At 39.1% G+C, this 144,179-nt stretch overlaps 1 protein-coding gene across 2 annotated transcripts; it reads right to left on the bottom strand.

Annotated features, from left to right (window-relative positions):
• Positions 1–17,011: 17,011 nt before the first annotated feature.
• On the bottom strand, positions 17,012–119,924 carry LOC101107486 (cytochrome P450 2C31-like). Of its 2 annotated transcripts, none has more exons than XM_060405035.1 (9): positions 119,515–119,924; positions 76,891–77,053; positions 75,178–75,327; positions 69,925–70,085; positions 46,933–47,109; positions 45,851–45,992; positions 42,511–42,698; positions 19,683–19,824; positions 17,012–17,649 (listed from the first exon to the last, which is right to left on the bottom strand). In XM_060405035.1, the coding sequence occupies exons 2-9, from the start codon at positions 77,009–77,011 to the stop codon at positions 17,468–17,470; spliced, it is 1,263 nt and encodes a 420-aa protein (XP_060261018.1). In that variant the 5' UTR covers positions 77,012–77,053; positions 119,515–119,924; the 3' UTR covers positions 17,012–17,467. The 2 variants fall into 2 exon arrangements, with proteins under 2 accessions (XP_060261018.1, XP_027816061.1); XM_027960260.3 differs by lacking the exon at positions 119,515–119,924 and adding an exon at positions 83,847–84,035.
• Positions 119,925–144,179: the final 24,255 nt, after the last annotated feature.

Consider the following 144,179-nt stretch of genomic DNA (forward strand, 5'->3'; position numbering starts at 1 on the left):
GAAGAGACATCATGCCCCTTTCCTCAGACTCAGTGCTTCCACATGCTCCCATAACTCATATCTTGCAGCACTTGACAACAAAAACAAGACCAGGAGCTGACTGTGGCTCAGATCATGAACTCTTTATTACCAAATTCAGACTGAAATTGAAGAAAGTAGGGAAAATAGCTAGACCATTCAGGTATGACCTAAATCAAATCCCTTATGATTATATAGTGGAAGTGAGAAATAGACTTAAGGGCCTAGATCTGATAGATAGAGTCCCTGATGAACTACGGAATGAGGTTTGACACATTGTACAGGAGACAGGGATCAAGATCATCCCCATGGAAAAGAAATGCAAAAAAGCAAAATGGCTGTCTGGGAAGGCCTTACATATAACTGTGAAAAGAAGCGAGGCAAAAAACAAAGGAGAAAAGGAAAGATATAAGCATCTGAATGCAGAGATCCAAAGAATAATAAGAAGAGATAATAAAGCCTTCTTCAGCGATCAATGCAAAGAAACAGAGGAAAAGAACAGAATGGGAAAGACTAGGGATCTCTTCAAAAAAATTAGAGATACCAAGGGAACATTTCATGCAAAGATGGGCTCAATAAAGGGCAGAAATGGTATGGATGTAACAGAAGCAGAAGATATTAAGAAGAAGCGGCAAGAATACATGGAAGAACTGTACAAAAAAGATCTTCATGACCCAGATAATCACGATGGTGTGATCACTCATCTAGAGCAACATCCTGGAATGTGAAGTCAAGTGGGCCTTAGAAAGCATCACTACGAACAAAGCTAGTGGAGGTGATGGAATTCCAATGGAGCTATTTCAAATCCTGAAAGATGATGCTGTGGAAGTGCTGCACTCAATATGCCAGCAAACTTGGAAAACTCAGCAATAGCCACAGGACTGGAAAAGCTCAGTTTTCATTCCAATCCCCAAGAAAGGCAATGCAAAAGAATGCTCAAACTGCCGCAATTGCACTCATCTCACATGCTAGTAAAGTAATGCTCAAAATTCTCCAAGCCAGGCTTCAGCAATTCGTGAACTGTGAACTTCCAGATGTTCAAGCTGGTTTTAGAAAAGGCAGAGGAACCAGAGATCAAATTGCCAACATCCGCTGGATCATCGAAAAAGTAAGAGAGTTCCAGAAAAACATCTATTTCTGCTTTCTTGACTATGCCAAAGCCTTTCACTGTGTGGATCACAATAAACTGTGGAAAATTCTGAAAGAGATGGGACTACCAGACCATGACCTGCCTCTTGAGAAACCTATATGCAGGTCAGGAAGCAACAGTTAGAACTGGACATGGAACAACAGACTGGTTTCAAATAGGAAAATGAGTACATCAAGCTATATATTATCACCCTACTTATTTAACTTCTATGCAGAATACATCATGAGAAATGCTCGGCTGGAAGAAGCACAAGCTGGAATTAAGATTGCCGGGAGAAATATCAATAACCTCAGATATGCAGATGACACCACCCTTATGGCAGAAAGTGAAGAGGAACTAAAAAGCCTCTTGATGAAAGTGAAAGAGGAGAGTGAAAAAGTTGGCTTAAAGCTCTACTTTGGAAAACAAAGATCATGGCATCTGGTCCCATCACTTCATGGCATCTGGTCCCATCCCTTCATGGCAAATAGATGGGGAAACAGTGGAAACAGTGTGAGACTTTATTGTTTAGGGCTCCAAAATCACTACAGATGGTGATTGCAGCTATGAAGTTAAAAGATGCTTACTCCTTCGAAGGAAAGTTATGACCAACCTAGATAGCATCTTCAAAAGCAGAGACATTATTTTGCAAACAAATGTCTGTCTAGTCAAGGGTATCGTTTTTCCTGTGGTCATGTATGGATGTGAGAGTTGGACTGTGAAGAAGGCTGAGAGCCAAAGAATGGATGCTTTTGAACTGTGGTGTTGGAGAAGACTCTTGAGAGTCCCTTGGACTGCAAGAAGATCCAGCCAGTCCATTGTGAAGAAGATCAGTCCCAGGTGTTCTTTGGGAGGAATGATGCTAAAGCTGAAACTCTAGTACTTTGGCCACCTCATGAAGAGTTGACTCATTAGAAAAGACCCTGATGCTGGGAGGGATTGGTGGCAGGAGGAGAAGGGGACGACAGAGGATGAGATGCTGGATGGCATCACCGACTCGATGGACGTGAGTTTGAGTGAACTCCGGGAGTTGGTGATGGACAGGGAGGCCTGGCATGCTGTAATTCATAGGGTCGCAAAGAGTCAGACACAAGTGAGCACTCAATTGACTGACTTACTAGCGTGTAAGATGAGTACAATTGTGTGGTAGTCTGAGCATTCTTTGGTGTTGCCTTTCTTTGGGATTGGAATGAAATCCAATCCAATCCAGTTCTCTGGCCACTGAGAGTTTTCCAAATTTGCTGGCATATTGAGTGCAGCACTGTCACAGCATCATTGTTCAGGATTTGAAATAGCTCAACTGGAATTCCATCACCTCCATTATCTTTGTTTGTAGTGATGCTTTCTAAGGCCAACTTGACTTCACATTCCAGGATGTCTGACTCTAGGTGAGTGATCACACCATCGTGATTACCTGGGTCGTGAAGCTCTTTTTTGTACCGTTCTTCTGTGTATTCTTGCCAACTCTTCTTAATATCTTCTGCTTCTGTTAGATCTGTACCATTTCTGTCCTTTATCGAGCCCATTTTTGCATGAAATGTTCCCTTGGTATCTCTAATTTTCTTGAAGAGATCTCTAGTCTTTCCCATTCTGTTGTTTCCCTCTATTTCTTTGCATTGATCACTGAGGAAGGCTTTCTTTTCTCTCCTTGCTAGGAATTCTGCATTCAGATGCTTATATCGTTCCTTTTCTCCTGTGCTTTTCGATTCTCTTCTTTTCACAGCTATTTGTAAAGCCTCCTCAGACAGCCATTTAGTTTTTATGCATTTCTTTTCCATGGGGATGGTCTTGATCCCTGTCTCCTGTACAGTGTCATGAACCTCCGTCCATAGTTCATCAGGCACTCTGTATATCAGATCTAGTCTCTTAAATCTATTTCTCATTTCCACTGTACAATCATAAGGGATTTGATTTAGGTCATACCTGAATGGTCTAGCGGTTTTCCCTACTTTCTTCAATTTAAGTCTGAATTTGGCAATAAGGAGTTCATGATCTGAGCCACAGTCAGCTCCTGGTCTTGTTTTTGTTGACTATATAGAGCTTCTCCATCTTTGGCTGCAAAGAATATAATCAATCTGATTTTGGTGTTGACCATCAGGTGATGTCCATGTGTAGAGTCTTCTCTTGTGTTGTTGGAAGAAGGTGTTTGCTATGACCAGTGAGTTCTCTTGGAAGTACTCTATTAACCTTTGCCCTGTTTCATTCTTTACTCTAAGGCCAAATTTGCCTGTTACTCCAGGTGTTTCTTGACTTCCTACTTTTGCATTCTAGTCCCCTAAAATGAAAAGGACATCTTTTTGGGGTATTACTTCTAAAAGGTCTTGTAGGTCTTCATAGAACCGTTCAACTTCAGCTTCTTCACTGTTACTGCTTGGTGCATCGGCTTGGATTACCGTGATATTGAATGATTTGCCTTGGAAACAAACAGAGATCATCCTGTAGTTCTTGAGATTACATCCAAGTATTGCATTTTAGACTCTTTTGTTGACCATGATGGCTACTCCATTTCTTCTAAGGAATTCCTGCCCACAATAGTAGATATAGTGGTCATCTGAGTCAAATTCACCCATTCCAGTGCATTTTAGTTCGCTGATGCCTAGAATGTTGATGTTCGCTCTTGCCATCTCCTGTTTAGCTACTTCCCATTTGCCTTGATTCATGGACCTGACATTCCAGGTTCCCATGCAATATTGCTCTTTACAGCATTGGACCTTGCTTCTACCACCAGTCACATCCACAACTGGCTATTGTTTTGCTTTGGCTCCATCCCTTCATTCTTTCTCGAGTTATTTCTCTACTGATCTCCAGTAGCATATTGGGCACCTACTGACCCAGGGAGTTCCTCTTTCAGTGTCTTATCATTTTGTCTTTTCATACTGTTCATTGGGTTCTCAAGGCAAGAATACTGAAATGGTTTGCGATTTCCTTGTCCAGTGGACCACATTCTGTCAGACCTCTCCACCATGACCCACCCGTCCTGGGTGGCCCCACATGGCATGGCTGTTTCGTTGAGTTAGACAAGGCTGTGGTCCATGTGATCAGATTAGCTAGTTTTCTGTGATTATGGTTTCAGTGTGTCTGCCCTCTCACAACACCTACCATCTACTTGGGTTTCTCTTACCTTGGACATGGGGTATCTCTTCATGGCACTCCAGCAAAGTGCAGCAGCTGCTCCTGCCGGCTCCAACAGACCCTGCAGAAGCGTGGCCAAAAGGAGCTACCCCTCACCCAAGGTCAGGCGTGGCGACCGAGAGTGCCAGGCTGCCACGGCACAGGAGCAGCCTAGAGGAGCTACCCCACACCCAAAGTCAGGGGCGGCAGTCGAGAGGAGCAACCCCCCATCCAAGGAGCAGTGGCTGCACAGGGGCAGGATGACTGAGAGGAGCTACTCCACGTTCAATGTCAGGAGGGGCGGCCCTGTCGAGATATACCAAGCTGCTCCTGCTAAGTAGCTTCAGTCGTGTTTGACTCCATGCACCCCCATAAATGGCAGCCCACTAGGCTCCTGTCCCTGGGATTCTCCAAGCAAGAACAGTGGAGTGGGTTGCCATTTCCTTCTTCAATGCATGAAAGTGAAAACTGAAAGTGAAGTCATTCAGTCGTGCCTGACTCTGAGCGACCCCATGGCCTGCAGCCTACCAGGCTCCTCTGTCCATGGGATTTTCCAGGCAAGAATACTGGAGTGGGGTGCCATTGCCTTCTCCTTATACCAAGCTAGTGGTTGCCAAAAGAGTCTCTGTTTTGTAAGTAATTTCATTCATATCATTTCTTTTTAGATTCCATATATAAGAACACCTGCCCATTTAAAAAAATGAGTATTTTTAAAAATTGAGTTGTATGAGTTCTTTTTCTTTCTTTCTTTCTCTATTCTTTATGGATATATGAAAAAGTTTTTATTTATTTACACATTTAAGCATAGTTGGTTTATAATATATGTTTCACATGTGCTGTATGATGATTTAGTATTTTGTAGAGTATACTCCCTTAAAAGTTAAGTAGTGGCTATAATTCCCTGTGCTATACAATATATTTTTGTTGCTTATCTATTTTGTAGATAGTAGTTTGTAACTCTTAACCTCATGCCCAGAATTAAAGGTCAATTAAGGTGAGCATCTGCCTGAAATACGGGAGAGCCAGGTTCAATCCCTGGGTCGGGAAGATCCCCTGGAGAAGGAAATGGTAACCCACTCCAGTACTCTTGCCTGGAGAATCCCGTGGAGGGAGGAGCCTGGTAGGCTACAGTCCATGGGGTCACAAAGAGTCGACACAACTGAGCACCTTCACTCACTCACTCACTCAAGGTGAGGTTAAAAGTTACAAACTACTATCTATAAAATAGATAAGCAACAAAAATATATTGTATAGCACAGGGAATTATAGCCACTACTCTGTTACAATTTTTAAGGGAGTATACTCTACAAAATACTAAATCATTATACTGCACATGTGAAACATATATTATAAATCAACTACGCTTAAATGTCTTGAGAAATCTGTATGCAGGTCAGGAAGCAACAGTTAGAGCTGAACATGGAACAATAGACTGGTTCCAAATAGGAAAAGTACGTCAAGACTGTATATTGTCACCCTGCTTATTTAACTTCTATGCAGAGTATATCATGAGAAATGCTGGGCTGGAAGAAACACAAGCTGGAATCAAGATTGCTGGGGTAAATATCAATAACCTCAGATATGCAGATGACACCACCCTTATGGCAGAAAGTGAAGAGGAACTAAAAGCCTCTTGATGAAAGTGAAAGAGGAGGATGAAAAAGTTGGCTTAAAGCTCAACATTCACAAAACAAAGTTCATGGCATCTGGTCCCATCACTTCATGGGAAATAGATAGGGAAACAGTGTCAGACTTTATTTGGGGGAGCTCCAAAATCACTGCAGATGGCGACTGCAGCCACGAAATTAGAAGACACTTACTCCTTGGAAGAAAACTTATGACCAACCTAGATAGCATATTCAAAAGCAGAGACATTACTTTGCCGACTAAGGTCCGCCTAGTCAAGGCTATGGTTTTTCCAGTAGTCATGTATGGATGTGAGAGTTGGACTGTGTAGAACACTGAGCGCCAAAGAATTGATGCTTTTGAACTGTGGTGTTGGAGAAGACTCTTGAGAGTCCCTTGGACTGCAAGGAGATCCAACCAGTCCATTCTGAAGGAGATCAACCCTGGGATTTCTTTGGAAGGAATGATGCTGAAGCTAAAACTCCAGTACTTTGGCCACCTCATGCAAAGAGTTGACTCATTGGAAAAGACTTTGATGCTGGGAGGGATTGGGGTCAGGACGAGAAGGGGACGACCGAGGATGAGATGGCTGGATGGTATCACTGACTCAATGGACCTGAGTCTGAGTGAACTCGGGGAGATGGTGATGGACAGGGAGGCATGACGTGCTGCGATTCATGGGGTCGCAAAGAGTCGGACATGACTGAGCTACTGAACTGAACTGAACTGATGCTGAAATGTGTAAATAAATAAAAAACTTTTTCATATATCCATAAAGAATAGAGAAAGAAAAAAGAAAAAGAACTCATATAACACAATTTTTAAAAATACTCAGTTTTTTAGCTGGTTCTTTGAAAGGATAAATAAAATTGACAAACCATTAGCCAGACTCATCAAGAAGCAAAGAGAGAAAAATCAAATCAATAAAATTAGAAATGAAAATGGAGAGATCACAACAGACAACACAGAAATACAAAGGATCATAAGAGACTACTATCAGCAGTTGTATGCCAATAAAATGGACAACATGGAAGAAATGGACAAATTCTTAGAAAAGTACAATTTTCCAAAACTGAACCAGGAAGAAATAGAAAATCTTAACAGACCCATCACAAGCACGGAAATTGATACTGTAATCAGAAATCTTCCAGCAAACAAAAGCCCAGGTCCAGATGGCTTCACAGCTGAATTCTACCAAAAATTTCGAGAAGAGCTAACACCTATCCTCCTCAAACTCTTCCAGAAAATTGCAGAGGAAGGTAAACTTCCAAACTCATTCTATGAGGCCACCATCACCCTAATACCAAAACCTGACAAAGATGTCAAAAAAAAGAAAACTACAGGCCAATATCTCTGATGAACATAGATGCAAAAATCCTCAACAAAATTCTAGCAATCAGAATCCAACAACACATTAAAAAGATCATACACCATGACCAAGTGGGCTTTATCCCAGGGATGCAAGGATTCTTCAATATCCGCAAATCAATCAATGTAATTCACCACATTAACAAATTGAAAAATAAAACCATATGATTATCTCAATAGATGCAGAGAAGGCCTTTGACAAAATTCAACATCCATTTATGATAAAAACTCTCCAGAAAGCAGGAATAGAAGGAACATACCTCAACATAATAAAAGCTATCTATGACAAACCCACAGCAAACATTATCCTCAATGGTGAAAAATTGAAAGCATTTCCCTAAAGTCAGGAACAAGACAAGGGTGCCCACTTTCACCGCTACTATTCAACATAGTTCTGGAAGTTTTGGCCACAGCAATCAGAGCAGAAAAATAAATAAAAGGAATCCAAGTTGGAATAGAAGAAGTAAAACTCTCACTGTTTGCAGATGACATGATCCTCTACATGGAAAACCCTAAAGACTCCACCAGAAAATTACTAGAGCTCATCAATGAATATAGTAAAGTTGCAGGATATAAAATCAACACACAGAAATCCCTTGCATTCCTATACACGAATAATGAGAAAGTAGAAAAGAAATTAAGGAAACAATTCCATTCACCATTGCAACGAAAAGAATAAAATACTTAGGAATATATCTACCTAAAGAAACTAAAGACCTATATATAGAAAACTATAAAACACTGATGAAAGGAATCAAAGAGGACACTAATAGATGGAGAAATATACCATGTTCATGGATTGGAAGAATCAATATAGTGAAAATGAGTATACTACCCAAAGCAATTTACAAATTCAATGCAATCCCTATCAAGCTACCAGCCACATTTTCACAGAACTAGAACAAATAATTTCAAGATTTGTATGGAAATACAAAAAACCTCAAATAGCCAAAGCAATCTTGAGAAAGAAGAATGGAACTGGAGGAATCAACTTGCCTGACTTCAGGCTCTACTACAAAGCCACAGTCATCAAGACAGTATGGTACTGGCACAAAGACAGACATATAGATCAATGGAACAAAATAGAAAGCCCAGAGATAAATCCACACACATATGGACACCTTATCTTTGACAAAGGAGGCACAAATATACAATGGAGTAAAGACAATCTCTTTAACAAGTGGTGCTGGGAAAACTGGTCAACCACTTTTAAAAGAATGAAACTAGATCACTTTCTAACACCGCACATGAAAATAAACTCAAAATGGATTAAAGATCTAAACGTAAGATCAGAAACTATAAAACTCCTAGAGGAGAACATAGGCAAAACACTCTCAGACATAAATCACACCAGGATCCTCTATGATCCACCTCCCAGAATGCTGGAAATAAAAGCAAAAATAAACAAATGGGATCTAATTAAAATTAAAAGCTTCTGCACAACAAAGGAAACTATAAGCAAGGTGAAAAGACAGCCTTCTGAATGGGAGAAAATAATAGCAAATGAAGCAACTGACAAACAACTAATCTCAAAAATATACAAGCAACTTCTGCAGCTCAACTCCAGAAAAATAAACGACCCTATCAAAAAATGGGCCAAAGAACTAAATAGACATTTCTCCAAAGAAGACATACGGATGGCTAACAAACACATGAAATGATGCTCAACATCACTCATTATTAGAGAAATGCAAATCAAAACCACAATGAGGTACCACTTCACACCAGTCAGAATGGCTGCGATCCAAAAATCTGCAAGCAATAAATGCTGGAGGGGTGTGGAGAAAGGAACCCTCCTACACTGTTGGTGGGAATGCAAACTAGTACAGCCACTATGGAGAACAGTGTGGAGATCCCTTAAAAAATTGCAAATAGAACTACCTTATGACCCAGCAATCCCACTGCTGGGCATACACACCGAGGAAACCAGAATTGAAAGAGACACATGTACCCCAATGTTCATCGCAGCACTGTTTATAATAGCCAGGACATGGAAACAACCCAGATGTCCATCAGCAGATGAATGGATAAGCAAGCTGTGGTACATATACACAATGGAGTATTACTCAGCGGTTAAAAAGAATTCATTTGAATCAGTTCTGATGAGATGGATGAAACTGGAGCCGATTATACAGAGTGAAGTAAGCCAGAAAGAAAAACACCAATACAGTATACTAACACATATATATGGAATTTAGGAAGATGGCAATGACGACCCTGTATGCAAGACAGGGAAAGAGACACAGATGTGTATAACGGACTTTTGGACTCAGAGGGAGAGGGAGAGGAGAGGGTGGGATGATTTGGGAGAATGACATTCTAACATGTATACTATCATGTGAATTGAATCGCCAGTCTATGTCTGATGCAGGATGCAGCATGCTTGGGGCTGGTGCATGGGGATGACCCAGAAAGATGTTATGAGGAGGGAGGTGGGAGGGGGGTTCATGTTTGGGAATGCATGTAAGAATTAAAGATTTTAAAATTTTAAAAATAAAAAACTAAAAATAAAAAAAAAATTAAAAAAAAAGAAAAAAAATACTCAGTTTTTTAAAATGGGCACATGTTCTTATATGTGGAATCTAAAAAGAAATTATATGAATGAAATTACTTGCAAAACAGAGACTTACAGAGTAGGTTTATGGTTGCCAGGGGAAACAGATGGTTAGAGAGTTTGGGTTGGACATGTACACACTGCTATATTTAAGATAGATAACCAGGAACGGCCTCCTGTATAACATGTGGAACTCTGATCAATGTTTTGTGGCAGGCTGGATGGGAGGGGTATTTAGGGGAGAATGGGTACACATATGTGTATGGCTGAGTCTCTTCACTGTTCACCTGAAACTAGCACAACATAGTTAATCAGTCATAACCCAATTCAAAATAAAAAAGTTTTTAAAAAATGGGCAGATGATCTGAACAGACATTTTTCCAAAGAAAGTTTCCAAATGGCTAAAGGTTTCTTAAAAGATGCTCAACATCTCTAGTTACCAGGGAAATGCAATAAAAAACCATAGATAGGCATCTCCTCATACCTGCTTTAATGTCAATGATAATTATGGAATAATTGTGGTAATAATTCACAATGTATTCATATAAAACCATTACATTGCACCTTAAATATGTTCTTTTCTGCTTTTTATTCTAGCATTCTCTCTCTTTTCATTTCCATAATTTTTCATCATACCTGCTATTTTCAGATAATTCCAATACATAGATTTAACGGGTTTTTCTTTCTATTGTCTACTTTTTATCCTCACACTTTTGTGTGCATCTTGTTTTTTATGTCTATTTTTTAAATTCCTTCCCTTGATAGAATATTAATATAAAATATATGCAATAAAGTGTATTAACCTTAAGTGTACACTTTGGTAAATTTTTACATATGTATACACCTTCCTAAGCACCATCTACATCAAAATCTAGAACATGGTCCTATACCACTGGAGGCTCTCTCACTTCCTTTTCCAGTCTATCTACCCCAGACAATAAATCATTTTTCTGACTCCTCTCAATGAAGGTTAGTTCTGCCTATGCTAGACAGAAACAGAATCTTACAGAATATACTTTTTGGTGTCTGGACACTTTCATTTAACTTCATCTTGGAGATTCTTCCATGTTTCCACAAGTTGCAGAGGATTGTCTTTTTTTATTGATGGCAGTACCCTATTCCATGAATGTGATGTGTTATATTTACCCACTATTATGCTAATAGATATTGAGTTGATTCCAGTTTGAAGCCAATATAAAGCTATTGTGAACACTTTTTCCCATGTGTGATCTTAGATACAGGCTGACATTTTTCAAGGATATACAGCTTAAAGTCCTCGGGCTCCAGGAGAAGGCTGATGTCTAGCTTTAGAACATATGGTTAAACATTTCAAGGTTTTGAAACAGTTTGTCCTCCCACCAAAATGTATGGTAGGTCTAGTAGAACCTCTTCCTCATGAATACTTGGAATTTTCAGGACTTTAAAAAATTCTGGTAGGTACATACTAGTAGTAGTCCATTGTAATTTTAATTTTTATTTCCCACATAACTAAAAATATTGAGTACCTTTCTTCATATTTATTGACCATATGGATATTCTTTTCTGTGAAGAATTTGTTCAAACATTTTGCCCATCTAAAAAAATATCTGAATGGAAGTCTTTCATTTTACTGATGTAATCTGGATGTAAGTCCTTCATCAGATTTATTCAGTGTAAATATTTCTCCCAGACTCTGGCTAGCTTTTTGATGATATTAAATGATATCTTTTGAAGAAGAGGAATTTTAGAATTAATTTAAATAAAGACCAATTTATTGATCTCTTGTAATTCGTGCTTTTTTTGTTCTATTTTCTTAAAACTTTGTCAAATTCAAAGTCATAATGACTTTCTCTTATGTTTCACAGCAGAGGCTTTATACTTCTGTTTTTCATACTTATCTCCATGATCCATCTCAAATAAGTGTCTGTAAGCAACTTGTAAGGAACAAGTTGATTTTTTCCCAATATTAATTTCATCTAGCATGAAGATTATTCTTTCCATGCTAATTAAATAGCACTATCACATGGCCATATAGGTGTGAGTCTGTTTCTGAAGTTTTTCCTATTCTAGTGTATTTCAAGCTGTTATTCTTGTGCCAGTACCATATTGTCCTAATTATTATAGCTTTAAACTAAGTCCTCATATCTGGTGTAAGTCTTCTACCTTTATTCTTCCTTCTTCTTGATTATATTAGCTTCTTTGTATTTTCACACAAATTTTAGATCAATTGATCAATTCAGAACCTCTGATATTTACTAAGAATTCATTGAATCTCTACATTGACAGAATTGACACTTAAACAATATTGATTTTTCTAAATTTATGAACATGGTATAACTCTATATTTGGGTATAATTTCTCCCAGCAACATTGTGAAATTTGAAGTATTGAAGTGTTTCACATTATTCATTCGATTCAGCCCTAGATATTAGTGGGGAATGGTTAGCTTATTTAAAATATTTCTTTTATCCGTATCATTATTTAATTATTTGATCTTAGCACAAAGCAGTACAATTAATTCTTTTCAATTCATTTTTTTAATTAACCTCATAGCCAGTTCTCAGGCCACTCTACTTTGCCATGAGCAGTGTACTTCTATTGCATTCTCAGGTGCAACACTCTCAAGACCTAAGGAAGACATGCTTAACAGTTCCCTTCCTTTATTTTTGTTTAGCAGCTCCTTGGAACTCACATAAAGTTTCTATTCTTTGTCATATATGTCCACTACAGACTACTCAATTAGCTTAGTGCTCATCTAATAATTGGACAGATATTTACTTACTAGTTTTAGGAACAAAAATAGCTCCTACTATTTGCAAGACACTTTATAGATATGTTGGAGCATGCTTTCAACATACATCCAGACACTTTATAGTTTTGCTGTATCCTTCACTTCCTGCTTGCACAGAACCTCCAGGTTTGCCTGAGGTGAAAATTTAAGGTCTTCTCCAGTCTTTTCAGAACATTTGTAGATTTCTAATGTCTCAGGAGGGCACCCCAGGTGTTGCTAGTGGTAAAGAACCTGCCTGACAAGGCAGGAGACATAAGAGATGAGGGTTCAATCCCTCGATCAGAAAGATCCCCTGGAGGAGGGCATGGCAGTCCAGTCCAGCATTCTTGCCTGGAGAATCCCATAGACAGACGAGCCTGGCTGGTTATAGTCCTTACAGTTGCACAGAGTCAGACACAACTGAAGTGACTTAGCACGTGCGCACACACACGCAGTGTCTCAGGAATTCATCAGGTTTTCAAAGCCTTCCATGAATATCTCATTCCTCAACTTTTCCTTTTAAGCTTTTTGGTTAGTGTATTGATTTCTATAGCTTCGGGCATCTACAATAGTCAAAAACTTCCCCTGACCGTTCTCAACAAATGTGTCTGTGGAAAGGCTGTTCATACTGGGAAAGTTCTGAGATCAATCCTGAATGTAGTCTTCCACAGTGACCATAAGCATGTCAAACAATAATGATTCTTTGGGAACAGGGTTTTGAAGGAGTTCCATCTCCACTCACTGCCTCCTGCTTGTGGCTGATATATTATTGATGATTTTCACCATGATTATAGTCTGTAGCTTTTCAAGGCTACCTCAAAGCCTGGAAGATAGAAGGGAATAAGGCAAAACATGACAAACCTCACTGTTATTACTGAGGTTTTTCCATTTTCTTGAAGAAACACTCTGCAGATCGATGCATGTCTTGGCTAATGGCCAAAGATCTGAAAAAGCAGACCTGATAATTTCTACTTGTGCTTTCATTGTTATATATCAGAGAGAATTATTAGAAGTCATTACTCCATACCACATTTGCTGACATCTTTCGGTCTAATTTTGAAAGGAAGTAATGAAAAGTGGTTACTGTTACTTTTTTCAGACTTACGGGGAATGGGATCAATATTTCACCAATAATGAAAATAGTTTCTAGGATTTTAGAGACATCTGTTTTTCAGAATTTTTCTCAATTTACAGAGAATGTTTATCATTAAAAAATGTTAACCATTATCAAACGTTGTACATTTACTTCAGTAAAGGACAGAAATGGTATGGACCTAACAGAAGCAGAATATATTAAGAAGAGGTGGCGAGAATACACAGAAGAACTGTACAAAAAGATCTTCACGACCCGGATAATCACGATGGTGTGATCATTCATCTAGAGCCAGACATCCTGGAATGTGAAGTCAAGTGGGCTTTAGAAAGCATCACTAGGAACAAAGATAGTGGAGGTGATGGAATTCCGGTAGAGCTATTTCAAATCCTGAAAGATGATGCTGTGAAAGTGCTACACTCAATATGCCAGCAAGTTTGGAAAACTCAGCAGTGGCCACAGGACTGGAAAAGGTCAGCTTTCTTTCCAATCCCAAAGAAAGGCAATGCCAAAGAATGCTCAAACTACCCAACAATTGCACTCATCTCACATGCTAGTAAAGTAATGCTCAAAATTCTCCAAGCCAGCCTTCAGCAATATGTGAACCATGAACTTCCTGATGATCAAGCTGCTTTTAGAAAAGGCAGAGGAACCAGAGATCAAATTGCCAACATCTGCTGGATCATTGAAAAAGCAAGAGTTCCAGAATAGCATCTGTTTCTGCTTTCTTGACTATGCCAAAGCCTTTGACTGTGTGGATCACAATAAACTGTGGAAAATTCTGAAAGAGATGGGAATACCAGACCACCTGACCTGCCTCTTGAGAAATCTGTATGCAGGTCAGGAAGCAACAGTTAGAAGTGGACATGGACCAACAGACTGGTTCCAAATAGGAAAAGGAGTACATCAAGGCTGTATATTGTCACCCTGCTTATTTAACTTATATGCAGAGTACATCATGAGAAACGCTGGACTGGAAGAAACACAAGCTGGAATCAAGATTGCCGGGAGAAATATTAATAACCTTAGATATGTAGATGACACCACGCTTATGGCAGAAAGTGAAGAGGAACTAAAAGGCCTCTTGATGAAAATGCAAGAGGAGAGTGAAAAAGTTGGCTTAAAGCTCAACATTCAGGAAATGAAGATCATGGCATCCAGTCCCATCACTTCATGGGAAATAGATGGGGAAACAGTGGAAACAGTGTCAGACTTTTATTTTGGGGGCTCCAAAATCACTGCAGATGGTGACTGCAGCCATGAAATTAAAAGATGCTTACTCTTTGGAAGAAAACTTATGACCAACCTAGATAGCATATTCAAAAGCAGAGACATTACTTTGCCGACTAAGGTCCGTCTAGTCAAGGCTATGGTTTTTCCTGTGGTCATGTATGGATGTGAGAGTTGGACTGTGAAGAACACTGAGCACCAAAGAATTGATGCTTTTGAACTGTGGTGTTGGGGAAGACTCTTGAGAGTCCCTTGGACTGCAAGGAGATCCAACCAGTCCATTCTAAAGGAGATCAGCCCTGGGATTTCTTTGGAAGGAATGATGCTAAAGCTGAAACTCTAGTACTTTGGCCACCTCATGCGAAGAGTTGACTTATTGGAAAAGACTGATGCTGGAAGGGATTGGGGGCAGGAGGAGAAGGTGACGACAGAGGATGAGATGGCTGGATGGCATCACGGACTCGATGGACGTGAGTCTGAGTGAACTCCGGGAGTTGGTGACGGACAGGGAGGCCTGGCGTCCTGCGATTCATGAGGTCACAAAGAGTCAAGACTGAGCGACTGAACTGAACTGAACTGAACTGAACTGAGAAGGTCACTTGTTCCATCAGCTAGGTTTGTGTCTATGCTACGCATTGTAAATCAAATAATGCAATGATAACATGGGACTCGGGGTGACATTAGTTTTCTCCAGCAGAAAGTATATTCCAGCAGGAGGAAAATGTTTAGGGGTGAATCAATGTAATTTAAGCAATGTTTAAAATTACTTAAAGACGAACTCTAGTCTTATAACTACTCTTCAACTTCAGTTTTATTCTTAAGACTTGTTTACAGATCTTTATAATCTTCAGGTCAGTTGAAGTTTGAACATTTACTTCATCCTTCTTACTTGGCAATCTCTAGACTCCAGTTTTGTTTTGTTTGTTTGTTTGTTTGTTTGTTTGTTTGTTTTTTCCTCTGAGCACTCAGAACATTTCAAAATTTTTTTCTTTTTTTGGTTTCTAAATCTCCTACATAACATTTTATAGTCAGCCCTTCAGACTCTCAGCTCCTGATTTCAAATCAACAATCACTTCAGAGGTAAAATCACATCAAATAACAGGATTCCTAATATGGATTTCTCAAACCCTCTGCTTTCTTGTCCCCAGAAATCCTCACAACTTTGAACTCTCCTCCCTGCTGACAAATATATATGTACATAGGCATGTGTTTGTGTGTGTGTGTGTCTGGGATGAGCCAGACAGAGGAAGAAAATACAGACATAAATATAGATGTTATATCAAGAAGTTTCTGGTCATAGCAATTATATATTATTTGTAGATGATAAAATTTTCCTCTTGAAAAATCCATGAAAGGAAGCTAAAGTTACTAAATCTACCAAAGAATTCAGTTCTTAGCATATAAAAGGGTTCAGACAAATAGTCTTTCTATTAGAGTCATGGCAGAAAAGTAAAGAGATACATACTTTTTAGGGTATCATTCTTCACTATTGATGAAAAAAATGCACATATATGTGCAGACACTTCACTGCTACCAAACTATCCCAAACAAATAGTACAAGAATAATAAAAGATGTATGCAGGTAGGAACATTTCTATATTAACAAAGGTTCAAAATTAATCTAAATATCCTTGAACACTACGATATTTTCTAAGATTATTATAGGCATGAAATATAGTATTATGAGATACATTTTTTTTAGATAGATTGTGAGAGTACCTGTTGCTAAAATCTAACGTCATCAAGAAGTCAGAGATATAATATAAATAATACGTACATACCCACAGAAACACACATGCATATTTCTGTGTGTGTTCAAATATAACCATAAATACATATTATTTTCCTTCTTTTTTGCCTTAATATGTCTGTATATCTGTAACTGGGTCTATGTGTGGGTCTGTGTTTAATAAGTAGGGGAAAAGAAAAAGGACAGCCTTGAAAATAACCAGCAAATATAATTTTTATCTCATGTTATTCCCCCTAGCTGGAGCAATCTTCCTCTGCTTTCTTCCTGCATGTATGTATGTATGTATGTGTGTGTGTGTGTGTATATATATATATATACACATATATACACATATATATACATATATATACATATATATGTATACATATATAAAAACATATATATCACACATATAATTACACTTTAATGAACATTGAAAAAAACAGAAATTATACATGCCAAACTGTCAAGAGATTACTCCCCGAAGGGATAATAGCAGTAAGAGATGAGTACATTATACATATATATTTTTTAACACATGTGATAATTTTCTACTCTAATTTTTTTAAAAAATCAAAATATGACATTTATAAGATACCTTTTCTCTGTAGATAAGTTACAGCTTAAGATCTCAGGATAGAATTACAAAAAACATTTTATTGAAGACAAAACAGTGAGCTGTAGTTCATGAAGCAAAACTTGAACTGAATCTTAAAGAAAATCAGAAGAGACAGGGCTCAGGAATGTTACTACTGACATTAAGGGAGAGATGGACCATAGCTAACAGCAAGGGCAAAGAGCACCAGCTTGTGTAGACAGAGCTGGAGAGGCTCATCCGCGATCTGGCAGCGGCCTTTTCTTCAGACTGGAATGAAACAGACCTCGTAGAAGTGTGGTATAGAGCCTGACCCTTTCAGAAGTGGTGTAGTGTCAATGTTCTTCGGATCGACCAGAGGTTTCAAGGTAAATTGCTGTAAAATGCTGACCAGGAGTAAAAACAGCTCCATACGGGCCAGGCCTTCTCCAACACAAACTCTTTTTCCTAAAAATGAGACATAAATGAAATATCCATATAATTCTCATTTGACCTAGTGCACAGGGAGGTGTAGATAAATATGAAATGAAAGACTAGAGTAAATAAATAGATAAACTAAGGAAAATCAAATAATCAATGGCTTCTCCTATTTACACCAAAATCTGGTCTGCTTCATTCCTTCAGAACATATTTCTGTGTACATTCTATTTAATATAGTTTTTAAAATCTCTTCTGTACACCCATGTTGGAATTGCTTTCCTGAGGGTGGCCAGTGACATTTTTCTACACTCACACACACACACAGATATACACAAACACAAAGACATATACACACAGAAACATATATACACACACTCGCTCATCCCAATCGACATGAGACACACTATGCATTCTCCATCTACCTCCAACCCAAGTCCCAACAACAGGTTTGATTCACTTCATCTGATTTCTAAAAATAATCTTTACCTTGCCATGTCCCTGCTTTAACACTATTTTAAGAGTTTACCACTATCAGGTATAAAAAAAAATGTCACAAACTAGACACAAGTATTACTACATGTTCACCAAGCCCGGACACATAAGCTATTTCAAGTGCTAGGAATTTCCAGTCATTCCTGCAACTAAAATACTCGTCCCCTGAGCTCTGCTAGCTGAGATTCTCTACACCCTTCTAGATCCACCACAGATGTCATTTATTCTACAAATCTTCTTTTATCTATTCAAGTGGATACAATTTACTCCCTCACTGGTATTCCACAAGACTTATTAATGCTTCTAGTACAGAATATTTCACATGAAATTGTAATTATTCCTCTGTCGCCACACACTGGAATATAAGCTCATAAGGTAAAGCCTTAGATCTTATAATGGTAGCACAGTGTCAGGACAAAAGCAATCCCACAAACCCTGTACATTGAGCAGAAATCTTGAGCAGGCTCATTATGTAACAATGGACCCAAAGTTCAGGAAGAAGGTAAGGAGATTAGCAGGTCTCTATGCGATGACCTCTGGGCATTGTTCATAGTCTGGGGATGTTTCTCCATCTTCCCAGATCCATTCTGTTTGTTTTTCTTTTGCACCTACTCTGTGTTTAAGAAGTTGATTTCTTTGGGATGCATAACCCCAGTAGTTATCTTCTTCACTGTGAGTAAACTCAGAGGATTGGACATTGAGAAGGTTAGAGTATGCCTTCCCTCAGTCCCAGCCTGTCAGGCCACAGTTCAGCAGGGGCTGTATTCTCCAACCTACAGCCCCATCTCCTGCTGAGGCAGCCATTCTCTCTTTGCTAAAAATCTGCTTGAGTTTCAGCAACACCCTCCTTCTCCCGACCCCTTCGACATAGGATGGTAACACCGTCCTACTGATGCTCATCCCTGACCACTCCTTGCCACTTCCCTTAATTGTGTCCGCACCTCTGAAAACAGTTTCTTCATTAAACTGTCTTAAGTATCCTACCTCTTTCTTTCAGGGACCCTGACAAATTAAAGGAAAATACTAAATATAAAATATTTCTTCCTGCAAGAAAACTTCCTTTATCTTCCAACTACTCTGCCCTGGCCCTCAAAATGCAAGATTCAGGAGCTTCTCTATCTGGGAGCCCGCAGAAACACTTTGAAGAGTATTTTCTCTCTGGAGTATCCTTGCCTTTAACCTGCATTCCTCTTTCTTAGAGGAAGAATGCATCTGTTACTCACATTTGTATCTCTGGACATGAGTGAGCACGAGTCTACTACATATAAGGTACATAGACTACATTGAGTGAATTCACTTCATTGAGTGAATTGACTCCTCAGGGAAGGGGAGAAAAGTCACAGTGGAACTAGACATCTAGGAGGAGTTCTTAGAAGACTCAGCAGTGAGTAAGAGAGCAGAAGTCAGGAAATACAGCCTCCAATCAATGAGAAATTATCTGCACTTTGGGAATGGTGCCTCTGGCCTCATGCAAATGACAATTTGTCCAGCCCAGACGAGCCTCCATACAAAGCCCTTCCTTCTCTCATTTCAACACTGAAGTACAGACAAAAATGAAGCATGCTTGCCTGCTGAAAAAGCCATGAAGTAGTCACTCTTCTTAAAGTTACCACTTTTATCCAGGAAGTGACCAGGATCAAACTTCTCTGGGTTGGGAAACTCCTTGTCATTGTGCAGGACAGAAGTCAGAGATGGTAATATGGTTGTGCCCTGAGATAAAAAGAAACAGATTAACTGGATTTTAAAAATGGTCATGGAGCTCGAAAAAAAAAAAAAAAACCTTGTCTAATCCTTTTCTCTTGTAGATGAGATGACTGAGGCACACACACACACACACACACACACACACACACACACACACAAATTGTTCTTTCCATGTCAGAGAACAAATTAATGACAAAGCCTGTGCTGTGCTTAGACCCTCAAGTCATGTCCGACTCTTTACAACCCCATGGACTGCAGCCCACCAGGCTCCTCTGTCCATGGGGATTCTCCAGGCAAGAATACTGGAGTGCCATGCCCTCCTCCAGGGGATCTTTCCAACCCAGGGATCAAACCTACGTCTCCCTCATTGCAGGCAGATTCTTTCCTGTCTGAGCCACCAGGGAAGCCCAATGACCAAGACTAACAGATCTTAAATTCTATAATGCCAGTTCAGGGCACTGTTAAAACCTGACTCCAAGATAATCGTCTCCAGCTTGTAGCCTACCTACTGTGCTTGCTTTCCAGTAAATTAAAGGAGCTGCACTTTTCTTGATTTTTTAAAAAAAAGTCATTGTTTAAACTTGCTGATGTCACTTAAACTCTAGCTCTTTCTCTTTGGAATCAAATATGACATCTTCTTCAAAACTATATGAGTGGCCATATTTTTACAGCAATCAGAGCAGAAAAAGAAATAAAAGGAATCCAAATTGGAAACGAAGAAGTAAAACTCTCACTGTTTGCAGATGACATGATCCTCTACATAGAAAACCCTAAAGACTCCACCAGAAAATTACTAGAGCTCATCAATGAATATAGTAAAGTTGCAGGATATAAAATCAACACACAAAAATCCCTTGCATTCCTATACACTAATAATGAGAAAGTAGAAAAAGAAATTAAGGAAACAATTCCATTCACCATTGCAATGAAAAGAATAAAATACTTAGGAATATATCTACCTAAAGAAACTAAAGACCTATATATAGAAAACTATAAAACACTGATGAAAGAAATCAAAGCAGACACTAATAGATGGAGAAATATACCATGTTCATGGATCAGAAGAATCAATATAGTGAAAATGAGTATACTACCCAAAGCAATGTACAAATTCAATGCAATCCCTATCAAGCTACCAGCCACATTTTTCACAGAACTAGAACAAATAATTTCAAGATTTGTATGGAAATACAAAAAACCTCAAATAGCCAAAGCAATCTTGAGAACGAAGAATGGAACTGGAGGAATCAACTTGCCTGACTTCAGGCTCTACTACAAAGCCACAGTCATCAAGACAGTATGGTACTGGCACAAAGACAGAAATATAGATCAATGGAACAAAATAGAAAGCCCAGAGATAAATCCACACACATATGGACACCTTATCTTTGACAAAGGAGGCAAGAATATACAATGGAGTAAAGACAATCTCTTTAACAAGTGGTGCTGGGAAAACTGGTCAACCACTTGTAAAAGAATGAAACTAGATCACTTTCTAACACCGCACATGAAAATAAACTCAAAATGGATTAAAGATCTAAATGTAAGATCAGAAACTATAAAACTCCTAGAGGAGAACATAGGCAAAACACTCTCAGACATAAATCACACCAGGATCCTCTGTGACCCACCTCCCAGAATACTGGAAATAAAAGCAAAAATAAACAAATGGGATCTAATTAAAATTAAAAGCTTCTGCACAACAAAGGAAAATATAAGCAAGGTGAAAAGACAGCCTTCTGAATGGGAGAAAATTATAGCAAATGAAGCAACTGACAAACAACTAATCTCAAAAATATACAAGCAACTCCTGCAGCTCAATTCTAGAAAAATCAATGACCCAATCAAAAAATGGGCCAAAGAACTAAATAGACATTTCTCCAAAGAAGACATACAGATGGCTAACAAACACATGAAATGATGCTCAACATCACTCATTATTAGAGAAATGCAAATCAAAACCACAATGAGGTACCACTTCACACCAGTCAGAATGGCTGCGATCCAAAAATCTGCAAGCAATAAATGCTGGAGAGGGTGTGGAGAAAAGGGAACCCTCCTACACTGTTGGTGGGAATGCAAACTAGTACAGCCACTATGGAGAACAGTGTGGAGATTCCTTAAAAAATTGCAAATAGAACTACCTTATGACCCAGCAATCCCACTGCTGGGCATACACACCGAGGAAACCAGAATTGAAAGAGACACATGTACCCCAATGTTCATCGCAGCACTGTTTATAATAGCCAGGACATGGAAACAACCTAGATGTCCATCAGCAGATGAATGGATAAGAAAGCTGTGGTACATATACACAATGGAGTATTACTCAGCCATTAAAAAGAATTCATTTGAATCAGTTCTGATGAGATGGATGAAACTGGAGCCGATTATACAGAGTGAAGTAAGCCAGAAAGAAAAACACCAATACAGTATGCTAACACATATATATGGAATTTAGGAAGATGGCAATGACGACCCTGTATGCAAGACAGCAAAAAAGACACAGATGTGTATAACGGACTTTTGGACTCAGATGGAGGGAGAGGGTGGGATGATTTGGGAGAATGGCATTCTAACATGTATACTATCATGTAAGAATTGAATCGCCAGTCTATGTCTGACGCAGGGTGCGGCATGCTTGGGGCTGGTGCACGGGGATGACCCAGAGAGATGTTATGGGGAGGGAGGTGGGAGGGGGTTCATGTTTGGGAACGCATGTAAGAATTAAAGATTTTAAAATTAAATATATATATATATATATATATATATATATAAACTTGAAAACAAAAAGAAAAGAAAAACTATATGAGTGGCCATATTTTTGAAAACTATTTTCTTCTCCTACTAAGATGAGAAACTGGTAAGCATACCCTCCTCCTGCTATGTTTTTTCAATGTATTTGTTGAATATTCTTCCGGAAGTCGGATGGCATTTCTGGTTTCTTGTAAGGTTTTCCTAAACTCAAAGATACCATGTAACATGATGATTTAGAGTTTAGAGTTTAGTTTTTAGAATCAGTTGAACATTTTTCTCTGCTAAATCAATCTCCGTGACTATAGGCAAGTTTTTTGTTTGTCTTTTTTTTTTTTTTTTACATTTGCATGCCTCATTTTCATCACAAGTAAAATATAAACAGGGAATTCCTTGGTGGCTACGGTTCAATCTGTAGCTTAGGTTTAATCCCTGGTTGGGGAACTGAGATCTCACAAGTGGCTCAGAATGCCAAAAAAAGCTAAAGTGACAACAACAACAAAATAAACGATAAATTTGCATTATTTTATTATAGAATGAGATAATATAAGAAATACTTTTTAAACAAAGGTTATTACCACAAGCTAAAATGCTCAATAAGTAGAAATTTTGCTATTGTTATGATAACAATGGTTTTTTTCACAATATCTTGGGATCATAATACTACAGAGACAAAATTCAAATTCAGATTCATCTGAATGCCTTCTGGTATACTGTATGGCCTTTCCAAATACATGATATACTTCCCACTCCAACACGTCATGAATTGAAAGACGGACTGTCATTTCCATGTGGGCAAATAAATAAAAGAATCAAGATTGCCGGGAGAAATAAAAATAACCTCAGATACGCAGATGACAACACCCTTATGGCAGAAAGTGAAGAGGAACTAAAGAGCCGCTTGATGAAAGTGAAAGGTGAAAAAATTGACTTAAAACTCAACATTCAAAAAACTAAAGTCAGGGCATCCAGTTCCATCACTTCATGGCAAATAGATGGGGAAACAACGGAAACATGACAGACTTTATTTTCTGGGCTCCAAAATCACTGCAGATGGTGACTGCAGCCATGAAATTAAAAGATGCTTAGTCCTTGGAAGAAAAGCTATGATCAACCTAGACAACATATTAAAAAGCAGAGACATTACTTTGCTGACAAAGTTCCATCTAGTTAAACCTATGGTTTTCCCATAGTCACATATAGAGTTGGACCATAAAGAACGTTGAGCACCAAAGAATTGATGCCTTTGAACTGTGGTGTTGGAGAAGACTTTTGAGGGTCCCTTAGACTGCAAGGAGACCAACCAGTCAATCCTGAAGGAAATCAGTCCTGAAAGTTCATTGGAAGGACTGATGTTAAAGCTCCACTACTTTGGCCACCTAATGCAAAGAACTGACTCATTCGAAAAGACCCTGATGATGGGAAAGACTGAAGGCAGGAGGAGAAGGGGACGACCGAGGGTGAGATGATTGGAGGGCATCACCAACTCAATGGACATGAGTTTGAGCAAGCTCCAGGAGATGGTGATGGACAGGCAGGGCTGGTGTGCTGCAGTCCATGAGGTCTCAAAGAGTTGGTCATGAATGAGTAACTGAACTGACTGAAATAAAGGAGAAACTGAAGTTTCAGTCTTTCCTGAACCTCTTCGTTATGACACAGCAACTCTTGTGATTCATTTCCTGACCTGGGTGGGCTTAGAGATATGCCCTGAGCATGAAGTACAGGAAGGTAGTATGGCCACAGTACAAAGGTTTTCATATAAAGTTAATTAGTGACAAAAAATTTATCCTGGATGATGGGACCATCTGTTGCTGTTTAGTTGCTAAGTTGTGTCTGACTCTTTGTGACCTGGAGGACTATAGCCTGCCAGACCACTCTGTCCATGAGATTTCCCAGGCAAGAATACTGGAGTGGCTTGCCATGTCCTTCTCCAGGGGATCTTCCCATCTGAGGAAGATGGGACCATCTACTTCAAGGTATAACAGAGTAACTGCTTTTGAGTTGCCCTCACAAACGTGAAATATACATAAACACAGAGAGGAGGACTTCCCTGGTGGTCCAGTAGTGAAGAATCTGCCTGCCACAGGACATGGGTTTGATCCCTGGTCCAGGAACATCCCACATGCCTCGGGGCAACTAAGTCTGTGCACTACAACTACTGAGCCCGCATGCTCTACAGCCTGCATGCTGCAACATGACAAATCATTGCAATGAGAAGTCCAGGCACTGCACTAGAGACTAGCTTGTACTCACTGCAACTAGCAAAAACCCACACGCAGCAATGAAGACCCAGTGCAGCCAAATTAGATAATACTTTCTGAAGTCTACGGGGGAAAAAAAAAAAAAAACACAAAGTAACAGCTTTCCAGCATTGAACAAGAAGCAATCCAGGATTGTGAACTTTAATAAAGAGGAATTGGTAGGCCCTATATTCACTCCTAATATACTTCAAAAACATTTTCCTCCTAGAGTGCAGGGAGGTGGCAGCCAAGCAAAGCGGGACCCTTTCTGAGCTAAGGAGACAGAGATCAAAACCTGATGCCTACAACTCATGAGGAAGGACACAAGTCAGGAAGAATCTATAAACAGGGAAGATCTCAAAAGTATACGAGACTATTCTCTGTACTTTCATGTTTGTGGGTTGGGCAGCTTCAGGACCCCAATTAGAGTATGACTCCTGGGGAGGTGAGAACTGAAGGTGGATACCAGATACTGTACAGTGATAGAGAAGTTGAGGTTCCAACCCAGTGAGAGTGGAAAGAACTTTCCTGGCAACTCAGGTTTTCTGTCATGATTGATCCCCCAAATTCTAAGTTGTTGGATTAGTGAACCCACCCTGGACTAAGGGTCATGCTCTAAGATTAAATCAAAAATTGAAATTAAATCACAATGACAAACAATTATAGTAAGCTTAAGAGACTAAAGGACATCTGTCAGTAATTTAGCTGCCTATCAAAATAAAATTCAGTGCCCTTTAAAGAAAGGGTAATCCAGACTCCCCATAAGACATCATTCAAAATGTTCACTATACAACAGAAAATTTAAAATAAATGTGAAATGACGGAAATGTGACCCAAATTTGAAGGGAAAAGAGCCAATAGAAGTAGAACCCATATTATCCTAGATATTAGAATTATCTAAGAACTACACAAGAACTACAAACCATCTATCATAAGTATATCCAAGTTCTTAAAGGAATAATTAATAACAAAAAAAGAACAAATGAGAAATCTCAACAGAGATTTAAAACTGTAAAAATAGAAATTTTAGAAATGAAATTTTTACTGGATTGAATTAAAAACATTAGAGACTGCAAAAGAAAAGATTAGTGAATTTAGAGACATATCAATAGAGTAACAGCTGAGAAGCCCCTACTGGAAGAACTTTCCAACAGACAGTAATTATAAACTATGAAATACACACAAACACACGCATTCTGCAAGGTAGCCAAAAGCATGAAGATACTGAAGTGTAGAAAACATATGAGGAGAGAAAAAGATACTGGGTGAGTTTTCCATTTTAAAGATGTTATCATGAGGACAGGTCTCAGACAACAAAATATTGAGTGACTACAACATGGCCATAAGCCAAGTCTCACTGCTTTAAAGAATCAATGACAACATTCAGCTGTACCTACTGCACAGAAACGAAAAAAAGGGGCTGGGGGGGGGGGGAGGGCGGGAGGTAATACCATAAAAGAAAGAGCCAGAGAAGATGAACCTTAAATTCCCTATATGAAATATCCCAAATCTCTGACAATCCTATAAGCCTTGAATTACATGTGGAATAAATTCCAGATAAGTACCCTAAAGTTAAAAAAAAAAACTAAATTTAAAACTCAGAACTTTGAGTTGAGAACAACATAGTTAACCACCTGCTAAAACAAGCAAATGAACAAAGCTTGATGTTCCTCAAAGGACATAAATGAATCAAGAGTCCCTATGATATATCATTAAAAATAGGTAGGACAAAATCCAAAATAATTAGGAACACATACATACAAACACACACACCCCAAGAAAATGTGACCCATACACAAGATAAAAAGAACAACAGTAACACTAAGATAACGATAGTGATAATGGAATAAACAGATAAGAATTTTGAATCAGAGTCAAAATTTGAATTTATAATCATAACTATTATATTCAAGGAAATGAAAAGATGTCTCAACATTAAGTAAAATGTTAATGAATGAATGATCAAAATATAAATTGTAAAGAGAACCCAAATGGAAATTTCAAAACTAAAATTTATGGTTGATTATATTAATTATTAAATAGGCTTTACAATAGTTTGAAAGAAAAAGTGGTGAAATAGAAGATAAATAAATAAAACTTTTTTCAGTCTAGAGAAAAGGAAAAAATTGAAAACAAATAAGCAACCAGAACCTAAGGAACCTTTTCAACAACACCATAAGGAGATTGGAGTACTAAAAAAAAAAAAGAAAAGAAAAGAAAAGAAGTAAGAGAGGATGCGCAAAAAAAATTGAGAAAATAATGAAGAAAATGTAGACATCTACAATGTAGACAAATAGAATAAATAAAAACAAAACCAGACTTAAACATAAATATATTGTAGTTAAAATATAGTCAAATACACATAGAAAACTTGAAGGCAGTCAAAGAAAAATGGCCCATTACCTACACAAGAACAAGAATTCAAATGACTACTGACTACTTATCAATAAAACTACATTCCAGAAAATAGTAAAATGATAAAACTCCTAGAGGAGGACATAGGCAAAACACTTCCCAACATAAATCACAGCAGAATCCTCTATGACCCACCTCCCAGAATACTGGAAATAAAAGCAAAAATAAACAAATGGGACCTAATTAAAATTAAAAGCTTCTGCACAGCAAAGGAAACTATAAGCAAGGTGAAAAGACAGCCTTCAGAATGGGAGAAAATAATAGCAAATGAAGCAACTGACAAACAACTAATCTCAAAAATATACAAGCAACTCCTGCAGCTCAACTCCAGAAAAATAAACGACCCAATCAAAAAATGGGCCAAAGCTAAACAGACATTTCTCCAAAGAAGACATACAGGTGGCTAACAAACGAATGAAAAGATGCTCAACATCACTCATTATCAGAGAAAAGCAAATCAAAACCACAATGAGGTATCATTTCATGCCGGTCAGAATGGCTGTGATCCAAAAGTCTACAAGCAATAAATGGTGGAGAGGGTGTGGAGAAAAGGGAACCCTCTTACCCTGTTGGTGGGAAGGCAAGCTAGTACAGCCTCTATGGAGAACAGTGTGGAGATTCCTTCAAAAACTGGAAATAGAACTGCCTTATGAACCAGCAGTCCCACTGCTGGGCATACACACCGAGGAAACCAGAATTGAAAGAGACACGTGTACCCCAAAGTTCATTGCAGCACTGTTTATAATGGCCAGGACATGGAAGCAACCTAGATGTCCATCAGCAGATGAATGGATAAGAAAGCTGTGGTACATATACACAATGGAGTATTCAGTTCAGTTCAGTCGCTCAGTCTTGTCCGACTCTTTCCAACCCCATGAATCGCACCAACTCCCAGAGTTACTCAGATTCACGTCCATCGAGTCAGTGATGCCATCAAGCCATCTCATCCTCTGTCGTCCCCTTCTCCTCCTGCCCCCAATCCCTCCCAGCATCAGAGTCTTTTCCAATGAGTCAACCCTTCTCATGAGGTGGCCAAAGTACTGGAGTTTCAGCTTCAGCATCATTCCTTCCAAAGAAATCCCAGGGCTGATCTCCTTCAGAATGGACTGGTTGGATCCCCTTGCAGTCCAAGGGACTCTCAAGAGTCTTCTCCAGCACCACAGTTCAAAAGCATCAATTCTTTGGCGCTCAGCCTTCTTCACAGCCCAACTCTCACATCCATACATGACCACAGGAAAAACCATAGACTTGACTAGACGGGCCTTACTCAGCCATTAAAAAGAGTACATTTGAATCAGTTCTTATGATGTGGATGAAACTGGAGCCAATTATACAGAGTGAAGTAAGCCAGAAAGAAAAACACCAATACAGTATACTAATGCATATATATGGAATTTAGAAAGATGGTAATGATAACCCTGTATGCCACACAGCAAAATAGACACAGATGTATAGAACAGTCTTTTGGACTCTGTGGGAGAGGGAGAGGGTGGGTTGATCTGGGAGAATGGCATTGAAACATGTATAATATCATATAAGAAATGAATCACCAGTCTAGGCTTGATGCAGCATACAGGATGCTTGGGGCTAGTGCACTCGGATAACCCAGAGGGATGATATCGGGAGGGAGGTGGGAGGGGGATTCAGGATTGGGAACATGTGTACATCCGTGGCGGATTCATGTTGATGTATGGCAAAACCAATACAATATTGTAAAGTAATTAGCCTCCAATTAAAATAAATAGATTTAAATTTTTAAAAAATGAAAATAATAAAATGAAATATTCAAAGTGCTAAAGAGAAAAAATTTATACTCAATTAACACAGTAATCTATATCCAGATATCCACCTGTTGTAAACAAAATTTTATTGGAATACATCCCTGCCTATTTCTTAAAGTATTATCTATGGTTACCTTTATTCTACAATGGCAAGTTGAGACCACATGGTCCACAAAATCTGTATCACTACTTGGCCTCTTAAAGAGATATTTGCAACCCTGTTTAGAGTACTAATTATAACACTAATGGTTGCTTTACCATATACATACATATTATACATGTGATAACTTTGGTATAAAGGAAGAGGAACAGGTTAAATAGTCATATACAATTGCAGTGTTCTTTCATTCTTTAAAGTTTAATTTTAATAAGATTGTAAAAATTTAAGAATATATATTGTAATCTCAAGACAAATCATTTAAATAATAGTTCAATGACAATAGATATTTACAATCCTGAAAAATAAATCTACTAATCCAGAGGAAGGCAGGAAATGAGAAGCGGAGAGATATAAAAAAGAGAGACAAACAAACAAAAAAACTATTATTTTAAAATACAGTTATTCCCAAGAGAAGACAGTAACGAAGGAAGAGTAGAATTATGAACTTGGTGGATAAGCAGGATACAAATGATGAATCTGCAAATATAAACCCACCATATCAGTAATTATATTAAATTGCAATAAACTAAACACTCCAATTTTAAAAGTAGAATGCACTTAATAGACATATATGGACAATCAATCCAAAAGCAATAGAACACATTCCCCTCAAGCACACATGAAACATTATCCAGAATAGATCATCTGTTATGGCACAAAACAAGTATTAAGAAGTTTTAGAAGACTGAAATCATATCAAGTATATTTCTAAACAAAATGTTAAAAATTGAGAAATCAATTATAAGAAAACTGGAAAATTCACAGAAATGTGGATATTAAACAATATGCTATTGAACAATCAAAGGATCAAAGAATAAATCAAAAGAGAATCAAAAAGTACCTTGAGACAAAACAAAACAAAAACAAAAACAAAAAGGTAAACATGGCATACGAAAACTTGTGAGGTCAGGAAAAGCAATTCTAAGAGAAAAGTTCAGTGATAAATGCCTACATTAAGAAATGAGAATGATATCAAACAAGCAACCTAACTTGACACCTCAAAGAATTAGAAAAAGAAGAAAAAACAAAGCTCAAAGTCAGCAGAAGGAAGGAAATAGAAATAATAAAGTAAATAACAGAAACAGAGACCAATAAGAAAAAAAAGAGAGAGAGGGAGAGAGACTAAGAGCTGGCTTTTTAAAGCCATAAACAAAACTAAAAAACCTTTAGCTAGACTTACCAAGAAAAGAAGAAATAAGACTAAAATAAGCAGAAATAAGAGGAAGCATTACAACTGATACCAGACAAATATACACAATCAACCCAAAGTATTAATATAATGAACCATACTGGAACAAATTGGAAAACTTAGAAAAAATAGATTCTTAGAAACCTACAACCTATCAAGAAAGAATCATGAGGAATTAGAAATCTGAATACATGAATCATGAGTAAGGAGATTGAACTGGCAATCATACACTCCCAAACCACAAAGTGCAGGACGAGACAGTTTCACTGATTAATTCTACCAAATATATAAAGAGAAATGAATACCAATTCTCAAACTCTTCCAAAAAATACAAGAGGAAAGGCCACTTCCAAACTAACTTTGAAAAGCCAACATTACCCTTCTAAACCAAGAAGAATATTATGTGAAATGAAAATTATAGGCCGATATCCTTGATATGTGGTCCCTTCACTGCATGGCTAATCAGTTCAGTTCAGTTCAGTCGCTCAGTCATGTCCGACTCTTTGCGACCCCATGAATCGCCATGAATGGCCTCCCTGTTCATCACCATCTCCCAAAGTTCACTCAGACTCATGTCCATCGAGTCTGTGATGCCATCCAGCCATCTCATCCTCGGTCGTCCTTTTCTCCTACTGCCCCCAATCCCTCCAGCATCAGAGTCTTTTCCAATGACTCAACTCTTCTCATGAGGTGGCCAAAGTACTGGAGTTTTAGCTTTAGCATCATTCCCTCCAAAGAAATCCCAGGGTTGATCTCCTTCAGAATGGACTGGTTGGATCTCCTTGCAGTCCAAGGGACTCTCAAGAGTCTTCTCCAGCACCACAGTTCAAAAGCATCAATTCTTTGGCGCTCAGCCTTCTTCACTGTCCAACTCTCACATCCATACATGACCACAGGAAAAACCATAGCCTTGACTAGATGGACCTTAGTCGGCAAAGTAATGTCTCTGCTTTTGAATATGCTATCTACGTTGGTCATAACTTTTCTTCCAAGGAGTAAGCTTCTTTTAATTTCATGGCTGCAGTCACCATCTGCGGTGATTTTGGAGTCCCAAAAAATAAAGTCTGACACTGTTTCCACTGTTTCCCGGTCTATTTCCCATGAAGTGATGGGACCGGAAGCCATGATCTTACTTTTCTGAATGTTGAGCTTTAAGCCAACTTTTTCACTCTCCTCTTTCACTTTCATCAAGAGGCTTTTTAGCTCCTCTTCACTTTCTGTCATAAGGGTGGTGTCATCTGCATATCTGAGATTATTGATATTTCTCCCGGCAATCTTGATTCCAGCTTGTGTTTCTTCCAGTCCAGTGCTTCTCATGATGTACTCTGCATATAAGTTAAGTAAGCAGGGTGACAATATACAGCCTTGACGTACTCCTTTTCCTATTTGGAACCAGTCTGTTGTTCCATGTCCAGTTCTAACTGTTGCTTTCTGACCTGCATACAGATTTTTCAAGAGGCAGGTTATGTCGTCTGGTATTCCCATCTCTTTCAGAATTTTTCACAGTTTATTGTGATCCACACAGTCAAAGGCTTTGGCATAGTCAATAAAGCAGAAATAGGTGTTTTTCTGGAACTCTCTTGCTTTTTCCATGATCCAGCAGATGTTGGCAATTTGATCTCTGGTTCCTCTGCCTTTTCTAAAACGAGCTTGAACATCAGGGAGTTCACAGTTCATGTATTGCTGAAGCCTAGCTTGGAGAATTTTGAGCCTTACTTTACTAGCATGTGAGATGAGTGCAATAGTGCAGTAGTTTGAGAATTCTTTGGCATTGCAGTTCTTTGGGATTGGAATGAAAACTGACCTTTTCCAGTTCTGTGGCCACTGCTGAGTTTTCCAATTTTGTTGGCATATTGAGTGCAGCACTTTCATGGCATCATTTTTCAGGATTTGAAATAGCTCAACTGGAATTCTGTCACCTCCACTAGCTTTGTTCGTAGTGATGCTTTCTAAGGCCCACTTGACTTCACATTCCAGGATGTCTGGCTCTAGATGAGTGATCACATCATCATGATTATCTGGGTCACGAAAATCTTTTTTGTACAGTTCTTCTGTGTATTCTTGCCACCTCTTCTTAATATCTTCTGCTTCTGTTAGGTCCATATCATTTCTGTCCTTTATCGAGCCCATCTTTATATGAAATGTTCCCTTGGTATCTCTAATTTTCTTGAAGAGATCTCTAGTCTTTCCCATCCTGTTGTTTTCCTCGATTTCTTTGTACTGATCACTGAAGAAGGCTTTCTTATCTCTTCTTGCTATTCTTTGGAACTCTGCATTCAGATGGTTGTATCTTTCCTTTTCTCTTTTGCTTTTTGCCTCTCTCCTTTTCACAGCTGTTTGTAAGGCCTCCTCAGACAGCCATTTTGCTTCTTTGCATTTCTTTTCCATGGGGATGGTCTTGATTCCTGTCTCCTGTACAATGTCACGAACCTCATTGCATAGTTCATCAGGCACTCTATCAGATCTAGTACCTTAAATCTATTTCTCACTTCCACTGTATAATCATAAGGGATTTGATTTAGGTTATACCTGAATGGTCTAGCGGTTTTCCGTACTGTGTTCAATTTGAGTCTGATTTTGGTAATAAGGAGTTCATGATCTGAGCCACAGTCAGCTCCTGGTCTTGTTTTTGTTGACTGTATAGAGCTTCTCCATCTTTGGCTGCAAAGAATATAATCAATCTGATTTCAGTGTTGACCATCAGGTGATGTCCATGTGTAGAGTCTTCTCTTGTGTTGTTGGAAGAGGGTGTTTGCTATGACCAGTGCATTCTCTTGGCAAAACTCTATTAGTCTTTGCCCTGCTTCATTCTGCATTCCAAGGCCAAATTTGCCTGTTACTCCAGGTGTTTCTTGACTTCCTACTTTTGCATTCCAGTCCCCTATAATGAAAAGGACATCTTTTTTGGGTGTTAGTTCTAAAAGGTCTTGTAGGTCTTCATAAAACCGTTCAACTTCAGCTTCTTCAGCATTACTGGTTGGGGCATAGACTTGGATAACTGTGATACTGAATGGTTTGCCTTGGAGATGAACAGAGATCATTCTGTCGTTTTGAGATTGCATCCAAGTACTGCATTTCGGACTCCTTTGTTGAAAACTCCATGAACAGCATGAAAAGGCAAAGTGATAGGATACCAAAAGAGGAACTCCCCAGGTCATTAGGTGCCCAATATGCTACTGGAGATCAGTGGAGAAATAACTCCAGAAAGAATGAAGGGATGGAGCCAAAACAAAAACAATACCCAGTTGTGGGTGTGACTGGTGATAGAAGCAAGATCCGATGCTGTAAACAGCGATATTGCATAGGAACCTGGAATGTCAGGTCCATGAATCAAGGCAAATTGGAAGTGGTCAAACAAGAGATGGCAAGGGTGAACGTTGATATTCTAGGAATCAGCGAACTAAAATGGACTGTAATGGGTGAATTTAACTCAGATAACCATTACATCTACTACTGCATAGCTAATAGAAGGGGGAAAAGTGGAAAGAGTGACAGATTTTGTTTTCTTGGGCTCCAAAGTAACTCACTGCAGACATTGACCACAGCCATGAAATTAAAAATCACTTGCTCCTTGGAAGAAAAGCTAAAATAAACCTAGACAGCACATTAAAGAGCAGAGACATCACGTGGCCAACAAAGGTCCATACAGTCAAAGCTATGGTTTTTCCAGTTAATTATGTATGGATGTGAGAGATGGACCATAAAGAAGGCTGAGTGCCAAAAAAATTGATGCTTCTGAATTGTGCTGCTGGAGAAGACTCTTGAAGAGTCCCTTGGACTGCAAGATCAAACTAATCAATCCTAAAGGAAGTCAGCCCTGAATATTCCTTGGAGGACTGATGTTGAAGCTGAAGCTTCAATACTTTGGCCACATGATTTGAAGAACCAACTCATTGGAAAAGAAACTGATGCTTGGAAAAATTGAAGGGAGGAGAAGAGGGCAGCAAAGAATGAGATAGTTAGTATCACCACCTTAATGGACATGAATTTGAGCAAATTATGGGAGATGGTGAAAGTCAAGGAAGAGTGACGTACTGCAGTCCATGGGGATAAAGAGTCAGACACGACTTAGGAACTGAAAAACAACAACAATCCTTGATAAACACGGATGCAAAAATCCTCAACAAAATATTAGCAAACTGAATTGACGAATACAGTAACAGGTGGATTTATGAGCAAGCTGGATTTATTCCAGGGATGCAAGGATGGTTCAACATGTGTAAATCAACTGGTGTGATAGAACTCATTAACAAAATGGGGAATAAAAATCATAGAATCCTCTCAGTTGATTCAGAAATAAAAAAAGCATTTGATGAAATTCAACATTCTTTTATCATAAAAATTCTCAACAAAGCGGTATAGAGGGAAGGTACCTCAACCTAATACAAGCTATATATGACAACCCAACAGTCAATATGATACTCAATAGTGAAAAGGTGAAAACTTTTCCATTAAGATCAGTAAGACAGAATCACCACTTATATTGAACAGAGGGGTCAGTGTTTGGGAAACTTTTTCTTTTTTTTTTTTTTTTCACTTTACAATATTGTGTTGCTTTTGCCATACATTGACATGAATCCAACATGGGTATACACGTGTTCCCCATTCCCTCTGGGTCATCCCAGTGCACCAGCTTAGAGCATCCTGTATCATGCATCAAACCTGGACTGGTGATTCATTTCACATATGATATTATACATGTTTCAATGCCATTCTCCCAAATCATCCCACCTTTACCCTCTCCCACACAGTCCATAATACTTTTCTATATATCTGTGTCTCTTTTCCTATCTCACATAGAGTATTATCGTTATCATCTTTCTAAATTCCATATATATGCATTAGTGTACTGTATTGGTGTTTTCCATTCTGGCTTACTTCACTCTGTATAATCGGCTCCAGTTTCATCCACCTCATTAGGACAGATTCAAATGTATTCTTTCTAATGGCTGAATAACACTCCATTCTGTATATGTACCACAGCTTTCTTATCCATTCGTCTGATGATGGACATCTAGGTTGCTTCCATGTCCTGGCTATTATAAACAGTGCTGTGATGAACATTGGGGTGCACGTGTCTTTTTCAATTCTGGTTTCCACAGTGTGCATGCCCAGCAGTGGGATTGCTGGGTCATATGGCAGTTCTATTTCCAGTTTTTGAAGGAATCTACACACTGTTCTCCACAGTGGCTGTACTAGCTTGCCTTCCCACCAACAGGGTAAGAGGGTTCCCTTTTCTCCACACCCTCTCCACCATTTATTGCTTGTAGACTTTTGGATCGCAGCCATTCTGACTGGCGTGAAATGATACCTCATTGTGGTCTTGATTTGCATTTCTCTGATAATGAGTGATGTTGAGCATCTTTTCATGTGGTTGTTAGCCATCTGTATGTCTTCTTTGGAGAAATGTCTGTTTAGGTCTTTGGCCCATTTTTTGATTGGGTCGTTTATTTTTCTGGAGTTGAGCTGCAGGAGTTGCTTGTATATTTTTGAGATTAGTTGTTTGTCAGTTGCTTCATTTGCTATTATTTTCTCCCATTCTGAAGGCTGTCTTTTCACCTTGCTTATAGTTTCCTTTGCTGTGCAGAAGCTTTTAATTTTAATTAGGTCCCATTTGTTTATTTTTGCTTTTATTTCCAGTATTCTGGGAGGTGGGTCCTAGAAGATCCTACTGTGATTTATGTTGGAGAGTGTTTTGCCTATGTTTTTCTCTAGGAGTTTTATAGTTTCAGGTCTTATGTTTAGATCTTTAATCCATTTTGAGTTTATTTGTGTGTGTGGTGTTAGAAAGTGTTCTAGTTTCATTCTTTTACAAGTGGTTGACCAGTTTTCCCAGCACCACTTGTTAAAGAGATTGTCTTTTCTCCATTGTATATTCTTGCCTCCATTGTCAAATATAAGGTATCCATAGGTGCATGGATTTATCCCTGGGCTTTCTATTTTGTTCCATTGATCTATATTTCTGTCTTTGTGCCAGTACCATACTGTCCTGATGACTGTAGGCTTGTAGTAGAGCCTGAAATCAGGCAGGTGGATTCCTCTAGTTCCATTCTTCTTTCTCAAGATTGCTTTGGCTATTCGAGATTTTTTGTATTTCCATACAAATTGTGAAATTATTTGATCTAGCTCTGTGAAAAATACCTTTGGTTGCTTGAAAAGAATTGCACTGAATCTATAGATTGCTTTGGGTAGTATACTCATTTTCATATATTGATTCTTCCAATCCATGAACACAGTATATTTCTCTGTCTATTAGTGTCCTGTTTGATTTCTTTCACCAGTGTTTTATAATTTTCTATATTTAAGTCTTTAATTTCTCTAGGTAGATATATTTTAAGTATTTTATTCTTTTCTTTGCAATGGTGAATGGAACTGTTCCCTTACTTTCTCCCTCTATTTTCTCATTATTAGTGTATAGGAATAATGCAATGGATTTCTGTGTGTTGATTTTACATCCTGCAACTTTACTATATTCATTGATTAGCTCTAGTAAATTTCCGGTGGAGTCTTTAGGGTTTTCTATGTAGATGATCATGTCATCTGCAAACAGTGAGAGTTTTACTTCTTCTTTTCCAATTCGGATTCCTTTTATTTCTTTTTCTGCTCTGATTGCTGTGGCCAAAACTTCCAGAACTATGTTGAAAATTAGTGGTGAAAGTGGGCACCCTTGTCTTGTTCCTGACTTTAGGGGAAATGCTTTCGATTTTTCACAATTGAGGATAATGTTTGTTGCGGTTTTGTCATGTATAGCTTTTATTATGTTGAGGTATGTTCCTTCTATTCCTGCTTTCTGGAGAGTTTTTTTTTTTTAATCATAAATGGATGTTGAATTTTGTCAAAGGCTTTCTCTGCATCTATTGAGATAATCATATGGTCTTTATGTTTCAATTTGTTAATGTGGTGTGTTACATTGAGTGATTTGTGGATATTACAGAATCCTTGCATCCCTGGGATAAAGCCCACTTGGTCATGGTGTATGATCTTTTCAATATGTTGTTGGATTCTGTTTGCCAGAATTTTGTTAAGGATTTTAGCATCTATGTTCATCAGTGATATTGGTCTGTAGTTTTCTTTTTTTGTGGCATGTTTGTCAGGTTTTGGTATTAGGGTGATGGTGGCCTCATAGAATGAGTTTTGAAGTTTACCTTCCTCTGCAACTTTCTGGAAGAGGTTGAATAGGATAGGTGTTAGTTCTCTAAATTTTTGGTAGAATTCAGCTGTGAATCCGTCTGGACCTGGGCTTTTGTTTGCTGGAAGATTTCTGATTACTGTTTCAATGTCCGTGTTTGTGATGGGTCTGTTAAGATTTTCTATTTCTTCCTGGTTCAGTTTTGGAAAGTTGTAATTTTTGAAGAATTTGCCATTTCTTCCAAGTTGTCCATTTTATTGGCATATAATTGCTGATAGTAGTCTCTTATGATCCTTTGTGTTTCTGTGTTGTCTGTTGTGATTTGCCCATTTTCATTTCTAATTTTCTTTATTTGATTTTTCTCCCTTTGTTTCTTGATGAGTCTGGCTAACGGTTTGTCAATGTTATGTATCCTCTCAAAGAACCAGATTTTGGCTTTGTTGGTTTTTGCTATGGCCTCTTTTGTTTTGTTTCTTTTGCATTTATTTCTGCCCTAATTTTTAAGATTTCTTTCCTTCTACTAAACTTGGGGTTCTTTGTTTCTTCCTTTTCAGGTTGCTTTAGGTGTAACATTAGGTTATTTATTTGATTCTTTTCCTGTTTCTTGAGGTATTCCTATATTGCTATGAACCTTCCCCTTAGCACTGCTTTTACAGTGTTCCACAGGTTTTGGGTTGTTGTGTTTTCACTTTCATTCATTTCAGTGCATATTTTGATTTATTTTTTTATTTCTTCTGTAATTTGTTGGTTATTCAGCAGCATGTTGTTCAGCCTCCATATGTTGCCATTTTTAATAGTTTTTCTTCTGTAATTGAACTCTAATCTGACTGCATTGTTGTCAGAAAAAATGCTTGGAATGATTTCAATTTTTTTGAATTTACCAAGGCTAGATTTATGGCCCAGGATGTGATCTATCCTGGAGAAAGTTCTGTGTGCATTTGAGAAAAAGGTGGAATTCACTGTTTGGGGGTGAAATATCCTATAGATATCAATTAGGTCTAACTGGTCTATTGTATCATTTAAAGTTTGTGTTTCCTTGCTAATTTTCTGTTTAGTTGATCTATCCATAGTTGTGAATGGGGTATTAAAGTCTCCAACTATTATTGTGTTATTGTTAATTTCCCCTTTCATACTTGTTAGCATTTGTCTTACATATTGCAGTGCTCCTATCTTGGGTGCATAGATATTTATACTTGTTACATCTTCTTCTTGGATTGATCCTTTGATCATTATGTAGTGGCCTTCTTTTTCTCTTTTCACAGCCTTTGTTTTAAAGTCTATTTTATCTAATATGAGTATTGCTACTCCTGCTTTCTTTGGGTCTCTATTTGCGTGGAATATCTTCTTCCAGCCCTTCACTTTCAGTCCGTATGTGTCCCCTGTTTTGAGGTTGGTCTCTTGTAGACAACATATATACGGGTCTTGTTTTTGTATTCATTCACCCAGTCTTTTTTGGTTGGGGCATTTAGCAAATTAACGTTTAAGGTAATTATTGATAAGTATGATCCCATTACCATTTACTTTTTGTTTTAGGTTTGAGTTTATAAACCCTTTTTGTGTTCCTGTCTAGAGAAGATCTTTAGCATTTCTTGGAGAGCTGGTTTGATGATGCCAAATTCTCTCAGCTTTTGCTTGTCTGTAAAGCTTTTGATTTCTCCTTCATATTTGAATGAGATCCTTGCTGGGTACAGTAATCAGGGCTGTAGGTTATTTTCTTTCATCACTTTAAGTATGTCCTGCCATTCCCTCCTGGCCTGAAGAGTTTCTATTGAAAGATCATCTGTTATCTTATGGGAATCGCCTTGTGTGTTACTTGTTGTTTTTCCCTTGCTGCATTTAATATTTGTTCTTTGTGTTTGATCTTTGTTAATTTGATTAATATGTGTCTTGGGGAGTTTTGCATTGAATTTATCTTATTGGGACTCTCTGGTTTTCTTGGACTTGGGTGATTATTTCTTTCCCCATTTTAGGGAAGTTTTCAACTATTATCTCCTCAAGCATTTTTTCATGGTCTTTCTTTTTGTCTCCTTCTTCTGGAACTCCTACGATTCGAATGTTGGGGTGTTTGACATTATCCCAGAGGTCTCTGAGATTGCCCTCATTTCTTTTAATTCATTTTTCTTTTTTCCTCTCTGATTCATTTATTTCTACCATTCTATATTCTACCTCACTTATCCCATCTTCTGCCTCTGTTATTCTACTTGTTCCCTCCAGAGTATTTTTGATCTCACTTATTGCATTATTCATAATACATTGACTCTTTTTTATTTCTTCTAGGTCCTTGTTAAACATTTCTTGCATCTTCTCAATCCTTGTCTCCAGGCTATTTATCTGTGATTCCATATTGATTTCAAGATTTTGGATCATTTTCACTATCATTATTCTGAATTCTTTATCAGGTAGGTTCCCTATCTCTTCCTCTTTTGTTTGGGTTGGTGGGCATTTATCCTGTTCCTTTACCTGCTGGTTATTCCTCTGTCTCTTCATCTTATTTATATTGTTATGTTTGGGGTGGCCTTTCTGTATTCTGGCAGTTTGTGTAGTTCTCTTTATTGTGAAGTTTCCTGGCTGTGGGTGGGGTTGTACGGGTGGCTTGTCAAGTTTCTTGGTTAGGGAACCTTGTGTCGGTATTCTGGTGGGTGGAGCTGGATTTCTTCTCCCTGGAGTGCAATGAAGTGTCCAGTAATGAGTTATGAGATGTCAATGGGTTTGGAGTGACTTTGGGCAGCCTGTATATTGAAACTCAGGGCTGTGTTCCTGTGTTGCTGGAGAATTTGTGTGATATGTCTTGCTCTGGAATTTGTTGACCCTTGGGTGGTGTTTGGTTTCAATGAAGATATGGAGGCGTTTGATGAGCTCCTGTCGATTAGTGTTCCCTGGAGTCACAAGTTCTCTGTTGTTCTCAGGATTTGGACTTAAGACTCCTGCTTCTGGTTTTCAGTCTTATTTTTACAGTAGTCTCAAGACTTCTCCATCTATACAGCACCGTTGATAAAACATCTCCTTCCAAAGACAATGGGCTACTTTTCTGGGTGACTGATGTCCTCTGCTGGCATTCAGAAGTTGTTTTGTGGAATTTACTCAGAGTTCAAATGTTCTTTTTTGAATTTGTTGGGGAGAAAGTGGTCTCCCTGTTCTATTCCTCCACCATCTTAGGACTGACCCCCATAGTTCGGAAAAATTTTTCTTAAGACGCAAGAGAATTGGGTATGTTTAAATGCTAATGGAAAGGAGCCAACAAGGAAGGAGAGAATAAAGAAAAAACGAGAATGATTATGTGAGGAAGAATGCTCAAACTATCACACAATTGCACTCATCTCACATGCTAGTAAAGTAATGCTCAAAACTCTCCAACCACGCTTCAGCAATGCATAAACTGTGAACTTCCAGATATTCAAGCTGGTTTTAGAAAAGCCAGAGGAACCAGAGATTAAATTGCCAACATCTGCTGGATCATTGAAAAGGCAAAATAGTTCTAGGAAAACATCTATTTCTGCTTTACTGACTATGCCAAAGCCTTTGACTGTGCAGATCACAATAAACCATGGAAAATTCTGAAAGAGATGGAAATACCAGACTACCTGACTTTCCTCTTGAGAAACCTGTATGCAGGTCAGGAAGCAACAGTTAGAGCTGGGCATGGAACAATAGACTGATTCCAAATAGGAATAGCAGTACATCAAGGCTGTATATTGTCACCCTGCCTATTTAACTTATATGCAGAGTACATAATGAGGAACACTGGGCTGGAGGAAGCACAAGCTGGAATCAAGATTGCCAGGAGGAATATCCATAACCTCAGATATGCAGATGACACCACCGTTATGGCACAAAGTGAATAAGAACTAAGAACCTCTTGATGAAAGTGAAAGAGGAGAGTGAAAAAGTTGACTTAAAGCTCAACATGAAGAACACTAAGATCATGGCATCCGGTCCCATCACTTCATGGGAAATAGATGGGGGAAACAGTGGAAACAGTGGCAGACTTTATTTTGGGGGGGCTCCAAAATCACTGCAGATGGTGATTGCAGCCATGAAATTAAAAGACGCTTACTCCTTGGAAGAAAACTTATGACCAACCTAGACAGCATAGTAAAAAGCAGAAACATTACTTTGCTAATGAAGGTCTGTCTAGTCAAAGCTATGGTTTTTCCAGTAGTCATGTATGGAAATGAGAGTGGGTCTATAAAGAAAGCTGAGCACTGAAGAAATGATGCTTTTGAATTCTGTTGCTGGAGAAGACTCTTGAGAGTCCCTTGGACAGCAAGAAGATCAAACCAGTATATCCCAAAGGAGATCATTCCTGGGTGTTCATTGGAAGGTCTGATGTTGAAACTGAAACTCCAATAATTTGGCCACTTGACCCAATGAACTGACTCATTTGAAAAGACCCTGATGCTGGGAAAGATTGAAGGCAGAAGGAGAAGGGGATGACAGAGGATGAAATAGTTGGATGGCTTCACTGACTCAATGGACATTAGTTTGAGTGGACTCTGATAGTTGGTGATGGACAGGGAGGTCTGGCGTGCTGCAGTCCATGGGGTCACAAAGAGTCAAACATGAATGAGCAACTGAACTAAACTGAACTGATTGAGTTGGTGACAATAATATTACCCTGAGGGGCTGCATGGTCTTCCAGAAGGGATCAGTAGCTCAAATGCAGGTAGCAAGGAAGAAAACTGTTGCATTAGACTTTTGACAAATGAAACAGATAGGGAGGTGCTTACTGATTGAGTGGGAAAAGTCATAAAACATACACTGGAAAATAAGGATTGGATGGAAGAGTAGCCTAATGAACAGGTAATGTACTAACAATGTCCTGAGAATCCTTTGGGAGTCTAAGCACTGTTATATTTATTTAAATGTATCTACAAACTAAAAGGAAGGAAGCATGTGGTCAGAGGGTGAAATACCTGAGACATGACTGTGCAATAATGTAGACAATTAGGCAATCTATGCATCTACTGCTGTGACAGCTGAAATCTAAGAGTCTTAATGAGGAGTATAGATGAAATACCTCTTACCTTGGGAATAAGATATTCTCTGAATTCAATGTCCTGAGCTGCTGCATGGGGTAGGTTGTTGGGGACAAGGTCAATGTATCTCTGGATCTCGTGGATCACAGCATCTGTGTAGGGCATGCGGCTCCGGTCCTGCATGCAGGGACTCCGGTTTCTGCCAACCACACGGTAAATTTCTTCCTGGACTTTAGCTGGAAGGTAGAAATCAGAATTTATGTCAAGTGATAAAGATATTTTTTATCTTCTTAATCATGATTACATCGTGGTAGGATATGGAGAGAAGGAAAAATTACATGTGTTTCCCTACAGGGGAAAAGACGAAAAAGAATTTCAGTGTCATGGGCAAATTGGAATTTCATTAGAGGCTTAAATACACCTACATATAAAACACAGTTACATCATGAAATTCATTTCTTAATTCTGATTCTCTCCTTTGTGTATTTTTAAAAATAAACTCAGGAATGTGGATTCTCAAAGGCTCACATCATGCAGTTTAACCATTTTGTTTATGTCAGTTTTATTTTATAAAAGTTATAAGAGAGTAGAAGTACTCCATGCAGTAAATACTTAATAAATGGACCGATTGAACAAGATGCTTTGTTGACTCAACACATAGGAATAATAAGTTAAGGGAGACTATCCAAGACGACAGAGTAGAAAGACTCTGAGATCACCTCCTCCCACAAGCATTACAAAATGATTAATACAATGATTTACAGAGCGACTATCAATAAGAACAACCTGAAGTCTAAGAGAAAAGTTCTTCAACAACTAAAGACATAAAGATGGAATCACGAGATGCATAGGAGAAGCAGAAACATAGCACAGTTAAGACTGTACCCCCAGGTAGGAGACCCATGAACAGGATAATTACAATTACAGAGGTTCTTCCTGAGGAGTGGGGGGGTCTGAACCCACTACCTGGGCTCCCTAACCCAGGACTGCTGCACCAGGAAGATGAGCCCCCAGAGACCTTGGCTTTGCAGGCCAACAGGGCTTATTTCAGATGGTCTAGTGAGCTGTGGGAAGTAGAGACTCCACTCTTAAAGAGCATATACAAAATCTCACCCACTCTGGGACCCAGAAGCAGGAGCGCTAATTTGAATGGAGCCTGGGTCAGACCCATTTATTGATCTTGCACAGCCTCCCAGAGAGGCACAGGGCAGTTGTGGCATGCTGGTAGCAGCTACTTTGGAGAGCTCAGCCCAACACATGGACATGGATGATAGTAAGTGCAATTTCAGAATCTTCCCTGTGGCTTATTAGTGCCAGAACTTGGCCCTTCTGATCAGGCAGTTATCACCCGTTCTTGGATATGGGAGGCCAAGCAGCTAGCTAGGCTGGGACATAGTCCTACCCACCAGCATGCCACATACTATAACAGCCCTGAGCCCCAGCTGCCCCTGGACCCAACTCCTCTCACCTGTTGGGAGACACCAACCCCAGATCCCCCTGGGCCTCCATGTAGATAACGGGCAGGCCAACTGCAACTCCAGGACCCCTAGGGTCCTACAGCCAGAGAACACAGGATCTGGCTCCCCCCAACAAGATACCCAAGACCCTGCAGCCAGAGAAGCCAGGATGTGGTCTCATACACCAGAAGGCAGGTACTATCCTCAAGACTCCTGGGGCCTGATCCACCAAGCAGCAGGCCAACCCCAGCCCCAGGACCACAGCAGTCCTGCAGCCAACCATGTCAAGATCCAGCCTACTCAACAGCAGGCCAGGGCCACTAGAAGACATCTTGGGCCCCAGGCTCACCCAACAGCAAACTAACACCCAGTTCTAGGAAACCCAGAACTCTCTGCTAGCCATCTCAGGAAGAGGCCCTGACCCAGCTCTAACCACCAGAGGGCCAGCACTAGACAGGACCCCATGGGGTTTCATAACCAGCTGCCACATGACCCAGCCCACCCACCATCACCCAGCAGCTATTCCACAAGTAAAATGTATTGAATACAAATGGAAGAAAAAGAAAGTTGAGGAAACAATTCTTACACAAAATAGACTTTAAAACAAAGACTGTATGGAACAAGAGAAAAAAGAACATTACATAATGATGAAAGAATCAATCCAACCAAAAGATATAACAATTATAAATCTATATGCATATAGATTTATAATAGTGCTAAGTTATTTCAGTCATGTCTGACTCTTTGCAATCCTTTGGACCGTAGCCCACCAGGCTCCTCTGTCCATGAGATTCTCCAGGGAAGAATAGTGGAGTGGGTTGCCATGCTCTCCTCCAGGGGATCTTCTCAACTCAGAGAATGAACCCACATCTCTTATGTCTCACACACACGTTGGCAGATGAGTTCTTTACCACTAGCGCCCCCTGGTAAGCCCGAAAATACATATACATATAACTGGTTCACTTCGTTGACAGCAAAAACTAGTACAACATCGGAAAACAATTAAACTCAAAAAACTAAAAATAATAGGTCTTAATAGATCAAAGCACAAAGCATGATAGAGTAAAGGAAATATTCTCTTAGATGAGGACTGAATAAAGAAAAAAAAATGAGGATGAGAAATTACATTTTTAGGAAATTTTTTTTTTGGCCAAAAGGGTGTATTTGAACAGAATTTTTGTGTATAACTTTTTAATTTAAAGAGTGAGGTTTTTTGATGAAGAAAGATAGTGATTTTGTTCAGTCAATCCTTCCATTGCAAATGCACCTGAGTAGAATTAACTTTTGACAAAAGTACATTTATCTGGACTTGGAAGGGTTATCAAGCAATATCATTGTAGAGAAGAATCTTAACCATCTGAGCCACCATGGAAGCCCTACTGCACCTGACCTGATGCAAATCAAGGATACTCCACCACAGTAGGGAGGACAGTGATCTATGCCCTCCATAACTCTGCTGCCGCTAAGTGACTTCAGTCGCGTCCAACGTTGTGTGACCCCATAGACTGCAGCCCACCAGGCTCCCCCGTCCCTGGGATTCTCCAGGCAAGAACACTGGAGTGGGTTGCCATTTCCTTCTCCAATGCATAAAAGGGAAAAGTGAAAGTGAGGTCGCTCAGTTGTCTCCGACTCTTAGCAACCCCACGGACTGAAGCCTACCAGGCTCCTCCATCCATGGGATTTTCCAGGCAAGAGTACTGGAGTGGGGTGCCATTGCCTTTTCCGCCATAACTCTGCTACTGGTTAAATATTTCATTCTCCTGTTTTACTATACTCTAATTTAAATGCAATTCATACAATGATAGGAATATGTACTAAGGGTGGAAGTTTTTCTTGTACATCTTCTAGGCAGATGAAGAGTAGAAAAGTCATCAATGTTGCCTGCCAATTTCTAACCAGAATTTCATCCTGTCCATCATCTGTGATACTACCTGTGACCTCTGGGTGCTTCAGCAGGAGCAGCAGTCCATATCTCAGAGTGATGCTTGTTGTCTCTATTCCAGCAGTAAACACATCCCATACAGTGGTGATCAAGTTGTCCATGGTAAACTCAGACTGTTTATTGTGTTTCTCCTAGCAATGATGTATTAGGATTACTTAATAAGTAAAAGCAGCTTGCAATAATTCCATATAACAACATAACATAATTGTTTACATTTACGAATTTGACAAATTAAACCAAACATTAAAGTATGCTATTGATGATGGTAAAGCTAGATCAGTTGTTAGAAATTCTTCAATTAAAATATAACCAGAGTTAAACTTCTAACAAGTCCTTTCTGATTCCTCACTTTCTCACCCACTGGAGTAAATCAGTTCTTCAATAATTTCTTTCTAATCTGACCCTTATCAAATCATCACTGCTACTCACCATCAGTTTAGGCATCTATTGTCTATATCATCATATCTGAATTTCTCACTCAGGCCTTCAGAACCACCTATCCTCAAACTAAAACACTATTCCCAAATTCATCAGTCATTAAACCCATGACAGTTCCTCAGTTACTATCAAGACAATCTCTAAAAATTCCACACACTTCATCATTGCACTTATCTTTCCCTGAACCAATTTTGTCATCTCTGCTAATCCTCAAAACCTACTTCATCTGTTTCCTACTGTCTTTCCAAGAGTAAGCCTTTCTAGATGCCCATCCATTTCTGCCTTCTCTCATTTCTTACATCACCCATTCATGGAATTTATTTAATGAAAGAGAATATACTATCTTATCACTTATCTTGAATGCGTGTGTGTGTTTCAATCTGTTCTCAAATAAAGAACCAGCTTTAACATGGTAAATATACAAACTTCCAAGCAATTTTCAGTAACAATGCAGAAATAATTCAAGACATCCAGTATGGTTTGCACAATAATAATTTGCACAAGCAATGAATATATCTTTAAGAAGGAGCATTTGTTTTAATAAACTGATTCCACTGAGAAGAACAAAGCTATTCCATGCATCACATCACTCCACATACAAAGATGAAGCAGCAAATCTGGGTCCCCTTTTACCTTTTCCATTTTAATCAGGAAGTAATCAATAAAGTCTTGAGGGTTGTTGAGGTCCAAGGATGCTTGGTGTTCCTTTATTTTCTCCAAAATAAACTTTCTTTGCTCAGTCATGTTTTTAAATAATGTGTTATGACTCCCTGGGAGATAATGTAGTAAAGAGGGGAAAGCATTGTAGAGCTGAAAAAGAAAAGAAACAGTCAATTCATTCAGCAAACATTTACAAGCCCATATTATGGTGCAGGCATATTACTATTAAATGAGTAAATAAAGATGAGTAAGATATGCTTCTTGCACTGGAACCCATTTGGGGTTTGAAGGAGAGGGAACTGATGGAATGGCCTGAGTGACAGTATGCACAAAGTAACAACTAATTTCAAAACCATGCGAATTATTTTCCTAACCATAACTCTGAAGAAATTCAGGATCATACCACATCTTTCCAAATGAGGGTACTGAGGTTCAGAAAGGTTAGTCAACCAGTCTAAGTCACAAAACTAGTGACAGAGGTAGAATCTAGTGTTTATCCCAGTTTACACTACACACATGCCTACAGAGAGTCACCTAAACAGTGTGCAAGGATCATACACTTTTTCTACATTTATTTTTATGAAATATATTAACAGCTGACACATATTATATTAGCTTCAGGTGTATAAAATGGTGATTGACCATTTACATGCATTACAAATTGATCACCATGATAAGCCTAGGAATCATCTGTCATCATACAGTCATTGAAATGTTATTGACTCTTATTCCTTATGCTGTATGTTACATCCCCATGACTTATTACATTTATATCTGAAGTTTATACTTCTTAATCCCTTTTACCTATTTCATTCATCCCTTTACTTCTTCCTCTCTGAGGACAACAGTTTCTTCTCTGTATCTATGAATTTGCTTCTGCTTTATTTGTTTGTTTTAACTTTTAGATTCTAAATATGAAGTAAATCATATATTTGTCTTTGTCTGCCTAACATTCTTCCCTTAGTATAATATCTTCTAGGACTATCCATGCTGTATAAATGGCACAATCTCATGCTTTTATATGGCTGAGTAATATTTCAGTGTGCGTTTGTGTGTGTGTATATATATATATCACTTCTTCTTTATCCTTTCATCTATCAATGGACACTTAGGTGATTTCAATATCTTACCTGTCAACAGTGCTACAATGAATATAAGGGTGCATATATCTTTTTGAGTAAGTTTTTTTTCTTCAGATAAATACCCAGAAGTTTTCTAGAGAGAAGTACCCAGTTAAGTCCCAGATCTTACAGGAGATCTATTTTTAACATTTTGAGGAACCTCTATACTGTGTGCCATAGTGACCGTTTCAATTTACTTTCTTACCAACAGTGCATGAGTGTTCCTTTATCTCTACATCCTCCCAACACTTATTATTTCTTTTCTTTCTTATAATAGCCATTCTGACTGGTGTGAAGTAAAATCTTTCAGTGTTTTTATTTGTATTTCCTGATAATTAGTGTCTGACCATCTTTCCATGTGCCTTTGGCCAACTGTTTTGTCTTCATTGGAAAAATACCTATTTGAACCTTCTGTCCATTTTTTAATTGGGTTTTCTTTTGGTTGTTGAAGTGTATGAGTTCTTTGTGTATTTTGAACACTAACTCCTTTTCAGATACATCATTTGCAAATATATTCTATTCAGCAGGCAGGCATTTTGTTTTGTTGATAGTTACCTTCACTGTGCAAAAGCTTTTACATTGAATTAGGTCACATTCCTTTATTTTTGCTTTTGTTTCCCTTGCATAACAATGCATAACCAAAAAAAGATCAACAAGATTAATGTCAAAGAGTGCACATCTATGATTACTTCTAGAATTTTTATAGTTCTGGTTCTTACATTTAAATCCTTAATCCCTTTTGAATTTATTTTTATATGTGGTGTATAAAGGCATCCAGTTTAATTCTTTTGTATGTAACTGTCCAGTTTTCCCAATACCATTGATTGAAGAGGGTGTCTTTTCTACATTCTGTATTCTAGCTTCTTTTGTTGTATATTAATTACCTACTAAGTGTGGGTTATATCTAAGCTGTCTCTTCAGTTCCATTGATTACGTCTGCTTTTGTCCCAGTACCACACTTCTTTTTCTTTGCTTGCTGTGGCTGGAACTTCCAGTACTATGCTGAATAAAAGTGGGGAGAGTGGGCATCCTTGTGTTGTTCCTGATTTGAGAGGAAATACTTTCAAGTTTTCACCATTGAGAATGATGGGAGCTTTATTATATTCAGGTATGTTCCCTCTCTATTCACTCTGGAGTTTTTATCATAATGGATGTTGAATTCAGTCCAAAAGTTTTCTTGCAAAACTTAAAAAATCATATGATTTATTCTTCATTTTTAATGTGATGTATCACATAGGTTGATTTGCAGACACTGAACTGCCGGGAGCCAACACGGGAGATCCCACCCATGACAAGGTCATGTGGAAGAGACCTGATAGGCAAGGCAGATCAGGACTCAAAGGACCCCCTGGACCTGCTCAGCACCTACCGCCAAACCAGAATCTGTCTGTCTTACCATTTTATGCCTTTCACCAACTCCTCTGACGTTAATGGGGGGCTATCCCCGACCACCTCTCTCTAAAGGAAATCAACTTAGAGCTCTAGTTAATAAGTCTCCTGGGCATAATTGGAGTGTTTCAATTCAAACCCCTCTGGTGGCTTCCTAACTTGCCTGACAGGTTTATCCGGACTTTTACAACCATGCCTGCGATTGTTCACAGCCTCCCAACCACGAGAGGCATGGGAAGCTTAAAACATTTTAAAAATATAGAGCCTTTTGAGGAGTTAAAAATTATTAGGATAGTACTGGTGGAGGGTTTCATTGTTGAACCAATGCTTGCTGCTAAGTTTTCATATCTTTCATTGTGTGCCTGGGAGTGCATTAATTAATACAGTTGATATATAGAAATATAAGTAGTAGCCTTGGTATTAACAACATTAAAACTTGAGTTAATAAATTCTTTCTTTGATATACCCCACTGCACCTTTGCCCTATAGGAATGCAACTTTATCTAGTGCTTTCAGAGAATGGCACTAGACTTTAGAAAAATCACCTTTAGAGAAAATAAGTTTTTTGGTTGATTAACCTTTATCAGAAGAAAGAGTCATAAAATGTTATCAGGCCTCCTGGCAGAAGATGATGTAAATCACCTAAGACCTTTGTAAGTGGAAAGGTATGCAGAAAGAAAGCCTGGTCTTGATAAGGGTCAGGACTGCTGACCCTGCATGACTTTGCGTCTTCCATTATTCTCTATGTACAACTTAAGGTATAAAAGCTCCTTTTGAAAATAAAGTTGCAGGCCTGGTCTCCCCTTGTCATTCTTTCCTTCTCTCTCTCTCTTTCTCTTTCCTTTTCAGGTGATCCCCTGGAGCGCAGAGGCTCTCTGAGTTCACTTTCCTGCCCGGGCTTCTAAGACCCTCTCGAGAAGGTACTCTGCGCCTTCGCCACATCGAGAGGGTGCCTGAGCCCTTCGTGAACAGAGCAAGTCCCATGCAGGGGCTTTATTGGCTTTCTTTGTAAATCAAGGAATATCAACCTCTTTCTCTCCTCTACTTTCTTAACTGCAATATTCTCTCTCTCTCTCTCTCTCTCTGTCGCCAACACCATCTCTTTGGAGAGTACCCTTAGATCCTGCTGGGGCTGGACCCCAGCACTGAACCATCTTTGCATCCCCAGAATAAATTTGGCTCATTTATAGATTATAATGTGTTAATGTATTGCTGATTTCAATTTCATGCAAAGATGAGCACAATAAAGGAGAGAAATAGTATGGATGCAACAGAAACAGAAGATATTAAGAAGAGGTGACAACCATAAACAGAAGAACTATTTTTAAAAAAAATAGTCTTAATGACCCAAATAACGATGACAGTGTGATAACTCACAAAGCGCCAGACATCCTGGAATGTGAAGTTAAGTGAGCCTTAGGAAGAATCACTACAAACAAAATGAGTGGAACGATGGAATTCCAGTTGAGCAATTTCAAATCCTAAAATATGATGCTGTGAAAGTGCTGCACTCAATACACTAGCAAATTTTGAAAACTCAGCAGTGGCCACAGGACTGGAAAAGGTCCATTTCATTCCAATCTGAAAGAAAGGCAATACCAAAGAATGTTCAAACTACCACCCATTTGCACTCATCTCACATACTACAAAGTAATGCTCAAAATTCTCCAACTAAGTCTTCAACAGTATGTGAACTGGGAAACTCCAGATGCTCAAGCTGGATTTAGAAAAGGCATAGGAACCAGAGATTAAATTGCCAACATCTGTTGGATCATTGAAAAGGCAAGAGAGATCCAGAAAAACATATACTTCTTCACTGACTATACCAAAGCCTTTTACTCTGTGGATCACAACAAACTGGAAAATTCTTTAAGAAATGGGAATACCAGACCGCCTGACCTGCCTCCTGAGAAACCTGTAGGCAGGTCAAGAATCAACAGTTAGAACTGGACATGGAACAACGGACTGGTTCCAAATCAGGAAAAGAGTACCTCAAGGCTGTATGTCACCCTACTAATTTAACTTATATGCAGAGTATATCATGGGACTTTCTGGGCTGAATTAAGCACAAGCTGGAATCAAGATTGCCTGGAGAAATAGCAATAACCTCAGATATACAGATGACACCACCCTGATGTCAGGAAGCAAAGAAGAACTAAAGAGCCTCTTGATGAAAGTGAAAGAGAAAAGTGAAAATGCAACTTAAAACTCAACATTCAAAAACAAAGATCATGGCATCCGGTCCCATCACTTCATGGCAAATAGATGGGGAAGCAATGAAAACAGTGACAGACTATTTTATTGGGCTCTAAAATCACTGAAGATGGTGACTGCAGCCATGAAATTAAAAGACACTTGCTCCTTGGAAGAAAAACGATGACCAACCTAGACAGCATATTAAAAAGCAGAGATGTTATTTGCTGACAAATGTCCATCCAGTCAAAGCTATGGTTTTTCCACTAGTCATGTATGGATGTGAGAGTTGGCAAAGAAAGCTGAGCATGAAAGAACTGATGCTTTTGAACTGTGGTGTTGGAGAAGACTCTTGAGAATCCCTTGGACTGCAAGGAGATCCAACCAGTCCATCCTAAAGGAAATCAGTCCTGAAAATTTATTGGAAGGAATGATGCTGAAGCTGAAGCTCCAATACTTTGGCCACCTGATGTGAAGACTTGACTCATTAGAAAAGGCCCTGAAGCTGAGAAAGACTGAAGGCAGGAGGAGAAGGGGTTGACAGAGGATGAGATGGTTGGATGGCATCAGCAACTCAATGGACATGAGTTTGAGCAAGATCCAGGAGTTGGTGATGGACAGGAAATCCTGGCATGCTACAGTCCACAAAGAGTTGGACATGACTAAGCGACTGAACTGAACTGAATATTTTGTTGAGGATTTTTGCATCTAGCTTCATCAAAAGTATTGACCTTAATTATTCTCTTTTTAGTGTTTTTTTTCTTTTCTAATTTATGTTTAAGTGTAATGTTGGCATCATAGAAAAATTTTGAAAATGTTCCTTTGGACATGTTTGGAAATGTCAGGCATTAGTTCTTTTTTAAATATTTGGTATAATTCACTCGTGAGGCCATCTGGTCCTAGATTTTTGGTTTTGATGAGTTTTGATTTCTGGTTTTATTTCATTACTAGTGTTCAGTCTTCAGATTATCTGTTTCTTCCTGATTCAATCTTGGTATATGTGATGATATGAATTTATCCATTTTCACTAGGTGTTCAATTTGTAGGTATATAATTATTCATTGTGGTCTCTCATAATTCTTTGAATTTCTGTGGTGTATGTTCCTCTTTCATTTCTTATTTTATTTATTTGAGCATTCTTTGTTTCTGATGAGTCTGGCTAGAGTTTATCCAATGTGATTATCCTTTCAAAGAACAAGCTTTTAGGTTCACTAATCTTTTCTAAAGTGGGTGACTTTATTTTGGGGGCTCCAAAATCACTACAGATGATGACTTCAGCCATGATATTAAAAGACACTTACTCCTTGGAAGGAAAGTTATGACCAACCTAGATAGCATATTCAAAAGCAGAGGCATTACTTTGGTGACAAAGGTCAGTCTAGTCATGGCTATGTTTTTCTAGTGGTCATGTATGAATGTGAGAGTTGGACTATAAGGAAAGCTGAGCACTGAAAAATTGATGCTTTTGAACTGTGGTGTTGGAGAAGACTGTTGAGAGTCCCTTGGACTGCAAGGAGATCCAACCAGTCCACCCTAAAGGAGATCAGTCCTGAGTGTTCATTGGAAGGACTGATGTTGAAGCTGAAACTCCAGTACTTTGGCCACCAGATGTGAATAACTGGCTCATTTGAAAAGACCCTGATGCTGGGAAAGATTGAGGGCAGGATGAGAAGGGGACAACAGAGAATGAGATGGTTGGATGGCATCACCAACTCAATGGACATGGGTTTGGATGAACTGCGGGAGTTGGTGATAGACAGGGATGCCTGGCATGCTGCGGTCCATGGAGTCGCTAAGTGTCAGACACGACTGAGCGACTGAACTGAAGTGAACTGAACTGAATATTTTCTATTGCTGTTTTAGTCTCTATTGTTTATTTAGTCTCTGATCTTTATTATTTCCTTCCTTCTGCTAACTTTGGGCTTTGTTCTTTTTTCTAGTTTGTGTTGTGTGTGTGTGTGTGTGCAGCAATTTTATTAAAGTAAGAAAAGGGACAGAGAAAGCTTCTGACATAGACATCAGAAGAGTGACAGAGAATGCCCTCCTCAGTCTAAGCAAGGGAGTTACATACTTTTTTAATTAGTTATTATGATGAATAAAAAGAATGTCTCAAGGTTGTAAAGATCTTACTAGATCCACTTCCATAATTAACATTTTAAGATAACAGGATTAGCCAGAAAGTTTTCAGGAAGGAGAAACTGTCCTCAAGCAGGATGTATTGTTGCTACATAATTCTTAGCACAGAGTTTAAACTGAGTTGTTTGTTGTGTAATCATCAGTACCAGGCTTAGAGAAAAAAAACGTTTTATGTGACTAAGACTAACGAATGTAGAGGGGGGGAAAGATGTTTGTCTTTTCCTCCTTCTTGAGAATTCCAGACCCTTGTCTCCACTTCATGAGCCCCAGATCCCTTTCTCCTCCTCAGGGACCTCAGACTTCTTATCATCCTGCCTAGGAATTGACTCTCTCATTCCCCCTTTATCTTTTAGGACAATTATGTTGCCAAGAGAAAAGGACATCTTTTTCATTCCATAACTACTTCCTGCTGTTGAGAGGCATCATCCCTAGATTGTTCTCCTAACCCTCATATTGAGGGTCTCTGACCCAAGGGCCCCAAGTAATAGTTGGAGGAGGCTGTGGCACTCGTAGGAACCTGGACAACCATTTGTAACCTAAAGGCTTTCAGACAGTTAGAAACAAACCCCTTTACAGATGTGAGGCAAAATAGTCTTTAAACCAAGCTAAAACATAATCAAAATTAAAAGTACATTATGTCCATAGTTACATCAGTCCATCTTAGGATAGCTAGCAGTCATCAGATCAAGAAGAGGTGTCACATAGGATTGCTGTGGTGAAGAGTTGAAGAAAGTCCTTTCCTTGAAGTGGAGAAACCCACCATGGAAAGCCTTCAATTGATAAGGAGATTGAAAAGCTGAAAGCTGAGTCACATGGTTAATTTTAAGGCTTCAGAGTCTATAACAATGTCTGTGTGTAAGAAGGGTCTTCCATAGATACATTCAAAGTGGGACAGACCTTCCTTTTTAGGGGCAGTTTGAGCCCTCATTAAAGCTACAGGTAGAACTTTAAACCAACTGTCTTATGTTTCCTGAGCTCACTTACACAGATGCCTCTTAATTATGTCATTAGCCTTTTCAACTTTTACTGAAGATTGGGATCTCCAGGAACTGTGTAAGTGATAGTCTATTCATAGAGTCTTCCACGCCCCTTGAGTTACAGCAGCTTTAAAGATGGAGCCATTGTTGCTCTGAGCTTTAGAGTTTAAGATCTCACTTACAGCACGATGTTAGGTAGGTAGAATAGGGAAACGGAATCCAAAATGGCGGTGGCTAAAAAAACAAGGAAGGTCAAAGGAAGGTCCAAGGACCAGAGTGAAGACTTCAGGTAGAACAAACAGCACTCCTGGCTAAGCCCAATTTGCATAGAGCAGGCCCAGGTGGAGGCAAAAACATATAAAAGGAAGAGCCAAAGCACTCTCTCTCTCTCTTTCTCTCCTGTGTGTGTGCACTCTTTCTCTCTCTCTCTCTCTTTCTCTCTCTCTCTGTCTCTCCCTCCCCCACGCACTCCTCCACTCTCTTCTCTTCAAGTCTTTGGGTTGGTATGCCCTCATGCTTCAAGGATGGATTCTCCTGCTATCTTCTAAATAAAATAGAGCTGTAACACTGATTTGCCTAAGAGCTATAACACGGTTTGTCCAAGACCTGAGAGCTGTGACGCACCGAGGACTTTAATATCTGTCGCTCCAAATCTTTGTTGTGACGAGACAAAGAACCTAGGAACATACACTCGTGTAACAATGAGAAGTCAGTACAGTAAGATTTTGCCCATTAGTCAACTTATGAGCTATAGACATTAGCAAAACAATAGTAGCAATTACCCTTAAGGAATGTGGCCATAAGTTTTTTTTTTTAACTAAGGAACAAACTAAACTCTGATCCTACGGGTAAGCTCAAAGCAGGAGCCTGCAAGAGAGCAGTTTGAAAAGCCTTAAAAGACTTTTGAGTCTCTGGGGGCCTAACCAGCTTGTCGATTTGGGCCTGCTGAGTTTCAGTTATAAGTTCATATAAAGGTCAGGCAAGTTCTCCATAATCCGGAATCCAAATGTGGCAGTAGCCTGTAATGCACCCAAATCTTCTCAATTATCTTAAAGTCATATTTGGCTCATTTAGAAATTTCAGACAATAAAGTATAAGGATTAGGCACTTACTATTTGTATATCTTGAATAAGTCTCCATTTATCATTTGACATTTTTGCATCCAAAATAGGAGTGTTACATGGACTATTACAGGGAGTTAACAGCCCCTTTCCTTTAAATCTTCAATGATGTGTTTTAACCCTTCCTTAACCTCAGGTTTTAGCGGGTACTGCTTTTGATGTGAATATAGGTGAGGGTCTTTGAGCTTGATAAAGACAGGAATAGCATTTTGTGTTCAACCCTCAGTTTTTTCATCAGCCCACACTTCAGGGTTTATATTTTGTTCAATTAACAGGAGAAAAAGAGCAGGCTCCATATTCATGAAAACAGAGGCATGGACCTTGTTCAGTATATCCCTCCCCAGAAGGGGTAAAGGATATTCTGGCATGATTAGAAACCCGACAAAATAGCACAGAGTTCTAGTTGTAGTTTAAAGGACAACTGAGATAATAAGGTTTGGCTTATCCAGACAGTCCCATTACAGTAGTGGATCAGGAGGAAAGAGGACCACAGGCTTCAGTGAGCACTGAGAAGTTTGCCCCAGTGTCCAAAAGAAATTGACTGATTGCCCCTCCCCCAGTTATTAATACCCAGGGTTCCTCAGGTGTAATTAGGATGGGAGCTTGTGTGGAGACCCCCAGGCACCTTCAGTCCCAATTGTCTTGAGAGTCCAACCCCTGGGGCCTACACCTCGGAACAAGAGACTTTATTGACCTCTTTCCCCTTGCTTCTGTCCTTCCTCTCCTTAACTCTTCCTATCCTTCCGTGTTTTTCTAGTCCCCCAGTCCTGGATGCAGGAATCTGGTCGAAGGGCTCTCAGCCTGAGCTGAGGATTGGAGACTGATCCCCTCCTCTTGGCAGAAAACTCAAATTCTGGTTCTGGTCTGGTCTGATTTCTGGTAGGGCTGAGTTCCAGTCCTCCCTTCTCTGGAGGCCCAGGGAAAAGTCCCATAATGCCTGGGTATCTGTAGGTGGCAGGAGACATCTGTAAGGCCACCCCTTTCGCCTCCCCTCTCCAGCCTCCTCCCCCTTCTTCTTTCAACCTGGCTTCCTTTCCTCCCTTGAAATCTTTGATGCCAGTACTTGGATCTGAAGTTCTGTGTCTCTATAGGAGGTTTTCTGAGAGACTGTATTCTTGTCTTTAAGGGCTTCCCTGGTGGTGCAGAGGTTAAAGCGTCTGCTTGCAATGTGGGAGACCTGGGTTTGATCCCTGGGTGGGGAAGATCCCCTGGAGAAGGAAATGGCAACGCACTCCAGTATTCTTGCCTGGAGAATCCCATAGACATAGGAGCTTGGTGGGCTACAGTCCACGGGTCGCAAAGAGTCGGACACGACTTCACTTTTTCACACCTCGGAAGGCAGTCTCTTCTCCATTATGGTCCTTTGCAGACTGGACATGGAGCCTGGGGCGGCTTATATGCCTCAGGCCAATCCCACTTAAGATGCCCCTTCGTTCCACAGTAATAACAAGTCCATCCCTTTTCACCTGGGTCCCTCTGGGCATTTTTCCTCAGGCTGTTTCAGAGTGGATCTAACAGCTAGGGCTTTAGTCTTTTGCCTGGTTCTTTTTTGTCTCATTTTCTCCTCATACTCTCCACCAAAATATACTGTCTGAGACAGCTGCAACAGTTTTTCTAAAGACTTTTTGGTCCGAATGCCTGTTTTTGAAACTTACAGCAGATATCTGGAGATGACTGAGTGAAAAAACTACCTTTTAAGATCATTTCTCCCTCTGTAATTTCAAGATCAACATCAGTAAACTTGCCAAGAGCCCCCTGTAGTCTATCTAGGAATTTACCAGGAGTTTTCTTCTCTCCCAGTTCTCTGTCAGTCAACTTAGCATAGTATAAAGTCCTTGTGCTCGCTTGAGCCCTTCAAGAACACATCTGACAATCTAGCTCTGTTATTGGAACCACGTGGCTCCCAGTAGGAAGCAGGGTTATTTCATGTTCCTTCTTTCCCCTTGCCTTCAAGCCATTCATCTCCAAAAGCAGTAGCTTTGAGGGGGGCGGTCCTAAGATGGCGGAGGAATAGGATGGGAAGACCACTTTCTCCCTCACAAATTCCTCGAAAGAACATTTCAGTGCTGAGCAAACTCCACAAAACAACTTCTGAATGCTGGCAGAGGACATCAGGAAACCAGAAAAGCAGACCATTGTCTTCAAAAACAGGTAGGAAAAAATATAAAAGATGAAAAGAAAGACAAAGGAGGTGGGGAGGGAGCTCTGTCCCTGGAAGGGAAGCCTGTCCCGGGAAGGGAATTTTAAGAAGAGAGGTTTCCAAACACCAGGAAACACTCTCCCTGACGAGTCTGTGGTGAGCCTTGGAAACACAGAGGGCAACATAACAGGAAGGAAAAATAAATAAATAATTAAAACCAACAGATTACAAGCCCAACAGTAACTCCCCAAGCGGAAAAGCAGCACAGACGCCTGCATCCGCCACTAGCAAGTGGGGGCAGGGCAGGGAAGCGCGGGAGGTGTGGGCTGCAGAGATTTGTAAGAATCAGGCAGGAACGCCCCACACGTAACCAGAAAGATCTAACTTGCGCTAGCAAACCAGACTGTGGGATAGCTACCACACGAAAAGCTCGAACATAAGACACTGCCAGGACCGCACACAGAACAAAGGACGGAACGGAAAAAGCCGGCTGCAGACCATCCCCCGCCGGGGACAGGCAGCCAGAGCCGTAAGGACTGGAAAGGGGCAATTGCAGCCCTGGAAAGACTCTACCTACCAAACTGCAAGCAGGCTTCTTTGCTAAGACTTCTGGGGGTACTGGACAGTCACCATCTGCCTCACAAGGGGCGCCAGTGGTACACCCAGAAAACTGAGCAGCAGAGACAGAAAAGGCGATAACTCGCAGCGACCATGCTCGCCAAACTCCTGAGCTATTCGGACCTGGGAAGGGCGCAAAACACAGTCCCAACCGAATCTGAGCCTCTGAGGGCTACCTGAGCGCCGAACCTAAGTGGCTTAGACCGGGGAGGTGCACGTAGCCTAGGGCCGGTCTCAGACGGTTCCTGGCTGAGCATCATAGAACTGGAGCGGTTTGTGAGCCACGAGAAGGGACAGGTCCAGTGGGGCTGAGACACTGTGTGCACATGACAGTGCTATTTGTTTGCAGCATCCCCCCCTCCCCACAGCGCAACTGAACAACTGAGCCTAAAAAAAAAACAGCAAACAGAAGAAGTTAAACAGAGGGAACTGCCTTGGAAGTGACCCCACACTGCCCGAAACATCAGAGAAGGGCCAGGAATACCTTTACTATTTTTATAATCGTTCCTTTTTTTTTTTCTATTTTTTTTTCTTTTTTTTTCTTGCTTTTTTTTCTAACTTTTTTTAAAATTGTTAAGTCTTCTATTTCTCTTCTAATTTTTATTTCTATAACCTACTATTACTTTTCAAAAAAAAGACTCTGTTTTTTTTTAAGGCAAACACCATATATAGTCTTTATGTGGTTGTTGTTGGAGTTTTTAATAATTCTTGTGGCTTTTTTTTTCTTTTTTCTTTTTTCCTTCTGCTTCTTTTCTTTAATATTGTATTTTTGAAAATCCAACCCCTACTCTAGATTTTTAATCTTTGCTTTTAGGTTTTTGTTGGCAATTTTGTACATTTAAAAACCCAAACTTCACTACCCAACTTTACCTGAGAGCGAGATTACTGGCTTGACCACTCTCTCCTCCTTTGGACTCTCCTTTTTCTCCACCAGGTGGCCTCTGTCTCTTTCCTCCCCCATCTCTTCTCTGTCCAACTCTGTGAATCTCTGTGTGTTCCAGACGGTGGAGAACACCTAAGGAACTGGTTACTGGCAGGATTTGTCTCTCTCCTTTTCATTCCTCTCTCTTATCCTCCTGGACACCTCTGTCTACTTCCTCCCTCTCCTTTTCCCTGTATAACTCCGTAAATACCTCTGAGCGGTTCAGACTATGGAGCACACATAAGGAAGTGACTACTGGCTAGCTTGCTCTCTCCTCTTTTGACCCCACCTCATCTCATTCCAGTCACCTCTAACTAACCCTTCCCTCTTCTCTTCTCCATGTAACTCAGTGAACCTCTCTGGGTGTCCCTCAATGTGGAGAAACTTTTCCTCTTTAACCTAGATGTTTTATCATCGGTGCTGTATAGATGGAGAAATCTAGAGGCTACTGTAAAAATAAAACTAAAAACCAGAAGCAGGAGGCTGAAGTCCAAAGCCTGAGAACATCAGAGAACTCCTGAATTCAGGGAACATTAAGCAATAGGAGCTCATCAAACGCCTCCATACCTACTCTGAAACCAAGCTCCAGCCAAAGGGCCAACAAGTTCCAGAGCAAGACATACCACGCAAATTCTCCAGCAACACAGGAACACACCCCTGAGCTTCAATATACAGGCAGCTCAACGTTACTCCAAAACCATTGACGTCTCATAACACATTACTGGTCACTCCACTGCACTCCAGAGAGAAGAAACCCAGCTCCACCCACCAGAACTCCAACACAAGCCTCCCTAACCAGGAAACCTTGACAAGCCACTGATAGGACCCCACCCACAGTGAGGAAGCTCCATAATAAAGAGAACTCCACAAATTCCCAGAATATAGAAAGGCCAACCCAAACGCAGCAATATAACTAAGATGAAGAGAGAGAGGAATACTCAGCAGGTAAAGGAACAGGAGAGTTGCCCACCAAACCAAACAAAAGAGGAAGAGGTAGGGAATCTACCTGAGAAAGAATTCCGAATATTAATAGTGAAAATGATTGAAAATCTTGAAATCAAAACGGAATCACAGATAAACAGCCTAGAGACAAGGATTGAGAAGATGCAAGAAAGGTTTAACAAGGACCTAGAAGAAATAAAAAAGAGTCAATATATAATGAACAATGCAATAAATGAGATCAGAAACACTCTGGAGGCAACAAATAGTAGAATAACGGAGGCAGAAGATAGGATTAGTGAAATAGAAGATAGAATGGTAGAAATACATGAATCAGAGTGAAAAAAGGAAAACGAATTAAAAGAAATGAGGACAATCTCAGAGACCTCCAGGACAACATGAAATGCTCCAACATTCGAATTATAGGAGTCACAGAAGAAGAAGACAAAAAGAAAGACCATGAGAAAATCCTTGAGGGGATAATAGCTGAAAACTTCCCTAAAATGGGGAAGGAAATAATCACCCAAGTCCAAGAAACACAGAGAGTTCCAAATAGGATAAACACAAGGCAAAACACCCCAAGACACATATTAATCAAATTAACAAAGATCAAACACAAAGAACAAATATTAAAAGCAGCAAGGGAAAAACAACAAATAACACACAAGGGGATTCCCATAAGGATAACAGCTGATCTTTCAATAGAAACTCTTCAGGCCAGGAGGGAATGGCAAGACATACTTAAAGTGATGAAAGAAGATAACCTACAGCCCAGATTACTGTACCCAGCAAGGATCTCATTCAAATACGAAGGAGAAATCAAAAGCTTTACAGACAAGCAAAAGCTCAGAAAATTCAGCACCACCAAACCAGCTCTCCAACAAATTCTAAAACATATTGTCTAGACAGGAAACACAAAAAGGGTGTATTAACCTGAACCCAAAACAATAAAGTAAATGGTAACGGGATCATACTTATCAATAATTACCTTAAACGTAAATGGGTTGAATGCCCCAACCAAAAGACAAAGATTGGCCGAATGGATATGAAAACAAGACCCCTCTATATGCTGCTTACAAGAGACCAACCTCAAAACAAGGGACGCATACAGACTGAAAGTGAAGGGCTGGAAAAGATATTCCACGCAAATAGAGACCAAAAGAAAGCAGGAGTGGCAATACTCATATCCGATAAAATAGGCTTTAAAACAAAGGCTGTGAAAAGAGACAAAGAAGGCCACTACATAATGATCAAAGGATCAATCCAAGAAGAAGATATAACAATTATAAATATATATGCACCCAATATAGGAGCACCGCAATATATAAGACAAATGCTAACAAGTATGAAAGGGGAAATTAACAATAACACAATAATAGCGGGAGACTTTAATACCCCACTCACACCTATGGACAGATCAACTAAACAGAAAATTAACAAAGAAACGCAAACTTTAAATGATACATTAGACCAGTTAGACCTAATTGATATCTATAGGACATTTCACCCCAAAACAATGAATTTCACCTTTTTCTCAAGTGCTCATGGAACCTTCTCCAGGATAGATCACATCCTGAGTCATAAATCTAACCTTGATAAATTTTAAAAAATTGAAATCATTCCAACCATCTTTTCTGATCATAATGCATTAAGTTTAGATCTCAATTACAGAAGAAAAACTATTAAAAATTCCAACATATGGAGGTTGAACAACACACTTCTGAATAACAAACAAATTACAGAAGAAATCAAAAAGAAATCAAAATATGCATAGAAACTAATGAAAATGAAAACAAAACAACCCAAAACCTGTGGGACACTATAAAAGCAGTGCTAAGAGGAAAGTTCATAGCGCTACAGGCATACCTCAAGAAACAAGAAATAAGTCAAATAAATAACCTAACTCTACACCTAAAGCAACTAGAAAAGGAAGAATTGGAGAACCCCAGAGTTAGTAGAAGGAAAGAAAAATTAGGGCAAAAATAAATGCAAAAGAAACAAAAGAGACCATAGCAGAAATCAACAAAGCCAAAAGCGGGTTCTTTAAAAAGGATAAGTAAAATTGACAAACCATTAGCCAGACTCATCAAGAAACAAAGAGAGAAAAATCAAATCAATAAAATTAGAAATTAAAATGGAGAGATCACAACAGACAACACAGAAATACAAAGGATCATAAAAGACTACTATCAGCAATTCTATGCCAATAAAATGGACAACGTGGAAGAAATGGACAAATTCTTAGAAAAGTACTTTCCAAAACTGAACAAGGAAGTAATAGAAAATCTTAACAGACCCATCACAAGCACGGAAATTGAAACTGTAATCAGAAATCTTCCAGCAAACAAAAGCCCAGGTCCAGATGGCTTCACAGCTGAATTCTACCAAAAACTTCGAGAAGAGCTAACACCTATCCTACTGAAACTCTTCCAGAAAATTGCAGAGGAAGGTAAACTTCCAAACTCATTCTATGAGGCCACCATCACCCTAATACCAAAACCTGACAGAGATACTACAAAAAAAGAAAACTACAGGCCAATATCACTGATGAACATAGATGCAAAAATCCTCAACAAAATTCTAGCAATTAGAATCCAACAACACATTAAAAAGACCATACACCATGACCAAGTGGGCTTTATCCCAGGGATGCAAGGATTCTTCAATATCCGCAAATCAATCAGTGTAATTCACCACATTAACAAATTGAAAAATAAAAGCCATATGATTATCTCAATAGATGCAGAGAAGGCCTTTGACAAAATTCAACATCCATTTATGATAAATACTCTCCAGAGAGCAGGAATAGAAGGAACATACCTCAACATAATAAAAGCTATATATGACAAACCAAAGTAAACATTATCCTCAATGGTGAAAACTTGAAAGCATTTCCCCTAAAGTCAGGAACAAGACAAGGGTGCCCACTTTCACCGCTACTATTCAACATAGTTCTGGAAGTTTGGGCCACAGCAATCAGAGCAGAAAAATAAATAAAAGGAATCCAAATTGGAAAAGAAGAAGTAAAACTCTCACTGTTTGCAGATGACGTGATCCTCTACATAGAAAACCCTAATGACTCCACCACAAAAGCACTAGAGCTAATCAATGAATATAGTAAAGTTGTAGGATATAAAATCAACACACAGAAATCTCTTGCATTCCTATACACTAATAATGAGAAAGTAGAAAAAGAAATTAAGGAAACAATTCCATTCACCATTGCAATGAAAAGAATAAAATACTTAGGAATATATCTACCTAAAGAAACTAAAGACCTATATATAGAAAACTATAAAACTCTGATGAAAGAAATCAAAGAGGACACTAATAGATGGAGAAATATACCATGTTCATGGATGGGAAGAATCAATATAGTGAAAATGAGTATACTACCCAAAGCAATTTACAAATTCAATGCAATCCCTATCAAGCTACCAGCGATATTTTTCACAGAACTAGAGCAAATAATTTCAAGATTTGTATGGAAATACAAAAAACCTCGAATAGCCAAAGCAATCTTGAGAAAGAAGAATGGAACTGGAGGAATCAACCTGCCTGACTTCAGGATCTACTACAAAGCCACAGTCATCAAGACAGTATGGTACTGGCACAAAGACAGAAATACAGATCAATGGAACAAAATAGAAAGCCCAGAGATAAATTCACACACATATGGACACCTTATCTTTGACAAAGGAGGCAAGAATATACAATGGAGTAAAGACAATCTCTTTAACAAGTGGTGCTGGGAAAACTGGTCAACCACTTGTAAAAGAATGAAACTAGATCACTTTCTAACACCGCACACGAAAATAAACTCAAAATGGATTAAAGATCTAAATGTAAGACCAGAAACGAGAAAACTCCTAGAGGAGAACAGAGGCAAAACACTCTCCAACATAAATCACAGCAGGATCCTCTATGACCCACCTCCCAGAATTCTGGAAATCAAAGCAAAAATAAACAAATGGGATCTAATTAAAATTGAAAGCTTCTGCACAACAAAGGAAAATATAAGCAAGGTGAAAAGACAGCCTTCTGAATGGGAGAAAATAATAGCAAATGAAGCAACTGACAAACAACTAATCTCAAAAATATACAAGCAACTTATGCAACTCAATTCCAGAAAAATAAACGACCCAATCAAAAAATGGGCCAAAGAACTAAATAGACATTTCTCCAAAGAAGACATACGGATGGCTAACAACCACATGAAAAGATGCTCAACATCACTCATTATTAGAGAAATGCAAATCAAAACCACAATGAGGTACCACTTCACACCAGTCAGAATGTCTGCAATCCAAAAATCTGCAAGCAATAGATGCTGGAGAGGGTGTGGAGAAAAGGGAACCCTCCTACACTGTTGGTAGGAATGCAAACTAGTACAACCACTATGGAAAACAGTGTGGAGATTGCTTTAAAAATTGCAAATAGAACTGCCATATGACCCAGCAATCCCACTGCTGGGCATACACACCAGGGAAAACAGAATTGAAAGAGACACATGTACCCCAATGTTCATCGCAGCACTGTTTATAATAGCCAGGACATGGAAACAACCTAGATGTCCATCAGCAGATGAATGGATAAGAAAGCTGTGGTACATATACACAATGGAGTTGTGGGGAGGGAGGTGGGAGGGCGGGTCATGTTTGGGAATGCATGTAAGAATTAAAGATTTTAAAATTTTTAAAAAAAAAAAGTGAAGAAAAAAAAAAAGAATACATTTGAATCAGTTCTGACGAGATGGATGAAACTGGAGCTGATTATACAGAGTGAAGTCAGCCAGAAAGAAAAACACCAATACAGTATACTAACACATATATATGGAATTTAGAACGATGGCAATGATGACCCTGTATGCAAGACAGCAAAAAACACAGATGTGTATAGCAGACTTTTGGACTCAGAGGGAGAGGGAGAGTGTGGGATGATTTGGGAGAATGGCATTGAAACATACATACTATCATGTAAGAATCAAGTCACCAGTCTATGTGTGACGCAGGATACAGCATGCTTGGGGCTGGTGCATGTGGATGACCCAGAGGGATGTTGTGGGGAGGGAGGTGGGATGGGTGTTCATGTTTGGGATCGCATGTACACTCGTGGTGGATTCATGTCAATGTATGGAAAAACCAATACAGTATTATAAAGTAAAATAAAGTAAAGATAAAAAGTTAAAAAAATAAAATAAAATAAAAAATAAAAGATGAAAAAAAATGTGACTGAGGGGGAAAAAAATCTCAAAACCTTAATTAGATTTTATAATGCCATTAAAATTGACAACTACAACAAAGTGGGAAAGAAAAGGAAAGAAGAAAAAAATATCCGAAAGAATCTACAGAACAAGTGGAAACATAGGAATAATAAATGTTTTTCTTGAGTCAAAAAAAAGAAAAGAAAAAACAAAAGCATTAACTTCCCCCAAAACTCGAGTTTTTGAATCAGGAGTCAGTGTCTGTCCCAAGACATACATTACATCTCTCCAAGTAAGGTCATAAAGTAAAGTTAGTCCCATAAAACCTTCTATGTACTTTTTGGATCCTCTAAATAGTCTCAACCACAGTTGGGACTGTTGGAATTTCTACTGAGACTAAGGCCACCCCTCCTGGAAGGGTACCCTGATTCTCAGTCTGTTCAGTTGGGAGCCCCAGATACAGGGGCAAAGTAAGAGAGCAGGAGGCAGCTGAAGGCTTCACACCCAAATCTGCACACTTTGTACATAAGTCTGGCATGTCTCACAGAGAGATAAAGAGCAACACATATGCCACTTCAACCCATTTCCTTTGTTTTCTACAAAACTGGTCTAGTTGTAATATGGTATCATAATTGAGAGACCCTTTAACTGGCCAGTGTTCCCCATTTTCCAAAGGATAATGTGGCCATTCAGTATCACAGAAGAAGAACCAGGTGAGTATTTTTTAAACTCTGGGGATCAAACTTGTCCCAAGTTTTTTAACATTTTAAAGGAGTGGTTCTGGATCTGTTAGCTCCCATCTGTAAGAGAGAAAAAAGCAGCATCCACGGCTGTGGCTTCTTTCCGCCAGAAGCGTCCCTCCCTGCTCTAGATGGGTGTGCAGACAGACTTTCCACTGAAGCTTTCTTTCCCTGGTCAGAATTAGTCTGTCCCTTACTGACGAAGACATCTTTCTCATCCCTCCCAGTTCTACCACCAAGATGGGGTGGAGATGCACCAGGGGTAGACCTGATGGCATCCCAGATTGATTTCTAGTTCCTTACCACCATGACCTTTATTTGATTTGCCAGAGTAGTTTCCCAGAATGTTTCCCAAGCTAGGACTACTAGAGGAAGCATCCATCTTATGTGTGCCCATGTACATTCCTAAATACAGTCCTGACTGCAGTAGAAGTGGTGAGACATAAAGAGATGAACAACAACCAAGATGTCCCTTCTGAGTAGCACCATGCCAGTATATGTAATAGCAAAGGTGGTAGAGGGCTGGACAGTGAGGAAAATTATTTTTGTCCTCAAGCTACTAGGTCCATTCCTTTCAGTTCCTTTCCACAGATTCCACAAAAGGAATATCTAGGGAGTTGAGACAGAAGCCATTGGAGAGCTTTCTCTGGTCTTCTAATAGCTAGCACTACCAAAGGAAGAAGCCCATTGGACTTCCAATCTGAGCAGATCCTGCAATTCCCAATCGATGTCCTCAAAAGTCACCAGCAGTGCTTTTATCCACATAGGTAGGAGGCACAGCCATGACAAAGACTGACTTTTAGGACTGTGGGCCCTGAGTTAGGCAGTCAAGAGAGTGACCCCTAGCCTGAGAGACATTCCTGGAGTTAGAGCTCTGGCTGGCTCCCAAACATGCTCTTGTAAATTGTGCCTCCTAGCAAGGCTAGGCGCTTCCATACTTGGGGTCTAAGTAAAAATATGTAGTATTGGCATGAATCCCAATTCCCTTGATAGTCTATGATCTGACAGATTAGGTTCAGTATCAGTTCATTAGCTCAATCGTGTCCGACTCTTTGCAACCCCATGAACCACAGCACGCCAGGCCTCCCTGTCCATCACCAATTCCCTTAGCCCACCCAAACCCATGTCCATCGAATCGGTGATGTCATCCAACCGTCTCGTCCTCTGTCATCCCCTTCTCCTCCTGCCCTTTCCCAGCATCAGGGTCTTTTCAAATGAGTCAGCTCTTCACATCTGGTGCCCAAAGTATTGGAGTTTCAGCTTCAACATCAGTCCTTCCAATGAACACTCAGGACTGATCTCCTTTAGGATGGACTGGTTGGATCTCCTTGCAGTCCAAGGGACTCTCAACAGTCTTCTCCAACACCACAGTTCAAAAGCATCAATTCTTTGGCACTCAGCTTTCTTGACAGAGTAGGTTAGTAGTTCTAATTCCCCAGGCAGTTATGGAATGGTCAAAAAGACCAGAAAAAAAGTGACCAAGAAAGGAAAGTTCACTCCACACGCTTTGCCCATTTCTGGCCACTCCCCTTGAAGGGAGGTTGAGTGCCTCTTGGCATTGGCAGGTCAGCATAAACCCCCAACAAGGCTCCCCTTTGGGGAGCTGCTTTCAATCATTATGAGGCACCTCATAACCACAGAACGGGGCTCATCACTTGTTTCCTGCAAGGCATGTCATTCATTCACACAAGCACACCATAGCGTTAGTAAAGTATAGCAAAAAAATGCGTATACTGAGAAAGCAGAGAGGCTAGAGCTCTTGAGTGTTCTTACCTTGTCCTGAAAATCCCGGATGAGCCCCCAAGATGATAGCTTGTGGTGAACTGTGTCGGATTCGTGATCTCAGAAGAAGATTTAGCGTCAGGACCAGGGATCATTCTTGATCACTCAAGAGCTTTTGTGTAGCAGTTTTATTAAAGAAAGAAAAGGGACAGAGAAACCTTCTGACATAGACATCAGAAGGGGGATGGAGAGTGCCCACTCTTTTTCTAGTTTTATGTGTAAGGTTAGATTGCTTACTTGGTATTTTTCTGGTTTCCTGAGGCAGACCTCTTTCACTATGAACTTCCCTCTTAGAACTGCTTTTGTGAGTCACATAGATTTTGGAATGTTGTTTCCATTTTCATTTCTCTCAAGGTATTTTGACTTCCTCTTTGACCCATTGTTGTTTAGTAGCAGCTAACAATATATTCAACAACATATTCAGCTCCTGTGTGTTTGTGTTTTTCCCAGGTTTTTTTTTTTTCTTGTAATTGATTTCTAGTTTCATACCATTGTGGCCAAAAAGATGCTCAATATAATTTCAATTTCTTAAATTTACTGACATTTGTTTTGTAACAGCATATGGTCTATCTTGGAAAATGTTTCATGTGTACTTGAAAAGAATGTGTATTCTGCTACATTTGGATGGAATGTTGTATATAAATCTATCAAGTCCATCGTGTCTAATGTGATGATTAAGGCCAATGATTTCTTATTAATTTAGTTTGGCTGCTCTGTCCATGGAGCTGCAAAGAGTCGGAGACGAGTAAGTGACTGAACTGAACTGTTCTGTCCATTGATGTAAATGATGTGTTAATGTCTCCTAGTATTATTGTACTACTGTCGATAACTCCATTTAAGTCTATTCACACCATACCATTTTTTAAATGAAGAAACTATACCAGAAAGACTAAGGAAATGCCTATATTACCTAACTTACTTTTATTTAGGCATTTTACATCTTCAGAAATGTACACATTCATTTGACCATCATAGTCCTAGAGTCTACAGAATCCTTTTTAAATAGTATCTTCATGACTTAATACCCTCAGTAGGTACTGAAGAAATTTATTCAGCTGCTATCTTAGAGAATCAAGAAATCTAGTTTTTATATCTAACTCATTCTTCTTTTGGTTAGGTTATTTTGAAAATAAGCTCAGTATTTCCAGGTGAGTTTTCTGTTCCATAGACTACTTGCTCTCTAGAGTCCTTCCCAGGTAGAAAACATCGTAACATTATGATCCATGGAATTTTAGTTGTTAGTAGTACAACATAAGTTATTTTTCTGACAGTTTACTAATAGTAAAAATACAATATATATACATCCTATTTATACACATAAAAATCAGGAGAAAAAAGATTTCTCAAAAAAAGAAAAAACCTTGCTATAATTGTTGCACTATTTTTTATTACTATTCTTCTATTTTGTTTACAAATTCATTTCAACACATTCAGTTGCTTTGATAACTCCCTTTTGCTCCTGCTGCTAAGTCACTGCAGTCATGTCCGACTCTGTGTAACCCCATGGATGGCAGCCCACCAGGCTCCTCCAGCCACAGGATTCTCTACGTAAGAATACTGAAGTGGGTTGCCATTTCCTTCTCCATGATAACTCACTAAGTGGTACCAAACAATAGCACAAAGAAATGTGGTAATCACTTTAGATTAAAAGTTATTTCTTATTTAAAGAGAACCTTGACCTTACCTCAATCCAGGGGGTGCTAAAAATTGTTGCATTTTCATGAATATACTTTGCCAAGGTTAGAAAGTTTTCATCACTGTATTCAAAACGATTCCGGAATATAATGGAGCAGATCACGTTACAGGGAGCATAGGTCAGAAGGAAAGTAGGATCACATGGAGATCCTAAAAATAATATATGAAAGTTGGAATATAATTTTCAAATAAATCTTACGTTTACTGTATAAAATAATGGAGAAAGTTTGATTCCTAAGATTTCTTTTTATTATTAGAACAACCTGGACCTGCCATCATCACTATAAATCCAACATGCCTAGAGAGTTGGACAATAAAGAAGGCTGAGTGCTAAAGAATTGATGTTTTCTAACTGTGGTGCTAGAGAAGACTCCTGAGAGTCTCTTGGACAGCAAGATTAAGCCAGTCAATTCTGAAAGAAATCAGTTCTAAATATTCATTGCTGCTAAAGCTGAAGCGCCAATATTTTGGCCATCTGATCCGAAGAGCTGACTCATTGGAAAAGACTGTGATGCTGGGAAAGACTGAGGGCAAGATGAGAAGGGGCTGACATGAGTTCGAGCAAACTCTGGGAGGTAGTGAAGGACAGAAAAGCCTGGCATTCAATAGTCCATGGAGTTGTGAAGAGTAGGGCATGACTTAGCAACTGAACAACAAAAACAACAAAATAAAATTGTGTTTCCCTAAGCAAAATTATATAATCCGGTGCAATTTATTTATTAAATTTCTCCCAATTATTCTATTTATATCATTCTCCAATTAAAGCCACAAGGTAACACACAAGAAGAAGATCATTTTGAAATGTCTTTAAAATTATAAAATTTAGCTCTTGGTGTTGATATTCTTCAAAATACCCAGAAGAAACTGACCAATATAATAAGAAGGTAAGGAGACTGAGGAGAATTGAAATCATATTTTACAAAATTCATTGAAAAATGTTGAATGTGCCTTTCTCTCAGAAGACAACGAGAGGGGGTGAAGACTAGAGATCGCATCAAGAAAATCAGAGATACAAAGGGAACATTTCATGCAAAGATGGTCACAATAAAGGACAGAAATGGTATGGACCTAACAAAAGCAGAAGATAGTTGGAAGAGGTGGCAAGAATACAAAGAAGAACTATACAAAAAACATCTTAATGACCCAGATAACCAGGATGGTGTGGTCACCCATCTAGAGCCAGACATCCTGGAATGTGAAGTCAAGTCGCCTTAGGAAACATTACCACAAGCAAAGCTAGTGGAAGTGATGGAATTCCAGTTGAGCAATTTCAAACTCTAAAAGATGATGCTGTGAATGTGCTACACTCAATATGCCAGCAAGTTTGGAAATTCAGCAGCGGCCACAGTACTGGAAAAGTTCAATTTTCATTCTGATCCCAAGAAAAGGCAATGCCAAAGAACGTTCAAACTACCACACAGTTGCACTCATCTCATACGCAGCAAAGTGATGTTCAAAATTCTCCAAGCGAGGCTTCAACAGTGTGTGAACCATGAACTTCCACATGTTCAGACTGGATTTAGGAAAGGCAGAGGAACCAGAGATCAAATTGCCAACATCAGTTGGATTATAGAAAGGGCAAGAGAGTTCCAGAAAAATATTTACCTCCGCTTTATTGACTAGACCAAAGCCTTTAACTGTGTGGATCATAACAAACTGTGGGAGATTCTTCAAGAGATGGGACTACCAGACCACCTTACCTGCCTTCTGAGAAACCTGTAAGCAGGTCAAGAAGCAACAGTTAGAACTGGACATGGAACAACAGCCTAGTTCCAAATTGGTAAAGGAGTACATCAAAGCTGTATATAGTCACCCGGCTTATTTAACTTATATGCATAGTGTATCATGTGAAATGCTGAGCTGGGTGAAGCCCAAGCTAGAATCAAGATTGCAGGGAGAAATATCAATAACCTCAGATATGCAGATGATACCACACTTATGGCAGAAAGCAAAGAAGAACTAAAGAGCCTCTTGATGAAAGTGAAAGAGGAGAGTAAAAACACTGGTTTAAAGCTCAACATTCAGAAAAATAAGATGACGGCATCTGGTCCAATCGCTTCATGACAAATAGATGGGGAAACAATGGAAACAGTGACAGACTTTATTTTAGGGGTCTCCAAAATCAACACAGATGGTGATTGCAGCCATGAAATTAAAAGACGCTTGCTCCTTGGATGAAAAGCTATGACCAACCTAGACAACATATTTAAAAAACAGAGACATTACTTTGCCAACAAATATCTGTCTAGTCAAAGCTATAGTTTTTCCAGTAATCATATATGGATATGAGCTGGACTATAAGGAAGCTGAGAGCTGAAGAATTGATGCTTTTGACTGTGGTGTAGGAGGTGACTCTTTAGAGTCCCTTGGACTGCAAGGAGATCCAATCAGTCCATCCTAAAGGAAATCAGTCCTGAATATTCATTGGAAGGACTGATATTGAAACTAAAACTCCAATACTTTGGCCACCTGATGAGGAGAATTGACTCATTCGAAAAGACTCTGATGCTGGGAAAGATTGAAGGCAGGAGGAGAAGGGGACAACAGAAGATGAGATGGTTGGATGGCATCATCAACTCAATGGACATGAGTTTGAGTGGACTCTGGGAGTTGGTGATGGACAGGGGGGCCTGGCATGCTGCAGTCCATTCGGTTGCAAAGAGCCAGACACAACTGAGCAACTGATCTGAACTGAACTATAAACAGGTTAATAATATAAAATAGAGAATATGACACCATTTATTGTTGTTTGAGTCCTGGCAACTTTTAACTCTTACTTTTTCTTTTTCTACTCACACATGGACTAGCTGATGTGATTGCTTCTTTGGCACAAGCAGGAAGTTTAAACCACACAAACCCTGGTCTATACATTGGAACCCTCTTTCCCACTCCAGCCCCTAACCACCGTTAATATCCCAAGCCGGTATCCTTTTCCGGCTTTCTCCAGGCATTTTTCGGTCGGTTTTCTAGCTACCGTGCCTCACCCCGAAAGCCTCATTATGTGAGTAATAGAACTTTTCGTATCCTGTTGAGATGTGTGTATCACTACCAACCTCAACAGCTATACTAAATTTTCAGTGGGAAATCCATCCTACTTCTGCCTGGCGACTAGTACCACAACACTTTACTACAGAATGAAAAAACTTAGTAGGGATCAAAAAGTAGAAATTACAAGAAAAAAGGTTCTGCCCAACGTGTGAAATGTGGATTCGAGCAGTCTGGGTGGTCATAGGCAAGGAAGCCGAGAGAAGGTCATATTCACTATGGGAAAATTTAACCAGTTAATAATAAGCTGTTTAAAAGATACTTGCTCCTTGAAATAAAGGTTATGACAAACCTAGATAACATATGAAAAAGCAGAGACATCAGCTTGCTGACAAAGATCCATCTAGTCAAAGCTATGGTTTTTCCAGTAGTCATGCATGGATGTGAGAGTTGGATCATAAAGAAGGCTGAGTGCCAAAGAATTGATGTTTTCCCATTGTGGTCCTGGAAAAGACTCTTGAGAGTCCCTCGGACAGCAAGGAGATCAAACAAGTCAATTGTAAAGTAAATCAACCCTGAATATTCATTGGAAGACTGACGCTGAAGCTGAAGCTCCAATTCTTTGGCCACCTGATGGTAAGAGCCAGCTCTGATGCTGGGAAAGATTGAGGGCAGGAGGACAAGGGGGTGACAGAGGATGAGATGGGTGGAGGGCATCACCAGCTTAATGTACATGAATTTGAGCAAACACTGGGGGATATTTATTGAAAAACATTGAAGCCTGGTGTGCTGTGGTCCATGGGGTCACAAACAGTCAGGTATCACTTAGTGAACAACAACAACATGCTAAAACCTAGTATTTATTGATTTGTTAACTGCATTTCCAAAATTTTACTCTAGAAAATAATCAGGGATGTTCAATAATTAATATAGATTGCATTGTTTAATATTATTAGCAACAAAAAACTGAAAGCAATCTATTTGGCCTAAAATGAGTTATGATACATGCAAAATAATGAACTACTATTCTATTTTGTTAACAATATTCATGATAAACATTTAAAAATTAATCATGTGAAAATATTTATTTAATATGTTAAATTTGAACAACAGAGTAGAGAACAATCTATGCAGGATGAGCCTTGTGTTCTTCTTCTGCCAGATTTCCCACCCATTCCTAGATAATATGGACCAAATTCAAATAAGTTCATTGACAATTTATTGCCATCTTGAGAAACTTACTCAAAAGAAGAAATGCAAATCATGCAAATATTTGTAATAATTGCGTTATTTATATGAGTAACACCAAAAACTGAGGGGCAAAACCGATCTGGACAATAATATAACACTGATAAAAAAAAAAAAACTTGAAGTTTAGCACCGTTTAGAATATAGTGTTATTAAGTTCATAATGTTCTTCAAATTTAAGCATTTTGTTTTACAAAAGCACAGTCTTAAGATCCTCATCTTACTCCTTCCCTGTCAAGTCAGGAGACTCACCCCTTTCTCTCCTATCCCCTCTTCCTGTCCTGCGTGGGCATCCACACATGTGGATATGTGCTACTGAAGCTCCCTCCCCTCACACCCACAGGGGAGCTGTAATACAGGCCTACTCAGAGAGGGATTTAGTGGAAGCCCACACCTGAACCACTAATTTTGTTTCAGTTTTACTAAGATATCACTGATAGACAGGACTGTTCAAGTTTAAGGTGCTATATAGCATAATGACATGACATGCATATGTTGCAAAATATTTGAAATGCTTCTCAAGAAGTTACCTGAGAACTTAGACTTTCAAGTTACTAGCAGATTACCAGAATCCATGTTCTCCTCTTCTTCCTGTGCACACAGCTAACCACATTTCCCAGTTCCTTGTACATTTAGGTGTGGCCTTGTGACTGAGTTACAGCCCATGAGATAGGAAAGAACATTTGTGTGTGAGTGCCATATCTCACCTATTAAAAACATTATTTGTTCTTTTCTTTCTTCTTTACTACCCCCCCCCCCCACCGCTCTACCTTTCAAAGAGATGAACTCTGGGAGCCACTGGAAGGCATTCATATATTGAAGGCAACAAAGGCCCTGGAAACCAGGTGCTTGAAAAGGCCATTATGCCAGCAACTTCATCTCCTACTACTGTCATGGGAGCAGAAAGTCAACTTCTGTTGTATTTGAGCCGTTACCACTCTGTAGTCTACTTGTAATAGCATTTGGTCTGCCCAAGCAGTTACTGCTAATTACATGAAGAAATACCCACCATTGGTTTTTTTTAATGCTTCCACCAAACACAAGGCTTCCTCTTGAATTCTGTGTTCAATAGTCCTCTTCCCCATCCCCATATTTCTCAAAATCATGAGGGAGAAACGTCGAGTTTGCTTCCATTGTTCTCCATTGCTGAAAATAATTCCTATCAGGATGAAAACCAAAAATAGAGAATCATCCATTGCCATGAATTCTAGCTGAGTCTTTAAACCAGGAAATAACAGGACACCTCAGCCAGGATTAAACATAGTGGTGACAGCCTCAGGAATTCCTATCAGGCCCTTCATCACCTGCCTCCTCCTCTCTTAACCCAGCTTGTAGCTTACTGTCAAGACTCTTGGTTTTATATATTACTGCACTCTTCCTTATCCATTAGCTCCTGCAAAATTCAGAACAACCCTAAGAACCAAGTGTTTTTTCTCCAGTTTACTTATGAGGATGCTGAAAATCATAGAGGCAAAATGCTTGCTCTTTGATGATTCAGCTAACAATCCATAGAGTCCAAGTTATAGGTTAAGTTTTCAGCATTGATTTGTGCACTGAAAATGAACTGTAGGAGAAACAACAAAAGAGTCAATTCTTAAGACAGGGATAAACAGCACTTGTGTATTGAAAGGAAGCTCATGAAAATCTATCCCTCGAGTAAGGGACATGGCCATAGCTATTCCCATTTTGACATTTTCCCTCTATTTGCTAATCTCTTCCCCAAAATATGGATGTCTTCCCGTGTTCTACCCTGTGGGTCCCTGCCACCCACTTCTGACAACCCCACAGCTAGGCTAGGTCTATAATACAAAGCATAAAGCACAAAAATGCTCTAAAAAGAAGGTCATGTGGAAACACAATAAATATAAATTAGAATATTAAAGAAAATCTTCAGAAATTAAATACTTGCACTGTCATCTGTTTTTTACATTGTACCAAGAAAGTTCAATGTCAGACTTCCAGAGCCAAGGACAAGATCAGAGGAAAAGAAAATGCTCATAAGGACCTTGTCAAATAAGACCTTAAAGAACAATGTAAAGGATGAAGTGACCCTATTCAGGCATTATTTTTGTAAGAACCCAGTGACCCACAGAGGATGGGACATTTTAAGGTCTAGCTATTAAAACACAGATGACCAATAGAGCAAGTATTTGATTTCAAAAGATTTTATTTAATATTCTAATTTATATTTATTGTCTTTCCCCATAACCCTCTTTTCAGAGCATATTTGTGCTTTATGCTTTGTATTACATTCTACTGGATAAAAAAATTTGTTGTGCTTTTTTTTTTCTAACAAGAATAGGAAATTGAATACAATGTACATACTTCAAACTTTTGTTGGTTCCATGTATATATTATGCAAGCTTCCAAAACTAGTCTCTTAGCAACCATGACTCAGGCCAGAAAGCAAAATATTCAATAAATAGGATAATTTATTGTCATTTTCCTCCTTTCTTTTTCTCTCTGTCTCTTTCTCATTTTCTTACCTTGCCATAATTTATTAATAGAACATTAGTGGTTGGAAGATTTGTTTTCACTGCACTTAATGTTTCATTCAGACTGTGTCATCTTCATAATTTTAAATATGGATTAATGATCCATAGAAAACTGTTTAACGATGATGCCTTCATAAACTTCTCTATTACCTATAATTTCTCAATTCCTTAGCCTATTTGAATCTTTCAACCTACAATTCCCACACACTCCTCAAATAGAAGCATACCTAATCCCTGGTTGATGTTGTCTGCCACTGGTAAACTACCTCTGCCAGAAAATTCCTCACTCTGATCAATCAGGACTTGCTTCACTGCTTCATATCCATGCAACACCACAGTGGGCTTCATGCCAAAATACAGAGTGAACACAGGGCCATAATCTTCTGCTAGCTGGAAAAGGAACAGGGGATGCAAGAACAGTGAGCATTTCAAAACTGAAAATGTAGATAATGTAGGAAAATGTAGGTAATGTGGGAAATATTTTTAATCTTCTTAAGATTCACCCATTATAAAAGTTTTCAATATCCAGAACAAGTAATTTAATATGACATCACTTTACTACAATGATAATTATCATTATATTATTAGGAATACTGTAATTATTATCATCACCATCAATAGTTATTCTTTATTCAGCTCCTACTCTGTGACAAAGGCCATAGTATGAATTTTATTAATATTATTCTATTAAGCTTTTTTCTGCTAAACCTATAATTGCTCCTTCCTTCTTATAGCGGCAATAAATGACATGTTTCTTCTGTTTAAAGGAAGGTGCTCCATCTCTCACACATGCAGACTAATACCCATCCCCTATTCATCCATTCTCCACATCTTTAGCACCAGAGAACTCTCTAAACCTTCAAAAGACACAAGGACGTAGCCACAGACATTTTCCATCTTCCCAGTGTGATGATGTAAATAAGTTTCCATGAACTGAGATAAGCAGAAGGGATGTGCACAAATTCTACACTGGCATAAATGGGTGACAACACATCTTTCATTTCTCCTCATATCCATAGGTTGAAATGACAGCGTGGAGATGACCCCTCTGTGACTGCAAATGAGAACAACAGCCTTAGAGCACAGAATGGTAAACCACAAGACTGAGAAGATTCGGTTCTCTGAAAGACCTGGTGGAGGAGAGGCAGCCCGGCAGCACTTAACTCTATGCCTTCTATATGGAAGACAGAAATAAACTGTCTTCCTTAAGTCACTGCATTATTGTGGTCTTTCTGTCATGGCAGCTTATTTAGTGTACTACATGGTATAGACTCACTCTTTCAACTTGTCCAATATTTGAGTTCTTTTGCCACCTTATAATTCACTCTCCCTACAGCAACCCATTTCACAAAGCAAATGTTAAAGAACACCATATTTTTATGCTAAAAACCTATATTCTTAAAATCCCTGTAAGATCTACATACTCTGGTCCCTTCTTACCTGCCTAATCTCATGTCACACCACGCTCTAACCTACTCTCTGGGCGACAAATTGGTCCTCTTTCAGACATTCCAATAACTAAGTCTGCTCCAGACTGAAAAAAAGATGGAACAAACATTTACCTGTATTTTATCCAGTTAATGTCTAATTATTTTTCAGATCTCAGCTCCAATTTCACTTCCACGGAGAACCCTTACTGACTATGCCTCCTACCTGTAATCCTTTAAACTACATCACCTTTTTCTACCGTGTTCTTATTACATGGTTTGTAATCATGCACTTATTTGCATGATTGTTTCATAAATACATGCCTACCATCTAGACTGTAAATTCTGTACTGCTCACTCTTTTTTGTTTGTTTTAATTCACTGCTTGGATAGTTAAAGAAACTGCCTGCCATGTGGGAGACATGGGTTCAGTCCTTAGGTTGAGAAGATCCCCTGAAGAAGGGAAGAGCTACCCACTCTAGTATTATTGCTTGGAGAATTCCATGGACAGAGGAGACTGGCTGGTGGGCTACAGTCCGTGGGGTTGCAAAGAGTAGGACATGACTGAGTGATTAAATTTTCACTCTTTCACTTTGAAAATTTCCAGCATCTGACACACCTGGGACTGAAAATGGGCATTCAGTAACTTGTTAAGCTCAGGTATTAATATTTGTGCATGATAATTATTATTCATATTTTTAAAAAATAGAAATTAAAGCTCAGAGATTTTTAAAATTTGACCAAGGCTGTGAGTTAACAAGTGTATGAGCTGGGGTGCTGACACAATCTCTTCAAAACCAGAGTCTGATATACAGAAGGAGAAGCTTCCAGGGGAGGTACTCTCATAACTACCTTTCCCAGAGAAGTCAGATTTCAGGTAATTCCTTCATGATTTAAAGAGCTATAGAACAGTTATTCATTCATTGAGCAAATACAACAGAAACTGTGAGATCTCTTGAAACTTGGTTATTTCTTTGATTTCAAATCAATGTATTCTTTCAGGAAATTTGGGGGTTGTTACTCTGTAACTATGCAGTTTTTAAAAATTAAAGCAATTTCATTGCCATTAGAATTCACCAAAAATAAATGCTATAAAGGACACATAGGTCACAACATGGACAGAGAATTCCTACTTTTGACAGTTTCAACAATGATCTCATTGATCTCGCTCCATTCTGGCAACCTTTAACTGTATACCATCTAAAATCATATCTGGGTGTCATACATCATGGACAAGTGGGATTAATCCCAAGGATGCAAGTATGGTTCAATATTCTCAAATTAATCAACGCTATACACGACACTAACAAATGGAAAAATAAAATTATATGTTAGTTCAATAGATGTATAAACGTTTTTTATAAAATCCAATATCCATTTAAGATTTAAAATTCTCCACAAAGTAGGTATAGAGGCAACATACTTCAACATAATTTAAAAATCGTGTATATGATAAGTCCACAGCTATCATCATCATACTTTGCAGTGAAAAGCTGAAAGCATTTTCTCTAAAATCAAGAACAAGACAAGGATGCCCATTCTTGCCAATTTTAATTAAAATATCATATTAGAAATCAAAGCCACAGCAATCAAAGAAACAGAAATAAAAGGAATTGAAATTGAAAATAATGAAGTAAAACTGTTCTTATTTGTAGACGACACAATACTATCTATACCAAATTCAAAGTTCAGTTCAGTCACTCAGTCATGTCCGACTGTTTGCAACTCAACGGACTGCAGCATTCCAGGTCTCCCTGTCCATCACCAACTCCCGGGGTTTACTCAAACTCATGTCCATTGAGTCGGTGATGCCATCCAACCATCTTGTCCTCTGTCGTCCCCTTCTCCTCCTGCCCTCAATCTTTCCCAGCATTAGGGTCTTTTCCAATGAGTCAGCTCTTAGCATCAGGTGGCTAAAGTATAGGAGTTTCAGCTTCAACATCAGTCCTTCCAATGAATATTCAGGACTGATTTCCTTTAGGATGAACTGGTTGGACTCCTTGCTGTCCAAAATTCTAAAAATCCCAACAAAAGTCTTCTAGAGCTCATGAATGAATTTGGAAAAGTTTTAGGATAAAAAATTAACATACAGAAATCTGTTCCATTTCTAAACACTAAGAACAAACTATCAGAAAGAGAAATTAATAAACCAATCCCATTTATCATCACATAGAAGAGAATAAAATTCCAAGGAATAAATCTAATTAACCAAGGAAGTAAAAGACATGTACTCAGAAAACTATAAGATGCTGATTTAAAAAAAAAAAAAAAAAGACAATACAAATGGATGGAAAGACATAACATGCTCATGGACAAGGAAAGTTAATATTGTTATAAAGAACACATTACATATTATCCAAGGAAATCAACAGATTCAAAGCAAATCCTGTCAAAATGCCAGTGTAATTTTCAAAGTACTACAACAGGTAATTCTAAAATATGTATGGAAACACAAAAGATCCCAAGTAGACAAAGATATCCAAAGAAAGAACAGAACTGAAAGTACCATACTCCCTGATGTCAGACTGCAGTACAAAGTTACAGTAATCAAAAAGAATTGTACTGGCACAAAAATGGGCACAGGTCTATGGAGCAGAACATATATCCCAGAAAATAACCCACACTTACATGAACAACGAATCTGTGAAAAAGGACACAAAAACATACAGTGGGGAAAAGGACATTTCTTCACTAAGTGGTGTGAGGAAAACTAGACAGCTACTTGTAATAACATTAAATTAAAATATTTCACATGCTAGTAAGGTTAGGCTCAAAATCTTTTAAGATAGCTTCAGCAGCAGATGAATAGACACCTTCCAGATGCAAAAGCTGGATTTAGAAAAGGCAGAGGAACTAGAGATCAAACTGCCAACATTCATTGGATCATAAAGAAAGCAGGTTCAGTTCAGTTCAGTCGCTCAGTTATGTCCAACTCTTTGTGACCCCATGAACTGCAGCACGCCAGATCTCCCTGTCCATCACCAACTCCCAGAGTTTACTCAACCTCATGTTCATTGAGTCAGTGAAGCCAACCGACCATCTCATCCTCTTCTAGGAGAAAGCAGGCGAATTCCAGAAAAATATCTATGTCTGCTTCATTGACTACACTAAATCCTTCTACTGTGTGGATCACGACAAACTGTGAAAAATTCTTAAAGAGATGGGAGTACCAGACCACCTTACCTGTCTGCTGTGAAACCTGAATGTGGGTAAAGAAGCAGCAGTTAAAGCTGAGCATGGAACAATTGACTGGTTCAAAATTGGGAAAGGAGTAAAACAAAGCTGTATATTGTCACCCTGCTTATATGGAGAGTATATCTTAATATATATGCAGAGTACATCATATGAAATGCTGGGCTGGATGAATCATAAGCTGGCATCAAGATTACCAGCAGAAATATCAATAACCTCAGATATGCAGATGATACCAATCTAATGGCAGAAGGGAAGAGGAACTATAAGCGGGTGAAAGAGAAAAGTGAAAAAGCTGACTTAAAACTCAGCATTCAAAAAATGAAAATCATAGCATCTGGTCCCATTTTTTCATGGCAAACAGAAGGGGGAAAGCGGAAGCAGTGACAGATTTTATTTTCTTGGGTTCCAAAATCACTGGGGACAGTGACTGCAGCCATGAAATTAAGAGATGTTTCCTCCTTGGAAGAAAAGCTATGACACATCTAGACAGCATATCAAAAAGCAGAGACATCACTTTGCTGACAAAGGTCCATATAATCAAAGCTATAGTTTTTCTAGTAGTCATGTATGGATATGAGAGGTGAATCATAAAGAAGGCTGAGCACTGAAGAACTGATGCTTTTGAATTATGGTATTGGAGAAGACTCTTGAGTCCCTTGGACTGCAAGGAGATCCAACCAGTCCATCCTAAAGGAAATCAGTCCTGAATATTCATTGGAAGGACTGTTAATCAAGCTGAAGCTCCAATACTTTCGCAACCTGATGGGAAGAGCCAAATCATTGGAAAAGACCCTCATGCTGGGAAAGCCTGAAGACAAAGGAGAAGAGGGTGACAGACGCTGAGATGGTTAGATAGCACCACTGACTCAATGGACATGAGTTTGAGCAAACTCCAGGAGATAGTGGAGGACAGAGTATCCTGGCATGCTGTAGTCCATGGGTCACAAAGAGTCAGACAAGACTCAGTGACTGAACAACACAGAAACAAATATTTTCTCATACTATATATAAATCTTAACTCGAAAAGGGTTGAGGATTTAAATGTAAGACCAGAAACCATAGAACACCTGGAAGGAAACATGGGCTGTATACTCCTTGACATGACTCATAGCATATATTTTTGGATCTGCCTCCTAGTGAAGTGAAAGTGTTAGTCACTAAGCTGTGTCCAACTCTTTGCGATCCCCTAGACTGGACTGTAAGGAGATCCAAGCAATCTATTCTAAAGGAGATCGATCCTGGGTGTTCTTTGGAAGGAATGAGGCTAAAGCTGAAATTCCAGTACTTTGGCCACCTCATGCGAAGAGTTGACTCATTGGAAAAGACTGATGCTGGGAGGGATTGGGGGCAGGAGGAGAAGGGGACGACCCAGGATGAGATGGCTGGATGCCATCACCGACTCGATGGACATGAGTCTGAGTGAACTCCGGTAGTTGGTGATGGACAGGGAGGCCTGGCGTGCTGCAATTCTTGGGGTCGCAAAGAGTCAGACACGACTGAGTGACTGAACTGAACTAAGACTGTAGCCCACCAGGCTCCTCTGTCCATGGAAATCTCCAGGCAAGAATTCTGAAGTGGGTAGCCATTCCCTTCTCCAGGGGATCTTTCTCAACCCAGGTATCGAACTCAGGTCTCCCACATTATGGGCAGATTCTTTGCCATCTTTACCATAAAAGAGAATGAAATTTTGCCATTTGCAATAACATAAATGAATCTGGAGGGCATTACACTTAGTAAAGTAAGTCAGACAGGGAAGGAAAAATATGTTATCATTTATATGTGGAATATTTTTTAAAAATAAAATGAATAAATTGAACAGAATATAAACAGGCTCACATATGTAGAGAACAAACTAGTGGTTACCAGTGGAAAACAAGAAAAATGGAAGGGGAAATAAGTGGAAGCGGATTAAAAACTATAGACTACTATGTATAAAACAAATAAACTACAAGGATAAATTGTTCAGCACAGGGAATATAGCCTATAATTTATAATAAATTTCAAAGGAGCATAATCTATAAAATTTTCTATATTCTCACTTGAAACTAACATAATATTGTAAATCAATTTTAGCTCAGTTGAAAATAAATTAACAGGGTTCTCCTGGTAATCCAGTTGTTAAGAATCTGCCTCGCAATGCAAGGGAATCTGGTTTGATCCTTGGTCTGGGAAAACCCCACATGCTGTAGACAACAAGTCTGAGTGCCACAGCTACTGAGCCTATGCTCTGGAGACTGTGAAGGGCAACTGCTGAAGCCCATGAGCCACAGAGTCTGTCTATTGCAACAAGAGAAGTCATGGCAAGGAGAAGCCTGCACACTACAACTAGAGTGTAGTTTCTGCTTGCCACAACTAGAGAAAGCCTGTGCACAGTAATGAAGACCCAGCACAGCCAAAAATAAAAATAAATAAATAAAACCATGTCCAGGTGTCCAGTGGGAACTCCCCTTTAAAACCACTTTTAACAAACATGGTGTCTGGGACTATGGAGTCTGGGACAAAACATAGGGCAGTCTTATTTACTCATTACAAACGACTGGAAGAAAAGTAGTCATACTTGCCTTGCTTATGGATTTGCTGATATTCTTAATATTTATCTGGAGAATATTTCCAATAATTGGGAGAGGAGTGGGCCCAGGTGGCAGCTTCCCTTTGCCATGCCTCTGATTCCATGGAAAAAGGAAAATCAAAATAGAAAGACAGATCACCAGAACTACAAAGAGATCCATTGGTGCACTTTGTGTGAGGGCAACGGAAAGCTTACAATCCAAACACTTTATAAAAACTGAGTGCAAAGAAAAAAACAAACAAACTGCAAGCTTATCACCAAACATGCAATAAGTCTTGAACTTTTAAATAAATATTGCTTTATCATCAGTGCACTTTGACTTGTCAATAGATATTTAAACTAAAGGTTACATTAGTATTGATAAACATGTAAGTTTCAATGGAAATCTCAACTAAACATTATTTCACTTTCTCAGAGATGGCCATATTTTACTAGTAAAATTGAAGCTATCAGAGTTTCAAAGGACTGGAATTCACAATCACAACAAATGATGAGAACGTCTCTGCTCATCGTATAAGCAGAAAAAGAAACACTCTCTTAGAGCTTTTTCTCATAAAATCCACGGAAAGGCCAGGTGAAAACATAAGGGGGCAGGACAAATAAAGAAAGGAATAAGGGGCTGGTCTTATCTTAGAAAAGAGTAGAGCTATCCCACTAGTCCTCACAGAGCCCTTTTTTTGTGCCGGGAGTTCTGACACCACTTGCTTCCAGAGGAGATGCTGGTCAGCAGACAGTAGACAGGAACAGGAATAACAAGTCAAGGAAAGAAATCACTCAAAGACATCAGTGGAAGGTCCCGTGGCTGCATATCACCCACCCCGCTTCTTTGCATACCCATTTCCAATAAACATCACATAGCCAGAGCAAACATTTTATGTTCACACCTAGGTCAAAAAATACACTCCAGCATTCAATACTATAAGTATTTGAATATGACTAGAAATTCACAGATATGAACAAAATTTCAAGACTCAAAAGATATTTGACGACCTCCAATTGCATAATAAGCATCAAACCTAAAAGTCAGAAAAATATTCCTTGAAGGACTTAACTTACTGAAAACAGAATAGTTAACATAAGTGTATCATCAGATAAATTTAGCCATAAAAAAGAAAAAGTTGTTAGAAAACTGAGAGGTTCTTGGTAATTAAGTATGTGGTGGCAAAAAATATTTTTCAATAAATGGATACGCTGAGTAATAAAATAGATTTAGTTCCATTTTCACTTGTTTTTAACAGCAGTAAGATTTAGCAGTAACATGGGTTTCCACAAGGATAGACTACAAAATAGTAATGATGAAAACATTAAACAAATTAAGTAGTATAGGAAATAGTTCTATCAATAGAAATCCTAGTTACTTTATCACAGGAGTTTTGAGAAGAGAGAAAAATAAGCAAACAATAATAAGCAAAGGAAATTGAATACATTTTTCCTACAATGATGAAAAATCCAAAGAATCCACCAAATTCTAAACAGGATTACAGAGAAAAGACCCACACTCCCAAAATCTTGTGAAATATGAGAATAATAAGGGAAAATAAAATCCTGAAAAGTCTTAAAGAGAAAAGGGAAGCTACAAAGAATGAGACTCAATTTAGAATAAATCTTTCCTTCAGTTCAGTTCAGTTCAGTTCAGTCGCTCAGTCGTGTTCGACTCTTTGCGCCCCCATGAATCCCACCACCTCTTTCCTCCCTGTCCATCACCATCTCCTGGAGTTCACTCAGACTCATGTCCATCAAGTCCATGATGCCATCCAGCCATCTCATCCTCTTTCGTCCCCTTCTCCTCCTGCCCCCAATCCCTCCCAGCATCAGAGTCTTTTCCAATGAGTCAACTCTTCGCATCAGGTGGCCAAAGTACTGGAGCTTCAGCCTTAGCATCATTCCTTCCAAAGAAATCCCAGGGTTGATCTCCTTCAGAATGGACTGGTTGGATCTCCTTGCAGTCCAAGGGACTCTCAAGAATCTTTCCTTACACAATGTTTATAAATGATTAAAAACAGTCAAGTAAAATCTTCAAAAGCAAAATAGGAAATAATTTTCAAAATTGTTATTCTATACCTGATAAACTCAATTCAACCATAAGGTCGAAGTTTAGACATTTGGGGGCCTTCCCTGGTGGTCTAGTGGTTAAGACTCCATGCTTCCACTGCAGGGAGCACTGGTTCAATCCCTGGTCAGGGCACTAAGGTCCTGTGCTGTGTGGTAGAGCCCAAAATAAAATAAGTAAGAAACATATAGACACTTTTGGACATGTGACCATTCAGAGTTTTATAATCTTGAAATCATTTCTGAAATAATTACCTGAGGAAAAATTCCAAAAAAAATAAAAACATATCCCCCAAAGGGGAGAAAGTGGGACACAAAATTAATGATGTACAAAAGGCAAGCAAAACTTTTGAGTCTAAATAATGACTGAGAATGTGGTAGCAAAGCTTAAAGAAATTATCAAGTTGTTTTTCACAAGGAAAAGAGGGCTAAAATTCTAAATGTTTCTGACAAAATATTCAAGCTGATATAGAGGGTAGGAAGTTTTCAGCATTTAGAGAGTGGTCTGTCTTATTCTAGTAAGGCTATCGATAGTAATTCTAATTTTTAATTATATAGACAGATACAAGCAATTACAATACCAAAATTTTGCCTGAAAGTTTAAAATACAATAAAATATCTTTCCTTTTAATAGAATAAAAGCAAGATGAAATGTAGAAAGCTTGATCAGTCCAGCTAAGGACAATATAAAATAATGAAGTCTATTAAGCATGAGGTAAAAATCATCAAGTGAGGCTCTATGACTTCTCATTATCAGAAGCACCTCCTGAATATACTGCCCAAGACCAGTATGGACCGAAGAAATATGAAGGCTAAAAGTGAATTCTGTGTACAAAAATCAAGTGCAAACAATAGCAATGATGAAAATTACCCCAAAAGTTGTATGGAAAATAGTTCTAGAATGTCCTTTATTGCTAGCAAGTACATCAATAACATTTATTTCAGGTATATCTAAATACTTAGTTTAACATTTAATTAATTAATTTAGGTAATACATGCATGCTAAGTCACTTCAGTCATGTCTGACTCTTTGCAGTCCCATGAACTATAGCCCGCCAAGCTCCTCTGTCCATGAGATTCTCCAAACAAGAATACTGGAGTGGGTTGCCATGCCCTCCTCCAGGAAATCTGCCCAACCCAGGGACTGAAACCACCTCTCTTATATTTCCTGCATTGGCAGGCGGGATCTTTACCATTAGCATTACCTGGGAAGCTCAATGTAGTTAATAAATACTTCCTAATATTTAAGAAGCCGAATTGAATAATAAAAGACAACTAGCATATAACCAACAAGATAAGATTGATTGAGGAAATATTTTACTGGCTCTTTTGTGCCAGATATTTCCCACTCAGTTAGCTCACTTGATCTTCATAAGATGCTTTGAACAGAAATGTTTTAGCTGAATTACTTGATACCTCCCTGCCCAGTTAATAAAGGGTAGACATGGAATGGAACCTAAGACATCTGCCACACCACATATGCCAACTATAACTTTAAAAAAGAAACTGGTTTGGGGCAGTCCTAAGATGGCGGAGGAATAGGACGGGGAGATCACTTTTTCCCCCACAAATTCATCAAAAGAACATTTAAACACTGAGTAAATTCCACAAAACAACTTCTGAATGCTGGCAGAGGACATCAGGCACCCAGAAAAGCAGCCCAGTGTCTTCGAAAGGAGGTAGGAAAAAATATAAAAGACAAAAAAGAGACAAAAGAGGTAGGGACCAAGCTCCACCCCAGGAAGGGAGTCTTAAAAAGAGGGAAGTTTCCAAACACCAGGCAACACTGTCACTACCAAGTCTGTGGCGAGCCTTGGAACCACAGAGGGCAACATAACTGGGAGGAAAAATAAATAAATAATTAAAACCCACAGATTACGTGCCCACCAGTAACTCCACCAGCAGAGAAGCAGCGCAGATGCCTGCACCCGCCACTAGCAAGCGGGGGCTGGGCAGGGAGGCGCGAGCTGCATTGCTTAGAGTAAGGACTGGGCCTGAATGCCCCGAGAGCAATCTGAGGGAACTAACTTGGGCTAGCAAACCAGACTGTGGGATAGTGACCATGCGAAAAGCCCTAACCTAAGACACTGCCAGGCCCGCTCACAGAACAAAGGACTGAACATAGCTAGCCCGCTGCAGATCATCCCCCTCCAGTGACAGGCAGCCAGAGCTGGAAGGGGGCAATCACAGCCCCAGAGAGACATTATCTACCAAACTGCAAGCAGGCTTCTTTGCTAAGACTTCTTGGGGTTCTGGATGGTCAACATTCGCCTGAGAAGGTGAGCTGGTTGTACACCCAGAAAACTGAGTGGCAGGGATGGGGGAGGCAATAAGTCACAGGGACCGCACTCACCAAACACATCATCACCTGAGCTGCTTGGACCTGGGAAGGGCACAAAACGCAGGCCCAACCGAGTCTGCGCCTCTGAGGACTACCTGAGTGCCTGAACCTGAACAGCTTAGACCTGGGAGGTGCATGAAGGCCAGGGCTGGCCTTGGACGGTTCCTGGTGGAGCAACCTAGAGCCTGAGCAGTGTGGGCAGGGAGGGCACACACGCCCTGAGCAGAGGCAGAACCAGTGTGGCTGAAGCACTGGGAGCACATGCCAGTGTTATTTGTTTGCAGCATCCGTCCCTCCCCACAGCGCGACTGAACAAGTGAGCCTATAAAAGTGTCCACTACCGCCCCCCTTGTTTCAGGGCAGAAAACAGACATTGAAGTGACCAGCAAACAGAAGAAGCTAAAACAGAGTGTTGGAAGTGACAGATGCAATAGATTAAAACCCTGTAGTTAGTACCGACTACATAGGAAGGGGCCTATAGATCCTGAGAAATATAAGCCGGACCAAGGAACTATCTGAAAATGAACTGACCCCACACTGCCCACAACACCACCAGAGAAAGTCCTACATATGTTTTTACTATTTTTACTATCATTCTTTTTTTAATTGTTTTTTAATTTTTAAGTCCTCTATTACTCCTTTAATTTTCATTTATATAACCTACTATTACTTTACCAAAAAAAAAAAAGAGAGAAGACCCTATTTTTTAAAGAAAACCTCATATATATTTATTTTTATATAATTTTTGTGACTTTTTCTTTTCTTTTCTTTTCTTTCATATTGTATTTTTGAAAACCAACCTTTACTCTAGATTTTTAATTTTTGCTTTTTGGTATTTGTTATCAATTTTTTACCTTTAAGAACCCAACCATCAGTACCCATTTTTACTTGGGAGCGAGATTACTGGCTTGACTGCTCTCTCCCGCTTTGGACTCTCCTTTTTCTACACCAGGTCGCCTCTATCTCCTCCCTCCCCCTTCTCTTCTTTACCCAACTACGTGAATCTCTTTGTGTGTTCCAGAAGGTGGAGAACATTTAAGGAACTGATTAAAGGCTGGATCTGTCTCTCTCCTCTTGATTCTCCCCTTTATCCTCCTGGCCAGCACTGTCTCCTTCCTCCCTATTCTCTTCTCTGTATAACTTCATAACATCTCTGAGCGGTCCAGACTATGGAGCGCACATAATGAAGTAATTGCTGGCTAGCTTGCTCTCTCCTCTTTTGATTCCACTCATCTCATTCGGGTCACCTCTAACTCCCTCCTCCCTCTTCTCTTCTTCGAGTAACTCTGTGAACATCTCTGGGTGTCCCTCACTGTGGAGAAACTTTTCATCTTTAACCTAGATGTTTTATCAATGGTGCTGTACAGACGGAGAAGTCTTCAGACTACTGTAAACATAAGACTGAAAACCAGAAGCAGGTGGCTTAAGTGCAAATCCTGAGAATGCCAGAGAACTCCTAACTCCAGGGAACATTAATTGACAAGATCTCATCAAACATCTCCATACCTTCACTGATACCAAGCACCACCCAAGGGCCAACAAGTTCCAGAGCAAGACATACCACACAAATTCTCCACCAACACACGAAAACAGCCCTGAGTTTCAATAAAAATGCTGCCCAAAGTCACTCCAAACCCACTGACATCTCATAACTCATTACTGGACACTTCATTGCACTCCAGGGAGAAGAAATCCAGCTCCACCCACCAGAACACAGACACAAGCTTCCTTAACCAGGAAACCTTGACAAGCCACCTGTACAACCCCACCCACAGTGAGGAAACTCCACAATAAAGAGAACTCCACAAACTGCCAAAATACAGAAAGGCCACCCCAAACACAGCAATATAAACAAGATGAAGAGACAGAGGAATACCCAGCAGGTAAAGGAATAGGATAAATGCCCACCAAACCAAACAAAAGAGGAAGAGATAAGGTATCTACCTGATAAAGAATTCCAAATAATGATAGTAAAAGTGATCCAAAATCTTGAAAACAAATTGGAATCACAAATGAATAGCCTGGAGACACGGATTGAAAAGATGCAATCAAGGTTTAACAAGGACCTAGAAGAAATTAAAAAAGAGTCAATATATAATGAATAATGTAATGAATGAGATCAAAAACACTCTGGAGGCAACAAATAGTAGAATAACGGAAGCAGAAGATAGGATAAGTGAAGTAGAAGATACAATGGTAGAAATAAATAAAAAAGAGAGGAAAAAAGAAAAATGAATTAAAAGAAATGAGGACAATCTCAAGACCTCCAGGACAATATTAAACGTCCCAACATTCGAATCATAGCAGTCCCAAAGGAAGAAGACAAAAAGAAAGACCATAAGAAAATACTTGAGATAATATTGAAAACTCCCCTAAAATGGAGAAGGAAATAATCACGCAAGTCCAAGAAACACAGAGAGTCCCAAACAGAATAAACCCAAGGCGAAATAACCCAAGACACATATTAATCAAATTAACAAAGATCAAACACAAAGAATAAATATTAAAAGCAGCAAAGGAAAAACAACAAATAACACACAAGGGGATTCCCATAAGGATAACACCTGACCTTTAAATAGAAACTCTTCAGGCCAGGAGCGAATGGCAGGACATACTTAAAGTGATGAAAGAAAATAACCTACAGGCCAGATTACTGTACCAAGCAAGGATCCCATTCAAATATGAAGGAGAAATCAAAAGCTCTACAAACAAGCAAAAGCTAAGAGAATTTAGCACCACCAAACCAGCTCTCAAACAAATACTAAATAATCTTCTCTAGACAGGAAACGCCAACAGGGTGTATAAACTCGAACCCAAAACAATAAAGTAAATAACAATGGGATCATACTTATCAATAATTACCTTAAATGTAAATGGGTTGAATGCCCCAACCAAAAGACAAAGCCTGGCTGAAGGGATACAAAAACAAGACCCCTATATATGTTGTCTACAAGAGACCCACCTCAAAACAAGGGACACATACAGACTGAAAGTGAAGGGCTGGAAAAAGATACTCCATGCAAAGAGAGACCAACAGAAAGCAAGAGTAGCAATATCCATATCAGATAAAATAGACTTTAAAACAAAGGCTGTGAAAAGAGACAAAGAAGGACACTACATAATGATGAAGAATAAATCCAAGAAGATATAAGAATTATAAATATATATACACCCAACATAGGAGCTGCACAATATGTAAGACAAATGCTAACAAGTATGAAAGGGGAAATTAACAATAGTACAATAATAGTGGGAGACTTTAATACCCCACTCACAACTACGGATAGATCAACTAAACAGAAAAATAGCAAGGAAACACAAACTTTAAATGATACAATAGACCAGTTAGACTTAATTGATATCTATAGGACAATTCACCCCCAAAACAATGAATTTCACCTTTTACTCAAGCGTACACAGAACCTTCTCCAGGATAGATCACATCCTGGGCCATAAATCTAGCCTTTGTAATTAAAAAAAAAAAAAAATTGAAATATCCCAAGCATCTTTTCTGACCACAGTGCAGTACTATTACATGTCAATTACAGACATCTGAAATATTAAAAATTGCAACATATGGACGCTGAACAACTCGCTGCTGAATAACCAACAAATCACAGAAGAAATCAAAAAAGAAATCAAAATATGCGTAGAAACTAATGAAAATGAAAACACAACAACCCAAAACCTGTGGGACACTGCAAAAGCAGTGCTCAGGGGAAAGCAATACCGGCACACCTCAAGAAATAAGAAAAAAGTCAAATAACCAACCTAAATCTACACCTAAAGCAACTAGACCAGGAAGAAATGAAGAACTCCAAGGTTAGTAGAAGGAAAGAAATCTTAAAAATTAGGGCAGAAATAAATGCAAAAGAAACAAAAGAGACCATAGCAAAAATCAACAAAGCCAAAAGCTGGCTCTTTGAGAAGATAAATAAAATTGACAAATCATTAGCCAGACTCATCAAGAAACAAAGGGAGAAAATCAAATCTATAAAATTAGGAATGAAAATGGAGAGATCACATCAGACAACACAGAAATACAAAGGATCATAAGAGACTACTATCAGCAATTCTATGCCAATAAAATGGACAACTTGGAAGAAATGGACAAATTCTTAGAAAAGTACAACTTTCCAAAACTGAACCAGGAAGAAATAGAAAATCTTAACAGACCCATCACAAGCACGGAAATTGAAACTGTAATCAGAAATCTTCCAGCAAACAAAAGCCCAGGTCCAGACGGATTCACAGCTGAATTCTACCAAAAATTTAGAAAAGAGCTAATACCTATCCTACTCAATCTCTTCCAGAAACTTGCAGAGAAAGGTAAACAACCAAACTCATTCTATGAGGCCACCATCACCCTAATACCAAAACCTGACAAAGATGCCACAGAAAAAGAAAACTACAGGCCAATATCACTGATGAACATAGATGCACAAATCCTTAACAAAATTCTGGCAAACAGAATCCAACAACATATTAAAAAGATCATACATCATGACCAAGTGGGCTTTATCCCAGGGATGCAAGGATTCTGTAATATCCACAAATCAGTCAATGTAACACACCACAAAAACCAATTGAAACATAAAGACCATATGATTATCTCAATAGATGCAGAGAAAGCCTTTGACAAAATTCAACATCCATTTATGATAAAAAAAAAAAAAACTCTCCAGAAAGCAGGAATAGAAGGAACATACCTCAACATAATAAGAGCTATATATGACAAACCCATAGCAAACATTATCCTCAATGGTGAAAAATTGAAGTATTTCCCCTAAGTCAGGAACAAGACAAGGGTGCCCACTTCACCACTACTATTCAACACAGTTTTGGAAGTTTTGGCCACAGCAATCAAAGCGGAAAAAGAAATAAAAGGAGTCCAAATTGGAAAAGAAGAAGTAAAACTCTCACTGTTTGCACATGACATGATCCTCTACGTAGAAAACCCTAAAGACTCCACCACAAAATTACTAGAGCTAATCAATGAATATAGTAAAGTTGCAGGATATAAAATCAATACACAGAAAACCCTTACATTCCTATACACTAGTAATGAGAAGATAGAAAGAGAAATGAAGGAAACAATTCCATTCACCATTGCAACAAAAAGAATAAAACACTTTGGAATATATCTACCTAAAGAAACTAAAGACCTATATATAGAAAGCTATAAAACTCTGGTGAAAGAAATCATAGAGGACACTAATAGATGAAGAAATATACCATGTTCATGGATCAGAGAATCAATATAGTGAAAATGAGTATACTACCCCCAAAAATCTATAGATTCAATGCAATCCTTATCAAGCTACCAATGGTATTTTTCACAGAACTAGAACAAATAATTTCAAGATTTGTATGGAAATACAAAAAAAAATCCTCGAATAGCCAAAGCAATCTTGAGAAAGAAGAATTAAACTGGAGGAATCAACCTGCCTGACTTCAGGCTCTACTACAAAGCCACAGTTATCAAGACAGTAAGGTACTGGCACAAAGACAGAAATATAGATCAATGGAACAAAATAGAAAGCCCAGAGATAAATCCATGCACCTATGGACACCTTATCTTTGACAATGGAGGCAACAATATACAATGAAGAAAAGACGATATCTTTAAAAAGTGGTGCTGGGATAACTGGTCAACCACTTATAAAAGAATTAAACTAGAACACTTTCTAACACCACACACAAAAATAAACTCAAAATGGATTAAAGATCTAAACATAAGACCAGAAACTAGAAAACTCTTAGAGGAGAACATAGGTAAAACACTCTCCAACATAAATCACAGCAGGATCCTCTATGACCCACCTCCCAGAATATTGGAAATAAAAGCAAAAATAAACAAATGGGATCTAATTAAAATTAAAAACTTCTGCACAGCAAAGGAAACTATAAGCAAGCTGAAAGACAGCCTTCAGAATGGGAGAAAATAATAGCAAATGAAGCAACTGACAAACAACTAATCTCAAAAATATACAAGCAACTCCCGCAGCTCTATTCCATTCCATCCGGCATTCTATTTCAGAATAATACACGACCCAATCAAAAAATGGGCCAAAGAACTAAACAGACATTTCTTCAAAGAAGACATACAGATGGCTGACAAACACATGAAAAGATGCTCAACATCACTCATTATTAGAGAAATGCAAATCAAAGCCACAATGAGGTACCATTTCACGCCAGTCAGAATGGCTACTATTCAAAAGTCTACAAGCAATAAATGCTGGAGAGGGTGTGGAGAAAAGGGAATCCTGTTACACTGTTGGTGGGAATGCAAACTAGTACAGCCACTGTGGAGAACAGTGTGGAGATTCCTTCAAAAACTGGAAACAGAACTGCCATACAAGCCAGCAATCCCACTGCTGGGCATACACACCGAGGAAACCAGAATTGAAAGAGACACGTGTACCCCAATATTCATCGCAACACTGTTTATAATAGCCAGGACATGGAGGCAACCTAGATGTCCATCAGCAGATGAATGGATAAGAAAGCTGTGGTAAATATATACAATGGAGTATTACTCAGCCATTAAAAAGAATACCTTTGAATCAGTTCTAATGAGGTGGATGAAACTGGAGCTGATTATACAGAGTGAAGTAAGCCAGAAAGAAAAACACCAATACAGTATACTAACACATATATATTGTATTTAGAAAGATGGTAATGATAACCCTGTATGCGAGACAGCAAAAGACACACAGATGTATAGAACAGTCTTTTGGACTCTGTGGGAGAGGGTGAGGGTGGGATGATTTGGGAGAATGGCATTGAAACATGTATAATATCATATATGAAACGAATTGCCAGTCCAGGTTTGATGCATGATACTCTATGCTTGGGGCTGGTGCACTGAGACAACCCATAGGGATGATACAGGGAGGGAGGAGGGAGGGTGGTTCAGGATGGGGAACACCTGTATACCTGTGGTGGATTCATGTTGATGTATGGCAAAACCAATACAATATTGTAAAGTAATTAACCTCCAATTAAAATAAATAATTTTTTTAAAAGACCATTTCCAGCAAAAAAAAAAAAAAAAAAGAGCTGTGCACATATAAAACTCAATCAGGACAGCCAGTGTTACTTAGTTTTCAACATGGAAGTCAGCAAGAAGGTTCTCTGAGACAAGAGCTTGCCTCCAAAGCTTTTGAAGCAGCAGAGGAGCACAGATCAGGGTGGAGGCTGGGGAACTAACCACATCCAATAACAACCCAGTCTGGAAAGACCACCATGTCCATATTCCACAGATAAGAATACAACATTTTTAAATTAGCATCTAAATGTAATAAAATCAAAAGAGCCAAATTTAAAAGCAGTCTTATTTAAAGCCACTATTAGACTTTTCAATAGTGTTCCTAGAATTCTAAAGTGCTTTTTTTTTTAAGAAAATAAATGGCTTCCCTTAACTAAAAAATAATTCTTTTTATTTGTAGAAAGTTTATGAAGCACTTTTGTGGCTGTCTTATTATTTGACTCTCATCATTAACTCATAAAACAGATATATTTCAATCCATTTTACAGATGAAGAGAATAAGAGCTAGAACTGAAGGGGTGCATTCAAATTACTATTTCTAAGGCATAGTACAAGACTTCAACTCTGGTTTTGTAACTTGTGAACTCTGCATTGAAAGTGTTTCAAGTCAAATACGTTCTACATTTGCTGAGTAAATGTTATGTATCTTGAAGCCTCATTTTGGCATGAAAATCTGTTTAGGATTAAAAAGTTGCTGAGTCAGTAATTTCACCATAAGTAAATAAAAATAAGAGTTCAGAAAAGTTTGTCCCTTTGAAATCTTTAGAACCTCAGGAAGCCAGATTCACAGATCCAAAGAATTTTATTTCAAAGAAAAGCACTTACTAGGTGTGCACAACCCCATACCTACTGTGCACTGCCTCAGGACATTCTGGTACTGGGAGAAGAGTTGTTTTTGTTGTTGTTATTCTTTTGGGATTCAGATGACCATTATATCCACAGCTGCTGCAGCTAAGTCATTTCAGTCATGTCCGACTCTATGCGATCCCATAGACAGCTGCCCAGCAGGGTCCCCTGTCCCTGGGATTCTCCAGGCAAGAACACTGGAGTGGGTTGCCATTTCCTTCTTCAATGCAAGAAAGTGAAAAGTGAACGTGAAGTCGCTCAGTCGTGTCCGACCCTCAGCGACCCCATGGACTGCAGCCTTCCAGGCTCCTCCATCATGGGATTTTCCAGGCAACAGTACTGGAGTGGGGTGCCATTGCCTTCTCCGATTATATCCACTACTGTCAGCAATTGTTCTCAGAATCCCTTAGAAGAAATGTAGTAACCCTCACAATCAATAAAAAGAGTCTGAAATGTGGTACTTGGGTGCAATCTTAAATGACAAAGGATCTATGTTCATCTCCAAGGCAAAACATTCGACATCACAGTTATCAAAATCTATGCCCAAACCACTGATGCCAATGAGGCTGAAGCTGACCAATTCTATGAAGACTTACAAGATAAAACAAACACCAAAAGAAGATGTCCTTTTCATGGCAGAGGATTGGAATGGAAAAGTAGGAAATCAAGAGATACCTGGAGTATCAGGAAAGTTTGGCCTTTTAGAATACAAAATGAAACAGGGCAAAGGCTAACTGAGTTTTGACAAGAGAACAAACTGATCATAGCAAACACCCTTTTCCACGAAAGTGTGTGATAATCTGTCTTATCCCAGATAGTAGGGACATCAAAGTTTAGGGAACAACAGTCTTTTCCTCAATCAGAGCTCAAAAAGAAACTGGGATGTAATAGAAGACATACTCTCTTGCCCTTTGCTCTCGATGATCGCCAAAATTCTAAGAATATATCAGAATATTTGAGGACAGAATCTGCTTTCTAGGTCCCACTGGAGAAGGGAATGGCAAACCACTTCAGTATTCTTGCTTTGAGAACCCCATGAACAGTAGGAAAAGGCAAAATGATAGGATACCAAAAGAGGAACTCCCCAGGTCATTAGATCCCTGATATGCTACTGGAAATCAGTGGAGAAGTAACTCCAGAAAGAATGAAGGAATGGAGCCAAAAAAAATACCTAGTTGTGTATGTGACTGGTGATAGAAGCAAGGTCCGATGCTGTAAAGAGCAATATTGCATAGGAACCTGGAATGTCAGGTCCATGAATCAAGGCAAATTGGAAGTGGTCAAACAAGAGATGGCAAGGGTGAATGTCGACATTCTAGGAATCAGGAACTAAATGGACTGGAATGGGTGAATTTAACTCAGATGACCATTATATCTACTACTGCAGGCAGGAATCCCTCAGAAGAAATGGAGTATCCATCATGGTCAACAAAAGAGTCCAAAATGCAGTACTTGGAGGGGAGGTCCTAAGATGGTGGAGGAATAGGACAGGAAGACCACTTTCTCCCTCACAAATTCCTCGAAAGAACATTTCAGTGCTGAGTAAACTCCACAAAACAACTTCTGAAGGCTGGCAGAGGACATCAGGCAACCAGAAAAGCAGACCATTGTCTTCAAAAAACAGGTAGGAAAAAATATAAAAGATGAAAAAGGAGACAAAGGAGGTGGGGAGGGAGCTCCATCCCGGGAAGGGAAACCCGTCCCGGGAAGGGAAGCCTGTCCCGGGAAGGGAATTTGAAGAAGAGAGGTTTCCAAACACCAGGAAACACTCTCCCTGCCGAGTCTGTGGCGAGCCTTGGAAACACAGAGGGCAACATAACAGGAAGGAAAAATAAATAAATAATTAAAACCAACAGATTACAAGCCCAACAGTAACTCCCCCAGCGGAAGAGCAGCACAGACGCCTGCATCCACCACTAGGAAGTGGGGGCAGGGCAGGGAAGAGCAAGAGGCGCAGGCTGCAGTGCTTTGTAAGAATCGGGCAGGAACGCCCCACGTGCAACCAGAATGATCTAACTTGGGCTAGCAAACCAGACTATGGGATAGCTACCACGCGAAAAGCTCGAACATAAAACGCCACCAGGACCACGCACAGAACAAAGGACAGAATGGGAAAAGCCGGCTGCAGACCATCCCCCGCCGGGGACAGGCAGCCAGAGCCGAAAGGGCTGGAAAGGGGCAATTGCAGACCCGGAGAGACTTTACTAACCAAACTATAAGCAGGCTTCGTTGCTAAGACTTCTGGGGGTGCTGGACAGTCACCATCTGCCTCACAAGGGGTGCCAGCCGTCCACCCAGAAAACTGAGCAGCAGAGTCAGAAAAGGCGACAAGTCACAGCGATTGCGCTCACCAAACCCTGAGCTACTTGGAACTGGGAAGGGCACAAAACGCAGTCCCAACCGAATCTGTACCTCTGAGGGCTGCCTGAGCGCCGAACCTGAGCAGCTTAGTCCGGGGAAGTGCACACAGCCTAGGGCCAGCCTCAGATGGTTCCCGGCTGAGAATCGGAGAGCCGGAGCGTTTGTGCGCCACGAGAAGGGACAGGTCCAGCGGGGCTGAGACACTGTGTGCACACGACAGTGCTGTTTCTTTGCAGCATCCCCCCCTCCCCACAGCGCGACTGAACTACTGAGCCTAAAAAACCAGCAAACAGAAGAAATTAAACAGAGGGAACCACCTTGGAAGTGACCCCACATTGTCCATAACATCAGAGAAGGGCCAGAAATATCTTTACTATTTTTAAAATCATTCCTTTTTTTTCTTCTTTTTTTTTCTAACTTTTTTTTAAATTGTTAAGTCTTCTATTTCTCCTCTAATTTTTATTTCTATAACCTACTATTAATATTCCCAAAAAAAGACTTTTTTTTTTAAGGCAAACACCATATATAGTCTTTGGATGATTGTTGGTGGTGGCTTTATTTAATAATTCTTGTGGCTTTTTTTTTTCCTTTTTTCCTTTTCCTTCTGCTTCTTTTCTTTAATATTGTATTTTTGAAAATCCAACCTCTACTCTAGACTTTTAATCTTTGCTTTTTGGTTTTTGTTGGCAATTTTGTACATTTAAAAACCCAAACTTCACTACCCAATTTTACCTCAGAGCGAGATTACTGGCTTGACCACTCTCTCCTCCTTTGGACTCTCCTTTTTCTCCACCAGGTGGCCTCTGTCTCTTTCCTCCCCCATCTTTTCTCTATCCAACTCTGTGAATCTCTGTGTGTTCCACACGGTGGAGAACACCTAAGGAACTGGTTACTGGCAGGATTTGTCTCTAACCTTCTCATTCCTCTCTCTTATCCTCCAGGCCACCTCTGCCTACTTTCTCCCTCTCCTCTTCCCTGTATAACTCCGTAAATACCTCTGAGCGGTCCAGACTATGGAGCGCACATAAGGAAGTGACTACTGGCTAGCTTGCTCTCTCCTCTTTTGATCTCACTGCATCTCATTCCAGTCACCTCTAACTACCCCGTCCCTCTTCTCTTCTCCTTGTAACTCAGTGAACCTCTCCGGGTGTCCCTCAATGTGGAGAAACTTTTCATCTTTAACCTAGATGTTTTATCATCAGTGCTGTATAGATGGAGAAGTCTAGAGGCTACTGTAAAAATAAAACTGAAAACCAGAAGCAGGAGGCTTAAGTACAAAGCCTGAAAACATCAGAGAACTCCTGAATTCAGAGAACACTAAGCAATAGGAGCTCATCAAATGCCTCCATACCAACACTGAAACCAAGCTCCAGCCAAAGGGCCAACAAGTTCCAGAGCAAGACATGCCACGCAAATTCTCCAGCAACACAGGAACACTCCCCTGAGCTTCAGTATACAGGCAGCTCAAAGTTGCTCCAAAACCTTTGATGTCTCATAACCCAATACTGGTCACTCCACTGCACTCCAGAGAGAAGAAACCCAGCTCCACCCACCAGAACTCCAACACAAGCCTCCCTAACCAGGAAACCTTGACAAGCCACTGATACAACCCCACCCACAGTGAGGAAGCTCCGTAATAAAGAGAACTCCACAAATTACTGGAATATAAAAAGGCCACCCCAAACGCAGTAATATAACCAAGATGAAGAGACAGAGGAACACTCAGCAGGTAAAGGAACAGGAGAGTTGCCCACCAAACCAAACAAAACAGAAAGAGGTAGGGAATCTACCTGAGAAAAATTCTGAATATTGATAGTGAAAATAATCCAAAATCTTGAAATCAAAATGGAATCACAGATAAATAGCCTAGAGACAAGGATTGAGAAGATGCAAGAAAGGTTTAACAAGGACCTAGAGAAATAAAAAAGAGTCAATATATAATGAATAACACAATAAATGAGATCAGAAACACTCTGGAGGCAACAAATTGTAGAATAACGGAGGCAGAAGATAGGATTAGTGAAATAGAAGATAGAATGGTAGAAATACATGAATCAGAGAGGAAAAAAGAAAAATAAATTAAAAGAAATGAGGACAATCTCAGAGACCTCCAGGACAACATGAAATGCTCCAACATTCGAATTATAGGAGTCCCAGAAGAAGAAGACATAAAGAAAGATCATGAGAAAATCCTTGAGGAGATAATAGTTGAAAACTTCCCTAAAATGGGGAAGGAAATAATCACCCAAGTCCAAGAAACACAGAGAGTTCCAAATAGGATAAACCCAAGGCGAAACACCACAAGACACATATTAATCAAATTAACAAAGATCAAACACAAAGAACAAATATTAAAAGCAGCAAGGGAAAAACAACAAATAACACACAAGGGGATTCCCATAAGGATAACACCTGATCTTTCAATAGAAACTCTTCAGGCCAGGAGGGAATGGCAAGACATACTTAAAGTGATGAAAGAAGATAACCTACAGCCCAGATTACTGTACCCAGCAAGGATCTCATTCAAATACGAAGGAGAAATCAAAAGCTTTACAGACAAGCAAAAGCTGAGAGAATTCAGCACCACCAAACCACCTCTCCAACAAATTCTAAAGGATATTCTCTAGACAGGAAACGCAAAAAGGGTGTATAAACCCGAACCCAAAACAATAAAGTAAATGGTAACGGGATCATACTTACCAATAATTGCCTTAAACGTAAATGGGTTGAATGCCCCAACCAAAAGACAAAGACTGGCCGAATGGATACAAAAACAAGACCCCTCTATATGCTGCTTACAAGAGACCCACCTCCAAACAAGGGACACATACAGACTGAACGTGAAGGGCTGGAAAAAGATATTCCATGCAAATAGAGACCAAAAGAAAGCAGGAGTGGCAATACTCATATCCGATAAAATAGACTTTAAAACAAAGGCTGTGAAAAGAGACAAAGAAGGCCACTACATAATGATCAAAGGATCAATCCAAGAAGAAGATATAAAAATTATAAATATATATGCACCCAATATAGGAGCACCACAATATGTAAGACAAATGCTGACAAGTATGAAAGGGGAAATTAACAATAACGCAATAATAGTGGGAGACTTTAATACCCCACTCACACCTATGGACAGATCAACTAAACAGAAAATTAACGAAGAAATGCAAACTTTAAATATTACATTAGACCATTTAGACCTAATTGATATCTATAGGACATTTCACCCCAAAACAATGAATTTCACCTTTTTCTCAAGTGCTCATGGAACCTTCTCCAGGATAGATCACATCCTGGGCCATAAATCTAACCTTTATAAATTATAAAGGTTATAATATAAACCTTTATAAAAAAATCAAAATCATTTCAAGCATCTTTTCTGACCATAATGCATTAAGATTAGATCAAAACTACAGGAGAAAACCTATTAAAAATTCCAGCATATGGAGGTTGAACAACACACTTCTGAATAACCAACAAATCACAGAAGAAATTAAAAAAGAAATCAAAATATGCATAGAAACGAATGAAAATGAAAACACAACAACCCAAAACCTGTGGGACACTATAAAAGCAGTGCTAAGAGGAAAGTTCATAGCAATACAGGCAATACCTCAAGAAACAAGAAATAAGTCAAATAAATAACCTAACTCTACACCTATGGCAATTAAAAAAGGAAGAATTGGAGAACCCCAGAGTTAGCTGAAGGAAAGAAATCTTAAACATTAGGGCAGAAATAAAAGCAAAAGAAACAAAAGAGACCATAGCAAAAATCAACAAAGCCAAAAGCTGGTTCTTTGAGAGGATACAGAAAATTGACAAACCATTAGCCAGACTCATCAAGAAACAAAGAGAGAAAAATCAAATCAATAAAATTAGAAATGAAAATAGAAAGATCACAACAGACAACACAGAAATACAAAGGATCATAAGAGACTACTATCAGCAATTCTATGCCAATAAAATGGACAACGTGGAAGAAATGGACAAATTCTTAGAAAAGTACAGCTTTCCAAAACTGAACCAGGAAGAAATAGAAAATCTTAACAGACCCATCACAAGCACGGAAATTGAAACTGTAATCAGAAATCGTCCAGCAAACAAAAGCCCAGGTCCAGACGGCTTCACAGCTGAATTCTACCAAAAATTTGGAGAAGAGCTAACACCTATCCTCCTCAAACTCTTCCAGAAAATTGCAGAGGAAGGTAAACTTCCAAACTCATTCTATGAGGCCACCATCACCCTAATACCAAAACCTGACAGAGATACTACAAAAAAAGAAAACATCACTGATGAACATAGATGCAAAAATCCTCAACAAAATTCTAGCAATCAGAATCCAAAAACACATTAAAAAGATCATACACCATGACCAAGTGGGCTTCATCCCAGGGATGCAAGGATTCTTCAATATCCGCAAATCAATCAATGTAACTCACCACATTAACAAATTGAAAAATAAAAGCCATCTGATTATCTCAATAGATGCAGAAAAGGCCTTTGACAGAATTCAACATCCATTTATGATAAAAACTCTCCAGAAAGCAGGAATAGAAGGAATATACCTCAACATAATAAAAGCTATATATGACAAACCCACAGCAAACATTATCCTCAATGGTGAAAAATTGAAAGCATTTCCCCTAAAGTCAGGAACAAGACAAGAGTGCCCACTTTCACCACTACTATTCAACATAGTTCTGGAAGCTTGGGCCACAGCAATCAGAGCAGAAAAAGAAATAAAAGGAGTCCAAATTGGAAAAGAAGAAGTAAAACTCTCACTGTTTGCAGATGACGTGATCCTCTACATAGAAAACCCTAAAGACTCCACCACAAAATTACTAGAGCTAATCAATGAATATAGTAAAGTTGCAGGATATAAAATCAACACACAGAAATCCCTTGCATTCCTATACACTAATAATGAGAAAGTAGAAAAAGAAATCAAGGAAACAATTCCATTCACCATTGCAACGAAAAGAATAAAATACTTAGGAATATATCTACCTAAAGAAACTAAAGACCTATATATAGAAAACTATAAAACACTGATGAAAGAAATCAAAGAGGACACTAATAGATGGAGAAATATACCATGTTCATGGATGGGAAGAATCAATATAGTGAAAATGAGTATACTACCCAAAGCAATGTACAAATTCAATGCAATCCCTATCAAGCCACCAGCCATATTTTTCACAGAACTAGAACAAATAATTTCAAGATTTGTATGGAAATACAAAAAACCTCGAATAGCCAAAGCCATCTTGAGAACGAAGAATGGAACTGGAGGAATCAACCTGCCTGACTTCAGGCTCTACTACAAAGCCACAGTCATCAAGACAGTATGGCACTGGCACAAAGACAGACATATAGATCAATGGAACAAAATAGAAAGCCTAGAGATAAATCCACCCACTTATGGACACCTTATCTTTGACAAAAGAGGCAAGAATATACAATGGAGTAAAGACAATCTCTTTAACAAGTGGTGCTGGGAAAACTGGTCAACCACTTGTAAAAGAATGAAACTAGATCACTTTCTAACACCACACACAAAAATAAACTCAAAATGGATTAAAGATCTAAATGTAAGACCAGAAACTAGAAAACTCCTAGAGGAGAACAGAGGCAAAACACTCTCTCCATAAATCACACCAGGATCCTCTATGATCCACCTCCCAAAATTCGGGAAATAAAAGCAAAAATAAACAAATGGGATCTAATTAAAATTAAAAGCTTCTGCACAACAAAGGAAAATATAAGCAAGGTGAAAAGACAGCCTTCTGAATGGGAGAAAATAATAGCAAATGAAGCAACTGACAAACAACTAATCTCAAAAATATACAAGCAACTTCTGCAGCTCAATTCCAGAAAAATAAACGACCCAATCAAAAAATGGGCCAAAGAACTAAATAGACATTTCTCCAAAGAAGACATGCGGATGGCTAATAAACACATGAAAAGATGCTCAACATCACTCATTATTAGAGAAATGCAAATCAAAACCACAATGAGGTACCACCTCACACCAGTCAGAATGGCTGCGATCCAAAAGTCTACAAGGAATAAATGCTGAAGCGGGTGTGGAGAAAAGGGAACCCTCCTACACTGTTGGTGGGAATGCAAACTAGTACAGGCACTTTGGAGAACAGTGTGGAGATCCCTTAAAAAATTGCAAATAGAACTACCTTATGACCCAGCAATCCCACTGCTGGGCATACACACCGAGGAAACCAGAATTGAAAGAGACACATGTACCTCAATGTTCATCGCAGCACTGTTTATAATAGCCAGGACATGGAAACAACCTAGATGTCCATTAGCAGATGAATGGATAAGAAAGTGTGGTACATATACACAATGGTGTATTACTCAGCCATTAAAAAGAATACATTTGAATCAGTTCTAATGAGATGGATGAAACGAGCCAATTATACAGAGTGAAGTAAGCCAGAAAGAAAAACACCAATACAGTATACTAATGCATATATGTGCAATTTAGAAAGATGACAGTGACGACCCTGTAAGCAAGACAACAAAAAAGACACAGATGTGTATAATGGATTTTTGGACTCAGGGAGAGGGAGAGGGTGGGATGATTTGGGAGAATGGCATTGAAACATGTATACTATCATGTAAGAATCGAATCGCCAGTCTATGTCCGACGCAGGATACAGCATGCTTGGGGCTGGTGCACGGTGATGACCCAGAGAGATGTTATGGGGAGGGAGGTGGCAGGGGGGTTCATGCTTGGGAACACATGTACACCCGTGGTGGATTCAAGTCAATGTATGGCAAAATCAATACAGTATTGTAAAGTAAAATAAAGTAAAAATAAAAATTTTTTAAAAATGCAGTTCTTGGATGAAATCTCAAAAACGACAGAATGATCTCTTCGTCTCCAAGGCAAACCATTCAATATCACAGTTATCCAAGTCTATGCCCCAACCAGTAATGCTGAAGAAGCTGAAGTTGAACGGATTTACGAAGACCTACAAGATCTTTTAGAACTAACATCCACAAAAGATGTCCTTTTCATTATAGGGAACTGGAATGCAAAAGTAGGAAGTCAAGAAACACCTGGAGTAACAGGCAAATTTGGCCTTGGAAAGTAGCATGAAGCAGGGCAAAGCCTAATAGAGTTTTGCCAAGAGAACACATTGGTCATAGCAAACACCCTCTTCCAACAACACAAGAGAAGACTCTACACATGGACATCACCAGATGGTCAACACCGAAATCAGATTGATTATATTCTTTGCAGCTAAAGATGGAGAAGCTCTATACAGTCAATAAAAAGAAGACAAGGAGCTGACTGTGGCTCAGATCATGAACTCCTTATTACCAAATTCAGACTGAAATAGAAGAAAGTAAGGAAAATCGCTAGACCATTCAGGTATAACCTAAATCAAATCTTTATTATTATACAGTGGAAGTGAGAAATAGATTTAAGGGCCTTGATTTGATAGATAGAGTGCCTGAGGAACTATGGAATGAGGTTCGTGACATTGTACAGGAGACAGGAATCAAGACCATCCCCATGGAAAAGAAATGCAAAAAAGCAAAATGGCTGTCTGAGGAGGCCTTACAAATAGCTGTGAAAAGGAGAGTGGCGAAAAGCAAAGGAGAAAAGGAAAGATATAAGCATCTGAATGCAGAGTTCCAAAGAATAGCAAGAAGAGATAAGAAAGCCTTCTTCAGCGATCAATGCAAAGAAATAGAGGAAAACAACAGAATGGGAAAGACTAGAGATCTCTTCAAGAAAATTAGAGATACCAAGGGAATATTTCTTGCAAAGATGTGCTCGATAAAGGACAGAAATGGTCTGGACCTAACAGAAGCAGAAGATATTAAGAAGAGATGGCAAGAATACACGGAAGAACTGTACAAAAAAGATCTTCATGACCCAGATAATCATGATGATGTGATCACTAATCTAGAGCCAGAAATCTTGGAATGTGAAGTCAAGTGGGCCTTAGAAAGCATCACTACGAACAAAGCTAGTAGAGGTAATGGAATTCCAGTTGAGCTGTTTCAAATCCTGAAAGATGATGCTGTGAAAGTGTTTCACTCAATATGCCAGCAAATTTGGAAAACTCAGCAGTGGCCACAGGGCTGGAAAATGTCAGTTTTCATTCCAATCCCAAAGAAAGGCAATGCCAAAGAATGCTTAAACTACCGCACAATTGCACTCATCTCACATGCTAGTAAAGTAATGCTCAAAATTCTCCAAGCCAGACTTCAGCAATACGTGAACTGTGAACTCCCTGATGTTCAAGCTGGTTTTAGAAAAGGCAGAGGAACCAGAGATCACATTGCCAACATCCGCTGGATCATGGAAAAAGCAAGAGAGTTCCAGAAAAACATCTATTTCTGCTTTATTGACTATGCCAAAGCCTTTGACTGTGTGGATCACAATAAACTGTGGAAAATTCTGAAAGAGATGGGAATACCAGACCACCTAACCTGCCTCTTGAGAAATCTGTATGCAGGTCAGGAAGCAACAGTTAGAACTGGACATGGAACAACAGACTGGTTCCAAATAGGAAGAGGAGTACGTCAAGGCTGTATATTGTCACCCTGCTTATTTAACTTCTATGCAGAGTACATCATGAGAAATGCTGGACTGGAAGAAACACAAGCTGGAATCAAGATTGCCAGGAGAAATATCAATAACCTCAGATATACAGATGACACCATCTTCATGGCACAAAGTGAAGAGGAGTGAAAAAGCCTCTTGATGAAAGTGAAAGACGAGAGTGAAAAAGTTGACTTAAAGCTCAACATTCAGAAAACGAAGATCATGGCATCCAGTCCCATCACTTCGTGGGAAATAGATGGGGAAACAGTGGAAACAGTGTCAGAGTTTATTTTTGGGGGCTCCAAAATCACTGCAGATGGTGACTGCAGCCATGAAATTAATACAAGCTTGCTCCTTAGAAGAAAAGTTATGACCAACCTAGATAGCATATTCAAAAGCAGAGACATTACTTTGCTGACTAAGGTCCGTCTAGTTAAGGCTATGGTTTTTCCAGTGGTCATGTATGGATGTGAGAGTTGGACTGTGAAGAAGGCTGAGTGCCGAAGAATTGATGCTTTTGAACTGTGGTGTTGGAGAAGACTCTTGAGAGTCCCTTGGACTGCAAGGAGATCCAACCAGTCCATTCCGAAGGAGATCAACCCTGGGATTTCTTTGGAAGGAATGATGCTAAAGCTGAAACTCCAGTACTTTGGCTACCTCATGCGAAGAGTTGACTCATTGGAAAAGACTCTGATGCTGGGAGTGATTGGCGGTGGAGGAGAAAGGGATGACCTAGGATGAGATGGCTGGATGGCATCACGGACTCGATGGACATGAGTCTGAGTGAACCCGGGGAGATGGTGATGAACAGGAAGGCCTGGGGTGCTGCGATTCATGTGGTCGCAAAGAGTCAGACACGACTGAGTGACTGAACTGTACTGAACTGACCAGAACTCTAATTTGTGAGTGGGTAGTGAATAGGCATTATTTGAGGCTAAAAAGATCACACCATCCCCCAAGTTAGCAATGTTCTGTGTGGTGAGGGAACCTCCCAGGTAAAGAGTTCTCTCGCCAGGAGAGGGAGAGAATTCTGAGCAACAGGCTTCTCCAGCCTTTGGGGTCATTGTACAAATGTCCTGCTTTGATTTCACCCTACCCAGACTCACAAAGCTCATATGTATAGAGATGTGAGGAACAAGAAGAAAAGCAGGGACTACTAATAGCAGCCACACAGCAGAAGTTGTTACAGTTCACAGGGACCTACTTAAGAGACAAACTCAGTGGATTCCACCACTGATCAAACAAAGATCTTGCAAGCCACCTGGCATTTCCTGCAGATGACACCAGATTTTGCGCTACAGGTATTCATATTTGCTGATGTGGCCACTGGAGCCCCTTCCCAGTCTGTCCCCAGACCCCAGCCAGAGTCCAGAGTCCCCATACCCAAAGCCAGCTCTTTTTTCTGAGGTTGTGTGAGTGCAAGAAGCAAGCCTAGACTCCTTTGGCTGATACTCACTGCTGGTCATACACTTAGACTAACCGCTCCAGCAGAGCACCTGCAAACACCCAACCTGAGCCCTGTGTGTAGCCTCCACTGCAGTGCACATGTCTAGAGGGAGATTTTGCAGCTATAGGAGAATTTGCCAACATCCAGGACCCCTGCAACTGCCAGTGAGCCCTTACTTGGCCTGATTCTTGCTTCCTATACATTACATATATGTCTGCACCTGGCTTCTGCCCCAACATAAGACCTGTAGCTGATTCATGCTGCTGAGTTTCTGTCCACCACTTTCTCTGGCCATGATCAATGCCTGTCCTGTTTCCTAGCCACTGAGCTTTTAGGCACCACTGAAAATACCTATTATCCTTACAGCCACTGGGCAACCCCAGCAGTGTTCATCAAGGTCCACACAGTTTGTCAGTGTTGTGGTACCATGACTTGAGCCGAAGAGACATCATGCCCCTTTTCTCAGACTCAGTGCTTCCACATGCTCCCATAACTCATAATTTGCAGCGCCTGACCTAGAGTAACAGCATACATCGGCATACTCCCACTCACAGGTTAAAATCTTCTCTTACTAAAGATAGTCCATAGGCCTGAAAGAGGTGGATGCTTTTTCAAATCTGTAGACTTATGTGGAAGGTTCTGGGGATCACTGAAGAATCAGGGAGAAATGACTCAGAAGACCACAGTAAATCTCCAGTATCTAGCCCTAATGTAATGGAGATCTAGGAATTGCCCAACAAAGCATTATAAACAATTGTTCTAACGGTGCTCAGAGAGCTACAAGAGAACACAGATAAACAACTTAACAATATTGGGAGACAATAAAAGAACTAAATGGGAAGTTCAACAAAGAAATAGAAAATATAAAAAGAACAAAACATTGCTTATGAGTACAATGACTGAACAATAGACAGTTTCAACAGCAGACTGGAGCAAGCAAAGAAAAGAAGCAGTGGGCCTGAAGACAGAAGATTGAAATTATATTTTCAGAGGAGTAAATTAATAAAACAATGCAGCAGCAGCAGAGAAGGAATGAAAAAAGTAATGGAATTTATTGGACATCTTCAAGAGAAATAATGTATGCACCATTGGAGTCCAAGTAGGAGAAAGGTAGGCAAAAGGAGTGAAGGATTTACTTAAAGAAATAATGGCTAACAGCTTCTCAAACTTGGAGAGAGATTTGGCTATTCAAGTTCATGAAGCAAATAGATCACCCCAAAACTTCAATAGAAAACAATCTTCTCCAAAAACATGCATAATGAAACTATTTAAAATCAAAGATGAGAGAGCTTTAAAAGCAACAAGAGAAAACATATTTCTCTTAGAAAAGGGACCCAACCTTAAGGCTATTGAAATATTTCTCAACAGAGACCTTGCAGACCAGGTGGTAATGGGATGATACATTCAAAGTTCTAAGAACAACAACCCAAAAAAAAAAAAAAAAACTTCCAATGAAGAATGTTTTACCCAGTAAGGTTATTCTCCAGAAGTGAAGGCAAGATAAAGAATTTTCCAGTAAAAATAAACACAAAAGTAAACAAGTGGGGGCTGATTAAACTTAAAAGCTTTTGTATAGCAAAGGAAACTATACACAAGGTGAAGAGACAGCCCTCAGAATGGGAGAAAATAATAGCAAATGAAACAAGTGACAAGGATTAATTTCCAAAATATACAAGCAACTCATACAACTCAATACCAGAAAAACAACCCAATCAAAAAGTGGGGGAAAGACCAAAACAAACATTTCTCCAAAGACGTACAGATGGCTAACAAACACATGGAAAGATGCTAAACATCACTCATTATTAAAGAAATTTAAATCAAAACTACAATGAGATATCACCTCACACCGGTCAGAATGGCCATCATCAGAAAGTCTACAAACAATAAATGCTGGAGAGGGTGCAGAGAAAAGGGAATTCTCTTGCACTGTTGGTGGACATATAAATTGATACAGCCACTATGGTAGATGGTATGGAGATTCCTTAAAAAAAAAAAAAAAACTAGGAATCAAAGCACCATATGACCCAGCAATCCCACTCCTAGGCATATACCCTGAGGAAACCAAAATTGAAGAAGACACATATGTCCCATTGTTCATTGCAGCACTATTTACAATAGCTAGAACTTGGAAGCAACCTCGATGTCCATCGACAGATAAATGGATGAAGTTGTGGTACATACACACAAAGGAATATTCAGTTCAGTTCAGTTCAGTCGCTCAGTCATGTCCGACTCTTTGAGACCCCATGAATCGCAGTACTCCAGGCTTCCCTGTCCATCACCAACTCCTGGAGTTTACCCAAACTCATGTCCATTGAGTCACTGATGCCATCCAGCCATCTCATCCTCCATCGCCCCCTTCTCCTCCTGCCCCCAATCCCTCCCAGCATCAGGGTCTTTTCCAGTGAGTCAACTTTTCGCATGAGGTGGCCAAAGTATTGGAGTTTCAGCTTCAGCATCAGTCATAAAAAGGAATGCATTTGAGGCAGTTCTGATGAGGTTGATGAACCTAGTACCTATTATACACAGTGAAGTAAGTCAGAAAGAAAAAGATAAATATTGTATAGTAATGCATATATAGAGAATCTAGAAAAATGATATTGAAGAATTCATTTGCAGGACAGCAGTGGAGAAACAGACATAGAGAATAGACTTATGGGCATGGGGAGAGGGAAGGAGAGAGTGAGATGTATGGAGAGAGTAACATGGAAACTTACATTACCATATGTAAACTAGATAACCAATGGGAATTTGTTGTATGTCTCAAGAACTCAAACAGGGGCTCTGCGTCAACTTAGAGGTGTGGAATGGGGAGGGAGAAGGGAGGGAGGCTCAAAAGGGAAGGGATATATATATATATACCTATGGCTGATTCATATTGGTTTGACAGAAAAAAACAAATTCTATACAGCAATTATGCTTCAATTAAAAAAAAAACATTTTAAGTAAAGTGTAAAAAAACAAGATCCTATTATATAGCAGAGGTAACCATATTAACAAAAAGAAGAGTTTTCCATAAAGTAAAGCTGGGGGAATTTATCACCACTAAATGTGTCTTACAAGCAATTGTGAAAGCACAGCAGATAAACCATCAGCAAAACAAAAAGACAATCTAATGAATAGGAAAAAATAGTTGCAAATGATATTACCAATAAAGAGCTAATGCTCAAAATATATAAACAAAGAGAACACGAGCAAAAATAAACAAACCTGACCTGATTAATCTTAAAAACTGTTGCACAGCAAATGAAACCATCAACAAAATGAAAAGGTAATCTACAGACAGGAAGAAAGTATTTGCAAATGATATGACCAACAAGAGGTTAATATTCAAAATATATAAACAATTTATACAACTTAATATAAAAAACCAAACCAAATCAAAAAGTGGGCAGAAGATCTGAACAGTCATTATTACAACGACACACTAGCACATAGGGAATTGATTACTGGCTAGATTGCTCTCTCACCTTTCGATTCCCCCTCTTCTTCTCCTGGTCACCTATATCTCTCTCCTCCCTCTTCTCTTCTGCATGTAACTCTGTGAATCTCTCTGGGTATCTCTCAGTGTGGAGAATCTTTTCACCATTAACCTAGATGTTTTATCATTGGTGCTGTATGGATGGAGAAGTCTTGAGGCTACTGTAAGGATAAGACTGAAAAGCAGAGGCAGGAGACTTAAGCCCCAAACCTGAGAACAGTAGAGAACTCCTGACTCCAGGGAACATTAATCGATAAGAGCTCATCCAAAAGCATCCATATCTACACTGAAACCAAGCTCCAACCAAGAGCCAACAAGTTCCAGAGCAAGACATACCACACAAATTCTCCAGCAACGCAGGAACAGAGCCCTGAGCTTCGATATACAGGCTGCCCAAAGTCACAACAAACCCATAGACATCTCAAAACTCACTACTGGACATTTCATTGCACTCCAAAGAGAAGAAATCCAGCTCCACCCTCCAGAACACTGACACAAGCTTCCCTAACCAGGAAACCTTGACAAGCCACTTGTCCAACCCCACCCACAGAGAGGAACCTCCACAATAAAGAAGAACCACAAACTGCCAGAATACAGAAAGGCCACCCCAAACAGCAATCTAAACAAGATGAAAAGGCAGAGAAACATTCAGCAGGTAAAGGAACATGATAAGTGTCCACCAAACCACACCAAAGAGAAGGAGATAGGGAGTCTACCTGAAAAAAATTTCAGAATAATGATAGTATGAATGATCCAAAATCTCAAAAACAAAATGGAGTTACAGATAAATAGCCTGGAGACAAGGATTGAGAAGATGCAAGAAATGTTTAACAAGGACCTAGAAGAAATAAAAAAGAGTCAGTCAATAATGAATAATGCAATAACTGAGATCAGAAACACTCTGGAGGAACCAACAGTAGAATAATGGAGGCAAAAGATAGGATAAGTGATGTGGATGATAGAATGGTGGAAATTAATGAAGCAGAGAGGAAAAAAGAAAAAAGAATTAAATGAAATGAGGACAACCTCAAAGACCTCTGGGACAATGTCAAATGCCCCAACATTCGAATCATAGGAGTTGCAGAAGAGCAAGACAAAAAGAAAGGCCATGAGAAAACACCTGAGGAGATGATAGTTGAAAACTTCCCTAAAATGGGGAAGGAAATAGCCGCCCAAGTCCAAGAAACCCAGAAAGTCCCAAACAGGATAAACCCAAGGCAAAACATCCAAGACACATATTAATCAAATTGACAAAGATCAAACACAAAGAACAAATATTAAAAGCAGCAAGGGAAAAACAACAAATAACACACAAGGGGATTCCCATAAGGATAAAAGCGGATCTTTCAATAGAAACTCTTCAGGCCAGGAGGGAATGGCAGGACATACTTAAACTGATGAAAGAGAAAAACCTACAACCCAGATTACTGTACCAGCAAGGACCTCATTCAAATATGAAGGAGAAATCAAAAGCTTTACAGACAAGCAAAAGCTCAGAAAATTCAGCACCACCAAACCAGCTCTTCAACAAATGCTAAAGGATCTTCTTTAGACAGGAAACAGAGAAAAGGTGTATAAACTTGAACCCAAAACAATAAAGTAAATGACAATGGGATCATACTTATCAATAATTACCTTAAATGTAAATGGGCAGAATGCCCCAACCAAAAGACAAAGACTACCTGAATGGATACAAAAACAAGACCTCTGTATATGCTGTCTACAAGAGACCCAACTCAAAACAAGGTGCACACACACACACTGAAGTGAAGGGCTGGAAAAACATACTTCATGCAAATGGAGACCCTAAGAAAGCAGGAGTAGCAATACCAATATCAGAAAAAATAGACTTTGAAATAAAGGCTGTGAAAAGAGACAAAGAAGGACACTACATAATGATCAAAGGATCAATCCAAGAAGATATAACAATTATGCATATATATGCTCCCAACATAGGAGCACTGCAATCTGTAAGGAAATGCTAACAAGTATGAAAGGAGAAATTAACAATAACACAATAATAGTGGGAGACTTTAACACCCCACTCACATCTATGGATAGATCAACTAAACATAAAATTAGCAAGGAAACAGGAACTTTAAATGATACAATGGACCAGTTAGACCTATTTGATATCTATAGGACATTTCACCCCAAAACAATGAATTCCACCTTTTTCTCAACTGCGTATGGAAACTTCTCCAGGATAGACCACATCCTGCACGATAAATCTAGCCTTCAGTTCAGTTCAGTTCAGTCGCTCAGTCGTGTCTGACTCTTTGCGACCACATGAATCACAGCACGCCAGGCCTCCCTGTTCATCACCATCTCCTGGAATTCACTCAGACTCATGTCCATTGAGTCTGTGATGCCATCCAGCCATCTCATCTTTGGTCATCCCTTTCCCCTACTGCCCCCAATCCCTCCCAGCATCAGAGTCTTTTCCAATGAGTCAACTCTTCGCATGAGGTGGCCAAAGTACTGGAGTTTCAGCTTCAGCATCATTCCTTCCAAAGAAATCCCAGGGCTGATCTCCTTCAGAATGGACTGGTTGGATCTCCTTGCAGTCCAAGGGACTCTCAAGAGTCTTCTCCAACACCACAGTTCAAAAGCATCAATTCTTCAGCACTCAGCCTTCTTCACAGTCCAACTCTCACATCCATACTTGACCACAGGAAAAACCATAGCCTTGACTAGACAGACCTTAGTCGGCTTAGTAATGTCTCTGTTTTTGAATATGCTGTCTAGGTTGGTCATACCTTTTCTTAGTAAATTCAAAAAAATTGAAATCATCTCAAGTATCTTTTCTGACCACAATGCAGTATGATTAGATGTCAATTACAGGAAAAAAAAATATTAAAAATTCCAGCATATGGAGGCTAAACAACACACTTCTGAATAACCAACAAATCAGAAGAAATCAAAATATGCATAGAAACCAATGAAAATGAAAACACAACAACCTAATGTAGGAGATTTCTGGAGATTATGAGTGAAATGACATAAAACAAGACACACATACAAGAGACAGACACCACTCTGGCCAGAGGAAAAATAATAACTGCGCAAGCAAGCAAGCTCACGGTCTATTTTTATATAGCCCCCCTGGGCAGAATTCCAGACTGTATGACCAAACTTGTTCAGTACAGCGCATGTGCATAAATGTTATCATATAGCAAAAGGGAGTGAAATTCCAGCTTACTGCGGAGTCTGTCCAGAGCCCTTATCACAAGAAGGGAATGTTCCCTTATTTGCAAGGGACCATTAATCTCAAGGCTGTGTCCGTCTCCTTGGCAGAACATCCTGTTTGCAAGCAGCACATCTCCACTTTCCCTATTGACTGCATTAACCCTTCATCTCCCCCTTTTTTATTTTATTTAAGCCCTCGAGACATTTGTATCGATGTTCTGTAGAGCAAGGTGTAAAGCTGTAGGCGGCCAACCTCCAGCCTCACCAGCCCCTCTTGCGGCTGTGCCTGTCTTAGGTTGCCCTCCTCTGAGGGTCTTACCCGTCATTGGCTATCCAGCCACCTTTTGGGGGCTAGGCGGAATCTCTCTAGATGATGGGCATCTAGAACTCTTTTTATTTATATGTCTCGGTTAATTTCTTGAAGGGCTCATGTTAAATGGTACAGGTGTTATACAAAACTGAGAAGTCCAATCACATTTCAACACACTTCGTGTAGATAAAACAGCTAATTGATCTCCAAGCCAGGAAATGGTATGTTGAAGATTGAGCACGTCAGTAGCAAGTTGTGCATCCAAATCTCTCTGTTCTTGTCATAACAAATGAGAGTCTTTATGCCAGTCCCGAACAAAATCAGCTATTTGAAATCCTTGGTGTAACGCAAGGTTTGCCATCGCTGCTGTTGCAGTTACTGACGCAATTGCTAGAATCGAAGCAATGACCACACCAAGCATACGTCGAGATCGATGCAGCAAAGTCTGTACAGCGGTTACTAGATGAGAGACAGCAAAAGAATCTGACCATGGCCTAGTCAGATTTATAGGCAACCATACTTCTGTCCGAGCTTTAACAATTACTAACAAAAAATTGGAGTTACAGGCTCGTTTTTCAAATTCTTTCCACCAAGACTGATTTACACTTTGAGTTAGATTACAATAATCACATGACATAGACTGCACAGTATCATTCCAGGTCCAATTCCCATATAACAATGCAAAAGGATATTTTACACATGCCATTGTGGAATAAGATTTATTAACATGTAAGTTAACATGGAATGGACCCGAAGAGTCACCACTGTCCAAATTATAGTTTCCTGACCAGATAGTGAGATTACCAGAAACTGCCAATAGTTTCCAAATATCCCTTTGAATGTGTGGGTATCCCTGCAATTGTAATTGAGGAGGGACAAGTGCAAATTGCTGCCATTTAATTGTTTCATTCTCATTACCCATCAAAGTGCTATTTGCACGATGCCACCTAAGAGATTTATTTGACCATTTTTCTAAGAATTGCCCATAATCTGGACTCCAATCTACAATGATAGACCCAGAATAATTCATGACTTTAAAGGGTCGATGACCTCGGCAACGTTCCCATTCCAAAGATTCTAGAGAAGAAGAAGCAAAAGTTAACATTTTTGAACAAAGGGATCAGCCATTGTTGATTTTAATCAATCTCACTGGGGTCCAAAACCTGTAATTATTAACAGAAATGAAAGCATACCCTCGTCCCAGATATATTAATGATGCTGGGATCCAGCCTTTCTCTTTATCTTTATACCAAATAGGTGTATTCAAGATCTTCTTGTCTTCTTTTTTCCCTTGAAAATGCAACTCTGCTGCTGATAGATTTCCCATGCTCCAAATATTCAAAAAATTTAGGGTAAGTAAGGTTTTATTCAAAATGTCTTTAGGTTTCATAAATCTCTCCTGTTCCCCCTTTTTTATTTTTTCAAGATATTCACGCAAGGTATGATTAGCTCTTTCAATGATAGCTTGCCCTTGACTATTATAAGGAATACCAAAAGTATGAGTTATATGATATTGGGATAAAAAGTGAGCTAATTTCGTGGATTGGTAGGCAGGTGCATTATCAGTTTTCAATTCAATTGGTAATCCCATAACTGCAAAAGAAGATGACAAATGAGTAATAACAGTGTCAGCCTTTTCAGAATGTAATGCAGTGGCCCATTGAAAATGTGTATACATATCTATAGTATGATGCACATATTTTTGTTGTCCGAAAGAATAAGTGTAAATTACATCCATTTGCCATATTTGATTTGCTTGTTGTCCTCTTACGTTGACACCTGGTGAGGTAAATGGTAAAGCAAAGGGTGCACATATGGAACAAGAACGAACAATATTTTGAGCTTGTTTTCGAGTAATAGCATGAGATTTTTTTAACCCTTTGGAATTGGTGTGCTGTAAGAGATGTTCTTGTTTTGCTGCTTCTATAGGATAAAGTAAGGCATCAATTGTAGCATTTCTGAATGATAAGGGTCCAGGAAGGGTGGAATGTGCACGAATGTGAGTAAAGAAAATTAATTCTGAATGCTGCAAGAGCAATTGTTGTACTTGGTAAAACAATTTATCAATAGCTGTTTTAAGGGTCAGTGGAAGGGAGAGATGGGGAAGCTGTAGGCAAGGGAGAACAGCATATCGAGAATCTGAAACAATGTTAATAGGAATTTGGGGAAAATCTTGTAAAACTAAATAAATAGCCCACAATTCAGCGGGCTGTACAGAAGAAAATGAGTGGGGAAGAACCTTAGAACTTTCCAGGGCCCAATATCCAGCAGTATTTTTATTTGCATCTGTAAAAATATTGGGTCCCTTAACTGGAACATCTGAAATTGGGGATAGAGATATCGTAGAGTTAGTCCGGAGAAAATCATTCAATTTAGAAGACAGATAATGATTAGAAAACGAACCAGGAAATGAGGCAAGAGAAAACTGTATTGGAGGGTTCTCAATGGTTGCAACTTCATAACTGGAAGGAAGAAGCTAGAAAGCAGGCTCAGATTAATGAAGGACAGAATCCCCCTGGTCCCCTCAAGGATAAATTAATGGGAGAGGACCATTATCGGGCTTTAAGAGGACAGGGTCAATACTCTGATCAGGAGCTACAACAAGTCCGCCAGGTCTTTTTACGAGCATGGCATCATGTGGTGCTTACTGGCCATGCCCGGCCCTCCTTTGTTAAGACAATGCAAGGCCCCAATGAGCCATATACTGATCTTTTAGCAAGATTGAGGATGGCTATGGAATGAGCTATAGGGAGGGATGAAATTTCAGAGATATTATTACAAACTTTAGCATTTGAGAATGCAAATACTGAATGCAAACGTATACTGGGGACTTTTCCTCCCTGTCCTTCTGCCATCCCGCCTACCCCAACCCTTTTTGGCTCTTCCTAATGAACGAACAGGAGGATTTGGAAGTACTGGGCGACATATATTTTGGGAAATGCTTATCAAAGATTCTCGCCCTATTCTCTCCTTGATTATACAAGGAAAAAACGTTGAGGGACTAATAGACACAGGGGCAAATGTTTCTCAATCTAATGGAATGATTAATTTGCCTTTTCCCAATTATTCCAGCATAGCCAAAACAAACGGAGATTGAGGACCGTATTGCGCTACTGCAGCTTTAAGATCTTTAAAAATTTTATATTCCAAAGAAGTGTATTGAATATTTATCACATTGCCATCTTGCTGTCTCTGGATGGGAAATAATTGTGGAGGATCGATAAAACCACTAGGGGGAGCAGGCAAGTCATCATCATGAAGCATAGACAAAGGAAAGGAGAACCGACAATGTTCCCTGCCCCACATCGGGTTGACCAACCACAGTGGGGAGAAGAGAAGCATAAGGAGGAGCAGAAGGCGCAGATTCTTCTCCTCCCTACTGGATCTCCACCATTCCTGAAATAGATGGGTCATTTCTTTAATCTCTTTCCCCTCCTCTGACGAAACTGAAGAAGCCTCTGAATCTGATTCTGAACTATCAGATGTTTCACCGTTTCCAGAAGGAAGCTTACTTGTATCCTTACCTTCAGGCAATGCAGAAACCCCACCAACGTTTGGCACATCCTCATAAATTGTTTCTTCCTTCATTGAAGCATTAGATTTAATCTCATTATCAGTAGATAGCAAAGTCAAAGCCTGTATTATAGCATTACATAAAGTCCATAACTTCAAAGGGATCACATTACCCTTCTGATGTTGTTTTTTTAATTTTTTTGAATTATTTTCCATTTCTTCAAATTTAATTGTAACTTAGTTTGATATTGAAACCAATGACAATATTGCTCCACCAAGCGAAAGAGCCCACTCAATCGACGAGTCGAGGCCTTAACGCCTAAGTAGTGGAGAAGTCCTTTGACTAACTCCATGTACATGAATTCCCCTAGCAATTCTCCATGATTTTCTGAAAGTTCCCCTGCTAGGGTGAGGAATTCCCCAAGATTTTCCCGAAAGTTCCCCTGCTATGGATTTAAAATCCCCCCAGGGTTACTCACCCTTTCGGTTTCACTCGAGCCCCACGTTGGGCGCCAGATGTAGGAGATTTCTGGAGATTACAAGTGAAATGACACAAAACAAGACACACATACAAGAGACAGACACCACTCTGGCCAGAGGAAAAATAATAACTGCGCAAGCAAGCAAGCTCGTGGTCTATTTTTATATAGCCCCCCTAGGGCAGAATTCCAGACTGTATGACCAAACTTATTCAGTACAGCGCATGTGCATAAATGTTATCATACAGAAAAAGGGAGTGAAATTCCAGCTTACTGCATAGTCTGTCCAGAGCCCTTATCACAAGAAGGGAATGTTCCCTTATTTGCAAGGGACCATTAATCTCAAGGCTGTGTCCGTCTCCTTAGCAGAACGTCCTGTTTGCAAGCAGCACATCTCCACTTTCCCCATTGACTGCATTAAACCTTCAAACTAAAACCTGTGGGACTCTGTAAAAGCCGTGGTAAGGGGAAGGTACATAGCAATACAGGCATACCTCAAGAAACAAGAAAAAAATCAAATAAATAACATAACTCTACACCTAAAGCAACTAGACAAGGAACAAATGAAGAACCCCAGGGTTAGTAGAAGGAAAGAAATCTTAAAAATTAGGGCAGAAATAAATGCAAAAGAAACAAAAGAGACCATAGCAAAAATCAACAAAGTTAAAAGCTGGTTCTTTAAGAAGATAAATAAAATTGACAAAGCATTAGCCAGACTCATCAAGAAACAAAGGGAGAAAAATCAAATCAACAACATTAGAAATGAAAATGGAGAGATCACAACAGACAACACAGAAATACAAAGGATCATAAGAGACTACTATCAGCAATTCTATGCCAATAAAATGGACAACTTGGAAGAAATGGACAAATTCTTAGAAAAGTACAACTTATTAAAATTAAACAAGGAAAAAATAGAAAATCTTAATAGATCCATCACAAACATGAAAGCAAAACTGTAATCAGAAATTTTCCAGCAAACAAAAGCCCAGGTCCAGATGGCTTCACAGCTGAATTCTACCAAAAATTTCGAGAAGAGCTAACACCTATCCTACTCAAACTCTTCCAGAAACTTGCAGAGGAAATAAACATCCAAACTCATTCTATGAGGCCACCATCACCCTAATACCAAAACCAGACAAAGATGCCACACAAAAAAGAAAACTACAGGCTAATATCACTGATGAACATAAATGCACAAATCCTTAACAAAATTCTTGCAAACAGAATCCAACAGCATATTAAAAACATCGTACGTCATGACAAAGTGGACTTTATCCCAAGGATGCAAGGATTTTTTGATATATGCAAATCAATCAATGTAATATGCCACAATAAAAAATTAAAAGATAAAAACAATTTAATTGTCTCAATAGATGAAGAGAAGGCCTTTGACAAAATTCAACATCCATTTATGATAAAAAAAAAAAAATCCTCCAGAAAGCAGGAAGAGAAGTAACATACCTCAGCATAATAAAAGCTATATATGACAAACTCACAGCAAACATTATCCTCAATAATGAAAAATTGAAAGCAGTTCCCCTAAACTCAAGAACAAGACAAGAGTGCCAATTTTCATCACTACTGTTCAACATAGTTTTGGAAGTTTTGGCCACAGCAGAGCAGAAAAAGAAATAAAAGGAATCCAAATTGGAAAAGAAGAAGTAAAACTCTCACTGTTTGCAGATGACATGATCCTCTACATAGAAAATGCCAAAGACTCCACCAGAAAATTACCAGAGCTAATCAATGAATATAGTAATGTTACAGGATATAAAACTAACACACAGAAATCCCTTGCATACCTATACAGTGACAATGAGAAAACAGAAAGAGAAATTAAGGAAACAATTCCATTCACCATTGCAACTAAAAGAATAAAATATTTAGCAATATAGCTACCTAAAGAAACAAAAGACCTATATATAGAACACAATTTTTAAAAAAAAAACTGCTGAAAGAAATCAAAGATGACACAGATAAATGCAAAAATATACCATGTTCATTGATTGGAAGAATCAATATAGTGAAAATGAGTATACTACCCAAAGCAATCTATAGATTCGATGCAATACCTATCAAGCTACCAACGGTATTTTCACAGAACTAGAACAAAAATTTTACAATTTATATGGAAATACAAAAAACCTCGAATAGCCAAAGCAATCTTGAGAAAGAAGAATGAAACTGGAGGAATCAGCCTGCCTGACTTCAGGCTCTACTACAAAGCCACAGTCATCAAGACAGTATGGTACTGGCACAAAGACAAAAATATAGATCAATGGAACAAAATAGAAAGCACAGATATAAATCCATGCACTCATGGACACCTTAACTTCAACAAAGGAGGCAAGAATATACAATGGGGAAAAGACAATCTCTTTAACAAGTGGTGCTGGACAACTTGTACAATAATTCTTTTACAATCATTTGTAAAAGAATGAAACTAGAACACTTTCTAACATCATACACAAAAATAAACTCAAAATGGATTAAAGATCTAAACGTAAGACTAGAAACTATAAAACTCCTAGAGGAAAACATAGGCAAAACACTCTGACATAAATCACAGCAGGATCCTCTATTACCCACCTCCCAGAGTAATGGGAATAAAAGCAAAAATAAACAAATGGGACCTAATTAAACATAAAAGCTTTTGCACAACAAAGGAAACTATAAGCAAGGAGAAAAGACAGCCTTCAGAATGGGAGAAAATAATAGCAAACAAAGCAACTGACAAAGAATTAATATCAAAAATATACGAGCAGGTCCTACAACTCAATTCCAGAAAGAAAAACCCAAAAAATGACCTAATCAGAAAATGGGCCAAGGGACTAAACAGATATTTCTCCAAAGAAGACATACAGATGGTTAACAAACACATGAAAAGATGCTCAACATCACTCATTATCAGAGAAATGCAAATCAAAACCACAATGAGGTGCCATCTCACGCTGGTCAGAATGTCTGCTATCCAAAAATCTACAAACAATAAATGCTGGAGACGGTGCAGGGAAAATAGAACCCTCTTACACTGTTGGTGGAAATGCAAACTAGTACAGCCACTATGGATAACAGTGTGGAGATTCCTTCAAAAACTGGAAATGGAACTGTCATACGACCCAGCAATCCCACTGCTGGGCATACATGCCGAGGAAACCAGAATTGAAAGAGACACGAGTATCCCAATGTTCATCGCAGCACTGTTTATAATAGCCAAGACATGAAAGCAACCTAGATGTCCATCAGCAGATGAATGGATAAGAAAGCTGTGGTACATATATACAATGGAGTATTACTCAGCCATTAAAAAGAATACATTTGAATTAGTTCTAATGAGGTGGATGTAACTGGAGCCTATTATACAGAGTGAAGTAAGCCAGAAAGAAAAACACCAATACAGTATACCGATGCATATATATTAAATTTAGAAAGATGGTAATGATAACCCTGTATGTGAGACAGCAAAAGAGACACAGATGTATAGAACAGTCTTTTGGACTCTGTGGGAGAAGGCAAGGATCGGATGATCTGAGAGAATAGCATTGAAACACGTATATTATCATATGTGAAACAGATCACCAGTCCAGGTTTGATGCATGAGACAGGGTGCTCAGGGCTGGTGCACTGGGATGACCCAGAGAGATGGGATGGGGAGGGAAGAGGGAGGGGAGTTCAGGATGAGGAACACATGTACTCCCATGGCTGATTCATGTCAATGTGTGGCAAAAACCACTACAATAGTGTAAAGTAATTAGTCTCCAATTAAAATAAATTTTTAAAAAACAAAGACACACTAAAAGCTAACAAGATCATGAAAAGATGCTCAACATTCTTGATTAATAGAGAAATGAAAATCAAAACAATGAGATATCTCACACCTGTCAGATGGCTATCATCAAAAAGACCACAAAAAACAAATGGAGCAGATGTTAAGACGTAGGAATGTAAATTGGTGCAACCACTAAGAAAAATATCAATAGTAAGGAAGTTCCACACAGAGCTAAAATAGAACCAGCAATTCCACTCTTGGGTATTGTGTTGTTCAGTCACTAAGTCGTGTCTGAATCTTTGCAACCCCATGAACTGCAGCACGTCAGGCTTCCCAGTCCCTCACTATCTCCTAGAGTTTGCTCAAACTCATGTCCATTGAGTCAGTGATGCCATCCAAACAACTCATCCTTTGTTTCCCCCTTCTCCTTTGGCCTTCAATCTTTCTCAAGTGGAAAATTCTGAAAGAGATGGGAATACCAGACTACCTGACCTGCCTCTTGAGAAACCTGTATGCAGGTCAGGAAGCAACCGTTAGAACTGGACATGGAACAACAGACTTGTTCCCAACAGGAAAAGGAGTACGTCAAGGCTGTATATTGTCGCCCTGCTTATTTTACTTATATGCAAAGTATATCATGAGAAATTCTGGGGTGGATGAAGCCCAAGCTGGAATCAAGATTGCAGGAGAAATATAAATAACATCGGATATGCAGATGACACCACCCTATGGCAGAAAGTAAAGAAGAACTAAAGAGGCTTTTGATGACAGTGAAAGAGGAAAATGAAAAAGTTGGCTTAAAGCTCAACATTCAGAAAACGAAGATCATGGCATCTGGTCCCATCACTTCATGGCAAATAGATGGGGAAACAGTGGAAACAGTGGCTGACTTTATTTTTCTGAGCTCCAAAATCACTGCAGATGATGATTACAGTCATGAAATTAAAGATGCTTACTCCTTGGAAAGAAAGTTATGACCAAACTAGACAGCATATTAAAAAGCAGAGACATTACTTTGCCAACAAAGGTCTGTCTGGTCAAGGTTATGGTTTTTCCAGTAGTCGTGTATGTATGTGAGAGTTGGACTATAAAGAAAGCTGAATGCCAAAGAATTGATGCTTTTGAACTGTGGTGTTGGAGAAGACTGTTGAGAGTCTCTTGGACTGCAAGGAGATCCAACCAGTCCATCCTAAAGGAGATCAGTTCTGGGTGTTCATTGGAGGGACTGATGTTGAAGCTGAAACTCAACACTTTGGCCACTTGCTGTCAACAGCTGACTCATTTAAAAAGACCCTGATGCTGGGAAAGAGTTAAGGCAGGAGGAGAAGGGGGTGACAGAGGATGAGATGGTTGGATGGCATCACCGGCTCAATGGACATGGGTTTGGGTAGACTCCAGGAGTTGGTGATGGACAAGGAGGCCTGGCGTGCTGTGGTTCATGGGGTCGCAAAGAATCAGACATGACAGAGCGACTGAACTGAAATTTCCCAGCATTAGGATCTTTTTCGAGGAGTCTGCTCTTCATATCAGGTCTCCAAAGTGTTGAAACTTCAGCTTCAGCATCAGTCCTTCCAATGATTATTCAGGGCTGATTTCCTTTAGGATTAACTGGTTTGATCTCTTTGCAGTCCAAGGGACTCTCAGCAGTCTTCTCCAGCACCACAATTCCAAAGCATCGATCCTTTGGTTCTCAGCCTTCTTTATGGTCCAACTCTCACATGCATACATACATGACTACTAAAAAAGTCATAACTTTGACTATATGGACCTTTGTTGCCAAAGTGATATCTCTGCTTCTTAGTATGCTGTCTAGGTTTGTCGCAGCTTTTCTTCTAAGGAGCAAGTGTCTTTTATTTTTTATTTTTTTTAATTTATTTATTTAGTTAGTTAGTTAGTTTTTTATTTTTTAAATTTTAAAATCTTTAATTCTTACATGCGTTCCCAAACATGAACCCCCCTCCCACCTCCCTCCCCATAACATCTCTCTGGGTCATCCCCATGCACCAGCCCCAAGCATGCTGTATCCTGCGTCAGACATAGACTGGCAATTCGATTCTTACATGATAGTATACATGTTAGAATGCCATTCTCCCAAATCATCCCACCCTCTCCCTCTCCCTCTGAGTCCAAAAGTCCGTTATGCACATCTGTGTCTTTTTTGCTGTCTTGCATACAGGGTCGTCATTGCCACCTTCCTAAATTCCATATATATGTGTTAGTATACTGTATTGGTGTTTTTCTTTCTGGCTTACTTCACTCTGTATAATCGGCTCTGGTTTCATCCATCTCATCAGAACTGATTCAAATGAATTCTTTTTAACGGCTGAGTAATACTCCATTGTGTATATGTACCACAGCTTGCTTATCCATTCATCTGCTGATGGACATCTAGGTTGTTTCCATGTCCTGGCTATTATAAACAGTGCTGCGATGAACATTGGGGTACATGTGTCTCTTTCAATTCTGGTTTCCTCGGTGTGTATGCCCAGCAGTGGGATTGCTGGGTCATAAGGTAGTTCTATTTGCAATTTTTTAAGGAATCTCCACACTGTTCTCCATAGTGGCTGTACTAGTTTGCATTCCCACCAACAGTGTAGGAGGGTTCCCTTTTCTCCACACCCTCTCCAGCATTTATTGCTTGCAGATTTTTGGATCGCAGACATTCTGACTGGTGTGAAGTGGTACCTCATTGTGGTTTTGATTTGCATTTCTCTAATAATGAGTGATGTTGAGCATCTTTTCATGTGTTTGTTAGCCATCTGTATGTCTTCTTTGGAGAAATGTCTATTTAGTTCTTTGGCCCATTTTTTGATTGGGTCGTTTATTTTCCTGGAGTTGAGCTGCAGAAGTTGCTTGTATATTTTTGAGATTAGTTGTTTGTCAGTTGCTTCATTTGCTATTATTTTCTCCCATTCAGAAGGCTGTCTTTTCACCTTGCTTATATTTTCCTTTGTTGTGCAGAAGCTTTTAATTTTAATTAGCAAATGTCTTTTAATTTTAAAGGACATTAAAAATTCTCCACTCACCGTCTGCAGTGATTTTGGAGCCAAGGAAAGTAAAATCTGTCACTGTTTCCACCTTCCCCCCATCTATTTGCCATGAAGGGATGGGACTCGATGCCATGATCTTAGTTTTTTGCATGTTGTGATTTGGGCCAGTTTTTTCACCCTCCTGTTTCACCCTTATCAAGAGACTCTTTAGTTTCTTTTCACTTTCTGCCATTAAAGTAGTATCATCTACATATATGAGGTTGTTGATATTTTTTCCTGGCAATCTTGGGCATATCTTGGGTATATATTGAGAATAAATGAAAATCCTAATTTGAAATGATACATGCACCCCAATATTCCTAGCAGCACTATTTACAATAGTGAAGATTTGAAAGCAAGCCAAGTATCAGTCAACATATGAATGAATAAAGAAGACTTAGTATATGCATATAATGGAATATTGCCCAGTCATAAAAATAATGAAATTCTCCCAATTAGAGAAAATGGATGGACATTAAGTCAGACAAAGACAAATACTATATGATAACCATTATATGTGGAAACTAAAAAATAATACAAACAAATGTATATGTACAACAGAAAGAGACCTACAGATATATATACCAAGCTGCTGCTGCTGCTAAGTCACTTCAGTCGTGTCCGACTCTCTGTGACCCCGTAGATGGCAGCCCACCAGGCTCCCCCATCCCTGGGATTCTCCAGGCAAGAACACTGGAGTGGGTTGCCATTTCCTTCTCCAGTGCATGAAAGTGAAAAGTAAAAGTGAAGTCACTGAGTTGCTGGGGGCCAGCGTGAGGAACTCCGTCCATGGCAAAGGTCATGAGGAAGGAGGCTTGGCATACACAAAGGCGTGATCAAGCCTCAGGAAACCCCCTGTTCCCGAGCATCTAACCCCAAAACCAGAGTACTTCACGGGGGGCTCTCCCCCGTAACCGTTTCTCTTGGAGAAGGAGTAAACGTGCAGCTCAAAGGCAATAAAAATTCCTGGGCGTGACAAGAGTGTTTCAGCTTACGGACTCCTCTGAAGGTTATCTAGCCCGCCTGTATAGGTTCGTCCAGCCACATGTGATTGTTTGCAGCCTCCCAATCTGAGAGGCACGAGATGTTTTAGACTTACTAAAAGCAAATTCTTTTGGGGAGTTAGAAATTACTAGCATAGTGTGTTGGTTAGGAATTATATTGGTGAAGGGTTTTTTCATTCATTGTGTCAATAATTGCTGCTAATTCCCTGCTCTGGGTGGGACAAGGATGTTTCAGGTCAAACCTCTCTGCTGACAGACTAGCTTGTCTGACAGGATTATCCATACTCCTGCCACATGATTGTTTACTACCTCTTAACCAAGAACAGCGCAGAGAGTTTTGGAGTATTTTGAGAGTCTTAATTAGCATAGGGCTGTTTCTTCTTGTTGAGTCAATGATTACCACCAGGCCTTCATATCCTTAGGTACCTGGGAATATATTAATCAATGTCTTTGGAATATAGCAAAGGAAATATAGTTTTTGATGTCAGCAATACTAGACTTTTTGAGTTAATGGATTTTCTCTTTTGTAATAGATCACTGTGCTTTGTTATAAATCACTGTGTCCTTGCTATGTAAAAATGAAACTTTATCATATCTTAAGACTAAATAGATCTTAAGGGGAGCATTGGTGAAAGGATTTTCATTTATTGGGCTGATGTTTGCTGCTAAATCTCCATGTTCCCTACCCTTATAATGAATATAACTAACATATAGGAGAAATAAGTATTAACCTTTAAGCATATAGGAGAAATAAGTATTAACCTTTAAGGCTAATCATGTTAACCTTGGGTTAAATAAATTCCTTTCTTGATTGTAACTCACTACACCCTCACCCTATAGAAATGTAACTTTATTTGGAGGGTGGTGCCTGGTTTAAGAAAAAACACCCTTGGAAGAAATAAGTTTTTGGTTATCAGAAAGAAAGGATCATAAAATGTCAGCAGGTCTCACTCATGGCCAGAAGATGATGTACCTTTTTTTATACATTTATGTGAAGCACCTGATTTTGATAAAGGTCAGGACTGCTGACTCCCACGTGACTCCGTATTCATCTGTATGTGTAACAAAAGGTATATAAGCAAACCCAAAAATAAAGAAATCGGATCAGTTTCCGGAAAGACTGATTCCCCCATGTCGCTTCTTTCTTGCTCCCATTTTTCTGGCTGAATTCCCATCTGGAGCATGGATGCTATTCCACGTAATCCAGTTATTCAGCCTCTTTTTCTCCACTAATCTTCCTACTACACTATCCCTTTCTAATCTCTCTATATCTGTGATTAAATATGTATTTTTCCAAAGACGCCGACTCCATCCCCCCACCTTCGAATCACCCTGGATCCACCGGGGCTGGACCCTGGCATTCTCCAATGCATGAAAGTGAAAAGTGAAAATCAAGTCGCTCAGTCATGTCCAACTCTTAACGACCCCATGGACTCCAGTCTATCAGGCCCCTCCATCCATGGGATTTTCCAGGCAAGAATACCGCAGTGGGTTGCCATTGCCTTCTCTATCTACATATGCTACTCCAATGTTCATCGCAGCACTGTTTATAATAGCCAGGACATGGAAACAACCTAGATGTCCATCAGCAGATGAATGGATAAGAAAGCTGTGGTACATATACACAATGGAGTATTACTCGGCTGTTAAAAGGAATACATTTGAATCAGTTCTGATGAGATGGATGAAACCAGAGCCGATTATACAGAGTGAAGTAAGCCAGAAAGAAAAACACCAATACAGTATACTAACACATATATATATGGAATTTAGAAAGATGGCAATGACGACCCTGTATGCAAGACAGCAAAAAAGACACAGATGTGTATAACGGACTTTTGGACTCAGAGGGAGAGGGAGAGGGTGGGATGATTTGGGAGAATGGCATTCTAACATGTATACTATCATGTAAGAATCGAATCGCCAGTCTATGTCCAACGTAGGATACAGCATGCTTGGGGCTGGTGCACGGTGATGACCCAGAGAGATGTTATGGGGAGGGGAGGTGGGAGGGGGGTTCATGTTTGGGAACGCATGTACACCCGTGGTGGATTCATGTCAATGTATGGCAAAACCAATTCAGTATTGTAAAGTAAAATAGAAAAAAAAAAAAGACATAGAAAAAAAAAAAAAGACCTACAGAAAATAAACCCAAAACAATTAAGAAAATGGTAATAGTATCATACATATCGATAATTACCTTAAATATAAATGGATTAATACACCAACCAAAAGACATAGACTGGCTGGGCAAATGAAAACATGTGCATGTATGCACTTCCACTCACCACATCACCCTGCTTGACTCCCCAAATTACATGTAATTATTTTACATTGTTAAGTTAATCATGTTCCCATTATGGCTTGCAATTATAATTATCTTTTACTTTTTATCTGGCTATTGATTGTGAAAACTGATAAACATCTTTTACTATTGTGATTATGTAACTATTACTCACTTAATACCATTGTATCATGACTAGTCAACAGAAAAATAACAGAATTCTGTATCATCAAAGCTACCATTTAACAGAAAAACCTGTAATCACTTTTTAAAAAAAAAAAATAAAAAATAAAATGGGCAGACGTTCTTATATATGAAATCTGAGAAGAAATTTTATGAATGAGCTTACTAACAAAACAGAGACTCACAGAGAAGGAACTCATGGTTACCAGGGGAAAGGGTTAATTAGAGAGTTTGGGATGGACATGTACACACTGCTATATTTAAGATAGATAACCAACAAGGACCTATGGTATAACATATGGAACTCTGATCAATGTTTTGTGGCAAGCCTGGATGGGAGGGGTATTTAGAGGAGAAGGGTTACAGTATATGTATGGCGGAGTCTCTTCACTGTTCACCTGAAACTATCACGACATTGTTAAACAGCTATAACCCAATACAAAGTAAACAGGTTTTTTTAAAAATTGGCAGATGATCTGAACAGATATTTTTCCAAAGAAAGTTTCCAAATGGCTAGAGTAAATCATGAGAAACCCTGGGCTGGAAGAAGCACAAGCTGGAATTAAGATTGCCAGGAGAAATATTAATAATCTCAGATATGCAGATGACACTGCCCTTGTGGCAGAAAGTGAAGAGGAACTAAAAGCCTCTTGATGAAAGTGAATGAGGAGAGTGGAAAAGTTGGCTTAAAGCTCAACATTCAGAAAACTAAGATCATGGCATCTGGTCCCATCATTTCAAGGGAAATAGATGGAGAAACAGTGAAAAGAGTGTCAGACTTTATTTTGGGGGGCTCCAAAATCACGGCAGATGGTGACTGCAGCCATGAAATTAAAAGACTCCCTGGAAGGAAAGTTATGACCAATCTAGATAGCATATTAAAAAGCAGAGACATTACTTTGCCAACAAAGGTCCATCTAGTCAAGGCTATGGTTTTTCCAGTGGTCATGTATGGATGTGAGAGTTGGACTGTGAAGAAAGCTGAGGGCCAAAGAATTGATGCTTTTCAACCGTGGTGCTGGAGAAGACTCTTGCGAGTCCCTTGGACTACAAGGAGATCCAACCAGTCCATCCTAAAGGAGACCAGTCCTGGGTGTTCATTGGAAGGATGATGCTGAGGCTGAAACTCCAAACCTTGGGCCACCTCATGTGAAGAGTTGACTTATTGGAAAACACCCTGATGCTGGGAGGGATTGGGGGCAGGAGAAGAAGGGGACGACAGAGGATGAGATGGCTGGATGGCATAATGACTCGATACACATGAGTCTGGGTGAACTCTGGGAGTTGGTGATGGACAGGGAGGCCTGGCATGCTGCGATTCATGGGGTCACAAAGAGTCGGATACGAATGAGTGACTGAACTGAACTGAACTGAACTGAACTGAACAGGTTTGTAAAATGATGCTTAGCATCCATAGTCATCAGGGAAATGCAATAAAAAGCCATAGATAGGCATCTCCTCATACCTGCTTTAATGTCTATGATAATTTCGGAATAATTGTGGTAATCATTCTCAATGTATTCATATATAAAACCATTACATTGCACCTTAAATATGTTCTTTTCTGCTTTTTATTCTGGCATTCTTTCTCTTTTATTTCCATAAGTTTTCATCATACTTACTATTTTAAGATAATTCCAATGCATAGATTTAACAGGTTTTTCTTTCTATTTGTCTACTTTTTATCCTCATACTTTTGTGTACATCTTGTTTTTTATGTCTATTTTTTTATTTTTCCCTTGATAAAATATTAGTATAAAATACATGCAGTAAAGTGTATTATCCTTAAGTGTACATTTTGGTGAATTTTCACATATGTGTACACCTTCCTAAGCACCATCTATATCTAGAACATGGTCCTATACCACAGGAGGCTCTCACTTCCTTTTTCAGTCTCTCTACCCCAGAAAATCAATCACTTTTCTGACTTCTCTCAATGAAGGTTAGTTCTACCTATGCTGCTGCTGCTACTATGTTGCTTCAGTCATGTCCGACTCTGTGCGACCCCATAGACGGCAGCCCACCAGGCTCCCCCACCCCTGGGATTCTCCAGGCAAGAACACTGGAGTGGGTTGCCATTGCCTTCTCCAGTGCATGAAAGTGAAAAGTGAAAGTCAAGTGGCTCAGTGGTGTCCAACTCTTAGCAACCCCATGGACTGCAGCCTACCAGGCCCCTCCATCCATGGGATTTTCCAGGCAAGAATACCGCAGTGGGTTGCCATTGCCTTCTCCATCTACATATACTAGAAAAGAACAGAAACTGAATCTTACAGAATATAATTTTTGGTGTCTGGACTCTTTCATTTAACTTCATCTTGGGGATTCTTCCATGTTTCCACAAGCTGCAGAGCAGTGTCTTTTTTTATTGATGGCAGTATCCTATTCCATGAATGTGATGTGATATATTTACCCACTGTTATGCTAATAGACACTGAGTTGATTCCAGTTTGGAGCTACTATAAAGCTATTGTGAACACTTTTTTCCAGGTGTGACCTTAGATATAGAGTGACATTTTTCAAGGATATACAGCTTAAAGCCCTTGGGCTCCAGGACCAGGCAGATATTTAGCTTTAGAATATATGATTCAACATTTCAAGGTTTGGAAACAGTTTATCCTCCCACCAAAATGTATGGTAGGTCTAGTAGTACCACTTCCTCATGAATACTTGGAATTTTCAGGACTTTCATAAAATTCTGGTAGGTACATACTAGTAAACCATTGTGATTTTAATTTTTATTTCCCACATAACTAAAAATATTGAGTACCTTTCTTCATATTTATTGACCATATGGATATTCTTTTCTGTGAAAAATTTGTTCAAACATTTTGCCCATCTAAAAAAATATCTGAATGGAAGACTTTCATTTTACTGATATAATCTGGATGTAAGTCCTTCACTGGATTTATTCAATGTAAATATTTCTCCCAGACTCTGGCTAGTTTTTTGATGATATTAAATGATATCTTTTGAAGAAGAGGAATTTTTAAATTAATTTAAATAAAGATCAATTTGTTGATCTCTTGTAATTAGTGTTTTGGTTCTAATTTTGTTAAAAGTTTGTCAAGTTCAAAGTCATAATGACTTTCTCTTATGTTTCACAGCAGAGGCTTTATAGTTCTATTTTTCATACTTATGTCCATGATCCATCTCAAATAATTGTTTGTAAGCAACTTGTAAGGAACAAGGTGATTTTTTTCCTAATATTCATTTCATCTAGCATTAAGATTATTCTTTCCATGCTAATTAAGTAGCACTATCACATGGTCATATAGGTGTGAGTCTGTTTCTAAAGTTTCTTCTATTCTAGTGTATTTCAACTTGTTATTCTTGTGCAAATACCATATTGTCCTAATTATTATAGCTTTAAACTAAGTCCTCATATCTGGTGTAAGTCTTCTAACTTTCTTCTTCTTTTTTTTTTTATTATATTAGCTTCTTTGTATTTCCACACAAATTTTAGATCAATTGATCAATTCAGAAGATCTAATATTTACTGAGAATTCATTGAATCTCTACATTGACAGAATTGACACTTAAACAATATTGATTTTTCTAAATTTAAGAACATGGTATAACTCTATATTTGGGTATAATTTCTCCCAGCAACGTTGTAAAATTTGAAGGATTGAAGTCTTTCACATTATTAGATTCAGCCCTAGATATTTGTGGGGAGTGGTTAGCTTATTTCATCAATATCATTATTTAATTATTTGATCTTAGTATAAAGCAATACAATTCATTTTTCTCATTCATTTTTTTAATTAACCTCGTAGCCAGGTCTCAGGCCACTCTACTTTGCCCTGAGCAGTGTACTTCTATTACATCCTCAGGTGTAACACTCTCAAGTTCTAAGGAGGACATGCTTCACAGTTTCCTTTGGTTATTTTTGTTTAGAAGCTCCTTGGAACTCACATAAAGTTTCTATTCTTTGTCATATATGTCCACTAAAGACCACTCAATTAGCTTAGTGCTCATCTAATAATTGGACAGATATTTCCTTACTAGTTTTAGGAGCCAAAACAGCACCTGCTATTTGCAAGATATTTTATATATATATATATATGTTGGAGCATCCCTTCAACATGCATCCAGGCACTTTATAGTTCTGCTGTATCCTTCACTTGCTTCTTGCACAGAACCTCCAGGTTTGCCAGAGGTGAGAGTTTAGGGTCTTCTCCAGTCTTTTCAGAACAATTGTAGATTTCTAATGTCTCAGGAGGGCACCCCAGGTGTTGCTAGTGGTAAAGAACCTGCCTGACAAGGCAGGAGACATAAGAGATGAGGGTTCAATCCCTCGATCAGAAAGATCCCCTGGAGGAGGGCATGGCAGTCCAATCCAGTATTCTTGCCTGGAGAATCTCATAGACAGAGGAGCCTGGCTGGTTATAGTCCTTAGGGTTGCACAGAGTCAGACACAACTGAAGTGACTTAGCACGCACACACACACAGTGTCTCAGGAATTCATCAGGTTTTCAAAGCCTTCCATGAATATCTCATTCCTCAACTTTTCCTTTTAAGCTTTTTGGTTAGTGTACTGATTTCTATAGCTTCAGGCATCTACAATATTCAAAAATTGCCCCTGTTTTCAACAAATGTGTCTGTGGAAAGGTTGTTCATCCTGGGAAAGTTCTGAGATCAATCCTGAATATAGTCTTCCACAGTGACCACAAGCATGTCAAATAATAATGATTCTTTGGGAACAGGATTTTGAAGGAGTTCCATCTCCACTCACTGCCTTCTGCTTGTGGCTGATATATTATTGATGATTTTCACCATGATTATAGTCTGTAGCTTTTCAAGGCTACCTCAAAGCTGGGAAGATAAAAGGGGATAAGGCAAAACATGGCAAACCTCACTGTTATTACTGAGGTTTTTCCATTTTCTTGAAGAAACAATCTGCAGATTGATGCACGTCTTGGCTAATGGCCAAAGATCTGAAAAAGCAGACCTGATAATTTCTACTTGTGCTTTCATTGTTATATATCAGAGAGAATTATTAGAAGTCACTACTGCATACCATATTTGCTGACATCTTTCGGTCTAATTTTGAAAGGAAGTAATGAAAAGTGGATACTCTTACTTTTTCAAACTTACGGGGAATGGGTTCAATATTTCACCAATAATGAAAATAGTTTCTAGGATTTTTGAAACATCTTTTTTCAAAATTTTTCTCAATTTACAAAGAATGTATATCATTAAAAAGTGTTGACCATTATCAAATTTTGTACATTTACTGAGGTCACTTGTTCCCTCAGCTAGGTTTGTGTCTATGCTACACATTGTACATCAAATAATGTAATGATAACATGGGGCTCGGGGTGACATTAGTTTTCTCCAGCAGAAAGTATGTTCCAGCAAGAGGAAAATGTTTAGGGGTGAATCAATGTAATTTAAGCAATGTTTAAAATTACTTAAAGATAAACTCTAGTCTTATAACTACTCTCCAACTTCAGGATTATTCTTAAGGCTTGTTTGCAGATCTTCATAACCTTCAGGCTTCAGCTGAAGTTGGAACATTTACTCGATCCTTCTTACTTGGTAAGCTCTAGCCTCCAATTTTTTTTCCTATGAGCCCCCAGAAAGTTCCAAAAAAATTTTTTTTGGTTTCTAAAGCTCCTACACAACATTTTATAGTCACCCATTCAGACTCTCAGCTCCTGATTTCAAATCAACAATCACTTCAAAGGTAAAATCACGTCAAATAACAGGCTTCCTAATATGGATTTCCCAAACCCTCTGCTTTCTTGTCCGCAGAAAGCCTCACAACTTTGAACACTCTTCCCTGCTGACAAATGTATATGTACATGGGCATGTATTTGTGTGTGTGTGTGTCTGTGATGAGCCAGACAGAGGAAGAAAAATACAGACATAAATATAGATGTTATATCAAGAAGGTTCTGGTCATTGCAATTATATATTATTTGTAGAAGATAAAATTTCCTACTTGAAAAATCCATGAAAGGTAACTAAAGTTACTAAATCTACCAAAGAATTCAGTTCTCAGCATATAAAATGGTTCGGTCAAATAGTCTTTCTATTATAGTCATGGCAGAAAAATAAAGAGATACTTACTTTATAGGGTATTATTCTTCAGTATTGATGAAAAAAATGCACATATATGTGCAGACACTTCACTGCTAGCAAACTATCCCAAAGAGATAGTACAGGAATAATAAAAGATGGATGCAGGTAGGAACATTTCTATATTAACAAAAGTTCAAAATTAATCTAAATATCTCTGAACACTAAAATAATTTTTAAGATTACTATAAGCATGAAATATGGTATTATGAGATACATTTATTTATATAGATTGTGAAAGTACCTGTTACTATAATCTAATGTCACCAAGAAGGCAGAGATATATTATAAATAATTCATACATACCCACAGAAACACACATGCATATTTCTCTGTGTGTTCAAATATAACCATAAATACATATTATTTTCCTTCTTTTTTGCTTTAATATGTCTGTATATCTGTAACTGGGTCTATGTGTGGGTCTGTGCTTAACAACTAGGAGAAAAGAGAAAGGACAGCCTTGAAAATAACCAGAAAATGCAATTTTTATCTCATGTTATTCCCCCTAGCTGGAGCAATCTTCCTCTGCTTTCTTCCTGCATGCATGTATGTATGTGTATATATACATATATGTATACATATATAAAAACATATACATCACACATATAATTACACTTTAATGAACATTGAAAAAAAACAGAAATTATACATGCCAAACTGTCAAGAGATTACTCCCTGAAGAGGTAATAGCAGTAAAAGATGAGTACATTATACATATATATTTTTAACACATGTGATAGTTTTCCACTCTAATTTTTTTTAAAGTCAAAATATGACATTTATAAGGTGCCTTTCCACTGCAGATGAGACACAGCTCAAGATCTCAGTATAGAATTACAAAAAACATTTTATTGAAGACAAAACAATGAGCTATATTTTGCAAAACTTGAACGGAATCTTAAGAAAATCAGAAGAGACAGGGCTCAGGAATGTCACTCCTGACATTAAGGGAGAGGTGGACCATCAAGGGCAAAGAGCATCAGCTTGTGTAGATAGAGCTGAAGAGGCTTGTTCTGTGATCTGGCAGCAGCCCTTTCTTCAGAATGGAATGAAACAGACCTCGTAAAAGTGTGGTAGAGAGCCCAACGCTTTCAGAAGTTGTGTAGTGTCAGTATTCTTCGGATCAACCAGAGGTTTCAAGGTAAAATGCTGTAAAATGCTGACCAGGAGTAAAAACACCTCCATGTGGGCCAGACCTTCTCCAGCACAAACTCTTTTTCCTAAAAATGAGACATAAATGAAATATTCACATAATTCTCGTTTGACCTAGTGCACAGGGAGGTGTAGATAAATATGAAATGAAAGACAAGAGTAAATAAATTAATAAACTAAGGAAAGACCAAATAACCAATGGCTTCTCCTATTTACGCCAAAATCTGGTCTGCTTCATTCCCTCAGAACATATTTCTGTGTACATTCTATTTATTTTTAAAAATCTGTTCTGTACACATGGAACTGCTGGAACTGCTTTCCTAAGGGTGAGCTGTGACAATTTTCTTGACTCACACACACACGCAGATAGACACACACACAGAAACATATATACACATACTCACTCATCCCAATCGGCATGAGACACACTATCCATTTTTCATCTACCTCTAACCCAAGTCTCAACGACAGGTTTAATTCTCCTCATCTGATTCCTAAAAATAATCTTTACCTTGCCATGTCCCTTCTTTAACACTATTTTAAGAGTTTACCACTATCAGGTATAAAAAGAAATGTCACAAACTAGACACAAGTATTACTACATGTTCAGAAATCCCGACACATAAGCTATTTCAAGTGTTAGAAATTTCCAGTCATTCCTCCAACTGAAATACTCATCCCCTCAGCTCTGCCAGCTGAGATTCTCTACATCCTTCTAGATCCACCACAGGTGTCATTTATTCTATACAAATTTCTTTGATCTATTCAGGCAGATATAATTTACTCCTTCACTGGTATTCCACAAGACTTATTAGTGCTTCTAATACAGAATATTTCACTTGAAGTCATAATTATTCCTCTGTCCCCACACACTGGAATATAAGCTCATAAGGTAAAGCCTTAGATCTTATAATGGTAGCACAGTGTCAGGACAAATCCAATCGCACAAACCCTGTAAATTGAGCAGAAATCTTGAGCAGGCTCATTATGCAACAATGGACCCAAAATTCAGGAAGAAGGTAAGGAGATTAGCAGGTCTCTCTGAAATGACCTCTGGGCATTGTTCATAGTCTGGGGATGTTTCTCCATCTTCCCAGATCCATTCTGTTTGTTTTTCTTTTGCACCTACTCTGTGTTTAGGAAGTTGATTTCTGTGGGATGCATAACCCCAGTAGTTAGTTACCTTCTTCACTGTGAGTAAACTCAGAGGATTAAACATTGAGAAGATTAGGGTATGCCCTCCCTCAGTCCCAGCCTGTCAGGCCACAGTTCAGCAGGGGCTGTATTCTCCAACCTGCAGACCCATCTCCTGCTGAGGCAGCCATTCTCTCTTTGCTAAAAATCTGCTTGAGTTTCAGCAACACCCTCCTTCTCCCGACCCTTTCGACATAGGATGGTAATATCGTCCTGCTGATGCTAATCCCTGAGTACCTGACCACTCCTTTCCACTTTCCTTAATTGTGTCCGCACCTCTGAAAAGTTTCTTCATTAAACTGTCTAAAGTATCCTACCTTTTTCTTTCAAGGACCCTGACAAATTAAAGGAAGATACTAACTATAAAATATTTCTTCCTGCAAGAAAACTTCCTTTATCTTCTAACTACCCTGCCCTCTGCCCTGTCCCTCAAAATACAAGATTCAGGAGCTTCTCTATCTGGGAGCCCACAGAAACCCTTTGAAGAGTATTTTCTCTCTGGAGTATCCTTGCCTTTAACCTGCATTCCTCTTTCTTAGAGGAAGAATGCATCTGTTACTCACATTTGCATCTCTGGACATGAGTGAGCACGAGTCTACTACATATAAGGTGTGTAGACCACATTGAGTGAATTGACTCCATTGAGTGAATTGACATCTCAGGGCAGGGGAGAAAAGTTGCAGTGTCTAGAAACCTAGATATCTAGGAGGAGCTCTTAGGAGACTCAGCAGCGGGTAAGAGAGCAGAAGTCAGGAAATACAGCCTCCAGTCCAATGAGAAATTATCTGCACTTTGGGAGTGGTGCCTCTGGCCTCATGCAAGTGACAATTTGTCCAGCCCAGACTAGCCTCCATGCAAAGCCCTTCCTTCTCTCATTTTACCACTGAAGTACAGACAAAAATGAGGCATGCTTGCCTGTTGAAAAAGCCATGAAGTAGTCACTCTTCTTAAAGTTACCACTTTTATCCAGGAAGTGACCAGGATCAAACTGCTCTGGGTTGGGAAACTCCTTGCCATCGTGCAGAATAGAAGTCAGAGATGTTAATATGGTTGTGCCCTGAGATAAAGAAAAACAGATTAACTGGATTTTTTAAATGGTCATGGAGCTTGAAAAAAAAAACTACCTTGTCTAACCCTTTCCTTTTGTAGATGAGATGACTGAGGCACACACACAAAACAATTATTCTTTCCATGTCAGAGAACAAATTAATGACAAAGCCTGTGCTGTGCTTAGACACGCAGTCATGTCCGACTCTTTACAACCCCATGGACTGTAGCTCACCAGGCTCCTCTGTCCATGCGGATTCTCCAGGCAAGAATACTGGAGTGCCATGCCCTTCTCCAGGGTATCTTTCCAACCCAGGGATCAAACCTAGGTCTCCCTCATTGCAGGCAAATTCTTTACTGTCTGAGCCACCAGGGAAGCCCAATGACCAAGCCTAGAAAGTGAAAGTGAAGTCGCTCAGTCGTGTCCGCGACCCCATGGGCAGTAGCCTGAACCAAGCTTCTCCATTCATGGGATTTTCTAGGCAAGAGTACTGGCTGGGGTTGCCATTTCCTTCTCCAGATGACCAAGCCTGACAGGTCTCAAATCCTATAATGCCAGTTCAGGGCACTGTTAAAACCTGACTCCAAGACAATCGTCTTCAGCTTGTAGCCTACCTGCTGCACTTGCCTCCCAGTAAATCAAAGAAGCTGCATTTTTTTGACAAAAAAAAAAAAAAAAAGAAAAAAAGCCATATTGTTTAAACATGCTGATGTCACTGAAAATCTAACTCATTCTCTTTGGAATCAACTATGACATCTTCTTCAAAACTACATAAGTGGCCATATTTTTGAAAACTATTTTCTTCTCCTACTAAGATGAGAAACTGGTAAGCATATGTCCTCCTGCTATGTATTTGCAATGTATTTGTTGAATATTCCTCTGGAAATATGACGGCATTTCTGGTTTCTTGTAAGGTTTTCCTAAACTCAGAGATACCATGTAACATAATGATTTAGAATTTAGTTTTCAGAATCAATTGAACATTTCTCTCTACTAAATTAATCTCTGTGACTATAGGCAAGTTGTTTTTTGTTTTGTTTTGTTTTGCATTTCCATGCCTCATTTTCATCACAAGTAAAATATAAACAAGGAGTTCCCTGCTGGCTAGGGTTCAATCTGTAGCTTAGGTTTAATCCTTGCTTGGGAAACTGAGATTTCACAAGTTGCTCAGCATGCCAAAAAAAAAAAAACTAAACTAACAACAACAACAAAACAGAAACAATAAATTTGTATTATTTTATTATATAATGAGATAATATATGAAATACTTTTAAAACAGAGGTTAATACCACAAGCTCAATAAATAGAAATTTTGCTACTATTATGATAACAATGATTTTATTCACAATATCTTGGGATCATCATACTACAGAGACAAAATTCAAATTCAGATCCGATTGAATACTTTCTGGTATACCGTATGGCCTTTCCAAATACATGATATAATTCTCACTCCAAAACATCATGAACTGAAAAACAGATTGTCATTTCCATGAGGGCAAATAAATAAAAGAATCAAGATCGCTGGGAGAAATTAAAAAAAAAACAAACCTCAGATATGCAGATGACAACACTTTCTTATGGCAGAAAGTGAAGAGGAACTAAAGAGCCTCTTGATGAAACTGAAAGGTGAAAAGGCGGGCTTAAAACTCAACATTCAAAAAACTAAAGTCAGGGCATCCAGTTCCATCACTTCACAGCAAATAGATGGGGAAACAATGGAAATGAGAGACTTTGTTTTCTTGAGTCCAAAATCACTGCAGATGGTGACTGCAGCCATGAAATTAAAAGGCACTTAATCCTTGGAATAAAAGCTATGATCAACCTAGACAACATATTAAAAAGCAGAGACATTACTTTGCTGACAAAGGTCTGTCTAGTTAAAGCTATGGTTTTGCCAGTGTCAAGTATGGATGAGAGGGTTGGTCTATAAAGAACGTTGAGTGTCAAAAAATTGATGTTTTTGAACTGTGGTGTTGGAGACGATTTTTGAGGGTCCCTTAGACTGCAAGGAGATCAAACCAGTCAATCCTGAAGGAAATCAGTCCTGAAAGTTCATTGGAAGGACTGAAACTGAAGCTCCAATACTTTGGGCACCTGATGAGAAGAACTGACTCATTGGAAAAGACCCTGATGTTGGGAAAGATTGAGGGTAGGAGGAGAAGGGGATGACAGAAAATGAGATGGTTGGATGGCATCACCGACTCGATGGACATGAGTCTGACCAAGCTCTAAGAGATGGTGAGGGACAGGGAGGCCTGGCATGCTGCAGTCCATGGGGTTGCAAAGAGTTGGTCATGAATGAGCAACTGAATTGACTGAAATAAAGGAGAAACTGAACTTTCAGTCTTTCCTGAACCTCTTTCTTATGACACAGCAACATCTGTGATTCATTTTCTGGCCTGGGTGGGCTTAGAGATATACCATAAGCATGAAGTACAGGAACATAGTATGGTCACACTACACAGGCTTTCATGTAAGGTTAATAAGTGACAAAAAAAAATTTATCCTGGATGATGGGACCATTTGTTGCTGTTTAGTCACTAAGTTGTATCTGACTCTTTCAACCCCATGGACTGTAGCTTGCCAGGCATCCCTGTCCATGACATTTCCCAGGCAAAAATACTGGAGTGGGTTTGCCATTTCCCTTTCCAGGGGATCTTCCCATCTGAGGAAGATGGAACCATCTACTTCAAGGTATAACAGAGTAACTGCTTTTGAGTTGCCCTCACAAACCTGAAATATATATAAATACAGAGAGGAGGACTTTCCTGGTGGTGCAGTGGTGAAGAATCTGCCTGCCACAGGACATGGGTTTGATCCCTGGTCCGGGAACATCCCACACGCCTCGGGGCAACAAAGTCCGTGCACTACAACTACTGAGCCCACATGCTCTACAGCCTGCATGCTGCAACAAGACAAGCCATTGTAATGAGAAGCTCAGGCACTGCACTAGAGACTAGCCTCTGCTCACCACAATTAGCGAAAACCCACACGCAGCAATGAAGACCCAGTGCAGCCAAATTAAATAATACTTTCTGAAATCTACGGGGGGAAAAACACAAAGTAACAGCTTTCCAGCATTGAACAAGAAGCAATCCAGGACTGTGATACTTTAATAAAGAGGAATTGGTAGGCCCTATATTCACTCCTAATATACTTCTGAGAACATTTTCCTCCCAGAGTGCAGGGAGGTGGCAGCCAAGCAAAGTGGGACCCTTTCTGAGCTAAGGAGACAGAGATCAAAACCTGATGCCTACAACTCATGAGGAAGGACGCAAGTCAGGAAGACTCTATAAACAGGGAAGATCTCAAAATATATGAGACTATTCTCTGTACTTTCATGTCTGTGGGTTGCCAGCTTCAGGACCCCAATTAGAGTATGACTCCTGAGGAGGTGAGAACAGAAGGCGGATACCAGATACTGTACAGTGATAGAGAAGTTGAGGTTCCAACCCAGTGAGAGTGGAAAGAACTTTCCTGGCAACTCAGATTTTCTGTCATGATTGATCCCCCAAATTCTAAGTTGTTGGATTAGTGAACCCACCCTGGACTAAGGGTCATGCCCTAAGATTAAATCAAAAATTGAAATTAAATCACAATGACAAACAACTATAGTAAGCTTAAGAGACTAAAGGACATCTGTCAATAATTTAGGTGCCTATCAAAATAAAATTCAGTGCCCTTTAAAGAAAGGGTAATCCAGACTCCCCATAAGACATCATTCAAAATGTTCACTATACAACAGAAAATTAAAAATAAATGTGAAATGAAGGAAATGTGGCCCAAATCTGAAGAAAATATAGCCAAGAGAAGTAGAACCCATCCAAGAACTACACAAGAACTACAAAAGAACTACAAACCATCTATCATAAGTATATCCAAGTTCTTAAAGGAATAATTAATAACAAAAAAATAAATGCAAAATCTCTACAGAGATTTAAAACTATAAAAATAGAAATTCTAGAAATGAAATTTTTACTGGATTGAATTAAACATTAGAGACTGCAGAAGAAAAGGTTAGTGAATTAAGAGACATATCAATAGAGTAATGGCTGGGAAACCCCTACTGTAAGAGCTTTCCAACAGATAGTAATTATAAACTGTGAAATACACACAAACACACACATTCTGTAAGGTAGCCAAAAGCAGAATATACTAAAGTGTAGAAAACACTTGAGAAGACAAAAAGATACTGGGTGAGTTTTCCATTTTAATGATGTTATTATGAGGGCAGGTCTCAGACAACAAAATATTGAGTGACTAAAATATGGCCATAAGCCAACTCTCATTGGTGTAAAGAATCAGTGGCTACATTCAGCTGTACCTTCTGTGTGAATTGAATCGCCAGTCTATGTCTGACGCAGGATGCAGCATGCTTGGGGCTGGTGCATGGGGAGGACCCAGAGGGATGTTGTGGGGAGGGAGGTGGGAGGGGGGTTCATGTTTGGGAATGCATGTAAGAATTAAAGATTTTAAAATTTAAAAAAACTAAAAAAAATAAAAAAATAAAAAAAAATAAAAAAATAAAAAAATAAAAAAAAATTGGGGTGGGGGGTGGGAATACAATAAAAGAAAGAGCTCGAAAAGAAGACCCTTAAATTCCTTATATGAAATATCCCAAATCTCTGATAATCCTATAATCCCTGAATTACATGTGGAATGAATTCCAGATAATTACCCTAAAGTTTAAAAAAAAAAAAAACTAAATTTAAAACTCAGAATTTTGAGTTCAGAACAGAATAGTTCAGTTCAGCTCAGTTCAGTCTCTCAGTCATGTCCGACACTTTGCGACCCCATGAATCACAGCACGCCAAGGCCTCCCTGTCCATCACCGACTCCCAGAGTTCACTCAAACTCTTGTCCATCGAGTTGGTGATGCATTCCAGCCATCTCATCCTCTCGTCCCCTT

The sequence above is a fragment of the Ovis aries genome, chromosome 22 (genome assembly GCF_016772045.2).
Source record: "Ovis aries strain OAR_USU_Benz2616 breed Rambouillet chromosome 22, ARS-UI_Ramb_v3.0, whole genome shotgun sequence".
NCBI classification, from domain to species: domain Eukaryota; kingdom Metazoa; phylum Chordata; class Mammalia; order Artiodactyla; family Bovidae; genus Ovis; species Ovis aries.

Coding starts and splice junctions, on each gene's coding strand:
- LOC101107486 (XM_027960260.3), bottom strand. CDS start 84,014: ATGGATCTCTTTGTAGTTCTGGTGATCTGTCTTTCTATTTTGATTTTC. Junction 75,328..76,890: donor CAACATCAACCAGGGATTAG/GTATGCTTCTAT, acceptor TCATCCTGATAG/GAATTATTTTCAGCAATGGA. Junction 45,993..46,932: donor TCCTGATTAAAATGGAAAAG/GTAAAAGGGGAC, acceptor CATCATTGCTAG/GAGAAACACAATAAACAGTC.